Below are 125,603 nucleotides of genomic sequence, written 5' to 3'. Positions count from 1 at the left end.
GCTTGACTGAAGCAACGAGAGAAAACTAAGAGATGTGGAAAAACTAAGAGGAACAATCTGCATGATCAAAAACAACTACCTTAGCCAAGAAAGCATTACCGTATTTTTCGGACTATAAGGCGCACCAAAAATCTTTTAATTTCCTCAAAAATCGACAGTGCGCCTTATAACCCGGTGCACCTTATGCATGTATTAATTTTGGTTGTGCTTACTGACCTCCAACCAATTTTAATAGGCACATGGTGTAATGATAAGTCTTACCAGGAGACAGCAGTCACACATCAGAGAGACGTGTAGACTGTAGGTTAAAGCCTGTTGACACTAGCATTTAAGAGCAAAATAGTTTATGTTTTATTGAGAATACAGAACATTACACATGGCGCTCAAAAATCTGTCAAAATGTTTTAGCACGACGTAAGCTACGAAGCCGCACCGCTTGATGGATTGACGGAGCATTACAGCTACCATAGTCAGATGTACTGTGCTTCAAAATACCAATAATATTATGGTGTGTGTATAAGAATCCCAAACTGGCACTTATTCATAGACATTCTCGGGTGTTTTGTTTCACCCTATTATGCAAAAACACATTTTCTTACCTTTTGGTACCTGCTGTTGTGTATTTGGGTGTTACGGCGCACGCCCAGTCTGCTTCCCCCTCCACTGCGGGAGCACAGAGAGGCTCCGCTGACAGGACACGCCCCTGCTCACGCTGAGAGCAGCACGCCCACGCAGCTACAAGCCTGCAGACGATCAGCAATCCGCACACCTGGAACTGATGAGGGCGAGCTGCTTAAAGGACCAGTGGACCCAGGGATCCTGGCGGGAACTTAGTTTCTCTATGGTGTACCTGTTTTCCTTCCGTTGCCTTGGTTTCGAGATGTGCGTCTCGCTCCCTTGGACTTCCCCCCCCCCCGGATCTCGACTCCCTCGCATGGACTCGGACTCTTGACGCTTCTCTCTCGCCCGGATCACCTGCCTGTCCCATGGACTCCCGTGTTCCTTCGCTCTCATCAACACTTGATAACACACTTCAGCTATATACACACATAGTCTTACACCACACACTCTTGTATTTTGGTCACACACTCCATTCTATAGTTTAGTAGTATTGTTTGTTATTATATATATATATATATATATATATATATATATATATATATATATATATATATATATATATATATATTGACTACATATAAAATAAATTATTGAACATTACTGCCCTCTGGTGTCTGTTGCCGTCACCTCCCCTTAGTCAAACATAACATTGGGATCTGCATAAGTTACAAAAAATTGTGCACTTCCGCCATTGTAGTCCGCGCCAGGGTCAATAAGCTCCTTCTTTTTTCCTCCATCCTCTTGTTGCGGGGCATCCATCCTCCGCTATTGCCATTTCTAATATAAAGTAGCACAGACCTGGGCAAAATAGGGCTTGCGGGCCACATGCGGTCCATTAAGATTTTCAATCCGGTCCGCCGGACGTTCTACATATTTTTTTTAGACCTTTAACTTCAAAACTGTCGCCTCCATTATGATGTGCAGTGCTGTTTTTAAATGAGCGTTAAGTCTTCATCTATAGAAAGTATTTCAACGGTTGAAATCTGTGATTTTGAGTGTTATAGGAGTTATTACGGTAATCTACGTCACATCAGCTCAAACCAGGAACAAACCAGAGTGTCTGCATAAAAGTGATAATATATCATATTGTAGGTGTTTACTACCCTTTGCTTTCATATTTTGCTGTTTGTTACATTTTTGTTGTGTTTTGCTTGATTGTAAAAGACTATGGAGGAGCTGGTCTAAGAAGTAAAATATGTTCATATGTTGTTAATATTTAGTGTTTTATTGTCCATAGTTAATATTGTAAATCCCCCTTTCTTTAATTTAATGTACATTTTGGGTGTCTCATTCAGTAAAAAAACGTAAAATTCCATTCCGTTGTTTTTGAGGTGGTCTGACATAACTTTTTTAAAACTCTATCGGACGTCGTGACTTTTGGTGTTAGTGTTCCTGAAACTAAGGATCAAAACACACAAACTGTACTGCAGATTTTTACAGCTAAATGTGTATATATCAATTATATTTCATAAAATATTTCACTGTCAGCTTGTCAGCTAGGGCACTATAAATAAATGCAGTGTCAGCCATGGGGGATCACCGTTTGTGATCGGCAATAAACGGAAGGAAAGATGTACAGAGACATCCTGGATGAAACCCAACACTTCCTGTCCGAACTGATGGAGCTTGAGGGGTGCAGCAAAGAGGAAGGAACGAAAGTGCCCAAAGATAGGTGTGCCAAGCTTGTGGCACCTCCTTCAGCCTTACTGCCCCACCTGATCCCTAAGATCAGCCGATCAGCTGCTACTGACGGTCCCTGACACAAGGCTGAAGCTTAGAGGTGACAGAGCTTTCGCCGCTGCTGCTCCCAAGCTCTGGAACGACCTACCTCTGAGTGTTAGACAAGCTTCCTCTCTTCCTGTTTTTAAATCTCTCTTAAAAACATACTTTTTTTCCATGGGTGATATCCATCCTGCTATGGCGCCCCATAATACACCTGCTGTGAACCTGTTTTTATGTTTTATTTATTTATTTTTTATCGTGTTCCGTTTGTGTTGTGTTGTGTTTGCTCGGTTCTCGTATTATCTTTTAACCTGCCCATTGTACAGCACTTTGACTACCCCTGTGGTACATTTTAAATGTGCTTTATAAATAAAGTTGATTTGATTTGATCGTATTCATATAGACTGTAATTGCTGCCAAAGGTGCCTCAAGAAAGTATTGAGCAAAGGCAGTAAATACTTATGTACATGACATTTTTGATGTCATAGTAGAGTTTTAATTTGCACTTACAGATGTAGCGACCAACTGTAGTTACTGACAGTGGTTTTCTGAAGTGTTCCTGAGCCCATGTGGTGATATCCTTTACACACCGATGTCGCTTTTTGATGCAGTACCGACTGAGGGATCGAAGGTCCGTAATATCATCGTTTACGTGCAGTGATTTCTCCAGATTCTCTGAACTTTTTGAGGATACTACGGACCGTAGATGGTGAAATCCCTAAATTCCTTGCAATAACTCGTTGAGAAATGTCGTTCTTAAACATTTGCTCACAAAGTGGTGACTCGCTCCATCCTTGTTTGTGAATAACTGAGCATTCCATGGAAGCTGCTTTGATACCCAATCATGGCACCCACCTGTTCCCAATGAGCCTGTTCACCTGTGGGATGTTTCAAATTAGTGTTTGATGAGCATTCCTCAACTTTGCCAGTCTGTTTTGCCACCTGTGCCAGCTTTTTTGAAACATGTTACTGGCATCCAATTCCAAATGAGCTAATATTTGCAAAAAAATATATATGTTTCTCAGTTCGAACGTTAAGCATCTTGTCTATTCAATTGAATATATGTTGAAAAGGATTTGCACATCATTGTATTCTGTTTTTATTTACAATTTTCACAATGTGCCAACTTCACTGGTGTTGGGTTTTGTATATCAAATGGCAGGACCGAGTTTATTTGCTTTTGCTCCTCTGGAAGGAGCCACTTCCCCTTTTTGTGTGATTTGCAAGATCTCGTAAAAGTCTGCGCTATTTCGCTGAAAACCGAAGGGCGGTCGAGATTGCCGAAGGGCGGATGGCGGGGCTGTTCTGCTGCCGTTACGCAGTCAGTGAAAATATGGGGTAATTAGAACAAGTGGTATAGAAAATGGATAAATGGTTGAAGATAAAATACAAATGCATCAATGCACATTTTATTAGTAGAACAGAGCAGTACAAAGCAAGTGCAATAAGTCATCATTCAGCCATTCAGACCCTGACCAAACAATGCTTGGTTTAGCTTAACACTGCATGCTTCTGAATGCACATATGATCGAGATAAAAACAAATGTTTTATATGAAAGTAACAGTTCCAGTCGATCTATTATCTCATATCGATGATACAGTGAAATGAAGTGTTCAGGTGAATCATTGTCCTAACTTTGTGGCAACACTGACAAATTCCCTTTAAAATGCACTTTGTGTAAATGACAAAGTAAACATTGTCAGTGTGTGTGGGGGGGATAATTCCATGCTTGCCCACAAAGTGCAATTCAATTCACAAAAAAGATGAATGGTTTAGAGCAGTGGTCCCCAACCACCGATTGGTACCGGGCCGCACAAGAAAAAAAATAAATATATATATATATATATATATTTTTAAAAAATTAAATCAACATAAAAAACACAATATATACATTATATATCAATATAGATCAATACAGTCTGCAGGGATACAGTCCGTAAGCACACATGATTGTATTTCTTTATGAAAAAAATAAATAAATAAAAATAAAATAAAATAAAAATAAAATAAAATAAAATAAAAATAAAATGTTCACGGGACAAATTTTCAAGCGTTGACCGGTCCGCAGCTACAAAAAGGTTGGGGACCGCTGGTTTAGAGTAACAACCATAGCTGGAGGTAGAAGAAACGAGAACTACTGAACTCATGACATCAGTCTTTTCTCAATCAGACCAAACATGAAGAAAATAATGTGGAATGTGGTTGCATAGGCAACATTTGCTAAATTGCAAACAACCTTCAGTTTTGATACGCTAATCTTTTTGTTTTTTGTAAAAATAACATTTCAGAAGTCATCACTAAAAGTTTCATAAAAATACATAAGCAGCGCTACACTACTTGTAATAAATGTGTTGGCCCTACAGTAGAAAATAAAACATTGAACAAAACCTCCTGCAAACCTAAACACAATTATGCAATATTTTGTGAATAATTCTTGGTTTTGTTTAATGTTTTATTTTAGACTTCCGAACAACAGAAACTAAAGGCTCACCACTGTCGCAAGCCAAAACTCCTGAGACTCAGTCTGTAAACAATAACATTTGCATTACAGTATTTTCTTTGATTTTACATTTCTTGCCGACGTCGTCATAATGTTCTTAAATTTAACATTTGATGAACATAATACACAATACATTCAAGCAGACTTGCTTAAGCAACTTGCAGTTTGGTTACTGGACAGACCAAATTGGTCTTGCACACGTTATAGCTGGTAAACACATGCACATTACCACTCCATCAACAAGCCAGTTGAGATTTTGCACCACAGGCTGTCGCTATCCGTCACAGTTCCGTGAGAGTACGGAAGACCTGAGTGAGGCAGAAAACGGAGGCAGTGAGTGCGGTGCATTGTTTCGCTAGCAGCTTGGTGCTCAGGTCGTGGCAGCTACGATTGCTGCCGGCACGCTCTGCTGCCAGACACAAGTCCCTGAAAGAGCGAGCCACATCTACCAGACCCGCGACAGCTTCGGCATTCCTCCGCTCACATCTGTCGCAACCAGAAAACCACATGCATATGCCCGCTAACTCCACCAAGGTACGAAAACTGTCAGCCAATGAACTGAGCATTTCCTCAGGATTTTGGTCAATACCCACCACCTTTTGGCAGCATGTGGTGAGCCGCCTTGCTTCAGTTTGGAGTACCTTCTTGTTCTCTGTGAAGTGGGATGCACACGTATCCCTTGGATGGTGACCTCTTAGACTATCAACAGAACGGTCAACACCAGTTTTTTCCAAGACAGAAAGGAGCTTGTCTACATCCGCACAGAGAACTTGGAATCCAGTGGGTGGTTTGGGGTAACGTTGGTTTCCTAGTTGATTGATACTGTCTTTTTGGGTTTGAGAGTGCACACAAACGTCAATGAGTGGTGAGAGGAGGGGACCGAGCTCAGATGTTGGCGGGGAGAATAGAATGGCGGGTGGAAAGGAGGGAGGGTGAGCAGAAGAGGATGTCGGAAAATTTGAAATGGAAGGATCAGTCGTGAGAGGAGCTAACCTGGAACTTGGGGTCACACTACTGCCTTTGCAAGAGAACTCGTAAACGGTCATCTCCTCATCAAAGCTGCCCTCCCTGCTAAAGCAGTCGGTGTAGATAGTTGAACAACCGCATGCATCCTTGTTCAACCCCTCCACTACTGACTCACACCTAGATGTCAGTATAGAAGTGCACCCTATCTCATGTTTCAAGTTTAAAGTAGTCCCTTCCTTTGATGATACCCCTGGGTTCTCACAGGCAGAAGAGAGTGGGCGCAATGAGTCCATGTTCGGTTCTGGTGGCATAAGTCGACCTATTAGGTCTGGTCTGTCACTTATTTGTTCTTTTTGGGACTGACCATGCATTTTTTCTAGCCCATTTAGGTTTTGAGGAGGGGTGCAGGCTAACTGAGACCTTGGTTTATAAGATGGAATACTTTCAGTTGGAATTGTATCTTCAAATGTTGATCTTGGAGCGTCTTTAACAGGACCAGGAGTGTCCATAGTCAGACCTGGAAGGCTTACCATAATGGAACCTGGAGGCTGTGTTATTGGTCCTGGTGTATCGTTTGATTCGAGCAGCAAAAAGGCATTTCTTTGTTGTGGTTGAGGTTCATTCTGGACGGGCAAGGATTTTGTAACATCATCAGCCAACATCTCTCGTGTTTCTGTCACTTCTGATACTAAGTTAGAGTTGTTGGCTGTATCAACAGAAAACTCCCCCTCTTGATCTGATCCAGTAACAGTATCTGAATCGTCAGACTCCACTGCCTCTATTGTATCTTTGATTTGCAGGACATCATTAGCATCTACCATTTTGTGCATGATGCCATTGTTCACAGAACATTGGGCATCATTCTCCAACCCATCTTGGTTAAGGGATTCTTGAGAGTGTGATAAAAACATAGGCAACTTTTGAATAGTTCCTCTAAGTCTGGAGGCAGACAAACGGCCCATGATGCTTGGGGAACAGGACTGAAAGAGGAAGTGAGTCGGCGAAGGGGACCCTTTGGCAAGATTGTAAATCATGGCAGTGTTAGTTTGAAGTGAATAATTACCTGAGTAGGATTCTTCTCTGGTTTCATGCACAGTTTGAGCCACACATAAAGCATTTGAACCTTCAGTTTCCAATCCAGGCCCTGAATTAAATTGTGGAGAAACATCACTTATTGCAGCGCCAAGCTTTGCTGTGATGGAGTTTACAGTATGGGTATATTGAGATTGAGCACTAATTGTTGTGGAGTTTTCAGTGATGGTATTTTTAGGGCATTTACTTCTCATTTGAGATGTACTTCCTGTAGATGGATACACACTTATGCTCCTATTCTTAAGAGTTCTCCAATCATCTGTGTCAACATATTTCCCAATAGAGGCATTCATTACTTCATCAGCTTCAAGAGCTTTATCATCATTGGTGCTCTCTGTAACCTCACCACTGGCATTACTAGCAGAACAAACCGCATCAGTAGCTTCACCTTCGTTGCTTGTCATTTCTAAATTTAACTGAGAGTTGTTGACTGAATGTACTTGTTCTTCAGAGTTGAATGAGAATATCTTGGTGGATGTCTCTGTACTGTGACTTTGTAATTTGAGACGAACCAGCTTTGGAGGAAGAGGGGATGGCGTTGAATATGATGAAGGCACTAAGTCATGAACCTTTGTTTGCGTGTTTTGAACAGGCGCAATAAGGTGGACACTCTTTGCATTCATCTCTGCCAATGTGTTACCTTCGAGTGTCACAAATGGCTCTGTCTCAACTTCTGATTTTCTTTCCTTCATCCCGTCCTGGTAACCCCCTTCCTCTTTTCCATCACTTCTACATTCAACACTCTCCCTTCCATCTGGGTCCACTCGGCATCGCACAACATTGATGGAAATATCTAATGTCTTAAGTGCGTCTGTGACAGATTTGGATTCCATTGCGTCAGGTTCCATCTCCATTTCTTGTTTCCTGTTCCTGGTGGGGGCCAGAGGGTCTTCCGTTTGGTCACTGGATACAATGTTAGTCAAACAGTTTGGTCCATTAGTGAGCAGAATAGGTTTTGACTCAAGCTGTGCTGGTTCCCCTTCAGAGTAACTCAGAGAGTAGGACTCAGTAGGACTGAAATTATGTGTTTGTTCTGAAGGTTCATGATCAGAACCTGATTCTGTCATAAGGTTTTTACTTAACCTAGAACAGATCAAATCCTGCACTGATGCTACATTAGGTTTTGCATGGGATATTTTGTAGGTGTGATCTTTTTTCATGAAAGGATAATGTGAACCGTATCTTTTTCTGGATCCAACTTCCTTGTTCCCTTGTTGTCTCTCTTTCTTGTTTGCATCTGGACAAGAGATTCTGAAGTCACCAAGATTGAGCGTGCTGACAATCTCACCACAATCATCTATAAAGGAAAAAAAGTAATCAATATAGAGGAATAATTCAATTTACCGTGTATAATATCTGTATACTGCATCTGTAGAAAGTTGTCTTGCACATTGAGCACTCAAACAAGTAACTGTGACATAATAAGTCATTGTCATTACATTATTACTCCAAATCAGTAGATTTAACAATGGAAAGTCTAATTGTAAATTATGATTCATTAGCGGATGGATGGATAGTGGAAACATAGTAATATCAAACGTGTCTTTAATAGTGTTTGTATGCCACACCGAGCATAAATGTGTGTGAGAGAGCTGTCATATTGTGTACTGATCATGCTTTAGTTGATATCAACCACTAGATGGCAGCAAATCATTTAGTCTTAAATGTTAACAAGACACGGCCAGTCAAACTGGGCAGCATGGGGTTAGTGCATGTGCCTCACAATACGAAGGTCCTGGGTTCGATCATGGGCTCAGGATCTTTCTGTGTGGAGATTGGACTGCGTGGGCTTCCTCCCACCTCCAAAGACATGCACCTGGGGATAGGTTGATTGGCAACACTAAATTGGCCCTAGTGTGTGAATGTGAGTGTGAATGTTGTCTGTTGTTGTCTGCGATGAGGTGGCGATTTGTCCAGGGTGTACCCTCCAGCACCCTCTGCGACCCCGAAAGGGACAATGGATGGATGGATGGACCAGTCAAAGTACTGTAATACTGCCGACTAATATAAGGATTGGCAACAACCAATAAGGAGCCGGACCCCTTTCTGCTTAAAGTCAAACGATGGGGGGTATGCCACAGACCAAGTGGAACAAATAGTACTAATATCAAAGATATGGGATGTTGCACACTTTAAAACATACATTTTGACTGACTTGCATAAGTTGCAATATGTTTCTCTGTTATTCAAAACAGAGAAACTTCTTCCTGAAATACCATAGTTTAGGATTGATATGACAGCAGAGAAACTGTAAAATAAAAAAATCCATCCATCCCTTCTCTACCGATTGGCCCTTACGGGGTCGCGGGGGGTGCTGGAGCCTATCTCAGCTGCACACGGGCGGAAGGCGGGGTACACCCTGGACAAGTCACCAACCCCATCACAGAGCCAACACAGATAGACAACATTCACACTCACATTCATTCACTAGGGCCAATATAGTGTTGCCAATCAGCCTATCCCCAGGTGCATGTCTTTGGAGGTGGGAGGAAGCCGCAGTACCCAGAGGGGACCCACGTAGTCACGGAGAGAACATGCAAACTCCACACAGAAAGATCCCGAGGCCAGTATCGAACCCAAGACCTTCGTATTGTGAGGATGTTTGATAAATATTTAAATTGCTAGAAGGAAATCACAAAACAAATTTAACTTTAAAGGGGAACTGCACATGACAAATTTAGCCTATCTTTCAGAGGGACAAGAAAGCATAAGTCTTTGTCTTTTTTGCGCATTCTAATATGCAATATACGACAAGTATGCAGTGGCTAACAATGAAAGTAACGGGAGTCTTCATGGGAGTTGTAACGTCGTTCTCCCAAGATACAGCAGGAACTCCGGAGGCAAGGTGCGGGTGAGACAATGATTTGTTCGCATAAATCATACAGGATACAAAATAAATAAAACTAGCGTGCCGATCGCACGGGAAGCAAAGCTAAGGAAGTTTGTGCAAAAGCTTAACATAAGGAATTAAATGAGTAGACGACATAACTTGTTGCATAGAAGCAAATAAGACAGCCAGACAGTGTGTGGCGAAAGACGGGAATATGTACACTACCGTTCAAAAGTTTGGGGTCACCCAAACAATTCTGTGGAATAGCCTTCATTTCTAAGAACAAGAATAGACTGTCGAGTTTCAGATGAAAGTTGTCTTTTTCTGGCCATTTTGAGCGTTTAATTGACCCCACAAATGTGATGCTCCAGAAACTCAATCTGCTCAAAGGAAGGTCAGTTTTGTAGCTTCTGTAACGAGCTAAACTGTTTTCAGATGTGTGAACATGATTGCACAAGGGTTTTCTAATCATCAATTAGCCTTCTGAGCCAATGAACTAACACATTGTACCATTAGAACACTGGAGTGATAGTTGCTGGAAATGGGCCTCTATACACCTATGTAGATATTGCACCAAAAACCAGACATTTGCAGCTAGAATAGTCATTTACCACATTAGCAATGTATAGAGTGTATTTCTTTAAAGTTAAGACTAGTTTAAAGTTATCTTCATTGAAAAGTACAGTGCTTTTCCTTAAAAAAAAAGGACATTTCAATGTGACCCCAAACTTTTGAACGGTAGTGTAGCTCTCTGATTAGTGCCCAGGAGCAGGTGAGCGTCCGGAACATTAATCAGAGGCAGGTGAAACCAATCAGCACCCATGGAAACCAAAACACAAACCCAGGGGTGCTGAAAACAGAACTGAGGTAGTCAAACTAACAGAACAAAACATGATCCGGGCAACGGATAATAACAGGAGTCTTCTATTGTGCCCATTAAGCCTTCCAGAGAAACATCTAAAAACAATACTGCCTGCATATTAGGCAATCATTAGCGACATTGTTATTCTAAGCGCTAACTCAGAGGAAATACTTCTCGTGGCGCATTTATCACAGAGAAGTAACTCGCTTATGCAGCTATTGGCATACCGAGCTGCTGCATCGCCTCCGAGTTGGTAAAAGTCTAGATTATAAATCATGCCTCTCACGTATAGTAAAAAGGTTGTGGTCATAAACTGGGAAATTGGCCAACTTTGATATTCAACTTAGTCCTGGAGATCACAAGAAAGAGATGAAAAGATGCTCGTTTGCGCCCAATTTTTGGATGGTTTTTAGAGCGCCGTATAGGCGGAACAGATTAAATTCCATTACCTTTAAATTAAAAAAATTAAAGAAAAAAAGTGCAGTTCCCCTTTAAGATACTTTTACCCCTCAGTTCTTAAGGAGGATATGCTAAGCTATCTAAACAAAATAAAATCAAAAGTCCTCACTTTGGGCACCTGAACTACAAAACCCAAAACCAGTGAAGTTGGCACGTTGTGTAAATAAAAACAGAATACAATGATTTGCAAATCCTTTTCAACTTATATGTAATTGCATCGACTGCAAAGACAAGATATTTAATGTTCGAACTCAGAAACACGTGCAGAATGTGGCTTCGCATTGTTTTTGCTGAAATAAGCAGGGGTGTCCATGAAAAAGACGTTGCTTGGATGGCAACATATGTTGCTCCAAAACCTGTATGTACCTTTCAGCATTAATGGTGCCTTCACAGATGTGTAAGTTATCCATGCCTTGGGCACTAATACACCCCCATACCATCACAGATGCTGGCTTTTCAACTGTGCACCTATAACAGTCCGGATGGTTCTTTTCCTCTTTGGTCTGGAGGACACGACGTCCACAGTTTCCAAAAACAATTTGAAACGTGGACTCGTCAGAACACAGAACACTTTTCCACTTTGAATCAGTCCATCTTAAATGAGCTCGGGCCCAGCGTAGCCGGCGACATTTCTGGGTGTTGTTGATAAATGGCTTTCACTTTGCTTAGTAGAGTTTTAACTTGCACTTACAGATGTAGCGACGAACTGTACTTACTGACACTGGTTTTCTGAAGTGTTCTTGAGCCCATGTGGTGATATCCTTTACACACTGATGTCGCTTTTTGATGCAGTACCGCCTGAGGGATCGAAGATCACGGGCATTCAATGTTGCCGCTTACGTGCAGTGATTTCAGAATCAGAAATACTTTATTAATCCCAGAGGGGAAATTCTCCAGATTCTCTGAACCTTTTGATGATATTACGGACCGTAGATGGTATAATTTCTAAGTTCCTAGCTCGTTGAGAAATGTTGTTCTTAAACTGTTTGCTCACGCATTTGTTGACAAAGTGGTGACCCTCGCCCCATCCTTGTTTGTGAATGACTGAGCATCTCATGGAAGCTGCTTTTATACCCAATCATGGCACCCACCTGTTCCCAATCAGCCTGTTCACCTGTGGGATGTTCCAAATAAGTGTTTAATGATCATTCCTCAGCTTTCTCAGTCCTTTTTTGCCACTTATGCCAGCTTTGTTAAACATGTTCCAGGCATCAAATTCCAAATGAGCTAATATTTGCAAAAAATTACTGAGTTTTCCAGTTCGAACTTTAAGTATATTGTGTATTCAATTGAATGTAGGTTGAAAAGGATTTGCAAATCATTGTATTCTGTTTTTATTTACCATTTACACAACGTGCCAACTTCACTGGTTTTGGGTTTTGTACTTTATGAGTACTTTACTCTAGTGGTATCACCTTTAGTCACTGCCCCAGAGGCTGGATTTTCAGGTGATGTGAGGCGATCCCTGGCATCAAAGAACTCCTCATCGGAGCTACTGTCTTCAAAGCCAGGTGGGGGCAGAAGAATGGTAAGGGGTTGCAGTTGACCTGCTTCAGCTTGTTCTCCCTCCATTTTATCTCCTCTTCGAGTATCAGTCACAGGTTGGGAAAGTTTGCAAGCGCTGTCAGGGGTGATGTTGGAGCAAAGTTTGTAGTAACAGCGTGCGTCGCTTTGGTCAAAGTTAAACACAAACTCCGAGTTGGAGGAGGCGGATGTTAAGGAAGGGGAATGCGGGTCTCGCTGAAAACTACGGTTTCCTCCTTCACATATTCTTCTCAAAGCCTCATCCATGTTGTCAGTTAGCATATGTGTCTTTCTCATGTCCTCCTGTTCATCCTCGCTTGCCTCAGGAGGACTCGGGAGGAGGTCCGCAACGCGCGACAGCTCGGCAAAACAGATGGTGCCATTTTCCGAGAAGGAGCTGGTTGAATAGTTGGTAAGGTGACCGTCAGAAAAAGGGGAGACAGGTTGAAGGGGTCGGGGTTCAGCTCCGTTGTCAGAAGTTACGCTGCATCCTTCGTTATTGCCACTGTATGACGTCAAGCCAAGAAGACGATGGAAGTGATCTGGAGGAGGAACAAGTCGGTGATCCTCGGAGTAGGTCCGAGTGTAAGGGTGAAGCTCAAGAGATGAATATGTCTGCGCATGACTTGGTGTTGAACCACTGGAATGGATGGAGGAAGACGAACACGGAATCAAGTCGTCTTCCTCCAGTAAGTCAAGGGAGTCACTGGAAGGGCTGGTAATGACACAGGAGTCTGACAGAGATGCTTGGTCCTCGGTAACTGCACTTTCTGTCTTGGATTCTCGTGCCTCATATTCAAGTTTCCCACAGTCTTGGCCGGTCACATCGATCTGTACACGTCCACAATTCTGGGCTTCTGTCTCCTGCTTGAGCTGTTTGTCTTCTTCCTTGCACTCTTTCATTCTATCACTTAGATCCATTTCTGTGTCAGCGTTGTTTTCTATTTTTTGTCTCTTGTCTTCACAGATGTTGTTTCTGTTTTCCCTGCCATATTTGTTTTTCCTGACGTTCTTTACCGGCCTGTGCCTTCCCTCCACATCTGCCGAAGATCTGACACGTGCACGTTTGCCGTCACGAGGCAAGTGGGTGACAAGCGGCTCCATGTCTAAGTCGGACGAGTTGTCAGAGTCACTGCAACAACGCGACACATAGCCTGTGAACAGAGATGCTCGTTAAAATATGACTTTTAAGTCAGTTTTTATTGAAACAGACAGAGCCTTATAGGGGCTTAATGGGAAATGTATGTGTGACAGTAGTGAGATGTATACAGGTACTGTACATCTAAAAAAATTAGAATACCATGTAGGGTTGTACGGTATATCGGTATTAGTATAGTACCGCGATACTAATGAATCATATTCTGTACTGAAAAGTACCGGTCCGCAACCCCCCAAACCCCCGTCGTCGTCACGTCGTGACATTGCTGGTTTACGAGCAGACGAGCATGTTTGGTAGCGCACAATCACGGAGTACTTATGAAGTGTAATTCTGGACTTGCCGTCCCCTCCCGGGCCGAGGGACGAGGCGGCTGCGTAATTGGATCAAAAGAGACGTCGGAGACGCTTTGCTGAACCAAAAGTTGCTTTATTACAAGCGAGCGTCATTTAAACAGGTCTGCAGCACCCGGAGGAATCTTAGTCTTAGTTTATATATTCCTTCTTTGTCTGTCTGGGTGTGCACAAAGTCTAAACAGCACCACCTGACCAAAAAAGGAGATGTTCGTGTGTAAGTGTCTGGAAAACAACGGCTTTAAGTCATAACTTAAAGGTTGGTGTTTGAACTAGACAGGTAGTCTCTTCTCAAGAATATGGCTATCACTTTTGCATTCCGAAGTCTCCTAGGGCCTCCTTCCTACGAGAAGTGATACAAATCACCTGCGAATATCAAACTTAAAGGTTTGCTTTCTCCAAGATGAATATGAACATTCACCATATGGAGAACATAATATGAGTTCATTAATACACTTCATTTACAAGCAGACACAGTGTGTAGACAGAAGAGGGACTCATTTTGGCTTAAAAACTAACGATAAAGGTGAAGCTATAACACTGAAACACCCTCAGGAAGAGGCGCTTTAAGACATGGCTAGCTAGTAAGCAGATATTACCAGTAAATGAACAAGTAGATTAATAATTTATTTTCTACCACTTTTGCTGTTTCCTTTCATAGATTGCTGTCAGCAGGTTTGACTGTATTCAAATTTTTTCAGACGTACCTGTGTAACATTGTTTTGTGTACCTTCTTCGACAGACACTTTGTGCTTCTTAGGGCCACTCATCCAGGGGAAAATGTTGATGGTGGGGTCAACAAACACTCGGCAGTACCCTGCTATCAAGCATGACATATCCTTGGCTGCCACTGTCTCGAGTAGTAGTGTGATGGGCTGTGAGCACAGGAGAGATGGTGAGAAAACAGAAAATAATAGCACATGGTCAATTATAAACTGTATGCACACTGCAAAAACTGAAATCTAAGTAAGATTAAATATCTCAAATAAGGGTGATATTTGCTTATTTTCTGTCTGATAAGATAATTCTTCTCACTAAGCAGATTTTATGTTCGAGTGTTTTACTTGTTTTAAGGGTATTGGTCCGAAATGATCTCAGTAAGATATTACAGCTTGTTGCTGAGATTTTATGACCTATATTGAGTAAAACATGCTTGAAACTAGAATATCAACTGTTGCAAAGCTGTGTCATCAACACTCACAAGTATAAAACTACTTTTTTAAAGGCCTACTGAAATTAATTTTTTAAAATTTAAACGGGGATAGCAGATCCATTCTATGTGTCATACTTGATAATTTCGCGATATTGCCATATTTTTGCTGGAAGGATTTAGTAGAGAACATTGACGATAAAGTTCGCAACTTTTGGTCGCTGATAAAAAAAGCCTTGCCTGTACCGGAAGTAGCGTGACGTCACAGGTTGAAAGTCTCCTCACATTTCCCCATTGTTTACACCAGCAGCGAGAGCGATTCGGACAGAGAAAGCGACGATTACCCCATTAATTTGAGCGAGGATGAAAGATTTGTGGATGAGGAACATGAGAGTGAAGGACTAGAGTGCAGTGCAGGACGTATCTTTTTTCCCTCTGACCGTAACTTAGGTAAAAGGGCTCATTGGATTCCACACTTTCTCCTTTTTCTATTGTGGATCACAGATTTGTATTTTAAACCACCTCGGATACTATATCCTCTTGAAAATGAGAGTCGAGAACGCGAAATGGACATTCACAGTGACTTTTATCCCCACGACAATACATCGATGAAGCACTTTAGCTACGGCGCTAACGTGACAGCATCGTGCTTAAATACAGATAGAAACAAAATAAATAAGCCCCTGACTGGAAGGATAGACAGAAGATCAACAATACTACTATCAGGAGACACCGAACCAAACACTGGACCTGTAACCACACGGTTAATGCTGTGCCGCCTGTCGAAGCCTAGCAATGCTGTTGCCAACAACGCCATTGAAGCTAACCTAGCTACGGGACCTCGTCAGAGCTATGATAAAAACATTAGCTCTCCACCTACGCCAGCCCTCATCTGCTCATCAACACCCGTGCTCACCTGCGTTCCAGCGATAGACGGTGCGACGAAGGACTTCACCCGATCATCCATGCGGTCGGCCGCTAGCGTCGGATAGCGCGTCTGCTATCCAAGTCAAAGTCCTCCTGGTTGTGTTGCTGCAGCCAGCCGCTAATACACTGATCCCACCTACAGCTTTCTTCTTTGCAGTCTTCATTGTTCATTAAACAAATTGCAAAAGATTCACCAACACAGCAGAATACTGTGGAATTTTGCGATGAAAACGGAGCTGTTTGTATTGGGATACAATGTGTCCCAATACTTCCATTTCAACCATCGACGTCACGCGCATACGTCATCATACATAGACGTTTCCAACCGGAAGTTTAGCGGGAAATTTAAAATTGCACTTTATAAGTTAACCCGGCCGTATTGGCATGTGTTGCAATGTTAAGATTTCATCATTGATATATAAACTATCAGACTGCGTGGTCGGTAGTAGTGGCTTTCAGTAGGCCTTTAAGGTATTTTTTGGGTTCATTGAGGTTAGCTAATTTTACTTGTTTTGGAACGTCTTGACAAACCAAATTTTCTTGTTCTATTGGCAGATAATTGTGCTTAGTTCAAATAAAATACCCCTAATTTTTGCATTTTTTTTCCTGTTTTTGAACACTGACTTTTTGCAGTGCATATTTCTTCCGACAACAAGAAATATGATGTCACGTCCGGCTCACGCGTGGTGGTCAAGCTGGCTTTGTTTTCAATGGGTACTAGGCGTCATTGAGCTTTTCTCCAGGAGAAATGCCCTATTCTTGTCTTTTTTCGGCTGTACGAATTGTTCAACTCGCGAAAAGGATAAACATTTCTTTAGAGTTCCTCTAGAGCAGGGGTGTCAAACTCTTTTTAGCTCAGGGTGCCGCATGGAGGAAGTGCTATTTCCATGTGGGCCGGACGGGTAAAATCATGGCATAAAAACTTCAAAATATAACTACGACAACTTCAGATTGTTTTTCTTTGTTTTACTTCGGCCCAAAATAGAACAAGCACATTCTGAAAATGTACATATCACAAATAATGCTCTTGACAAAACACTTCAAGTTTGTTGAAAATTCCGAGGAAAAAAATTGGTGCAGTTTCAAAAACACCATGAAGAACAAAATGAATTTAGACTTAATCTCAGTGTATCACAGAGCAATTAAACTTTAAGTCACAGTACATCTACGATTCAACAAAAAACTAAATAAAGCATAAATGAAAACTACTATCAGCTACCTCATTTGTCATTTCCACATATTAATTCCGTGCTAACCCAACAAACCATATAAACTGAGGTAGAAATTGAAGAGGGTTGAGTTACTCACTGCCTTCTAGGCATCACTGTGTATTGATAGAAAAGTAAAAGCTGTGCAAAGTGTGAACAATTTCAACAAACCAAAAATAAAAACTTAAAAGACTGACAGTATTGCAGGAGTCGCAGCACCGCTTTACCGTCTACATCTTGCTTGGTATACTTACCCGCCCCCGGTATAAACTATTTGCTTGCCTAACAGAATTTATATTGCGACATCCAGTGGACACATTTAGAACAGCAGTTTCTTTCATTTCAAAATGCAGCTCAATTTTACACACAGCAAACTCATCTCGCAGGGCGGATTGAACCTGTTCACGGGGCTGATCTGGCCCGCGGGCCGCATGTTTGACATCCCTGCTCTCGAGGTACTTAAAAAAGGAGGACAAAACGGACAAAACGACTCCATTGCAATGCAGCAGAGTCAAGAATGCACGAGTTTGCTGTGACCACTTCGTCAAATGTTTGTTCAATATGCTTGTAATGTTTATTATTTCCCATTTAATTACCATCTTGATATTTTATGTATTTCTTAAACCCATGTTTGCTACTAGTGTTTGAAAAAGCACCAACTTGGCGAGTCTAAATAAAAGAAATCAAATGTGAGAAAAACCTAAAAGAGTTAACGGCCTACTAAAAGCCACTACTACAGACCACGCAGTCTGATAGTTTATATATCAATGATGAAATCTTAACATTGCAACACATGCCAATACGGCCGGGTTAACTTATGAAGTGCAATTTTAAATTTCCCGCTAAACTTCCGGTTGAAAACGTCTATGTATGATGACGTAGGCGCATGACGTCAATGGTTGAAACGGAAGTATTCGGACACCATTGTATCCAATACAAAAAGCTCTGTTTTCATCGCAAAATTCCACAGTATTCTGGACATCTGTGTTGGTGAATCTTTTGCAATTTGTTTAATGAACAAAGAAGACTGCAAAGAAGAAAGCTGTAGGTGGGATCGGTGTATTAGCGGCTGGCTGCAGCAACACAACCAGGAGGACTTTGACTTGGATAGCAGACGCGCTATCCGACGCTAGCCGCCGACCGCATCGATGATCGGGTGAAGTCCTTCGTCGCTCCGTCGATCGCTGGAACGCAGGTGAGCACGGGTGTTGATGAGCAGATGAGGGCTGGCTGGCGTAGGTGGATAGCTAATGTTTTTAGCATAGCTCTGTGAGGTCCCGTAGATAAGTTAGCTTCAATGGCGTCATTAGCAACAGCATTGTTAAGCTTTGCCAGGCTGGAAAGCATTAACCGTGTAGTTACATGTCCATGTTTTAATAGTATTGTTGATTTGCTGTCTATCCTTCCAGTCAGGGGTTTATTTATTTTGTTTCTATCTGCAGTTAAGCCCGATGCTATCACGTTAGCTCCGTAGCTAAAGTGCTTCGCCGATGTATTTTCGTGGAGATAAAAGTCACTGTGAATGTCCATTTCGCGTTCTCGACTCTCATTTTCAAGAGGATATAGTATCCGAGGTGGTTTAAAATACAAATCCGTGATCCACAATAGAAAAAGGAGAAAGTGTGGAATCCAATGAGCCAGTTTGTACCTAAGTTACAGTCAGAGCAAAAAAAGATACGTCCTGCACTGCACTCTAGTCCTTCACTCTCACGTTCCTCATCCACAAATCTTTCATCCTCGCTCAAATTAATGGGGTAATCGTCGCTTTCTCGGTCCGAATCGCTCTCGCTGCTGGTGTAAACAATGGGGAAATGTGAGGAGCCTTTCAACCTGTGACGTCACGCTACTTCCGGTACAGGCAAGGCTTTTTTTTATCAGTGATCAAAAGTTGCGAACTTTATCGTCGATGTTCTCTACTAAATCCTTTCAGCAAAAATATGGCAATATCGCGAAATGATCAAGTATGACACATAGAATGGATCTGCTATCCCCGTTTAAATAAAAAAAAAATCATTTCAGTAGGCCTTTAAGCTTTTACAAAAGGCAACTGTCATAAATGAAGCTGTCAGCACATATGCAATGTTGACACCTGTGCATGGGTAAATGTAAATGTACTCAAAGCGCTTTGACACTATTTCCACATTCACCCATTCACACACACATTCACACACTGATGGCGGGAGCTGCCATACAAGGGTGAAGTGTTTTGCTCAAGGACACAACGGGCGTGGTGAGGTTTGTAGAAGGTGGGGATTGAACCAGGAACCCTTTAGGTTGCTGGCACAGCCACTCTCCCAACCGCGCCACGCCGTCCCCTGTAGTTTTATTTTGATCAAGACGGGGGGAAAAAACGCTACTTGTAAACGGCGTGTGCAACAGCAACAAACATCTACAGACGCCAAAGTTATTTTCAAGATTTCACCTCGGCGCTAAGAAGGATAGGTAAGGGATCAGCTCAGAATTATACCGTAAAAGCATGTTAATGATCTCAAGGGAGTTGGGGCCACAGTTACCAAGACAACTAATGTTAATTGATTGAGATTCTGTGGCGCTTGCAAGGTTCTTCTGCTCAAGAAGGCAGGCTGCAGTCGTTGTGACCCCAAGAGGCAGGAACCAGGAGATCAACGTGCAGGTAAGAGTCTTTATTAAACTCAAAATAGGAGGAAGCAGTCATGCGTGTAAAGGTTCTCAACACAGTCAATCCTCGAGCACCGAGGAACAAGCGAGGCAGGCATAAATAGCCGCCTGATTGGCAACTGCAACCAGGTGTGCCAGGCTGCCAATCAGGGACAGGTGAGGGAAACGAGCGCTCAGGGAGAAAAGCTGTTCAAATAAAACATCAAAAGGTCCAAAGGTATTAAGACTTCTGAGTGAAACTGGATGTTTGAAAGCTCCTGGTCTTACCTTAATGTCCTGTAGGTATATTTTAACCAAGCTGACCTTGTCAGATTCATGAACGAGCTCGAGGCGTGTAATGCTGTTAAACTCTGTGAGGGTGGACAGGATGCTCAGTTTGTGGTTGATCACCTGGCTCACGCCATAGCGGGCGCCCACCAGCAGGGTTACTGTCGACTCTCTGTCCTGCAACTAAAGACAAAGTTGATGTGTAGTTAGGAGTATTAATACACATGATTAGGACTATTTAGTGCCCTCATTTTGTCAACAGCATTTTGGTGTGGTGGCCCCTGATACTCTACTCAAAATGCAGTGTTTCCCACACATTCACTTATTTGTTGCGGCCCGCCACGAAAGAATTACGTCCGCCACAAATTAAAAAAAATAAAAATAAAAATATATTTTTTTTTTGTCCTGTCCAGCTTCTCAGGCAAATCATATAGTTGATGTAGATGCCCATATAGGCTGTTCAGATTTACTTTACAAAAGAGAAGTGTAGGATACTTCTCTTGTTGCCTTATTTGTATTTGACCACTACTGTTTTCTGTTTATTTGTTACTGACTGTGGCAGGACACCTCTGCCTCTGTTTCACTTTATGTTGCTGGTAAATAATATGGTTGTAGTAGTAGGCTAAAGTTAAATTATTTAGTGTGCACTAATTAAAGGGGCAGAGATTTGAGAGACATTTTAGCTTTTATATTTTATAAGATATATTTTTTGTAAGAACCACAATTAATAAATATATTTCAGTGAATAACTTATTGTTCAAATCTGTATATAAATATGTACATAAAGTGTTGTAATTATATTGTAAAATGGATGGATGGATGGATGGACGTTTAAAACAAAACTGTTATTATTAATTAGTAAGTATACATTTTTTGAGCCTTTTTAGAGAAAATCATATCATTGTAGTAAACTATGCAAATTACTCGATGATGTCATGGTGACCACGCCCATAGCCACGCCCCCACCGTTACAGGTATCTTGGCAGTTTATGGGAAACACTGAAATGCTTTGGAAGGCATGGTGCTAAATATGTTACCCTTCCTCAAAGTTGTACGATCTTTTGATAAATGGGCAATGACTGACCTGCAAAAAGTGAATAAGTTCCGTACCGTATTTAATTATATCAGCGCATGCAATCGATCGCAACTCGGCTGTTTGGTTTGTCTTGGAAGACGTTTCGTCTCTCATCCATTTGTGCTCAGAGACTTAGATTAATTAAATGAATTCACTTCACATTAGTCACATCTAGTCTAGAGGCTGGTGCCAAGGTTCTTCTTACGGTTTTTAAAATGTTTGTAAGGCATTGGGCCTTCTTATCTTTCAGAGTCATACCAAAGACTATAAAAATGGGACCCATAACCTCCCTGCTTGGCACTCAGCAACAAAGGGTTGGAGTTGGGGGTTAAATCACCAAAATGATTCCCGGGCGCGGCGCCGCTGCTGCCCACTGCTCCCCAAGGGGATGGGGATGGGACAAATTTCACCACATCTAGTGTGTGTGTGACAATCATTGGTACTTTAATCTTTAATCTTTAATTTGCTTTTACCCTATGAACCTTCCTGGGCCCCTAGATCCTCCGGCACTAATCTCCTAATTATTCCATAAATCAGTACACAAAGTCACGGGATGGTATCTTTCCACCCGTCTATGGAACATCTTGCCGGAGGACCTCATGGCTGCTGAGAACGTTCATGTTTTTAAGAGCAGACTTAAGACTCACCTTTTTGATTTGGCTTTTACCTGATATTAATCATTTCATTGAAGTCATTTGTATTTTACTTTTTATCCTATTAGTTATGCAAGATTTTACCTAGTTCTATGTATTTATTTTTTATTTACTGTATATTAATTTTAAAAAAAATCTATTAATCTTCATAGGTTCTTACTATTTTACAAGTTGTTTTTATTTTTCCAAGGTTCCTCAGATGAGCCATCGGTCTCAGGGGTTATCGGCCATGCTTGTGGGGGCGCTTTTGTGTCAGCGTCCTGGTGGCCATGGTCTGATGACCTCCTGGTGCAGATGTCTCCTGTGATAGTGTTTACTCACATGTCCCCTCTGTACTCAGCCATGCAATCATTTGTCCATATAGTTGCACATGTGTGTATGTTGTGTGTGTTTGTGTTTGTGTTTGGTATCTGTGTCTGTGTGTACGTACACTGTATTGCCAAAAGTTTTTGGCCACCTGCCTTGACTCACATATGAACTTGAAGTGCCATCCCATTCCTAACCCATAGGGTTCAATATGATGTCGATCCACCTTTTGCAGCTATTACAGCTTCAACTCTTCTGGGAAGGCTGTCCACAAGGTTGCGGAGTGTGTTTATAGGAATTTTTGACCATTCTTCCAAAAGCACATTGGTGATGTCACACACTGATGTTGGTCGATGGTTGATGTTGAAGGGGGGGTATGGTATTTTTTTTTGTCATAAAGAAATACAATCATGTGTGCTTACGGAGTGTATACCTGCAGACTGTATTGATCTATATTGATATATAATGTATATATTTTGTTTTTTTTATGTTGATTTAATAAAATATAAAATAAAAATAATATAAAATGTATTATTATTTTTTTAAATTTTTTGTGCAGCCCGGTACCAATCGGTCCACGGACCGGTACCGGGCCGTGGCCCGGTGGTTGGGGACCACTGCTTTACACCATTGCATCAGACGCTTTGCATGGGACTTGGTGATGTATGGCTTAGATGCAGCTGCTCGGTCATGGAAACCCATTCCATGAAGCTCTCCGCGTACTGTACGTGGGCTAATTGGAAGGTCACATGAAGTTTGGAGCTCTGTAGCAACTGACTGTGCAGAAAGTCGGCGACCTCTTTGCACTATGCGCTTCAGCATCCGCTGACCCCTCTCTGTCAGTTCACGTGGCCTACCACTTGGTGGCTGAGTTGCTGTTGTTCCCAAACTCTTCACTTTTCTTATAACAAAGCTGACAGTAGACTTTGGAATATTTAAATTTCAAGACTGGATTTGTTGCACAGGTGGCATCCTATGACAGTTCCACGCTGGAAATCACTGAGAGCGGCCCATTCTTTCACAAACGTTTGTAAAAACAGTCTCCATGCCTAAGTGCTTGATTTTATACACCTGTGGCCGGGCCAAGTGATTAGGACACCTGATTCTGATCATTTGGATGGGTGGCCAAATACTTTTGGCAATATAGTGTATGTGATAATGGGGGATATGGGTCACCGGAGTATTGTTTTTAACTTTGTAAAGCCCTTTGCGTTGCATTTCTTTTATGTATTAAAAGCTTTATAAATAAAGTTTGATTGATTGATTGAAAACCCTAAATGTTTATACTCCAAAAACCAAGTGGGTGTGCCTGGGCAAGGATGGTTTCGCCCTATCGTAGTGAGAAAAACAACTGCAAACAAGCAATCCTATGTCAAAGCCCACGACCGTCGTTTGAAGTGTAATTTCCCCTTTTTAGCATTGAGGTATGGTGTGGCAGAACGATCGCTGTGGATCGACTACTACTAGTCCAAAATAGTTGGAATCCCCCGCGTGAGCATATCTTCCATTTAGTTGTAAACAAATGGCATACTGGTCACCTTCTGTCACCAGAATGTTTCTAACTCCTGTTATTTGTTGGAGGCTAAATTGGATTTTGTCACCAGCCACTAGACTAGATCTGACCAATTCTAAGTCTCTAAGCACGAACTGATGAAGCCTACTCGGGTGAGAGGCGAAACGTCTTCCAAGACAAACCAAACAGTCCAGTTGCGATGGATAGAAAGCCCTGAGATGACAATGGCCTGGATGAATGAGAAAATTCATAGACATGTATTTAATGATGATTCAGCTAAACCACGGGTGTCAAACTGGAGGCCCGGGGGCCAGATCTGGCCTGCGGCATCATTTTATCTGGCCCGCAAACACCTGGAAATATGTGTCAATAAAGTACTTCATATTTTCTCACTAAATGTAATTGATTGTTTTCATTTTGACAGAAAAAGTATATGTACTGCTTGAAATGGCATGCCTTTTAAACTTTAATCGTATCCATTATTGCAACAAATATTACAGTATATTATCATACTGTCCAAACATGTTTTCGTCTAAATAAAAATACTTAACTTTACAGTAAACTACCCATCAAATTAATGAAAATGACGTTTACGGTGTTCTTTACAGCATATTACTGTAAATTGATAAAAACTAGTTTGTTTGCGTTAAAATTCTGTTGACTGAGCTGCCATATTTTTACTGTAAAAGCTTGTTTTTAACGGTGTATTACTGTAAATCAGGGGTGTCCAAAGTGCGGCCCGAGGGCCATTTTCGGCCCGCAGCTAATTGTTTACCGGCCCGCCACACATTCTGGAAATGCTATTGCAAAAAATAAAAAAGAACAATAAAAAAAGTGGAATGAGGTGAAATCTAACGAGAAAAAGTTGCAATGTTGACACAAAAGCTGCCATGCAGGCTGTTTTATTTCCTTTTGTCTTTCTTTCTTTTTCTTTTTTTGCCATTGCTCAAAAAAAAAAAAGACAAAAAATCCATGTTATAATGAATTATTTTCAAAGCTCCAATTAGTTCAAATTTTTCACTTTAAAATGTTTGATGTGGTAAATATTGCATATATTGTGTAGTTGCCATATAAAAACAAAGTTTTCTTTGACAAAAGAGCATAAAACAAACAAAATAATAGTTCAAACGTAAAATCGACAGATATATCTGAAGTTGATCTCGTAACTTAAGTGATGAAAGTAAAAAAAAAAAAACTAATAAAAATGTATCCCAAATATATTTAGTGGTATTTTATTTATCTTTTCACTGTGATGACTCAAAAATATTAAATAATTAAAATCAATGGTGTCCTGCATTATTTATATTTTAGAGCTCTAATTACTTTATTTTTTTATTTTTATTTTTTTTAATAATGTCCTGCCCAGCTTCTCAGGCAAATCATATAGCAGATGTAGATGCCCATATCGGCTGTTCAGATTTACTTTACAAAAGAGAAGTGTAGGATACTTCTCTTGTTGCCTTATTTGTATTTTGACTTTATTAAATGTATTTATATTATCATTTGGTGCAGCCCGGGCCGGAGCAGGAGGGGATAGAAAGAGAAAAAAAGGAAGACAGAGGGGGGAATTGTGGGGACAAGAGGGGGATTAGACAGAGAGACAAAAACAACAACAGCAAACACAACAACAACAACAACAACAGAGCAACATCAGCAAATACGACATGTACAAATATGATGGTAAAAGTAATAGCAAATAAGCAGTTAGCGAAAATAAAAAATAATACAGAAATGACAATGAGCATTATTACACTAAAAAGGGCTCTAATTACTAAATACTGCATATTTCAGTTTTACTATAAAAACAAAATTGTTTTTGACAGAAAAGCCATAAAACCTTTTTTTTTTAAGTTGATATAGAGATTTACTGTAAGCGTTAAATAAAAAATAATAATACAAATTAGACTTATTTTTTTAACATTTTAATAACTGAGACCCTTTATGGTCCCCGGGACCCCTAAAGGTAAAATAAATACAAAAAATCCATATATTTTGTTATGGTTTGAAATGAAAAATATCAAAATGGCCCCCACATGCTTTAATTTTTCCGTTTGCGGCCCTCTGTAGAAAAAGTTTGGACACCCTTGCTGTAAATGGAAACACGATACATGTGTTTTTACGGTAGAAAAACTGGCAGCTAAGTTGCCAGAGTAAAAAAGGAACTTGTACTGTTTTTTCATTCACAACATAATGTTGTAAAAAACAATGTCAATTTAATAGTAAAATTCTGGCCATTAAGCTGCCAGATTTTTCCCTAAAAAAAAACCAAAAAACAGTGGTACTGTTTCTCCATTTACCGTAAAATGTTGTTAAAAGTAAAAAAAACAATACTTTACAGTGACATTTTTGAATGTAAAGTTTTTACTGTAAAATCGACAGTCCACTTAAAACAATGTATATAATTAATAATGAAATCCAGAGGCAAATGCATGCATTATTCACTGTTACATGCGGCCCTCTGATTAACTGCCATGTGGCCCTTAATGAAAACCAGTTTGACATCCCTGATCTAAACACTCTGAACTTATTGCAGGTGTATCACTGAGTGTATTGAGATGTGTGAGAATTTAAGTGGGTTTACATTACAGCCCCAGCAGTATTTGTCAGAAAAATAATAGCACAGACAAGTAGGGGTGCATGTTTGCCAAATGTTCACAGTTTAGTGTGCAAGAGTAGGATATTACATACACACATATGTAATGCTGACAGACTATATACTGTATGTATAAAGTACATAAGAATACAAAATTCTTACCATCATAGTTGCGCTAAAAGATTTCCCACCAAAAGACTTGAGCTCACTTAGTTCTTCCAAGTAGTTTATGCGGGCCTGATGGACTGTCAGGCCTTTCTGTTTGGGATCACTTTCTGATTGGCAACTTTTCAACTGGAAGTTTATGGCCTTTTTCAAGTCCTTTTCTCGCATGTTTCTCAACAATGTGGAGGAAACAAAGGTTTCGATGCCCCATGTCTTACTGGAGAAAGCAGAGAGAGGTGATCAGTAATATTCCACATATATTTAAGAAAGTTGACGATCTGGTTTGTGTCTTTACTATGTAGCCAAATGTAACGTATGTACCGGATTTTCCGGACCAAAGGTTATAAGGCGCACTGTCAATGAATGGTCTGTTTTCGATCTTTTTTCATATATAAGGCGCACCGGATTATAGGGCGCATTAAAGGAGTCATATTATAAATGTTTTTCTAAATGTAAAACACTTCCTTGTGGTCTACATAACATGTAATGGTGGTTCTTTGGTCAAAATGTTGCATAGATGATGTTTTACAGATCATCTTCAAGTCGCTTTCTGACAGTCGCTTCAGGATGCGCCGTTTTGTGGGCGGTCTTATTTACGTGGCTCACCTTCGACAGCGTCATCTTTGTTGTAGCGGTGTAGCGTGCAAGGACGGGAGTGGAAGAAGTGTCAAAAGATGGCGCTAACTGTTTTAATGACATTCAGACTTTACTTCAATCAATAACGGAGCAGCATCTCCTCATCCGGAAACAACAACAATGGTAATGTGTCCCGTGAAAAACCTTCCAACCACAGCTTTTTAATAACTAAAGTTCCTTGGGTGAATAATGTAAACTCACTATACCGGTATGTTTTAGCGCTTTCATGGCGAGTTTACTGACAGATATAAGTAAGAACTTTACACTACTTTATATCAGAAATGGCAACAGCGGCGGATGAATGTCCCATAACAAGAAGATAGACGGCATCGTCACGTACTACGAAGTACTCGCGCAATTTTTCATGATTTATGCAGATCCCAAATACAGATCAGCAGGTACCAGAAGATAAGAAAAGTTGCTTTTGCATAATATTGCGAAATAAAACGCCAGATAATATGTCTTACCTTATACACACACACCATAATAATACTCCTATGTTTAATGCGCCGACAATCCATCAAGCGGTGTGGCTTCGTAGCTTACCAAAGTCGTACTAAAACATTTTGATAGATTTTTGAGCGCCGTTGGTGTTGTTTACGTGAGTCATACTGCCATCATATTGCAGTCTACACATATCTCTTATGTTTGACTGCCATCTACTGGTCACACTTATCATTACACCATGTAACAAATAAAATTGCTTCGAGGTCTGTAAGCACAACCAGAATTATTCCGTACATTAGGCACACTGTCGAGTTTTGAGAAGAAAAAAAAAAAGGATTTAAAGTGCGCCTTATAATCCGGAAAATACGGTATACATGCGGGGCACAGAACAAGAAAATGTACGTGTGTCTTTACGTGACTGTCTTCAGGTTGGTCTTTGGTGGCAGTCCACAGCTCACCAACCTCTCCTGGATGTGCATTGCAGCAAGTCGCAGAGCGGTGTTACACCTCATTTCCACTGCAAAGCGCTCTTGCAGAACATCATTCACTCCCTGACACAAACATAACTCCAGCAGTCAGTGTCATAATTCCTGGTTTGCTCCTGTGTGCTTTTATTTCAAATTGGATGGACACCTGCCAGGATATTCTGTCTACTTTAAGAAAGCTATCGCAGCTACGGCATGTACTTGTGTTCTCACAAATGTAATTTTAGGATAGTTCTATTGATTTTTCAATCAGTAAATGGCTGAGCGCTGCTGTACACTCAGGTCTGGTTAAAACCTCATGAACGCTGCAACCCTTGGAGGATCCACCTCATTTACATTTTACATCACTGACCTGTTGTATTGTAATTGTTTGCATTTCAACATTACACCAAGCGTTGGTTTCAAAATACATACAGTCGTGGTCAAAAGTGTACATACACTTGTAAAGAACATAATGTCATGGCTGTCTTGAGTTTCCAATCATTTCTACAAGTCTTATTTTTTTGTGATAGAGTGATTGACGCACATACTTGTTGGTCACAAAAAACAGAGACCACAGAACTTTCCTCCAGAAGGTCTTATCTTTGTCCATGTGATGTCAGATGAAACAAAAATTGAGCTCTTTGGCCACAATACCCAGCAATATGTTTGGAGGAGAAAAGGTGAGGCCTTTAATCCCAGGAGCACCATCCTACCGTCAAGCATGGTGGTGGTAGTATAATGCTCTGGGCCTGTTTTGCTGCCAATGAAACTGGTGCTTTACAGAGAGTAAATGGGACAATGAAAAAAGGAGGATTGCCTCCAATTTCTTCAGGACAACCTAAAATCATCAGCCCGGAGGTTGGGTCTTGGGCGCAGTTGGGTGTTCCAACAGGACAATGACCCCAAACACACGTCAAAAGTGGTAAAGGAATGGCTAAATCAGGCTAGAATGAAGGTTATAGAATGGCCTTCCCAAAGTCCTGACTTAAATGTGTGGACAATGCTGAAGAAACAAGTCCATGGCAGAAAACCAACAAATTTAGTTGAACTGCACCAGTTTTGTCAAGAGGAGTGGTCAAAAAATTCAAGCAGAAGCTTGTGGATGGCTACCAAAAGCGCCTTATTGCAGTGAAACTTGCCAAGGGACATGTAAGCAAATATTAAAATTGCTGTATGTATACTTTTGACCCAGCAGATTTGCTCACATTTTCAATCGACCCATAATAAATTCATAAAAGAACCAAACTTCATGAATGTTTTTTTGTGACCAACAAGTATGTGCTACAATCACTCTATCACAAAAAAAAAAAGACTTGTAGAAATTATTGGAAACTCATGACAGCCATGACATTATGTTCTTTACAAGTGTATGTAAACTTTTGACCACGACTGTACATACAATTTTATTTTAGGCCATATAAAGCAGAAGTCTGACAACTAACAAGTGAGATAATCAGGTAAAGTTTTAGCAGTTCAACTGTCAACTTCATTGTCAATTATTCGCAAGGAATTGAAATTACATTTTCAGCACAGTCCCACTCAAGAGCAGACAATCATTTATTAAATCGAGGATTTCATACAATTTTTATGGGTTCTGTTTTTTGGGTCAATCCTGGTATGAAGTATATTAATCCTGACAGCTCCAATGCATCACGTTGTCAGTCTACAATGTGGCCTGACTTGAAGTTGTTTCATGCATTGACGTCCAATTTGCGAAACAAAACATGCCGCATTATTCCAATTTTATATGCCCATTGAATTATTTTGATGGACTTTAGGGGTTAGTAGGGCTGTGAATCTTTGGGTGTCCCACGATTCGATTCAATATCGATTCTTGGGGGTCACGATTTGATTGAAAATCGATTTTTTTTCAATTCAACACGATTCTTGATTAAATAACGATTTTTTTCCCGATTCAAAAGGATTCTCTATTCATTCAATACACAGGATTTCAGCAGGATCTACCCCAGTCTGCTGACATGCAAGCAGAGTAGTAGATTTTTGTAAAAAGCTTTTATAATTGTAAAGGACAATGTTTTATCAACTGATTGCAATAATGTACATTGGTTTGAACTATTAAATGAACCAAAAATATGACTTATTTTATCTTTGTGAAAATGAGATGTGATGCAAGTGTAAGCCACTGTGACACTATTGTTCATTTATTTTTATTTTTATAAATGTCTAATGATAATGTCAATGAGGGATTTTTAATCACTGCTATGTTGAAATTGTAAGTAATATTGATACTGTTGTTGATAATATTCATTTTTGTTTCACAACTTTTGGTTTGTTCTGTGTCGTGTTTGTGTCTCCTCTCAATTGCTCTGTTTATTGCAGTTCTGAGTGTTGCTGGGTCGGGTTTGGTTTTGGAATTGGATTGCATTGTTATGGTATTGCTGTGTATTGTTTTGTTGGATTGATTAATTTAGAAAAAAAAAAAAGAAAAAAAAAAAAGAAAAAAAAAATTAAATAAATAAAAAATCGATTTTTTAAAAATGAGAATTGATTCTGAATCGCACAACGTGAAAATCGCGATTTGAATTCGAATCGATTTTTTCCCACACCCCTAGGGGTTAGGTACGCCCAAGCAGTAGTTAAGGACTTGTATGGTCTTGACCTCTGTATGTATGATGAGATTATCGCAGATCTTCAAGATGCAACCTTTAAACAAATTTGAATAATAGGATATTGAGACCGATTTGGTGGATTTAAAGATTCCTTTTTCATTCATAAATGAAATTGTGAATGGGTATTTGGTGGGTAGATTTGAAATGTATTGTATTGTACTGTATTTATATATGTATTTCATATGATGATGTATATTTTAACTGTGGGTCCCTGTCATAAGCAGTGTGCTTCGACGGATGACCTTTTTACAGAACGGACTCTGATATTAACAAAAGAAACAATAATGTAATCCAAAATTATGTCTGTCTGTAAATAAATAAATACATAGGGAGGGTAAAACAATAGCAATACGATAGTCAGCATTACGCTATTTACCTGCAGGTAAAGGTACTCAAAGGCAGTGGGATCTCCCTGTAGGAGAGCCTCAGGTTTTTTAGGGATGAAACAAACTCGAAACAGACATCTGAAGTCATGGGCATCTTTCTTCTGAACTACCTGAGCATGCACACACACACACACACACACACACACACACACACACACACACACACACACACACACACACACACACACACACACACACACACACACACACCTGAATGAATTGCTTTAAAAATATTATTGCTACATTGGCCCTAGTAGACTAAGAAACAGGTACTGTATACAGCAGGGGTGTCAAACCTACGGACAGGTTTTATCCGGCCCGCGTGATGAGTTTGCCAAGTATTAAAATGAGCTGCAGTTTTTTGGAACGAAGAAAGTGCTGTTCTAAATGTGTCCACTGGATGTCACAATAGCAATTCTGTTAGGACTTGCAAGAGGTACAAAGTCAAGCATGGCTCCTGTCCCTCCACCCAAATGAAACTTAAAACCTGCCGTTTTAGGTCTCTGCTTTGAACACATCGTTATTTGGCACCCTTACTCCCCCAAAATGTCTCTGTCAAAAACGAGAAAACCCTTTTGAATAGTGTATACCTCCGTTTCTTACAGCTCGTTGAGTTAGCACCGGATTAAAATGTGGACATGACAAAGGAGGTATTTGATACCTCGAAGAGTTTACATGTTGTGTGTTCTGTTCAATCCCAGAAAGACTGTGACTGAAAGATTAATCCTGGCTTTAAGACAAAGTCTAGGCTCATTGTGTTTTGATGCACAGATGATGCGCTAGCTATCCAATGTTGGGACCCAGGGTGGACCACTTATCTATGCATCAGCTGGGGACGTCTCTGCGCTGCTGACCTGTCTCAGCTCAAGATGATACCCTGCTGGCCCAACTATAGACTGGACTCTCACATTATTATGTTAGATCCACTATGGACTGGACTCTCACAATATTATGTTACATCCACTATGGACTGGACTCTCACAATATTATGTTAGATCCACTATGGACAGGACTCTCACATTATTATGTTAGATCCACTATGGACTGGACTCTCACATTATTATGTTAGATCCACTATGGACTGGACTCTCACAATATTATGTTACATCCACAATGGACTGGACTCTCACAATATTATGCTAGATCCACTATGGACTGGACTCTCACATTATTATGTTAGATCCACTATGGACTGGACTCTCACATTATTATGTTAGATCCACTATGGACTGGACTCTCACAATATTATGTTACATCCACTATGGACTGGACTCTCACAATATTATGTTAGATCCACTATGGACTGGACTCTCACATTATTATGTTAGATCCACTATGGACTGGACTCTCACAATATTATGTTACATCCACTATGGACTGGACTCTCACAATATTATGTTAGATCCACTATGGACTGGACTCTCACACTATTATGCTAGATCCACTATGGACTGCACTCTCACATTATTATGTTAGATCCACTATGGACTGGACTCTCACAATATTATGTTAGATCCACTATGGACTGGATTCTCACACTATTATGTTAGATCCACTATGGACTGGACTCTTACAATATTATGTTGGATCCACTATGGACTGGACTCTCACACTATTATGTTAGATCCACTATGGACTGGACTCTCACAATATTATGTTAGATCCACTATGGACTGGACTCTCACACTATTATGTTAGATCCACTATGGACTGGACTCTCACACTATTATGTTAGATCCATTATGGACTGGACTCTCACAATATTATGTTAGATCCACTATGGACTGGACTCTCACACTATTATGTTAGATCCACTATGGACTGGACTCTCACAATATTATGTTAGATCCACTATGGACTGGACTCTCACACTATTATGTTAGATCCACTATGGACTGGACTCTCACACTATTATGTTAGATCCATTATGGACTGGACTCTCACAATATTATGTTAGATCCACTATGGACTGGACTCTCACACTATTATGTTAGATCCACTATGGACTGGACTCTTACAATATTATGTTAGATGCACTATGGACTGGACTCTCACATTATTATGTTAGATCCACTATGGACTGGACTCTCACACTATTATGTTAGATCCACTATGGACTGGACTCTCACACTATTATGTTAGATCCACTATGGACTGGACTCTCACACTATTATGTTAGATCCATTATGGACTGGACTCTCACAATATTATGTTAGATCCACTATGGACTGGACTCTCACACTATTATGTTAGATCCACTATGGACTGGACTCTTACAATATTATGTTAGATGCACTATGGACTGGACTCTCACATTATTATGTTAGATCCACTATGGACTGGACTCTCACATTATTATGTTAGATCCACTATGGACTGGACTCTCACAATATTATGTTACATCCACTATGGACTGGACTCTCACAATATTATGTTAGATCCACTATGGACTGGACTCTCACATTATTATGTTAGATCCACTATGGACTGGACTCTCACAATATTATGTTACATCCACTATGGACTGGACTCTCACAATATTATGTTACATCCACTATGGACTGGACTCTCACAATATTATGTTAGATCCACTATGGACTGGACTCTCACATTATTATGTTAGATCCACTATGGACTGCACTCTCACATTATTATTTTAGATCCACTATGGACTGGACTCTCACAATATTATGTTAGATCCACTATGGACTGGACTCTCACACTATTATGTTAGATCCACTATGGACTGCACTCTCACATTATTATTTTAGATCCACTATGGACTGGACTCTCACAATATTATGTTAGATCCACTATGGACTGGACTCTCACACTATTATGCTAGATCCACTATGGACTGCACTCTCACATTATTATTTTAGATCCACTATGGACTGGACTCTCACAATATTATGTTAGATCCACTATGGACTGGACTCTCACACTATTATGTTAGATCCACTATGGACTGGACTCTCACACTATTATGTTAGATCCACTATGAACTGGACTCTCACAATATTATGTTAGATCCACTATGGACTGGACTCTCACACTAGTATGTTAGATCCACTATGGACTGGACTCTCACAATATTATGCTAGATCCACTATGGACTGCACTCTCACATTATTATGTTAGATCCACTATGGACTGGATTCTCACACTATTATGTTAGATCCACTATGGACTGGACTCTTACAATATTATGTTAGATCCACTATGGACTGGACTCTCACAATATTATGTTAGATCCACTATGGACTGGACTCTCACAATATTATGTTAGATCCACTATGGACTGGACTCTCACACTATTATGTTAGATCCACTATGGACTGGACTCTCACACTATTATGTTAGATCCATTATGGACTGGACTCTCACAATATTATGTTAGATCCACTATGGACTGGACTCTCACACTATTATGTTAGATCCACTATGGACTGGACTCTCACACTATTATGTTAGATCCACTATGGACTGGACTCTTACAATATTATGTTAGATGCACTATGGACTGGACTCTCACATTATTATGTTAGATCCACTATGGACTGGACTCTCACATTATTATGTTAGATCCACTATGGACTGGACTCTCACAATATTATGTTACATCCACTATGGACTGGACTCTCACAATATTATGTTAGATCCACTATGGACTGGACTCTCACATTATTATGTTAGATCCACTATGGACTGGACTCTCACAATATTATGTTACATCCACTATGGACTGGACTCTCACAATATTATGTTACATCCACTATGGACTGGACTCTCACAATATTATGTTAGATCCACTATGGACTGGACTCTCACACTATTATGTTAGATCCACTATGGACTGGACTCTCACACTATTATGTTAGATCCATTATGGACTGGACTCTCACAATATTATGTTAGATCCACTATGGACTGGACTCTCACACTATTATGTTAGATCCACTATGGACTGGACTCTCACACTATTATGTTAGATCCACTATGGACTGGACTCTTACAATATTATGTTAGATGCACTATGGACTGGACTCTCACATTATTATGTTAGATCCACTATGGACTGGACTCTCACATTATTATGTTAGATCCACTATGGACTGGACTCTCACAATATTATGTTACATCCACTATGGACTGGACTCTCACAATATTATGTTAGATCCACTATGGACTGGACTCTCACATTATTATGTTAGATCCACTATGGACTGGACTCTCACAATATTATGTTACATCCACTATGGACTGGACTCTCACAATATTATGTTACATCCACTATGGACTGGACTCTCACAATATTATGTTAGATCCACTATGGACTGGACTCTCACACTATTATGCTAGATCCACTATGGACTGCACTCTCACATTATTATTTTAGATCCACTATGGACTGGACTCTCACAATATTATGTTAGATCCACTATGGACTGGACTCTCACACTATTATGTTAGATCCACTATGGACTGGACTCTCACACTATTATGTTAGATCCACTATGAACTGGACTCTCACAATATTATGTTAGATCCACTATGGACTGGACTCTCACACTAGTATGTTAGATCCACTATGGACTGGACTCTCACAATATTATGCTAGATCCACTATGGACTGCACTCTCACATTATTATGTTAGATCCACTATGGACTGGACTCTCACAATATTATCTTAGATCCACTATGGACTGGACTCTCACACTATTATGTTAGATCCACTATGGACGGGACTCTCACAATATTATGTTAGATCCACTATGGACGGGACTCTCACAATATTATGTTAGATCCACTATGGACTGGACTCTCACACTATTATGTTAGATCCACTATGGACTGGACTCTCACATTATTATGTTGGATCCACTATGGACTGGACTCTCACAATATTATGTTAGATCCACTATGGACTGGACTCTCACACTATTATGTTAGATCCACTATGGACTGGACTCTCACAATATTATGTTAGGTCCACTATGGACTGGACTCTCACACTATTATGTTAGGTCCACTATGGACTGGACTCTCACAATATTATGTTAGATCCACTATGGACTGGACTCTCACACTATTATGCTAGATCCACTATGGACTGCACTCACATTATTATGTTAGATCCACTATGGACTGGACTCTCACACTATTATGTTAGATCCACTATGGACGGGACTCTCACAATATTATGTTAGATCCACTATGGACTGGACTCTCACACTATTATGTTAGATCCACTATGGACTGGACTCTCACATTATTATGTTGGATCCACTATGGACTGGACTCTCACAATATTATGTTAGATCCACTATGGACTGGACTCTCACACTATTATGTTAGATCCACTATGGACTGGACTCTCACAATATTATGTTAGGTCCACTATGGACTGGACTCTCACACTATTATGTTAGATCCACTATGGACTGGACTCTCACAATATTATGTTAGATCCACTATGGACTGGACTCTCACACTATTATGTTAGGTCCACTATGGACTGGACTCTCACAATATTATGTTAGATCCACTATGGACTGGACTCTCACACTATTATGCTAGATCCACTATGGACTGCACTCACATTATTATGTTAGATCCACTATGGACTGGACTCTCACAATATTATGTTAGATCCACTATGGACTGGACTCTCACAATATTATGCTAGACCCACTCGACGTCCATTGCACCGGTCGCCCAGGGGAGGGGGTCCCCACATCTGCGGTCCCCTCCAAGGTTTCTCATTGTCATCCCATTGGGTTTAGTTTTTTTCTTGCCCTGATGTGGGATCTGAGCCGAGGATGTCGTTGTGGCTTGTGCAGCCCTTTGAGACACTCATCATTTAGGGCTATATATGTAAACATTGATTGCTTGATTGATTGCTTTTGAAACTGCACCAATTTCTTCAGAATTTTCAACAAACGTGAAGTGTTTTGTCCAGAGGATTATTTGTGATTTGTACGTTTTCACAATGTGCTTTTTCTATTTTTGGCCAAAGTAAAACAAAGAAAACAACCTGGAGTTTTCTTTAGTTTTAAGTTATCATGCCATGATTTTAGCCACTTGGGAATAGATTTTCCTCCATGCGGCCCCTGAGCTAAAATGAGTTTGACACCCCTGGTATACATTCATAAGAGTATTTTATGTTTGTGTACCTGTTGTATCTTCTCCTCGTCATGTAGCAGCAGTAGTTTAGTCACACTGTATTGTTGTTCCAGCACCAGGGAGAAATGTTCAATTTTTCTTAAAGAAAGCTTTTCCTTTAGTGTCATCACGATGTCCTGAAAGAAATTAGTTGGAGATACAATATTTTATTGGAAACTTGGGATGGTCGAGTATCAGACGGAACATTTACTTGCCTGGATATATACATACATACCTATATAAATATATATATATGAAAAAAATGTATAACTGCTCCGATTAAACAGAGACACAAAGGCTGTAACACTTTGTGGCACAGTGGCTATCTAATATTGTCTAGAGCTTGACACAATTAGTCTAGCGCCATTGTTTTTTAATAAAGCATTTGCAAAAGTGTTACGGTAAGGAGTAGGGTTGTACGGTATACCGGTACTACTATAGTACCGCGGTACTAATGAATCAAAAACGGTACTATACTCTGTTTGAAAAGTAATGGTTCCCCATATTTTATTTTGTTTTTAACGGGCACGCCGATGGCAACATATGTTGCTCCAAAACCTGTATGTACCTTTCAGCATAAAGGGTGCCTTCACAGATGTGTAAGTTACCCACGCCTTGGGCACTAATACACCCCCATACCATCACAGATGCTGGCTTTTGAACTTCGCACTTAGAACAATCCAGATGGTTCTTTTCCCCTTTGTTCCGGAAGACACAACGTCTACAGTTTCCAAAACCAATTTGAAATGTGGACTCGTCAGACCACAGAACACTTTTACACTTTGCAACAGTCCCTCTTAGATGAGCTCAGGCCCAGCGAAGCCGGCGGCGTTTCTGGGTGTTGTTGATAAACGGCTTTCGCTTTGCATAGTAGAGTTTTAACTTGCCCTTACAGATGTAGTGACCAACTGTAGTTACTGACAGTGGTTTTCTGAAGTGTTCCTGAGCCCATGTGGTGATATCCTTTACACACTGATGTCGCTTTTTGATGCAGTACCGCCTGAGGGATCCAAGGTCACGGGCATTCAATGTTACGTGCAGTGATTTCTCCTTTTGATACTATTACAGACCTTAGATGGTGAAATCGCTAAATTCCTTGCTAACGTATGCTAGCGTTTTCTGTGCACTTCCCAGGTGCCTTCATACTATTGTGTTTTCTGACATAAAGCGCTACGCCTGTTGTCTCTGCATCTTGTGGTTCAACCGACAGAACTTGACAATTTGTAAAGGGGGTTTATAAAAGTGTGTTCTACAGTAGTAATTGTCCAGTCATTGGTTTTTTTGGAGTGATCACAAGGCAGAATCTTATCAATCCCTGTCAACCACTGTGTACAAATAAATAGACAACCATTCACAACGTGCTCACCTAACATGCATGTTTTTGGACAATAGAAGGAACCTGGACTTCCCAAAGTCAACACACCTACACTGCAAAAACTGAAAAGTAATAAAGATTAAATATCTCAAATAAGGGTGTTATTTGCTTATTTTTCTGTCTGATAAGATAATTCCTTCTCACTAAGAAGATTTTATGTTAGAGTGTTTTACTTGTTTTAAGTGTTTTGGTCCTAAATGATCTCAGTAAGATATTACAGCTTGTTGCTGAGATTTGATGAGCTATATTGAGTAAAACATGCTTGAAACTAGAATATCAACTGTTGCAAAGCTGTGTCATCAACACTCACAAGTATACAACTACTTTTTTAAAGTAATCATTTCTTATTTCAAGCATGAAAAAAAAAACTTTGACACAATTGCGTCTCATAATTAAAACAGCTGACAGCCAAATGGACTTTGCTGTTTTATTTTCAATGAAACGAGAGAAAATACGTACTCATACGTACTGTGCAGTTGGCACAGTACAGTAAACTGACAGTTAATATTTAAACATTTATCATGTGACATTTCTAACAATTTTGAACAGAAATAGTTCATGCACATTCAGGTGAATTCTTCAAAATTACAATTACAAATTTTTTGGCCGGGGACCCGGGCTGTATACATGCGCACTAATTGACTGAAAGCGCACGCACTTGGCGCGATGATGTCATGTTATCTGATGGAAAAATTCATTTTTTAGTCCATATGAGAGTAACAAGCGGTTGCCTTGTTGCCTTTCCATTAAGAACAATAAATTAGTTTTTAGTATAAGTTTGCTGGTTTCAAGAAATGTAATGCAGAGCGCATATCTGTCACACCTGGGTGAAGTCTGGTCTGGGTTTCGTCTGGTTTCATGTTTTGTCATTTCCTGTTTTATTTTGAAATGCTGACTCTCCCTCTCATTTCAGGTCACTTGCCCTTCCTCCTGTTTCCCTGATTCAGGACTTCTATAGACTCAACCCTGAGGTCCCTGGGCCGTCAGGAGTCGGCCCTAGAAGGGGGGGGGGGGGGGTTCTGTCACACCTGGGTGAAGTCTGGTCTGGGTTTCGTCTGGTTTCATGTTTTGTCATTTCCTGTTTTATTTTGAAATGCTGACTCTCTCTCTCATTTCAGGTCACTTGCCCTTCCTCCTGTTTCCCTGATTCAGGACTTCTGGGTTTCCTCTGGTTTCATGTTTTGTCATTACCTGTTTTATTTTGAAATGCTGACTCTCCCTCTCATTTCAGGTCACTTGCCCTTCCTCCTGTTTCCCTGATCCAGGACTTCTATAGACTCCATCCTGAGGTCCCTGGGCCGTCAGGAGTCGGCCTTAGAAGGGGGAGGTTCTGTCACACCTGGGTGAAGTCTGGTCTGGGTTTCGTCTGGTTTCATGTTTTGTCATTTCCTGTTTTATTTTGAAATGCTGACTCTCCCTCTCATTTCAGGTCACTTGCCCGTCCTCCTGTTTCCCTGATCCAGGACTTCTATAGACTCCATCCTGAGGTCCCTGGGCCGTCAGGAGTCGGCCCTAGAAGGGGGGGGGGGGGTTCTGTCATACCTGGGTGAAGTCTGGTCTGGGTTTCGTCTGGTTTCATGTTTTGTCATTTCCTGTTTTATTTTGAAAAGCTGACTCTCCCTCTCATTTCAGGTCACTTGCCCTTCCTCCTGTTTCCCTGATCCAGGACTTCTATAGACTCCATCCTGAGGTCCCTGGGCCGTCAGGAGTCGGCCCTAGAAGGGGGGGGGGGGGGTTCTGTCACACCTGGGTGAAGTCTGGTCTGGGTTTCGTCTGGTTTCATGTTTTGTCATTTCCTGTTTTATTTTGAAATGCTGACTCTCTCTCTCATTTCAGGTCACTTGCCCTTCCTCCTGTTTCCCTGGTCTGACGTCTTTCCTGATTGCCTGATTGCGCCCACCTGTGTCACCCTCCCTCATGTGTATAAATGTCTCATCCTCCTTCTGTCCTGTGCCAGAGTGTTTCGTATCGTCTTGTGCGTACCTCGCCACAGTCTTGTCTTCAGCCATTGCCACGTTTTGTTTGTACTTTTGATCCACGGGAGATTCTTTGTTTGTAACCTTTTGTCAGGTAAGATTAGCTTCTTAGCATCGCCTCCGTTGGAGCGCTTTTTGTTGTATTTGTTAGTTTTTGTTCTTTAGCCCATTTTCCCTCCATAGCCGGAGCGTTTTGAGTTGTCAATATTTTTGTTAGTTTAGTAGTCAGGTTAGATCTGTTTTGATAGCCTGTTTTGTTTCTCCCGTTTTGGACCCCTCCCCTTCTGAGAATAAACAACTGTTTTCAGTAATCCTGCATCTGTGTCCAGAGTCCTAGTCGGGTCTTGACAATATCATTATGTCAAGATAATGGCACTAGCATTTACTTAATTTAAGAATATTTTTCAACATATTGAGCAAAAAGGTCTCTTTTTTTTTTTCTACCAAGAAAAGTGCACTTGTTATTAGTGAGAATATACTTATTTTAAGGTATTTTTGGGTTCATTTAAGTTAGCTAATTTGACTTGTTTTGGAAAGTCTTGACAAGCCAAATGTTCTTGTTCTATTGGCAGATAATTTTGCTTGGTTCAAGTAAAATACCCCTCATTTTTGTATTTTTTTTTCTAGTTTTTGAACACTGACTTTTTGCAGTGTATGCACAGTACATTCAGCTGGACTTTACCTTGACTGTTGTGATGGGTTCAAATTTGAAGGCCTTGGTCTGCCCATTCTCCAGATAAACCTTCAGAACATTCGGCAGGAACAGCAGCGAGTTGCCCTGTAAGCAAAAAACAAGTCGGGGGTCAAAGAATGAGATGGAAACATGAGCATCCAAAAACCTGCCATTTACGACAGGAAAATGAGAGGGACTCTTAAACCGGCGTATGAATGTGTTGGAGACAAACAGCTGGGATATCGTTTATATTATTTATTATATCATTTATAAAAAAAAAGCCAGGTTAGGATGGCTGTATCATTCTTTTTTCCACATAATTTTTACATTTCCCTTATTTGAATGTGTCATTTTTGTTGTTTGAACAGAGTATTTAGGTGTATGTTGTCTACCCTCTTGTAAATTGAACATGCCAACCGTTTCATCTCTCAAAATGTCTCTTCATAACATGGATCTTCTAATCCTGTAATCAGAGTCGTTAAAGGGAAATGAGACGGATATCGACCAGCAATTTCTCCGGGATTGGTAATGGGCACTCCAGCCTCTGTGGTTTTACCCATCCAGCTAATTTCACATCCGCTAACAGATTGGGAGCAGCCAGAGCCAAGCATGTATGAAAAAAAAGCATCAGCCATCATAAGTGCATACTGTATAGGTGGTAAGTACTGTAGTATACATTATGATTACACAACCCATTATTGGGCAGAAAAGAGTCAGGGCTTATCCATAACGTGACAAAAATGTATTTTGAGTAATGTACTGTGTGTCTTGTGCTATCAATTAATGAGTATGTGGGTTTTACAAAACCCAAATCCAGTGAAGTTGGCACGTTGTGTAAATAGTAAATAAAAACAGAATCCAATGATTTGCATTAATGTTGGAACTGAGAAACGTAATACATTTTTTTGCAAATAATCATTAACTTAGAATTTAATGGCAGCAACACATTGCAAAAAAGTTGGCACAGGGGCGAAGCAAGTGGCGTTTCTGGGTGTTGTTGATAAATGGCTTTGGCTTTGCATGGTAGAGTTTTAACTTGCACTTACGGATGTGCAGTGATTTCTCCAGATTCTCTGAACCTTTTGATGATATTACGGACCGTAGATGGTGAAATTCCTAAATTCCTTGCAATAGTTTGTTGAGAAATGTTGTTCTTAAACTGTTCGACAATTTGCTCACGCATTTGTTCACAAAGTGGTGACCCTCGCCCGAACCTTGTTTGTGAATGACTGAGCATTTCACGGAAGCTGCTTTTATACCCAATCATGGCACCCACCTGTTCCCAATTAGTCTGTTCACCTGTGGGATGTTCCAAATAAGTGTTTGATGAGCATTCCTCAACTTTCTCAGTCTTTTTTGCCACTTGTGCCAGCTTATTTGAATCTAATTCCAAATGAACTAATATTTGCAAAAAATTATTAAGTTTACCAGTTCGAACGTTAAGTATCTTGTCTTTGCAGTCTATTCAATTGAATATAAGTTGAAAAGGATTTGCAAATCATTGTATTCTGTTTTTATTTACCATTTACACAACGTGCCAATTTCACTGGTTTTCAGTTTTGTAATTCCAATGCTCAAGCATAGAATGCACTGTAATGTGATTGTTGACAGACCCAATGTGGGTTTGTTAGTCAAGTGTTTCCGTACTCTTGCAACTACTGGACATATTTATTCTTTCTTAAAGTAGAACTGCACTTATTTTGGAAGTTTGCCTATCATTCACAATCCCTATGTGAGACAGGAATCAAGATGTTTTTTTTTTCCTTTTTATGTATTCCTATTTGTAATAATGCATATAAAGCCCCTCCCACGACCCTGAAAGGGACAAGCAGTAGAATGTGTGTTGTTTCCTTTAACAAATGACAACTATTACTAATCATGGCAGAATTCATGAGAGACAGCAAAAACTACTTTTGGACAAAACCTTATATTTTTGAGCCTGAATATAAGGAGGATGAGCTAGAAGTGCTGAACAAGAAACACAAATTACGAACAGAATAAAACAATAACTTCTGTACAATGTCTGCTCTCAAGACTTGTTTTGACTGATTAAGAAAAAAAAAAAGTGACACAAACAAGAGGCTTTTAGTGTCGATCCTCGCAATGTCTCCGGGTCTTAGTTGAATATCAAAGTTGACCAACTTCTCTGTTTATTAATGGGTTATACTTGTATAGTCCTTTTCTACCTTCAAGGTAATCAAAGCTCCACATTCACTTATTCACACACACATTCACACACTGGTGGCGGGAGCTGCCATGCAAGGCTCTGACCACGACCCATCAGGAGCAAGGGGGAAGTGTCTTGCTCAAGGACACGTGACTAGGATGGCGGAACCCTCAAGTTGTTGGCACGGCCGCGCTACCAACCGAACCACGCCGTCCCTTGTAGCCACTACCTTCAACTACGCAAGTGTGATGTATGATTTATAGAGTTCACCTAATACCGTATTTTTCGGACTATAAGTCGCTCCTGAGTATAAGTCGCACTGGCCAAAAATGCATAATAAAGAAGGAAAAAAACATATATAAGTCACACTGGAGTATAAGTCGCATTTTTTGGGAAAATTGATTTGATAAAAGCCAACACCAAGAATAGACATTTGAAAGGCAATTTAAAATAAATAAAGAATAGTGAACAACAGGCTGAATAAGTGTACGTTATATGAGGCGTAAATAACCAACTGAGAACGTCCCTGGTATGTTAACGTAACATATTATGGTAAGAGTCATTCAAATAACTATAACATATAGAACATGCTATACGTTTACCAAACAATCTGTCACTCCTAATCGCTAAATCCCATGAAATCTTATACGTCTAGTCTCTTACGTGAATGAGCTAAATAATATTATTTGATATTTTACGGTAATGTTAATAATTTCACACATAAGTCGCTCCTGAGTATAAGTCTCACAAACTATGAAAAAAACTGCGACTTATAGTCCGAAAAATACAGTAAACTAATAAAGAAATAACTTTCGCCAACTCAGAGGCGATGCAACAGCTCACCCGCTGCATAAGGTAGTTACCTCTCTGTGATCAAGGCTCCACTAAATACAGTTCCTTGAGGTTAGCTCTTCAAATATCAATGTTGCTAATATTTGGTTAATACTGTATGCAGTAAGACATGTAAATGGAGTATTGTTGGCAGTTTTTGGATGTTTTTAAGAAGGATTCATGGGCGGAATAGATTTATCTCATCAGCTGCATTATTATCCGTGTAGTACAAGCCAAATATTACATATTAGAATGCATTAAAAAAAAACAAAAAAAACATGTGTTCTTGTCTCACATAGGGATTGTGAAAGATAGGCAACATTTGTAAAAAGTGCATTTCCCTTTTAGATAAACAACATTTCACATGTGAGATATCAATGCAACAGCTGCAGATGTCAGCAAACTCTAATTTCTCTAGCGCCAGCTTTGTGGCTCTCTGGAGCTTTTTCAAAAATGTATGAAAAAGGAAAAAGATGAGGAAAAAATATATGTTTAGTTTGAATATGGTTTCTGTGGGAGGACAAACATGACACAAACCTCCATAATTGTTAGAAATCACACTGTTTCTATTTAACATGCCTCAGAGATTAGAGACTATTTGGCGAGCGCCGTTTTGTCCTACTAAATTAGGCGGTCCTTGAACTCACCGTAGTTTGTTTACATTCACAACTTTCTCCGACGTTCTAAGACGTCTTTTATGCCACTCCTTTTTTGTCTCGTTTTGTCCACCAAACTTTTAATGCTGTGCGTGAAGGCACACAGGTGAGCTTTGTTGATGTTATTGACTTGTTGCAGTGCTACTCAGGGATATTTGGTCAGTGCATGACTGCAAGCTAATCGATGCAAAAATGCTATTTAGAACCTATTGTACATATTGCATCATTATGCCACTTGTGCAGGTATATTTGAGATCATTTAATTTCCTTTAGGTAATCTTAATTTGATTTATACATTATGTGCAAGCTCATGACACATTATCTGTATGTCATATTGACTGAGCACATAGTCATTTGATAGTAGGCTAATATAGCTAATATGGACAATAACATCATGTGTTGCCTTCATTATAACACTTATATAAGGCTTTTAATTTTTTGCGGCTCCAGACAGACTTTCTTTTTGGATTTTTAGTCCAATATGGCTCTTTCAACATTTTGGGTTGCCGGCCCCTGGTCCAGCACATCCATGAAAAGCTGCAATATATTTTCTTTAAGAAAACAAATCTAGAAAACGTAGTGATAGTAGAAGCTGGCCAAATAACTTGATAATGTTTGCTCACTCACCTGAGCATGTCCATTGACTTCGACTTCCTCAGCAAAGTGAACCTTGACTGGGTTCGACTTGAGCTTGGCTCTTTTCTCTGGCGTAATGAATGACGACTTTGGGCCCTAGAAGATACACAAGGTTTGTTTTTTTATTAGATGGCGGCACATTAAAAAAATTACAATTAAAGACGGAAACTACGAAAAACATATAAAACTAAAAATCACAAAAAGAGCAAAAATATGAGACATTTTGAAATGTTTGATACTAATTCATGCATTTCTATATACAAATACCGTATCTTTTGGACTATAAGTCGCTCCGGAGTATAAATCGCACCGGCCGAAAATGCATAATAAAGAAGGAAAAAAACCATATAAGTCGCACTGGAGTATAAGTCGCATTTTTTGGGGAACTTTATTTGATAAAACCCAACACCAAAAATATACATTTGAAAGGCAATTTCAAATAAAGAATAGTGAACAACAGGCTGAATAAGTGTACGTTATATGATGCAAAAATAACCAACTGAGAACGTGCCTGGTATGTTAACGTAACATATTATGGTAAGAGTCATTCAAATAACTATAACATATAGAACATGCTATATGTTTACCTAACAATCTGTCACTCCTCATCGCTAAATCCCATGAAATCTTATACGTCTAGTCTCTTACGTGAATGAGCTAAATAATATTATTTGATATTTTACGGTAATGTGTTAATAATTTCACACATAAGTCGCTCCTGAGTATAAGTCGCACCCCCGGCCAAACTATGAAAAAAACTGCGATATATAGTCCGAAAAATACGGTAATCTGTTTTGCAAGGGTGTCCTGCCACATATGTTCATACATCAATGTGGGTGCAGTGTCTTGACCAAGTCACTCAAATGGCCGAAGCTGGATTTATATCAGAAACCCTCAAGTTTCTGTGTTTTTTTTTTTAATTCTAGCCACTGCTTTCAGGAGCATATTGTGGATTGAAGTACAAAATAGAGACACTTTGGTTTGTGAAATAGAGAGTCATTTATTTAGTTAGCAAGGCACGGCTCAGGCAGGGAAAACGGGTAAATCACACACTATTGGGTTGCCAACAATCTAGCATTTTAAAGAGCTGCCATCGAAGGAATGGAAATATGTGGCTGTTACGATCTGTTTGTTTAGATTTTGGGGTATTTTTTTCTGTGTTTTTGGTTCACTTCCTTTCTTGTGCTTTTATTTTGTTTCCACTACCTGTTCTGTTTGCGTTGTTCCTGCACTGGCTTCACACTGCTGCTTGGCGCTGTTTTCTTCACCTGGGGGAGATTAGTAATCATGTTTTTCACCTGCTGCTAATCATCACCTGGATGCTATTTAAGATAGTGACATTTCTTTGTCGGTGTAGGATCATTTAAATCTTGCTTAACTACTTTTGTTTTTTTTAGTAGCTGTCTGCAAGCTACTTTTGTTATGCACAGCGTCTGTGTTCTAACAATTTGTATGTTTTAACTGTTCTCCATGTACGGACTGAATTTGGCAAAAGAGCTTTTGGCATTGCTGCCCCTATGGCATGGAATGCATTGCAGACCAAACTGAAACTCACTGAACTACTTCCATTTGGAGACTTCCGTTCTGTCCTGAGGGACAGACAGCAAGAGACTTTTGCACAGTGCCTGTGTTTTTAAAAGGTGTAAATCTTTATTGTTTTACAGTTCTCTTTTATGTGTTTTAAAATGTATGTCTTAACGTATTACTTTTTTGAAACTGCTCTGTGACATGTGCTGTTGACCTCTTGGCCAGGTCACCCTTGTGAAAGAGATCTTGATCGCAATGGGTTTCTTATCTGGATTAAATAAAGGTTCTAAGCACACACACACAGAAGTGAAAGCAAAGCATACTTGATCAACAGCCATACAGGTTACACTGCCGGTGGACGTATAAACAACTTTAACACTGTTACAAATATGCGCCACACCGTGAACCCACACCAAACAAGAAAGACAAACACATTTCGGGAGAACATCCGCACCGTAACACAACATAAACACAACATAACAAATACCCAGAACCCCTTGCAGCACTAACTCTTCCGGGACGCTAAAATAACATCTACGGCTTTTGGAGCTCAGTGCACAACTGCACACACAACAAGAAGGGGACGAAGCAGAAGAACAAAGAAGAGACATGATGACGACGAGTAAGAAGAAGAAATACGCTTGCAAGTTCCAAAATTACACTTGTGATTTAGGGCTATATAAATAAACATTGATTGATTGATTGATTGAAAATGATTGGAAAAAAGAATTTCATTTCATCCAGGACAGCTCGAAGGGGAAGGGGTATGCTGCCTGCACCTCAACAACAACCCCCCACCCCCACCCCCCACCCCCCATCTCCCAAATTCGAAGGTCTCAAGGTTGGCAAGTATAGTGGTGATGATTCCATATCAGGGAGATCCATGGGGAGCTGCATTTAACACAATTAAAGACTGGCGAGGGGACGAGGGATGCTGAAACCTGCATTATTTGATTTCATGGTACTGCTTCATTGCAGGACACAACAATTACCGTACATTTTGATACTTTTTCTTACGCTTAGAACCCCGCGGCTTATTGAACGGTGTGGCTAATTTATGGATTTTTCTTTAACGGTCTTAATTTTTGTATTCAACAAATATTTTTCATTAAACACAAGCACAGACACTGAAAATGTGTGTTATTGTTTGTGCTATGACGCCATCTTTTGGACGAGTTCGCTCACTAAAGACGCTGCAGGGTGGACGTCAACAGTATTTCCTTCTGTTTAGTGCTTTCAGCTGGAAGTACACGTTACTGACAGTGGTTTTCTGAAGTGTTCCTGAGCCCATGTGGTGATATCCTTTACACACTGATGTCACTTTTTGATGCAGTACCCCCTGAGGGATCGAAGGTCCGTAATATCATCGCTTACATGCAGTGATTTCTCCAGATTCTCTGAACCTTTTGATGATATTACGGACGTAGATGGTGAAATCCCTAAATTCCTTGCAATAGCTGGTTGAGAAATTATGTTCTTAAACTGTTTGACAATTTGCTCACGCATTTGTTGACAAAGTGGTGACCCTCGCCCCATCCTTGTTTGTGAATCACTGAGCATTTTAATGGAAGCTGCTTTTATACCTAATCATGGCACCCACCTGTTCCCAATTAGCCTGTTCACCTGTGAGATGTTCCAAATAAGTGATTGATGAGCATTCCTCAATTGTATCCGTTTTTTTGCCACTTGTGTCAGCTTTTTTTAAACATGTTGCAGGCATTAAATTCCAAATGAGCTAATATTTGCTAAAAATAAAGTTTTCCAGTTCGAACATTAAATATCTTGTCTTTGCAGTCTATTCAATTGAATATAAGTTGAAAAGGATTTGCAAATTGCAATTTACACAACGTGCCGACTTCACTGGTGTTGGGGTTTGTACTTCAATGGTTGAAATCTCCACTTTTAAATGATATGAGTTATTAGGTTAATTTACGTCACAGCAGCTCAGACGAGGCACCAGGCAGTGTAGGCAGGGTTTGTTTCCAGAGCAGCCAGCCTGAAACATGGGTGTCCAGGACAGATGCGGAAGCAGAATATTACAACCATGATCCGCAGAAAATGTATTCTATATCAGATCGTAGGTGTTTTTTTACCCTTAGCGTTCATATTTCGCTGTTATTGTGGCATTTTTGTTGCGTTTTGCTTTAATGTAAAATATGTCAATAGAGGTGGTGGTCTGAGAAGTAGAATGGTCTTAAATAAAAATAAAAAAATGTTTTATTTTGTATAAATTCTCATGATCACTTAAAGATTCACATCGATAACTATCAGTTGAGCGTTATGAATCAAGGAGGGAAGTTGCTTCCATCAGCGGAGGCACAAAAGAGATTTATTGAAGTTCACTCACATATATTTAGTGATCTCCTTCACCTAACACATAAATCTGCTTCTGAGATACTGATTAAAAAGCAGTACCCAGACACTTGCATACCAACCATGCAGCCAACCCCACACACACAGAATATGTCCAAATTGCCACAATTATTGGAGATATAGCGAAGTGAATTATATTTATATAGCGCTTTTCTCATGTGACTCAAGCGCTTTACATAGTGAAACCCAATATCTAAGTTACATTTAAACAAGTGTGGGTGGCACTGGGAGCAGGTGGGTAAAGTGTCTTGCCCAAGGACACAACGGCAGTGACTAGGATGGCGGAAGCGGGGATCGAACCTGGAACCCTGAAGTTGCTGGCACGGCCGCTCTACCAACCGAGCTATCAAATCAAATCAACTTTATTTATAAAGCACATTTAAAATTTTACACAGGGGTAGCCAAAGTGCTGTACAATGGGCAGGTTAAAAGATAATACGAGAACCGAGCAAACACAACACAACACAAACAGAACACGATAAAAAATAAATAAATAAAATATAAAAACATAAAAACAGGTTCACAGCAGGTGTATTATGGGGCGCCATTGCAGGATGGATATCACTCAGTGTTAAAAGCCATGGAATAAAAGTATGTTTTTAAGAGAGATTTAAAAACAGGAAGAGAGGAGGCTTGTCTAACACTCAGAGGTAGGTCGTTCCAGAGCTTGGGAGCAGCAGCAGCGAAAGCTCTGTCACCTCTAAGCTTCAGCCTTGTGTCCGGGACCGTCAGTAGCAGCTGATCGGTATATGAAGCTGTACCGCCTCATATGGTGTATGACCTTGGTTATTGGACAGTATGATACCTGACTTTAAACCCTGTTGATACGCTGTTTTAGGAGTACCATATTTTCCGGACCATAGGGCGCACCAGATTATAAGGCGCACTGCCGATGAGCGGGTCTATTCAGGTCTATTTTCATACAAAAGGCGGAGCAGATTATAGGGCGCATTAAAGGAGTCATATTATTATAATTTTTTTCTAAATGTAAAACACTTCCTTGTGGTCTACATAACATGTGATGGTGGTTCTTTGGTCAAAATGTTGCATAGATGATGTTTTACAGATCAACTTCAAGTCGCTTTCTGACAGTCGCTTCAGGATGCGCTGTTTTGTGGGCGGTCTTATTTACGAGGCTCACCTTCGACACCGTCTTCTCCCCGTCGTCTTTGTTGTAGCGGTGTAGCGTGCAAGGACGGGAGTGGAAGAAGTGTCAAAAGATGGCGCTAACTGTTTTAATGACATTCAGACTTTACTTCAATCAACAACGGAGCAGCATCTCCTCATACGGAAACAACAACACCGCAAATGTGTCCCGTGAAAAACCGTCCGACCGAAACTCTCTTATAACTAAAGTTACTTGGGTGAATAATGTAAACTCACTACACCGGTATGTTTTAGCGCTTTCATGGCGAGTTTACTGACAGATATAAGTAAGAACTTTACACTACTTTATATTAGAAATGGCAACAGCGGAGGATGAATGTCCCATAACAAGAAAATAGAGAAAAAGAAGAAGCTTATCGACTAAAGTGTCGGCACAGAATACAAAGGCGGACGCGCACAAATTGTCAGAACTTATGCAGATCCCAAATACAGATCAGCAGGTACCAGAAGGTAAGAAAAGTAGCCTTTGCATAATATTGCGAAACAAAACGCCAGATAATATGTCTTACCTTATACACACACCATAATAATACTCCTATGTTGAAGCACAGTACAATCCATCAAGTGGTGCGGCTTCATAACTTACCAAAGTCGTACTAAAACATTTTGATAGATTTTTGAGCGCCGTGTGTAATGTTCTATTTTTTCAATGGAACATTCAAAATGTTGGTGTTGTTTACTTGAAACCCATCATAGTGCAGCCTACACTTATCTCTTATGTTTGACTGCCATCTACTGGTCACACTTATCATTACACCATGTACAAAATAAAATAGCTTCGAGGTGGGTAAGCTCAACCAAACGTATTCCTTATATTAGGCGCACCGGGTTTTAAGGCGCACTGTCGAGTTTTGAGGGGAAAAAAATTATTTTAAATGCGCATTATAGTCCGGAAAATACGGTACTTTTCTTAAAATCAGGGGCGCTGTCGGGAATTCTGGGCCAAATGATCAAGGCCCCAACCCTACTCAACACCTGCCAGTCAGGGGCCTTAGGAATTGTCCCAAGTATACCACTCTACACGGTGGCCTTCCTTAATTTTGTTAAAATCTCGTCTTGATCTTGTGAACCCATTATCATTTATCATCACACCCCTAAGATATGTCTGTATGTAGAACAATGTACTGTGTGTATAATACATCTGATATTGTTTGTTATGATGCAGACTGATTTGGCTTTTGTTTTCAGCATCAGTATAGTAACAAAACCATACAAAACTTGGTCTATTTTAATAGTCAAATTAAAGCAGCTCACATACAAATTGGTTTTAAAGTCATCTGCCAACGAAATATAACGGATCGTCAATCATGCAAAATGATAAATCAACTATTGAAAGAGTAAATGAAACCACATTTCTAGGTATAATGATTGATGATTAATTGAACTGGACATCTCATGTAAAAAATATACAAGATAAAGTGGCAAGAAACATGTCAATAATGAATAAAGCAAAACATGTTCTAGACCAAAAATCACTTCATATTCTCTACTGCTCGCTAGTGTTACCATATCTGAGTTATTGTGTAGAAAAATGGGGAAATAACTACAAAAGTACACTTCATTCATTAACGGTGTTACAAAAAAGATCAGTTAGAATAATACATAATGTTGGATATAGAGAACATTCAAACCCTTTATTCATTGAATCGAAAATACTGAAATTCCACGACATAGTGAATTTGCAAACAGCTAAAATTATACACAAAGCTTCTACCCAAGAATGTATAACAATTCTTCTCAACAAAAGAGGAGAAATATAACCTTAGAGAAAAATGTAATTTAAAACATTTGTATGCACGTACAACACTTAAGACCTTCAGTATATCTGTATGTGGAATTAAATTATGGAATGGATTAAGCAAAGAAATCAAACAATGTACTAATATAATCCACTTCAAGAAACTATTCAAATTTAAAGTGTTTACAAAGTACAAAGAAGAAGAACCATGATAAACATTCTGAATTTATTTCATACATCCATTCATTTTCAAGATAATATTACTTATCTCATCATATTATTAATATAATCACTAATTATTATTTATTCATTTATTTTTTATTGTTATTACCTATTACCTATATTGTGAATACATTGAGAACAGGAAGTGAACAAAAGTTTGAGCAACTGCTATGTAAAGCAAAAGGTGTAGGATTAAATAAGTTCTGCTTCTTCCTACTCCTTTTCGAACATGTTGAATAGAAGAACTGGAATATGTGATGTATCATGTTGTATGCATGTTCCAAATAAACACAACTCAACTCAACACAACTCAACTATTCCAATCTCTTTGAACTTCTTCCACTGAACAGACTTTGTTTAGAACTACCAATGTTATATGGAACGTACACATCAATGGAGTTGAATACCCCGAGTGCTACAAGGACTCAAACTTGGTAACAGTTTAGATATTGTGACTTACCAGCATTGTTCGGAGAATTGTCACAGATAAAGTATCTTCACACTCTCTAAAACAAAAGGGAGAGTTGCTGTTTAGATACTTTTCGAAGATTCCTTAATGATTAGGTGTGTATGTTGATGCTTGTGTACACAAAAGAAGTGTTGACCTGATTATTTCTGCAGCTTGCTCGGAGGTCAGATCATCGACAGCGACATTATTGATTTTCACAAGCTGGTCCCCGGGGAAAAGCCGACCATCTGCCGGACCACCTGGGCACAGAACATGTCCTTGTGTTGTCATATTTCATTTTGTTTTTGTTTTAATACTGCAGCTTGCAAAATATGTTTATTCAACAGATTACCTTTCATCCTACTTATAGATATTTTATCATAAATCTCTTTAAAGCAATTTAGTGAATACCATCTTTTTCAAGATTGCATTTATGTCCATGATTACAATATAACATCAACATCAATACAAATTAAGGTATGAATAGGTTTGAATATTCAATAAAGGGTGAATTGGGGGGCATTCAGTTGATTGTAAACATATTAGAAGATAAATCGCATATCCCTCCAGTACAGTTCATCACTATGGACTATTTTAGCAGAGAATTTACAAAACCCAAAACCGGTGAAGTTGGCACGTTGTGTAATTCGTATATAAAAACAGAATACAATGATTTGCAAATCCTTTTCAACTTATATTCAATTGAATAGACTGCAAAGACAAGATATTTTTAATGTTGGAACTGAGAAACGTAATTTTTTTGTGTGCAAATAATCATTAACTTAGAATTTAATGGCAGCAACACTTTGCAAAAAAGTTGGCACAGGGGCAACCTTTTGATGATATTACGGACCGTAGATGGTGAAATCCCTAAATTCCTTGCAATAGCTCATTGAGAAATGTTGTTCTTAAACTGTTGGACAATTTGTTCACGCATTTGTTCACAAAGTGGTGACCCTCGCCCCATCCTTGTTTGTGAATGACTGAGCATTTCATGGAAGCTGCTTTCATACCCAACCATGGCACCCACCTGTTCCCAATTAGCCTGTTCACCTGTGGGATGTTCCAAATAAGTGTTTGATGAGCATTTCTCAACTGTCTCAGTCTTTTTTGCCACATGTGCCAGCTTTTTTGAAACATGTTGCAGGCCTCAAATTCAAAATGAGCTAATATTTGCAAAAAATAAAGTTTTCCAGTTTGAACATTACATATCTTGCATTTGCAGTCTATTCAATTGAATATAAGTTGAAAAGGATTTGCAATTCATTGTATTAAGACCGGAAGTCTTAAAAAAGGATTGAAAATGGAAAAAGATGGGGGGAAAATATTTGTTTTGTTTTAGTATGTTTTTGTTTGAGGACAAACATGACACAAACCTTACCAATTGTTAGAACTGTTTAATATGTTTGTGTGTATGCTTCACTGACAGTGTTTCCCACACATTCATTTATTTGTTGTGGCCCGCCACGAAAGAATTACCACAAATTTAAAAAAAATTAAAAAATTAAAAAAATTGTCCTGTCCAGCTTCTAAGACAAATCATATAGTTGATGTAGATGCCCATATAGGCTGTTCAGATTTGCTTTACAAAAGAGAAGTGTAGGATACTTCTCTTGTTGCCTTATTTGTATTTGACCACTACTGTTTTCTGTTTATTTGTTACTGACTGTGGCAGGACACCTCTGCCTCTGTTTCACTTTATGTTGCTGGTAAATAATATGGTTGTAGTAGTAGGCTAAAGTTAAATTATTTAGTATGCAGTAATTAAAGGGGCAGAGCTTTAAGAGACATTTTAGCTGTTATATTTTATAAGATATATTTTTTGTAAGAACCACAATTATAAAATATATTTCAGTGAATAACTTATTGTTCAAATCTGTATATAAATATGTACATAAAGTGTTGTAATTATATTGTAAAATGGATGGATGGATGGACGTTTAAAACAAAACTGTTATTATTAATTAGTAAGTGTACATTTTTTGAGCCTTTTTAGAGAAAATCATATCATTGTAGTAAATTATGCAAATTACTCGATGATGTCATGGTGACCACGCCCATAGCCACGCCCCCACCACCACAGGTATCTTGGCAGTTTATGGGAAACACTGACTGATGACAGTATTTGGTGAACATCATTTTGTCCTACTAATTTCGGCAATTCTTGAACTCACCATAGTGTGAACTGTGACGCAACAGTTTGTTTACATGTTCCACTCCTTCTTTGTCTCATTTTGTCCACCAAAAGTTGTATGCTGTGCGTGAATGCACAAAGGTGAGCTTTGTTGATGTTATTGACTTGTTGGAGTGCTAATCAGGCACATTTGGTCAGTGCATGACTGCAAGCTAAGCAATGCTAACATGCTATTTAGGCTAGCTGTTTGTGCATATCATTATGCCTCATTTGTAGGTACATTTGAGCTCATTTAATACCCTTTACTTGTATCTTCTTTGTATATAATAAAGTTTTGCATGTCTCATGACACATTATCTGTATGTAATATTAGCTGCATTTCTGATAGTTGTTTGTGTGCCATGTTGTTCCAGACCACAGCAAAAATGAGCAACATTTCTGTCAACGAAGACTTGCTTAAGCCTGCGACACATAGTTATTTTGATAGTAGGCTATTATAGCTAATATAGACACTTACATCATGTGTTGCCTTCATTATAAGACTTATACAAGGCTTTTAATTTTCCGCGGCTCCAGACAGATTAGTTTGTTGTATTTTTGGTCCAATATGGCTTTTTCATTGTTTTGGGTTGCCGACCCCTGGTTTATAACATAAGTTGTTAACCGAAACCCACAAACTAAAACATTGTGTGTAACTGTGTACCCTGTATATGTATTGCCCTCGTTACAATTAAAGAACTATATTTATTTTGACCAAAGCTGTGCGATAAGGCCCCAAAATCATAGCATTTGTTCATGCTGAATGGTGAAAAACAATAGTTCCTTCAGTGCATTCTCCAACATTGAGAATGTAGAGTTGATTAAACATATTCGGGTCTGATGTACTAACCAACTAGTCCCAGTGAACTATTAGTATAGCATTAATGTGAACAAAGAGCAAAAAAATAGGTTTGGTCATACCTGGGGTTACCTCTTCTACCAGGATGGGTGTGTGAGATGAAAGAGTGAGGCCATGAGATTTGACGTTTGGGTCTTGCTGGATCAAGACATTCAAACGGAATGGATAGTTCCTGTCAGCTGAACTACCAGACTCTGCTGTCCTCCCATCTACTGCAACGCTGTCTCTAGGGGGGTTCGAAAAGAGCAGATTAGTTATTGTTAGTTTTATATTTATTATTGTCAAAGATTTTGTATTCCACAATCTCTGATATTGTCCTGCTGGTGTGAGGATGTTGACCCCTGTCTGATTTGTTTGATAACGGTGTATCCTCAGGGGATACTTTCATCACATTTGTTTACCTTTTACTGACTATAAATCATTTTACATGTATCACGAATGGCCAGATGCTACTATGATGACTTGTTTCCAAAAAATATCCTATATCCGAAAAATGGAAAGAGAATAATATGTAGCCTTCTGCTGCAAATAACAGTTGGCATGTTGTGTAAATCAAAAATAAAAACAGAATACAATGATTTGCTAATTATTTTCAACTAATATTTAATTGAATAGACTGCAAAGACAAGATATTTAATGTTGATACTGAGAAACGTAATGTTTTTTTTTTGCAAATAATCATTACCTTAGAATTTAATGGCAGCAACACATTGCAAAAAAGTTGGCACAGGGGCATTTTTACCACTGTGTTACATGGCCTTTCCTTTTAACAACACTCAGTAAACATTTGGGAACTGAGGAGACACATTTTTGAAGCTTTTCAGGTGGAATTCTTTCCCATTCTTGCTTGATGTACAATTTAAGTTGTTCAACGGTCCGGGGTCTCTGTTGTGGTATTTGAGGCTTCATAATGCGGCACACATTTTCAATGGGAGACAGGTCTGGACTACAGGCATGCCAGTCTAGTACCAGCACTATTTTACTACGAAACCACGCTGGTGTAACACGTGCAGAATGTGGCTTGGCATTGTCTTGCTGAAATAAGCAGGGGCGTCTATGGTAACGTTGCTTGGATGGCAACATATGTTGCTCCAAAACCTGTATGTACTTTTCAGCATTAATGGTGCCTTCACAGATGTGTAAGTTACCCATGCCTTGGGCATTAATACACCCCCATACCATCACAGATGCTGGCTTTTGAACTTTGCGCCTATTACAGTCCAGATGGTTCTTTTCCTCTTTGGTCCTGAGGACAAGACGTCCACAGTTTCCAAAAACAATTTGAAATGTGGACTCGTCAGACCACAGGACATTTTTCCACTTTGCATCAGTCCATTTTAGATGAGCTCGGGCCCAGCGAAGCCAGCAGCGTTTCTGGGTGTTGTTGATAAATGGCTTTCGCTTTGCATAGTAGTTTTAACTTGCACAGATGTAGCGACCAACTGTAGTTACTGACAGTGGTTTTCTGAAGTGTTCCTGAGCCCATGTGGTGATATCCTTTACACACCAATGTCGCTTTTTGATGCAGTACAGCCTGAGGGATCGAAGGTCTGTAATATCATCGCTTGCATGCAGTGATTTCTCCAGATTCTCTGAACCTTTTGATGATATTACGGACCGTAGATGGCGAAATCCCTAAATTCCTTGCAATAGCTGGTTGAGAAATGTTGTTCTTAAACTGTTGGACAATTTGCTCACGCATTTGTTCACATAGTGGTAACCCTCGCCCCATCCTTGTTTGTGAACGACTGAACATTTCATGGATGCTGCTTTTATACCCAATCATGGCACCCACCTGTTCCCAATTAGCTTGATCACCTGTGGGATGTTTCAAATAAATGTTTGATGAGCATTTCTCAACTTTTTCAGTCTTTTTTGCCACCTGTGCCAGCTTTTTTGAAACATGTTGCAGGCATTAACTTCCAAATGAGCTAATATTTGTAAAAAATAACAACATTTTCCAGTTCAAACGTTAAGTATCTTGTCTTTGCAGTCTATTCAATTGAATATAAGTTGATTTTTATTTACCATTTACACAATGTGCCAACTTCACTGGTTTTGGGTTTTGTAAATTTTATGGTGTTTTTTTAATGGGCTTTAGCTGCATTCTTAGCCACCGAGTACTTTCCGTATTGTTACAAAACAAGAATGCATGAAAAAAGAAAGACGTCTTGTCTTACATAGGGATTGCGAATGATAAGCAAAATGTAAAAAAAACTTCAGTTCTCTTTTAAGGAACTGATTAGCTAGACATGAAGAAAGACACATCATGAACCATATCTACAGGCTCTACAATTCGGCAGTTGAAAAGTTGTTGGAAATATGCACAATAGTAACACACAGGTATATTGATTAGGTAGTTTACCTGCTTAAAGACCTGCTGCCCAGATCTCGGGACCGCCGGAGCCATCGCCCCACCACCTGCTCGACCCTGCTGGCCCTGCGGGACGGGCTGTGACTCCTGTCCTGCAGTTCCATTTATCTAAAAGAGAAGTCAAATAAAATTACACTAATGAAATCCAAAAATATATAACAATTAATTTATTTTCTAGTAGTACAGGCCCGTGGTGTTCCACACCCTGGAATGCACTGCCATACAAACGTCCCTCGCTAAATTGCGCTTCAAATATTGTGGCTTCACCACATTGCTTGCATGCCCTCGAAAAAGACAACATGTTGACAATGACATTTACGACTGACCTCCACAATCTTTTCAATCTGAAAACTGGGTTAGCCCAAATAAACAAGTAGATATTTTATATTTATCGTCTGCTTCTTTATCGACTTGGGAGCACCCTGGCTAACATCATCAGTTAAGTCTTTCCATCAACATAGCACGCTCAACATAGACTGATATCATCCAACTTTCACATGGAAAGCCTTTTGCTGTCTCGACAGCACACCTGAACACTTGTTTACTAGCCCAATACATAGCCTGTACACCAGACCTGGGCAATTTAAGGCCCGGGGGTCACATGCGGCCCGTTAAGCTTTTCAATCTGGCCCGCCGGACATTCCCAAATAAGTTTTTAGATCTTTAATATGGAAACTGTAGCTGCCATTATGATGTGCAGTGATGTTTTCAAATGACCGGAAGTCTTGAACTATACAAAGTATTTCAATGGTTAGAATCTGCGCTTTTGCATGATATACTAGTTACTATGGTAATCTAATTAGTTACTATGGTAATCTAAGTCACAGCGGCTCAGACGAGGCACCAAGCAGTGTGGGTGGGGAGCGTTTCCACTAAGAGTGTTTCTAGAGTGGCCTGAAATGCGGGTGTCAGGGACAGACGCGGAAGGAGATTTTTACAACAAAGTTCTACAAGAAAAGTGATATATCAGATTGTAGGTGGTTTTTTTACCCTTCACATTCATATATCGCCATCGTGGATGGAGAGGGGGTGTGAGAAGTAAAAGAGGAGTGACGTTCATATGTTGTCAATATTCAGTGTTTTATCGTTCATAGTTAATATGGTAAATCCCACATTCTTTATATTCATGTACATTCTGGGTGTCTCATTCAGTAGAAAACTTTAAAACTCCAATCCGTTTCCTAAGGCGGTCTGTCATAACGTTTTTAGCATTTAATCCGACATTATTGTGAGTTTATGTATTAGTGTTCCTAAAAATGGGACCCAAACACACACATATTGTACAGCAGATTGTCACAGCTTATATATGTGTGTGTGTGGGTGCGTACATTTATATTTATATATATATATATATATATATATATATATATATATATATATATATATATATATATATAAATAGATAGTTAGATATACCGGCCCCCAGACACATTTTTTTCTCTAAATGTGGCCCCTGAGTCAAAATAATTGCCCAGGCCTGGTGTACACCCATAAGATACTCCTCCACTGTTCCAGATGTTCTCATGCGATACTACAACTCCTCTTTCATCATATTCAGCTAAATCGCACATAAAATAGCTGAGTCTAATCTTTGGTTGTTAAATCTTCTTGATTTTACCCTGATGACATGACAAATACTTTTTAAATGAAATGTTTTTTATATATGGATTCATGCATTTAGTGGTAGTTTGGATACCTAATTGCGACTTGCATGCACATTTTTATAGTTTTAACAAATCTATCATTTTATCACATATGTAAATGTATTACTTCACATTCTCCCCTATCGTGTTTTTTTTGGCATTTTACAAACAGTTTAAAAAGTGTATTACCGTATTTTTCGGACTATAAGGCACACTTAAAATCATTTAATTTTGTGCTCCTAATGTACGGCATGATTCTGGTTGTGCTTACCGACCTCGAAGCAATTTTGTTTGGTACTTGGTGTAATGATAAGTGTTACCAGTAGATGGCAGTCATATATAAGAGATACGTGTAGACTGCATTATGACGGCAGTAAACAACACCAAAACTTTAAATGTTCCATTGAGAAAATAAAACATTACACACTGCGCTCAAAAATCTGTCAAAATGTTTTTAGTACGACTTCAGTAAGCTCTGGAGCCGCACCGCTTGATGGATTGTACTGTGCTTCAACATAGGAGTACTATTATGTCGTGTGTATAAGGTAAGACATATTATCTGGCGTTTTGTTTCGCAATATTATGCAAAAGCAACTTTTCTTACCTTCTGGTACCTGCTGATCTGTATTTGGGATCTGCATGAGTCCTGAAAATTTGCACGCACCTGCCTTTGTAGTCTGTGCCGACACAGTCGTCAATAAGCTTCTTCTTTTTCTCTATCTTCTTGTTATGGGACATTCATCCTCTGCTGTTGCCATTTCTAATATAAAGTAGTGTAAAGTTCTTACTTATATCTGTCAGTAAACTCGCCATGAAAGCACTAAAACATACCGGTGTAGTGAGTTTACATTATTCACCCAAGGAACTTTAGTAATTAGAGGGTTCCGGTCGACGTTTTTTCAGGGGACACATTTCCAGCGTTGTTGTTGCACTAGTGAGCCACGGATGAGGAGATGCTGCTCCGTTATTGATTGAAGTAAAGTCTGAATGTCATTAAAACAGTTAGCTTCATCTTTTGACACTACTTCTACTACCGTCCTTGCACGCTACACCGCTACAACAAAGATGACGGGGAGAAGACGCTGTCGAAGGTGAGCCACGTAAATAAGACCGCCCACAAAACGGCGCATCCTGAAGCGACTATCAGAAAGCGGCTTGAAGATGATCTGTAAAACATCATCTATGCAACATTTTGACCAAAGAACCACCATCACATGTTATGTAGACCACAAGGAAGTGTTTTACATTTAGAGAAAAAATGATAATTATATGACTCCTTTAATGCGCCTTATAATCCGGTGCGCCTTATATATGAAAAACGATCGAAAATAGACCATTCATCGGCAGTGCGCCTTATAATCCGGTGTGCCCTATCGTCCGGAAAATACGGTAGCACTTTACTTTTACCTAGACTGTTTAATGTCAAATTTCCTCATAGATAGCTAGTAGAGGTTGAATGGTACATGTATTTATTTTTATTTTTTTACTGATTTTCCACTCGATAAACATTAAAGGCCTACTGAAATGACATTTTTTTATTTAAACGGGGATAGCAGATCCATTCTATGTGTCATACTTGATCATTTCGCGATATTGCCATATTTTTGCTGAAAGGATTTAGTATAGAACAACGACGATAAAGTTTGCAACTTTTGGTTGCTGATAAAAAAAAGCCTTGCCCCTACCGGAAGTAGCATGACGTAATCAGTTGTTCGTCTCCTCATATTTTCCTATTGTTTTCAACGCAGCTAGAGCGATTCGGACCGAGAAAGCGACGATTACCCCATTAATTTGAGCCAGGATGAAAGATTCGTGGATGAGGAACGTTAGAGTGACGGACTAGAATGCAGTGCAAGACATATCTTTTTTTGCTCTGACCTTAACTTAGGTACAAGCTGGCTCATTGGATTTCACACTCTCTCCTTTTTCTATTGTGGATCACGGATTTGTATTTTAAACCACCTCGGATACTATATCCTCTTGAAAATGAGAGTCGAGAACGCGAAATGGACATTCACAGTGACTTTTATCTCCACGACAATACATCGGCGAAGCTCTTTAGCTACGGAGCTAACGTGATAGCATCTGGCTCAAATGCAGACAGAAACAAAATAAATAAATCCCTGACTGGAAGGATAGACAGAAGATCAACAATCCAATTAAGCCATGTACATGTAACTACACGGTTAATAATTCTCAGCCTGGCAAAGCTTAACAATGCTGTTGCTAACGACGCTGAAGCTAACTTAGCAACTTAGCAACCGGACCTCACAGAGCTATGATAAAAACATTAGCGCTCCACCTACGCCAGCCAGTCCTCATCTGCTCATCAACACCCGTGCTCACCTGCGTTCCAGCGATCGACGGGGCGACGAAGGACTTCACCCGATCACAGATGCGGTTGGCGGCTAGCGTCGGCTAGCGCGTCTGCTATCCAAGTAAGTCCTCCTTGTTGTGTTGCTACAGCCAGCCGCTAATACACCGATCCCACCTACAACTTTCTTCTTTGCAGTCTCCATTGTTCATTAAACAAATTGCAAAAGATTCACCAACGCAGATGTCCAGAATACTGTGGAATTATGAGATGAAAACAGAGCTATTTTGTATTGTTTTCAATGGGGTACCGATACTTCTGTTTCACTGGCTACGTCACGCGCATACGTCATCATCCAAAGCCTTTTCAACCAGAAGTTTAGCGGGAAATTTAAAATTGCACTTTATAAGTTAACCCGGCCGTATTGGCATGTGTTGCAAAGTTAAGATTTCATCATTGATATATAAACTATCAGACTGCGTGGTCAGTAGTAGTGGGTTTCAGTAAGCCTTTAAGTTAGGGACAGAAAAGTTAATTACGTAACGCGTTTACTCTCTAAACAAACACAGTACAGCCAAGTATATGGTTATCAGGATGTACTGATACTGTATGACTAACTATAGTGCGAAGGAGAAGCCAGTTTCAGTTGGTTTTTTTTTAATCCTTTGAGCCGTTTACAAAAACATAAAGCAGTTTTATGTTGATTACGGTGCACAGTTACACCCCGATTACTATTAACAATGTTTTGAAATGCCTAAAATAATTGATGGGCGGTTATATGGTGTACCCTACAGAAGTCTCTAAAGGACGCACTTTGCTCCTAATAATGGGCATGAGCACATCCATTAGAGGGAACGCGCGGTCGGAGAGGAGAATTTGCCCATTGATGGAGTGAAAAAGCAGAGAGAACTAAGAAAGCAGAAGAGAAAAATGAATATTTTTTTAAATTTCAGCTCAAGGAGGCAAAGGCTTTGGGATGCAAATGCTGAGTGACACAGCCACTAATGTCACTTGTGGGATCTTGTCCATAAGCACATTATCCATCTGTCTGTGGAACCCCCTCTCCTTCTATCCTTGCAGTGGTGCTCCCTGACCTTTCACTCACACCCTTTTCTGTTCACCCTTTACCTGCCTGGGTCACATTACATCACCAGCACTACAATCCAGTGATCATCTTAGAAGTTAATCACATACACATGAATGACTTCCGTTTTAGAAGCAGAATACAGACACATACTGCATATGAACTGTGAAACCGGGAAGAACAATCCTACTGCATTAAAATACACTTACCGTATTTTCCGGACCATAGGGCGCACCGGATTATAAAGCGCACTGCTGATGAATGGTCTGTTTTTTATATTTTTTCATATATAAATCGCACCGGATTATAAGGCGCAATAAAGGAGTAATTTTATTATTATTTTTTCTAAATGTAAAACACTTCCTTGTGGTCTACATAACATGTGATGGTGGTTCTTTGGTCAAAATGTTGCATAGATTATGTTTTACTCAGCCGGAAACAACAACACCGGAAATGTATCCCGTGAACAAACGTCCGACCGGAACTTTAATAACTAAAGTTCCTTGGGTGAATAATGTACACTCACTACACCGGTATGTTTTAGCGCTTTCATGGCGAGTTTACTGACAGATATAAGTAAGAACTTTACACTACTTTATATTAGAAATGGCAACAGCGGAGGATGAATGTCCCATAACAATAAGATAGAGAAAAAGAAGAAGCTTATCGACTAGAAAGGCAGATGAGTGCAATTTTTCAGGATTCATGCAGAACCCAAATACAGATCAGCAGGTACCAGAAAGTAAGAAAAGTTGCTTTTGCATAATATTGTGAAACAAAACGCCAGATAAAATGTTCTACCTAATACACACACCATAATACGTTTGTAATACTCGTATGTTGAAGCACATCTAACTGTGCAGCCTACACATATCTCTTATGTTTGACTGCCATCAACTGGTCAAACTTATCATTACACCATGTACCGAATAAAATTGCTTCGAGGTGGGTAAGCTCAACCAAACATATTCCTTACAATAGGCGCACCGGGTTATAAGGCGCACTGTCGAGTTTTGAGAAAAAATACAAAAACATTTAGGTGCGCCTTAAAGTCCGGAAAATACGGTATGTTTTGATGTAATAATGGAGGTCGCAAGTAAGATAAACCACACATCAGCAAAGAGTAATCTATATTCCTAAAGTTGACATGTGTTAAATATTTATTGTGTCCAATAATTTCTGGGTTGTGTTGGCCTCTCATATGAATTGTTCATCCATCCATCCATTTTCTACCGCTTGTCCCTTTTGCGGTCGCGGGGGGTGCTGGAGCCTATCTCAAAATTGTTCAAATATGTTAAATTCTTCTTTTTGTTGACGATTAACTATAGCTACTTTTGTCATATTGCGTTTAGAATTCCTGCTTGGCTGAGGCAAACAAACACAGTTCATATATATATATGTATGTATGTATGTACACTACCGTTCAAAAGTTTGGGGTCACATTGAAATGTCCTTATTTTTGAAGGAAAAGCACTGTACTTGTCAATGAAGATAACTTTAAACTAGTCTTAACTTTAAAGAAATACACTCTATACATTGCTAATGTGGTAAATGACTATTCTAGCTGCAAATGTCTGGTTTTTGGTGCAATATCTACATAGGTGTATGGAGGCCCATTTCCAGCAACTATCACTCCAGTGTTCTAATGGTACAATGTGTTTGCTCCTTGGCTCAGAAGGCTAATTGATGATTAGAAAACCCTTGTGCAATCATGTTCACACATCTGAAAACAGTTTAGCTCGTTACAGAAGCTACAAAACTGACCTTCCTTTGAGCAGATTGAGTTTCTGGAGCATCACATTTGTGGGGTCAATTAAACGCTCAAAATGGCCAGAAAAAGAGAACTTTCTTCTGAAACTCGACAGTCTATTCTTGTTCTTAGAAATGAAGGCTATTCCACAAAATTGTTTGGGTGACCCCAAACTTTTGAACGGTAGTGTATGTATGTATGTATGTATGTGTATATATATATATATATATATATATATATATATATATATATATATATATATATATATATATATATATATATATATATATATATATATATATATATCCTGCCTCGAAAGAAAATAATGTTTGCCTTGGTGCCCTAAAATATGAGCCCTCCTTAAAGGCAACACTTGCCTTGACCTTAAAAAGTAACAATTTGAGGCCTGTATATATATATATATGTATACAGCACACGTATTGTATAGCATATTTATACAACTATATAGCTATCTACAGTATATGTTATTAGGACTGCAACGATTAGTCGACATTGTCGACAAATGTCGACAATAAATATATATATTTATATATTTTACACACATACACACCAGCCCTCAAACACATTTTTTTTCTCTCAATGTGGCCCCCGAGTCAAAACAATTGCCCAGGTCTGTTCTATATAGTAAGTAGTATTGTTGTCACTTAGCAACATTGCTTTTTTGTTATTTTCCCCAATGTCTTGTTTTTCTACTGATTTTTATGTTATCTTGTTTTGTGGTATTTCTTTTGTTTTGTGATACTTGATGCTTACAGACCGGGGGACGACGGGAGAGACCGTACTAGGAGTGGGCGGTTAGTCACCTTACCCACTTGCTTCCTCATGAGGAAGCACCTACAAACTGACTACGAAAAGGCATAAGAAAAAACAACCCGAAGGCCCTCCGAGAGGCGGGATGGAAGATGGGCCTATTCTGACGGATCAAACGGTGACAAACGGAACGGAAAACGACAATGAGAAGGTTCTCCGGAAGTGTAAATGCGGGTGGCAGAAGGTGACTTCTTTTAAAGGACTGCGGATTCATCAAGGGAGAATGAAGTGTGGGAGTACTCCCGACCAGCATAACCGCGCTGCTTCGGCAGGTCAGACGGAAGAGACCCAATGCCAGGTGACAAACCACAGTGCAGAGGGTCCCAGTAATGCTGAGGGGGAAACGGCAGTGGAAGCAGGAGGGGAGATGAATGCAGCACCCGAGAGCGAAGCTCATGCAGTTCCCCAGAGAGTTGCACAGTCAGAGAGCCAACGCAAACATCCAGAAAGGCGCAAGAAGATCAAGTGGCCGAAGGCAAGCAACCAAGCAGAATGGCGCAAGCTTGATGATCACCTGAGAGGGGTACTGGAGCATTCCCTGCGAGGAACGGTTGAGCGTAAACTAACCTCGCTGAGTAACATCATTTATGAGGAGTGCAGAGAGAAGTTCGGAGAGAGCGCGACCAAGCGAGCCACAGCCCAGAAGCACGAAGGACGGAGGGAGAGGGACATCAAGGGGCTTATAACCAACAGGCGCCAGTTGCGTAAGGGGTGGAGGAAAGCAACCGCGGAGGAAAAAGAAGGGCTCAAAGTGCTATGGGATGATCTCAAGCAGCGTCTTGCCAAGCTGCGTCGGGCAGAGAGACTCAGAAGGCGCCGGAAACGAAAGGAGAAGGAAAGAAAAGACTTCTTCAAGGATCCTTTCCGGTTTGCCCGTCAGCTCCTGGACGAAAAGCGAAGTGGCAAGCTGTCCATCGCGAAAGAGGATCTGGAACAACACATCAAGGACCAGTATACGGATGCAGCCAAAGATACACCACTTGGTTCACCAGGCCATGTGCCACGCCCAGAGCCCCCAGAGACCCCATTCGACACTTCCCCACCTAGGCTGAGCGAGATTAAAGAAGTCCTTAAGAAAGCCAGATCAGCCTCTGCACCAGGACCAAACGGGCTTCCTTACAAGGTGTATAAAAACTGTCCGCAAGTGACCACAATCTTGTGGAAGCTCATGAGTGTTGTGTGGAAGAAGCAATCCATTCCAGCGGAGTGGCAAGAGGCAGTTGGAATATTCATCCCCAAGGAGCAAAATTCAACCAACATCAGCCAGTTCAGGTCAATCGCTTTACTGAACGTGGAGGGAAAAGTATTTTTCTCTGTCCTGGCAAAAAGGATATCCAGCTTCCTCAGCAACAACTGCTACATCGATACAAGCTGTCAAAAAGCAGGACTGCCAGGCTTTCCGGGGTGCATAGAGCATGCATCCGTGATTTGGGATCAGATACAGCGTGCCAAAAGAGAGAGGAGCAACCTCCACGTGGTATGGCTCGACCTGGCAAATGCCTATGGCTCAGTACCACACAAGCTGGTTGAGTTTGCCCTGAATTTCTTCCACGTTCCTGTGTGTGTCAGTAACATCATAGCCAAGTATTTCAACAACCTACACATGTGCTTCTCAGTAGATGACTACATGACAGGATGGCAGCGGTTGGAAGTGGGAATTGCCATGGGCTGCTCCATATCACCAATCCTCTTTGTGGCTGCATTTGAAGTGTTACTCATTGGAGCAAGGCAAATGGTCAGAGGCCTGAAAACACCGTCAGGAGGAAGACTCCCCGCTCTGAGAGGTTTCATGGATGATGTGACAAGCATCCTACAGACCGCCCCATGCACAGCACGACTCCTCAAGCGTTTCGACGAACTCACCGTCTGGGCGAGGATGAAGATAAAGCCTGCTAAGTCCAGGAGCCTGTCCATCAGGAAGGGTGTGAGAGATGACAGGACAGTCTTCACAGCAGGAGGTGAGAAGATTCCACTCCTGGCAGAGCAGCCCATACGAAGCCTCGGGAGGGAGTATACAGCAGAGCTTTCGGACAGGCAGATGGGGAGGGTGGTCCAGAAACAACTAAAAGAGGGGCTCGTAAGGATCGACGGCAGCCAACTTCCTGGGAAGCTGAAGGTTTGGTGTTACCACTTCACACTTTTCCACCGCGTAATGTGGCCGCTGAAAGTAGCCGAAATTCCATCTTCTCAGGCCAGCAAGATGGACAGCATCGCCAACGGTTATATCAGGAAGTGGCTGGGCCTCCCCCGCTGTTTCTCGGACACAGGTCTTTTCGGCAAGAACATTCTGCAACTTCCTCTGAAGTCAATCAATCTGGGTTACAGGCAGGAGAAGACTCGCCTTGTACTGGAGTTGAGGGAATCAAGAGACGAAGCTGTGAAGAGTGCAGCGGTGACTGTCCGCACTGGACGAAAGTGGAAGGCTCAGGTGGAAGTGGACCAAGCTGTCTCAAGGCTGAAGTACAAGGAGATTCTGGGAAGAGTCCAAGACAGCCGGGCAGGACTGGGATGGGGGCAACCAGTCCAGTTCTGGTCCAAAGCCACGAGACAGCAGAGGAAGGCCATGGTGGTGGAAGAGGTCACACAAGTGGCGCAAGACCAGTATTGGATCAAGGCCGTATCCCAGGGAAAACAGGGGGCATGGACTCGCTGGGAGGATACCATCAAAAGAGTCATAACCTGGGCCGACATCTGGCGAACTCCTCAATCTCGGCTTAGCTTCCTCGTGAGGGCAGCGTATGACACCCTGCCATGCCCTCGAAACCTCGCCCAATGGTTCGGAAGCGAGGGCAAGTGCTCCCTGTGCAGCAAAGACAATGCAGGACTCAAACATATCCTTTCAGGTTGCAACGTCGCGCTGACGCAGGGGCGCTTCCGGTGGCGACACAATCAGGTGCTGAGGAAGTTGGCAGAGCTGTTGGAGAGATGCAGAGTCGGGGCAAACAACGCCACAGATCGCCATCGGCCAAACATCAATTTCATCAAACCAGGAGAGGTAGGACAGAAGACAGAGGCGGGAAGATCATCACTTCTGCTTACCCCTGGTAAGGGCTGGGAGATGCGCGTTGACCTGGACAAGCTGCTAGTCTTCCCAACTGAGGTCATACAGACAACGCTAAGACCAGACGTTGTGATGTGGTCCTCAGCTGCTAAGAAAGTCCTCATCATTGAACTAACCGTGCCATGGGAGGAGGGAATACCAGTAGCACATGAGTTCAAACGGTCAAAGTACAGCGACCTGGCAGAGGACTGCAAGGGGGGAGGCTGGTCTGCGTCCATTCACCCCGTGGAGATCGGATGCAGGGGCTTCGTAGGAGGTTCTGCGACCCGGCTCCTGCGTGCGGCGGGAATGACCGGTTACAGCCTGAGGAGGGCCATTAAGGAGTTGGCAGAGGAGGCAGAGAAGGCAAGTTTCTGGATGTGGCTAAGAAGGAGGGACAACACTTGGGGCTCAACACCCCATTGAGGTCAGTTGCAGGGAGTGGCGCGGGGAGACGTCCCCGCTTAGCCACTGCCCCCCCACCGCGAGGTGTCCTGGCTTGGGGGCGAAACATCAGTGAACGGTGGCACCAGCTGACGACCCTGCAGCTGACCTCGAAGTGCACTGGAGGAGGTGCGACAGGCAGAGATGCCAAGCAGTTAGGTCTGTACTTATTAACTTATTGACTTGCAGGTAAAAGTAAACTTACCTTATAACAATCGGCCAATTATTCAAATAACCTAAACTGAAAGTGACAATTGTTTGAATCATGCAGTCAAGAAAAAAACTTGTGTTGGTTCATCATAACAGTATTGAATAAGTTATCCCTCATGTTAGTCAGCTACAGTAATGACATTTTAAGGGTGATGGAAATAATTTCCAACAATCCCGAAGGCTCAAATCATTCTTTAGTTGTACTCCATAACCTCAGTCTTCCTATCAGAATCATTAACCACATACCTTTTAGATCGAGAAACTTGTAATAATAGTGTTAAAAATCATTTAAAATGTAAATAATGTTTGCGTAATGTTCTGAATGCACGTAGGCACAGGCACACAGTGCAGGCAAATTAGATTACAATTTATGTGTGCAGGCAATAACAGGGAGTTTGTGCGTCACCTGTGCTTAGCCAGATTAGAATGAGCTTCTCCTTAACCTTCGAAGTCAGATTAGGGCAACAGACTAAGCTGCAGTATCTCAGACTGTGTCTGTCGTCCACTACTCACTCACTCTCTACCCGACGTGTCCTATATCTTTTAATGCACCCCAACAATTGGTTTAAAATTCACATACCAACACACCTGCTCTCAGCACTTTATGTCAGGGCTCCATGAGGTTGCCAGTTAAAGTCCCATTCTGCTATCTATCCAGCCATCATGGTACTGTGCAGGGTCGGAGTGACATGTCTTCCTCACCTGATGACAAACACAAAGTTGTAAATAAGAGTTAGGGAACATGTATGAAAAGGCAAATATATACAGTCGTGGTCAAAAGTTTACATACACTTGTAAAGAACATAATGGCATGGCTGTCTTGAGTTTCCAATCATTTCTACAACTCTTATTTTTTTGTGATAGAGTGATTGGAGCACATACTTGTTTGTCACAAAAAACATTCATGAAGTTTGGTTCTTTTATGAATTTATTATGGGTCTACTGAAAATGTGAGCAAATCTGCTGGGTCAAAAGTATACATACAGCAATGTTAATATTTGCTTAAATGTCCCTTGGCAAGTTTCACTGCAATAAGACGCTTTTGGTAGCCATCCACAAGATTCTGGCAAGCTTCTGGTTGAATTTGTTACCACTCCTCTTGACAAAATTGGTGCAGTTCAGCTAAATGTGTTGGTTTTCTGACATGGACTTGTTTCTTCAGCATTGTCCACACATTTAAGTCAGGACTTTGGGAAAGCCATTCTAAAACCTTCATTCTAGCCAAGTGGTTGTTAACCTGGGTTCGATCAAACCCTAGGCGTTCGGTGAGTCAGCCTATAAAATCTGCTACACCTCCCTGATACCGAAGTACATGTCAAACTACTTCCTTAACGTAAATGACCGCCATAACCACAACACCAGGGGGAACTCCACTAACCACGTTAAACCCAGATTCCGATCTAACAAAGGTCTTAACTCATTCTCTTTCTATGCCACATCAATGTGGAATGCGATCCCAACAGGTGTAAAAGAAAGGGAATCTCTATCCTCCTTCAAAACCGCAATAAAAGTACACCTCCAGGCAACTTCAACCCTAAACTAACACCCTCCCCGGATTGTAAATAATCAAATGTAGATATTTTTTCTTAAGCTTTCTGATCGCTCTCTCTCTACGTCCACTACTTGCTGTACATATCCTACCAAGTCAGACCTACACTGTTTCAATGTCCATTTCTCTGTTCTCAATTGTTGATGACTGAAGTGATGATACCAACCAAACCTAACCCCCCCCCACTCCACATCCCACACCCCGGATTGTAAATAATGTAAATAATTCAATGTATATACTCTGATGATTATCTTGTGTGATGACTGTATTATGATGATAGTATATATCTGTATCATTAATCAATTTAAGTGGACCCCGACTTAAACAAGTTGAAAAACATATTTGGGTGTTACCACTTAGTGGTCAATTGTACGGAATATGTACTTCACTGTGCAATCTACTAATAAAAGTTTCAATCAATCAATCAATCAATCAAGCCTCAGGGGTTCAGCGGAGCTTCCGCCGCGGAGGTCAAGACACACCCGACTCATCGTGTAAATAAAAACTTCTCCCTATCGGTGTATTATGGATACCCACAAACAATGTTCCCTCTAATTTTCCATCTGATTTGCAGGTGTCTAATTTGCTGTGAGTTAATGCACTGTGTTGGTTTTGTTCTTTGAACAAGGTGATGTTCATGCACGGTTCATTTTGTGCAACAGTAAAACAACATAACTTTGTCTTGAATTTGAAAAAAATAAACATTTTACGTTTCACTAAAGAAGGGTTCGGTGAATGCGCATATGAAACTGGTGGGGTTCGGTACTTCCAACAAGGTTAAAGGCCTACTGAAATGAATTTTTTTTATTTAAACGGGGATAGCAGATCCATTCTATGTGTCATACTTGATCATTTTGCGATATTGCCATATTTTTGCTGAAAGGATTTAGTAGAGAACATCGACGATAAAGTTCGCAACTTTTGGTCGCTGATAAAAAAAGCCTTGCCTGTACCGGAAGTAGCGTGACGTCGCAGGTTGAAGTGCTCCTCACATTTCCCCATTGTTTACACCAGCAGCGAGAGCGATTCGGACCGAGAAAGCGACGATTACCCCATTAATTTGAGCTAGGATAAAAGATTTGTGGATGAGGAACGTGAGAGTGAAGGACTAGAGTGTAGTGCAGGACGTATCTTTTTTCTCTCTGACCGTAACTTAGGTAAAAGGGCTCATTGGATTCCACACTTTCTCCTTTTTCTATTGTGGATCACAGATTTGTATTTCAAACCACCTCGGATACTATATCCTCTTGAAAATGAGAGTCGAGAACGCGAAATGGACATTCACAGTGACTTTTATCTCCACGACAATACATCGGTGAAGCACTTTAGCTACGGAGCTAACGTGATAGCATCGTGCTAAAATGCAGATAGAAACAAAAGAAATAAGCCCCTGACTGGAAGGATAGACAGAAGATCAACAATACTACTATCAGGAGACACCGAACCAAACACTGGACCTGTAACTACACGGTTAATTCCTGGCAACGGGGCCTCCAAAACCATTTAGTTCAAGAATCAAGAAAAAAAAGACAGACAGGCAAAAAGATAATAATGATTGTTCTGCAAGGCTGCACTTCTCGAGCTGGTGCACTTGCCTCGCTCCAAAAACCATTTATATTTAATGAGGTCCTGAAAAAAAGCCCTGGGAAAATCCCATCTGCTCCACTGTCAGTTATTTCAATGCTGGTCCCAAGCATAGGTTTTCCTATTGCTTTACTGAATATCGTATTTAAAATGTTTCCACTAGTACAGTTATCCATCCAACCATTTTCTACCGCTTGTCCCTCTCGATTCACGGGGGAGCTGGAGCCTATCCCAGCTGCATTCGGGCATAAGGCGAGGTACACCCTGGACAAGTTACCCATCCCTCGAATGGCTGTCTTGCTTGTCTAAATGTAGCTAGTTGATTAAAGGGTCTGTTTGCAACATTTACACTGATGCCTAGTGTACTAACTCTCCAATGTATTTACACAGTATATCCCGCTCTCTTACGACTTCTAGATGTCATGACGTAGCTATTTACATACACTATATTGCCAAAAGTATTTGGCCACCCATCCAAATGATGAGAATCAGGTGTCCTAATCACTTGGCCCGGTGTATAAAATCAAGCACTTAGGCATGGAGACTGTTTCTACAAACATTTGTGAAAGAATGGGCCGCTCTCAGGAGCTCAGTGATTCCCAGCCTGGAACTGTCATAGGATGCCACCTGTGCAACAAATCCAGTCGTAAAATTTCCTCGCTCCTAAGTATACCAAAGTCAACTGTCGGCTTTATTATAAGAAAATGGAAGAGTTTGGGAACAACAGCAACTCAGCCACCAAGTGGTAGGCCACGTAAACTGACAGAGACGGGTCAGCGGATGCTGAAGCGCATAGTGCAAAGAGACTTTCTGCACCGTCAGTTGCTACAGAGCTCCAAACTTAATGTGACCTTCCAATTAGCCCACGTACAGTGTGCAGAGAGCAGCTGCATCTAAGCCATAAATCACCAAGTCCAATGCAAAGCGTTGGATGCAGTGGTGTAAAGCACGTCGCCACTTGACGTTGTGTAAATGGTAAATAAAAACAGAATACAATGATTTGCAAATCCTTTTCAACATATATTCAATTGAATAGACTGCAAAGACCATATATTTGTTGTTCGAACTGAGAAACCAAATGTTTTTTTTGCAAATAATCATTAACTTAGAATTTAAAGCCAGCAACACATTGCAAAAAAATTGGCACAGGGGCATTTTTACCACTGTGTTACATGGCCTTTCCTTTAAACAACACTCAGTAAACGTTTGGGAACTGAGGAGACCAATTTTTTGAAGATTTTCAGGTGGAATTCTTTCCCGTTCTTGCTTGATGTACAGCTTAAGTTGTTCAACAGTCCGGGGGTCTCCGTTGTGGTATTTTAGGCTTCATATTGCGCCACACATTTTCAATGGGAGACAGGTCTAGTACCAGCACTCTTTTACTACGAAGCCACGCTGTTATAACACGTGCAGAGTGTGGCTTGGCATTGTCTTGCTGAAATAAGCAGGGGCGTCCATGATAACGTTGCTGTGATGGCAACATAAGTCGCTCCAAAACCTGTATGTACCTTTCAGCATTAATGGTGCCTTCACAGATGTGTAAGTTACCCATGCCTTGGGCACTAATACACCCCCATACCATCACAGATGCTGGCTTTTCAACTTTGCGCCTATAACAGTCTGGATGGTTATTTTCCTCTTTGGTCCGGAGAACACGACGTCCACAGTCTCCAAAAACAATTTGAAATGTGGACTCGTTAGACCACAGAACACTTTTCCACTTTGCATCAGCCCATCTTAGATGAGCTATGGCCCAGCAAAGCCGGCAGCGTTTCTGGGTGTTGTTGATCAATGGTTTTCGCTTTGCATAGAATAGTTTTAACTTGCACTTACAGATGTAGCGACAAACTGTAGTTACTGACAGTGGTATTCTGAAGTGTTCCTGCGCCCATGTGGTGATATCCTTTACACACTGTCGGTTTTTGATGCAGTACCGCCTGAGGGATCAAAGGTCACAGGCATTCAATGTTGGTTTTCAGCATTGCCGCTTACGTGCAGTGATTTCTCCATATTCGCTGAACCTTTTGATATTACAGACCGTAGATGGTGAAATCCCTAAATTCCTTGCAATAGCTGGTTGAGAAATGTTGTTCTTAAACTGTTGGACAATTTGCTCACGCATTTGATGACAAAGTGATGACCCTCGCCCCATCCTTGTTTGTGAATGACTGAGCATTTCATGGAAGCTGCTTTTATACCCAACCATGGCACCCACCTGTTCCCAATTAGCCTGTTCACCTGTGGGATGTTCCAAATAAGTGTTTGATGAGCATTCCTCAACTTTCTCAGTCTTTTTTGCCACTCGTGCCAGCTTTTTTGAAACATGCTGCAGGCATCAAATTCCAAATGAGCTAATATTTGCAAAAAATAACAAAGTTTTCTAGTTTGAATGTTAAGTATCTTGTCTTTGCAGTCTATTCAATTGAATATAAGTTGAAAAGGATTTGCAAATCATTGTATTCTGTTTTTATTTACCATTTACACAATTTACACGCCGACTTCACTGGTTTTGGGTTTTGTAAAAGAGGTATTGTTGAGTATGCTCAAAAGGTACTTATACACACACTGAAATATTTTGCCAAGGTTATTTAAAAAAATGAATAAAATCCTTTCAACAACAGGACAAAAGCTGCAATATTTTATACACACACAAAAACATCGCAATCCAGGAGATTCTTAACTCCAGTTGGGATGACAAGGGCAATATCTGAGTCTGCCAAAGTGCTCCAATAAAGCAGACCTATAAAATCTCTAATGCTGACTGTCAGTTTAAAAAAAGTCAGCTTGCCATGTCTACAAGATGAATGCCTTCACAACTCCTGCATCTCTTTCACCTCCCAAAGTGCATGTGTATGATCGGAACTACGCACACACACTCCAAACAGAGTAGTAAAACAAAGAAAAAAAAGAAAAAAACATATGTTCCGAAAGACACATGTGATCTGAACCAGGTCAGATCAATCATAATCAGAAATAATTTATTAATCCCGAGGGGAAATTAACTTTTTTTTTTTCTTCAGAATCAACCACACGGGTCTGATTTCTTTCATAAGTTGCTCCATCCCTTGTTTACACCACCACAATGCATTAGAATGAAATCAATAAATAAAAGAAACAGCATGCGATTGAAGTGTAGACAACTTTCATTTAAGAGCTGTGAAAAAAATATGCAATTTACCATTTATAATTTAAACCTACATGCAGGTACATTATACTGTGCAGTAGTACTGAGAGTATCCGTATACAGTAACCATAATTTTAACACTTGGATGAGAATAATTTGCAGTAAATTGCGTCCATGGACATTCATTTATGAGTATTCAACAAGATGTGTATATATATATATTTATTTTTTAATTTTTTTTCCAGTCATTCACAAACAAGGATGGGGCGAGGGTCATCACTTTGTGAACAATATTGCTCAACGAGCTATTTAGGGATTTCACCATCTACGGTCCGTAATATCATCAAAAGGTCCAGAGAATCTGGAGAAATCGCGGAAGGCCAAAAACCAACATTGAACGCCCGTGACCTTCGATCCCTCAGGCTGTACTGCATCAAAAAGCTACATCAGTGTGTAAAGGATATCACCACATGGGCTCAGGAATACTTCAGAAAACCACTGTCGGTAACTACAGTTTGTCGCGCTACGTCTGTAAGTGCAAGTTAAAACTCTACTATGCAAAGCGAAAGCCATTTATCAACAACACCCAGAAACGCCGCCGGCTTCGCTGGGCCCGAGCTCATCTGAGATGAACTGATGCAAAGTGGAAAAGTGTTCTGTGGTCTGACGTATCCACATTTCAAATTGTTTTTGGAAACTGTGGACGTTGTGTCCTCCAGACCAAAGAGGAAAAGAACCATCCGGACTGTTATAGGCGCAAAGTTCAGAAGACAGCATCTGTGATGGTATGGGGGTGTATTAGTGCCCAAGGTATGGGTAACTTATACATCTGTGAAGGCACCATTAATGCTGAAAGGTACATACAGGTTTTGGAGCAACATATGTTGCCATCCAAGCAATGTCTTTTTCATGGACGCCCCTGCTTATTTCAGCAAGACAATGCCAGGCCACATTCTGCACTGAAAATGGAATGGGTATTATCTACATAATGTGCCATATTTTTGTCATACTTCCTAAAATAAAGTTCAAACTCAATACTTCAATCACCTGCTGATTTGTTTCTGGGTTTTTTTTTCAAAACCATTGTGGTTGTGTACACTGTAAAGGCAAAATCCCCCCCAAAATTGTGACTGTCCAAACACTCCTAGACTATTCAGGTTTACAAAAAAACATTCATAGGGTGGAAAAACTGTGATAATATTTACAGTACCATTTAAATCAGGGGTGTCAAATGTACGAACAGGTTTAATCCGGCCCACGACCCACACAATAAGTTTAAGTGTAACATGACCTGCAATTTTTTTTTATTAAAGAAACTGTTGTTCTAAATGTGTCCACTGTCTATTGCAATAGCAATTCAAGTGTAACCGAAGTCAAACATGACACTGTTTAAAGATGACATGTCAGCTGACTTTAAGCGCCCTCTGAATTGGCTGCCGCTACTCAAATCGGCTTCAATTGTGGCTGGCAACAGACTAATGCTGTACCAACGCACAATACCTTTTTTTTAAAATTGTAAATTATCCACTAAACAGATAAAAATAACAGTAAAATGCAAAGTCAACATGACCATCATTTTTGTAGTTAGAGTTCCGTGCAGTGCTCGCAGTTTGTTGACGGCACGATGTGCTCCCTGAACTCCATTGTAAAAATGTGTATTTCTACATTTGTTGTTTGTTCTATTTTGTTTTATGATTAAATCTACCATGTCCACATTGGTTAAGTTTGTAGTTATGTTACCTTTAATTCGGCTATCATAGTGTCATGTTGATCATTGTTTTGATTATATTATAATTGTAATATTTGAATGATGGTAAATGGATGTGTTGTGGCAGTTGCGGATGTCACCAATGTGGCGGTGTGAGGAAACACTCGGTTGCTTTTCCAAACACGTCTTTAATGAACTGCCAACATGATAATACTGAACAGGGAGTGCTTAAAGTTTAATGGCTTTGTAAAAACAATGAGACATAGTCAAAGTTCATGGTGTTTTGGAAACGGCACCAATTTTTTTCCTCAGAGTATTCCACTAACTTGAAGTGTTTTGCCAAGAGGATCAGTGTTTCCCACACATTCATTTATTTGTGGCGGCCCGCCACGAAAGAATTAAGGCCGCCACAAAAACATTTTTTATTTTCATTTTTTTTTTTTTGTCCTGTCCAGCTTCTCAGGCAAATCATATAGTTGATGTAGATGCCCATATCGGCTGTTCAGATTTACTTTACAAAAGAGAAGTGTAGGATCAAGATTTTTGGAGCTCTTTGTTCAGTGGATCAGATGTTTGATGAAGCTTTGTGTCTATCTACCACCACTACTGTTTTCTGTTTATTTGTTACTGACTGTGGCAGGACACCTCTGCCTCTGTTTCACTTTATGTTGCTGGTAAATAATATGGTTGTAGTAGTAGGCTAAAGTTAAATTATTTAGTATGCACTAATTAAAGGGGCAGAGCTTTAAGAGACATTTTAGCTTTTATATTTTTATAAGATACAATTTTTGTAAGAACCACAATTAATAAATATATTTCAGTGAATAACTTATTGTTCAAATCTGTATATAAATATGTACATAAAGTGTTGTAATTGTAAAATGGATGGATGGATGGACGTTTAAAACAAAACTGTTATTATTAATAAGTAAGTATACATTTTTTGAGCCTTTTTAGAGAAAATCATATAATTGTAGTAAATTATGCAAATTACTCGATGATGTCATGGTGACCACGCCCATAGCCACGCCCCCACCGCCACAGGTATCTTGGCAGTTTATGGGAAACACTGAGGATTATTTGTCATGTGTACATTTTCAGAATATGCTTGTTCTGTTTTTGGCCAAAGAAAACAATTTTGAAGTTGTCTTTATTTTTAAGTTATCATGCCATGATTTTACCAGTCCGGCCCACGTGTAAATAGATGTTCCTCCATGTGGCCCCTGGGATAAAATTAGTTTGACACCCCTGATTTAAATGGTTGGACATACAGTACTGCTATAACCCATGAACAATGTATGTGTTTTCCTTCTATTGTTGCCTCACTGTTCTAGACAGAAATGGTATTCTGTTTTCTGCTAGAGCTACACCCAGCTACCACCATGCAGTGCACCCAACCACTACTTGCACCAGCATTGCCTTAACGTTCCACATTTTCTCTAGCTCTTCTTAAATGTGAACGTGTATGTGTTTTAGTCAAAGTGCTGCACGCATCAATAATGTATTCAGATAATGCGGCCGCCTGGCTTTGCCAAGAACCTGCAGGTATGTCAGTACGCAGACCAGAACAGGGCATGAGAAGGGAATGAGGGCAACAACACATGAGATCCCAAAGAATATAGGTAATCGCATGAAAAGAGAGGTATCATTGTTTGGATGTCGGGGTTAATGCAAAGCTTTGTCAGGTAAGGTCAACAATTGATTCACGAGAAACATCTGAGGTGCAGTAATGGATTGTGTTTCCTGACAACAATTTTCCAAAGACTTACAGAGTCAAAGTGGTAACATTCTCTATTGACATGAAGATACTGTGGTCACAGACACTCAATATACAGTAAGTTTTCAGCTTTGCCCTTTACTGATTACTTACTCTTATATCATCACATTCTCTCAATGTATTGATGAAGAATTTAAGGACCTTAAAAAGTGAAATATCTACATTCATGACAATGGTCGGTTGCCCTATTTGCCGATTTACCTGCAAACTGATATGTAACCTGTTCGGAGGTGGTGCGCCAGGGTGGTACACCAGACCACAATAAATCCATAATATCTACACAGTTATCTGGTCAAAATGCATACTTTTGGCCATTATTGATACTATTGTCCTATAAAAATGGAATTTCCTTTGACCGTAACACTGTTGCTGTTTTTATTACCTGTACAACTAGTTGAAAACAAATTCAAAACATATGTTCTTACACTGCACATTTTCTATACTAGAGTGAAATCTCAATGAAAAGCTTGACAGTCGTACAATACAGAGAAACTGACTAGTGGAGACTGTATTACGCCACTAACCCAGTAGCTGAAGGCAAATATCTGGAGATGACTTCAAGTCTTTGTGCACAACTGTCCTTGAATGACCGACTTTACCATTCCTTTCCTAACTCCCGATTAATATTGGTGTTTGAAAGCTATCTCATCTCTCCACCTACATCCAACTATTGGTGCATCCGACTGCTGATTGGTCAGATGCTGTGTGCTGTCAATCATTGCAGCAATACATGCAGTGTCAGATTACTCGTCTCATCTTTTTTCCACTCTCCTGCCTCAAGTTGAGGCAAGAGAGTGGCCACATATCCAGAAAATGGCGTAAGCCAGTAAAATTTCAGATGTATGAAAGTGTTTGCACACACAAATCCAAGCACATTTTTTTGTTACATCGCAATCTACTTGGAATCAACCTCAGACGTGTTCATGGCCTGGCACCTCAAGACCACGCTCCCTAATACAGTGTGTTCCAAATTATTATGCTAATTGGATTTAAGAGTCAAAAACATTCGTTTTTTTGTTTTTGCATGAAACCCATGGATGGTATTGTGTCTCAAGGCTCTGTAGATCATTGACATCAATCTCATATACCTGTGATAAATAGTCTCCCAGGTGAGCCCAACAGAAGGAAAACTGCTTAAAAGTGATGTTCCACATTATTAAAGGCCTACTGATAGCCACTACTACCAACCACACAGTCTGATAGTTTATATATCAATGATGACATCTTAACATTGCAACACATGCCAATACGGCCGGGTTAACTTATAAAGTGCAATTTTAAAATTCCCGCCACACTTCCGGTTGAAAAACTCCTTTGGATATGATTTATGCGCGTGACGTCACAAAAGCAACGGAAGTGGTTGGACCCCATCGGACCCGATAGAAAAGCCTCTTGTTTTCTTTGACAAAATTCCACAGTATTCTGGACATCTGTGTTGGTGAATCTTTTGCAATTTGTTTAATGAACAATGGAGACTGCAAAGAAGAACGTTGTAGGTGGGATCGATCGGTGTCTTAGCGGCTAAGTACAATACTGTAATATCTGTGATATTTGCATTAGTGTACTGTCTCTTTAAGGGTTTGGGGAATGCGCATGCGCGAGTGAGTTGGCGGAGAACTTGAGTGTGTGTGAGCGTGACTTTTGGCTAACAGCAGCTCGTGTATGTGTGTGCGTTACTTTTTGAACTACAACCAGTTACCGCTTGTTAATAAAGCGATTGAGCAATTTGTTTAATGGACAATGGAGACTGCAAATAAGAAAGTTGGAGCCGGTGGAGCAGCGGACTACAGCAACACCAACACCAGGAGGTTGTGTTGTGTTTTGAGCAGGATAACAGACGCACTACGGTGAGTCTAGCTTTGGCTTCCAAACATTTGATCGATTGCCCGTATGTGCGTGTCAATATGTGCATGTGACGTACGTAACTTTGGGGAAATATATGTTTCTTGCCGAGTCTGATGGCGGCCGGGGTGTCGTCAAAAGCGTACAACGCCCGCCGCCGCATCTAAGTTAGCTACGCAGCTAGGTTAGCTTCTGTTTTTTTAGCTTCGCCAAGCGGAATATTATTAATCGTGTATTTACATGTTCATGGTTTAATAGTATTATTGATCTTCTGTCTATCCATCCAGTCAGGGTTTTTTTTTATTTAGTTTCTACCTGCATTTGAGACTGGCGCTATCGCGTTGGCTACGCAGCTAGGTTAGCTTCTGTTTTTTTTTTAGCTTCGCCAAGCGGAATATTATTAATCGTGTATTTACATGTTCATGGTTTAATAGTATTATTGATCTTCTGTCTATCCATCCAGTCAGGTTTTTTATTTATTTAGTTTCTATCTGCATTTGAGACTGCTGCTATCACATTGGCTATGTAGCTAGGTTAGCTTCTATTTTTTTAGCTTCGCAAAGCTGAATTATTAATCGTGTATTTACATGTTCAGTCACTGTGAATGTCCATTTCGCGTGCTCGACTCTCATTTTCAAGAGGATATAGTATCTGAGATGGTTTAAAATACAAATCTGTGATACACAATAGAAAAAGGAGAGAGTGTGGAATCCAATGAGCCAGCTTGTACCTAAGTTACGGTCAGAGCGAAAAAAGATACGTCCATCACTTCCTCTCAAGTCCTTCACTGTAACGTTCCTCATCTACGAATCTTTCATCCTCGCTCAAATTAATGGGGTAATCGTCACTTTCTCGGTCCGAATCTCTCTCGCTCCATTGTAAACAACGGGGAATTGTGAGCAGCACTACCGCTTGTGACGTCACGCTACTTCCGGTACAGGCAAGGCTTTTTTTTATCAGCGAGCAAAAGTTGCGAACTTTATCGTCGATTTTCTCTACTAAATCCTTTCAGCAAAAATATGGCAATATCGCGAAATGATCAAGTATGACACATAGAATGGATCTGCTATTCCCGTTTAAATAAAAAAAAATCATTTCAGTAAGCCTTTAAGCAGGCCACAGGTTTCCTCACCTGACTCTCGCCAGATCCTTGTGTGGAGCTCAGCGAACTACTAACTGGGACTACTCAATAGGAGATGTATTTCAGAAGGCAGGGCCTTGTAAAAAAATCATTGTATGTGATTGGATAAACCACTTGTCCGTTATCTTGAATGACGTGCTACTTCAACCACTAACATTGACATAAACCTGTGACGCTGATGAGAACAAAGCTGGGAAATCCAAAACAGAACAGCTGACATATTGGATAACGACAGAGCGAAAAAGTTAGAGTACTTTTACTGAAACAACGCAGCAATGTCAGTAGACGATCAATGTCGTTTGTGCAAAGAAAATATGCAGAATCAATGTCAGCACACGACTCCTCGCTGCGTGCCATTGTTGTTTGATTTAAACAGTCGCTTCGGCGCTACGTCACATCTATGAAATCTCGCCCGGCGATCCTGATTGGTTCATTATTTTTTGCTATCGTGAAGGAGTTTGCAATGCCCTCGAGCCCATACCCTTGTGTGGAGCTCAGCGAACTACAAGGATTTGGCGAGAGTCAGGTTACAGGTTTCAAGCGATATGGGGAAGAAAAACGATCTCTCTGTTCTTAAGGTAGTTCTTAAGGTAGGTCTTTATTGTCATTGCACAAGTACAACAAAACTTTGTTTTCAGCACAAACCCGTTCAAGATTAGACAAACAAACAGTGCACAAGGTTACAGAGCAGGAACGCTGATGGGTCGCCACAAGGCGCCCCGTAAAAGATGGCAAAAAGGTAAACGCTGGGGAAGGATGAGTAAAAAAAATACAATCTAGACTGGGCTCCTAAGGCGGCCCAGCAAGCAGGAGAGATAAGGGAGAGGAAAGGGGAGCGTCCGCCCTCGATGAGTGCCAGTGAGAAAAGCTGCTAAAAAGCGTAAGATAGTACACTGCCTTGCTCGGGGTATGAAAACATTGGATATTTCCAAAAAACTTATGAGTTATCATCGAACTGTCAAGAAATATGTTGCTAATTCAGAGCACAGGCGAGTTTGTGCAGATAAAGGCAAAATTTAAAAAAAGTCCCTGCCAGTCAACTTCATGGGATTAAGAGAGAAGCTGCTAAAAGGCCATTGCAAAGCAGCCAAGAGGTATTACTAAGGTGTAGGATCCTCAAGATGTTTGCAAGTGTGCTTAAAGCTAATATTCAGCCACCCCTAAACAATGCTCACAAGCAGAAACGGTTGCAGTGGGCTCAGGAATACATGAAGACTAATTTTCAAACAGTTCTTTTTACTGACGAGTGCCGTGCAACCCTAGATGGCCCAGATGGCTGGAGCAGTGGATGGTTGGTGAATGGCCACAATGTCCCAACAAGGCTGGGATGGCAGCAGGGGGGTGAGGGTGTCATGTTTTGGGCTGGAATCGTGTGGAGAGAGCTGGTAGGTCCCTTTAGGGTCCCTGAGGGTGTGAAAATGACCCCTGCAAAGTATGTAGAGTTTCTGACTGACCACTTTCTTTCATGGTACAAAAAGAAGAACCGTACCTTCCGACATCTTCATGTATGACAATGCCCCATCTCATGCTGCAAATAACACCACTGAGTCACTGGCTGCTATGGGCATAAGAGGAGAGAAACTGATGGTGTGGCCACCATCCTGTCCTGACCTCAACCCTATTGAGAACCTCTGGGCCATCATCAAGCAAAAGATCTATGAGGGTGGGAGACAGTTCATATCCGAGCAGCAGCTCTGGGACGCTATTCTAAGTTCCTGCAAAGAAATTAAAGCTGAAACTGTCCAACAACTCACAAATTCAATGGATGCAAGGGTGATATCAAGCAAGGGGTCCTAACTTAACATGTAACTCAGCCTGTTTGATCAAAAGTTATTTCAATCAAAAATATTTTTATTTATTTGGTGTTAGGACCCAGGACCCAGGCTTAGACTGATTTTTTCCCCCTTTGGAACACAGTGTAAATTCGCAAATCATATTGAAAGTAGCCATGTGACTGAGAACGGCAAGCGCTGCCCAATGAGGACTCAGTAGGTGGTGCTTCTTTCTCCAACTAAAGACAATAGCTCACAGGCTAAAGAAAGAATAATAATGATTGGATGGGCATCAGGAATAAAGTGAAGAAGAAAATGGATGTACATAGCGAAACAGAAGCACGATGGAAAAAAATAAACGCTGCAACTGTGTCCCTCCCTCCAGTGTGGTTTTCATCCTGGTCGTGGAACTGTGGACCAACTTTATACTCTCGGCAGGATCCTTGAGGGTTCATGGGAGTTTGCTTAACCAGTCTGCATGTGTTTTGTGGACTTGGAAAAGGCATTTGACCGTGTCCCTCAGGAAGTCTTGTGGATAGTGCTCAGAGAGTATGGGGTATCGGAATGCCTGATTATGGCGGTGTTCTCCCTGTATGATCAGTGTCAGAGCTTGGGACCCATTGTTAGCAGTGAGTCGGACCCGTTTCCAGTGAGGGTTGGACTCTGCCAGGGCTGACCTTTGTCACCGATTCCGTTTACAACTTTTATGTACAGAATAGCTCGGTGCAGTCTGGGCGTTGAGGGGATCAGGTTTGGTGGCTGCAGGATTAGGTCTCTGCTTTTTGTGGATGATGTGGTCCTTTGCTGGCTTCACCTGGCCAGGATTTGTATCTCTCACTGGATCGGTTCGCAGCTGAGTGTGAAGCGACTGAGATGAAAATCAGCACTTCCAAGTCCGAGTCCATGTTTCTCGCCCGGAAAAGGTTGGAGTGCAATTCCAAGGTCGGGGAGGAGAGCCTGCCCCAAGTGGAGTAGTTCAAGTACCTCTTGGTCTTGTTCAAGAGTGAGCGAAGAGTGGATCATGTGATCGACAGGCGTCTGCAGTAATGCGGACCCTGCATTGGTCTGTCGTGTTGAAAAAGGAGCTAAGCTGGAAGGCAAAGCTCTCAATTTACCGGCCAATCTACGTCCCCATCCTCACCTATGGTCAATTTTTGATTGATTGATTGAGACTTTTATTAGTAGGTTGCACAGTGAAGTACATATTCCGTACAATTGACCACTAAATGGTAACACATGAATAAGTTTTTCAACTTGTTTAAGTCGGGGTCCACTTAAATTGATTCATGATACAGATATATACTATCATATATACTATCATCATAATACAGTCATCACACAAGATAATCACATTGAATTATTTACATTATTTACAATCATCAGGGGTGTGGAGGGGGGGGGGGTATGGACATCAAGTAGTGGACATAGAGAGAGAGAGAGAGAGAGAGAGAGAGAGAGAGAGAGAGAGAGAGAGAGAGAGAGAGAGAGAGAGAGATCAGAAGGCATAAGAAAAAGAAAAAGTATCTACATTTGATTGTTTACATTAGATTATTAGCAATCCGGGGAGGGTGTTAGTTTAGGGTTGTAGCTGCCTGGAGGTGAACTTTTATTGCGGTTTTGAAGGAGGATAGAGATGCCCTTTCTTTTATACCTGTTGGGAGCGCATTCCACAGAGCTTTGGGTTATGACCGAAAGGACAAGATTACGAGTACAAGCGACCAAAATTAGTTTCCTACGTCAGGTGGCGGGGCTTTCCCTTAGAGATAGGGTGAGAAGCTCAGTTTTGGAGAGGAGCTCAGAGTAAAGCCATTGCTCCTCCACATCGAGAGGAGCCTGATGAAGTGGTTCGGGTATCTGGTCAAAATACCCCTGACCGCCTCCATGCGGAGATGTTTAGGACGCATTAGACCGGTAGGAGACCACAAGGAAAACCTAGGACACTGTAAAGAGACTATGTCTCCCAGCTGGCCTTGGACCACTTCCGGATCCCCCTCGAGAAGAGCTGGTCGAAGCAGCTGGGGGAGAGGTAAGTCTGGGCTTCTCTGCTTATGAAGATAGATGTATGGATCAATCAAAATGTGTATACGCATTATGCATACTGGTCGCTGTGAGATTATAGTTTTGTGAAAATTATTCTTCATATAAAAATATCCCAGCGCTAAAAATAGGGACACGCAAGACTCTCCTCTAATCCCCTCCAAAGAATGAGGGGTCCAGATATGATAGCGACATCATCATAGCGTCCCGAAGAAAGACAGGAAAAAAGAAAAAAACATACATTTTGGTTTTAATTTGTGAAAGACAATACCTAACATAGATACAGCCACAGACAAACCAAGCAAACTCCACACAGAAAGGAAGAAGCAAGAAGTACCATATTGTGCAACACACATTGACTCAAACAAACCAAGACCAACCACTCCATCTCATTTTGCATTTGCAACGGATATTTTTATCCATCAGTAAAAACTAACATGACCAACTATTTCTCTTTATGAGTATTTATGCTAAGTCTGCATATTTGAATGTCTGCATTTGTATGATGTAGGGTTGTAGGGCATACTGGTACTAGTATAGTATTGCGGTACTAATGAATCAAAAACGGTACTATACTCTGTTCAAAAAGTACCGGTTCGCCATATTTTTTTTTTTTACAGGCAAGACATCGCGTTGTCGTCACGTCGTGACATTGATGGTTTTATGAGCAGAGTAGCATGTTCGGCAGCGCACAATCACAAAGTACTTACAAGCAGATTCAAAAAGGAGATTGCGCTTCTCAATGTGATTCAAGATGGAGTGCCAAACCCAAAAAAAAAGTAATCCAGTAAATGTTTCAAAAATGTTTGAAAAGGTAGCACATCCCAAAATTAAGACTAGTAGGACAAAATACTCACATTTCACTTGATTTATTGCTCACATCAAAAAAGAGGAACGCTTACGCGTTTCGGCACGTGGCCTTCGTCAGAGCGTTTTCAAGCAGACACAGTGTGTGGACAGAAAACGGAGAATGGATGCATTTTGGCTTAAAAACTAAAGATAAAGGTGAAGTTATAACACTGAAACGCCCTCAGTAAGAGATGCTTTAAGACATGGTTAGCTAGTTAGCGGCTAATTTCCATCCGCAATCGGCAGTGTTTTAGCTACTTCTAAATCACTAATCCTCGCCTCCATGGCGACAAATAAAAGTATCATCCCTGCAGGACGAGGAATAGCTAAACATGCTTCACTACACACCGTAGCTCACCGGCGTCACAATGTAAAGAAATGCCACGGGTGGATCTACACCTGACATCCACTGTAACGATATCAAGTACAACAGCGTATCTAGTTGATACTACTATGATTACATCAATATTTTTTGTCGTCTCAAAATCTCTTTTTTTTTTTTGTTCATTTCATATTATATTCATAAGCTCAGGAAATACGTCCATAGACACGTGAGAACTTAAATTATGACCAATGTATGATCCTGTAACTACTTGGTATCGGATCGATACCTGAATTTGTGGTATCATCCAAAACTAATGTAAAGTATCCAAACAACAGAAGAATAAGTGATTATTACATTTTAGCAGAAGTGTAGATAGAACATGTTGAAATGGAAAGTAACCAAATATTAACAGTAAATGAACAAGTAGATTAAGAATTCATTTCTACTACAATATTATTCTATAATACAATAGAAAATGACACAATATGTTACTGCATATGTCAGCAGACAAATTAGGAGCCTTTGTGTGTTTACTTACTACTAAAAGACAAGTTGTCTAGTATGTTCACTATTTTATTTAAGGACAAAATTGTTCTTCGATTGCAATAAGAAACATATGTTTAATGTACCCTAAGAATTTTTGTTAAAATAAAGCCGATAATGCAGTTTTTTTGTGGTACCCTTTATTTAGAAAAGTATCAAAATAGATTTGGTACCGGTACAGGTACCAAAATATTGTATCGAGACAACCCTAGTATGATGACAATTTCACATGCTGGGTTGGGCAAACAGTGATAGACACCCTGAGCCATCATCTGGTGTTAAACTTGACAAATGCAGTTGCATTAAACATGTATCTGTGGCTAAAAATAGCATAATAAATTGGTAGAGGAGTTAGTCGGCCTTGTATTTCATTCCACATGGCCATGTGTAAATAAAGCCATACACATCTCACAGCATATATCCTGTACACGTGCAGACTGATGAAACGGCAACAATACAGGTCATCAGGTTCATGGGGACATGATGCAGCAAAATATTCAGACTGACCTTGTCCTAAATTGCATGACTTGTGATTACTGTGTCTCTCAGTCATTTACACAGATGCTTGAATCTATTGATCTGGCCTTGACTAATTTATGTGTGTTGTCATCAATTGTTCATCAAGTTGTTAAATTGTTTGCCTGCAGTAAGCCATCCAGACTGATAAGATTACCTTCCTGATAATGTTTTTCTTTTTGGCACAATCCGTCATAAACCTTTTAAAGGTCTCATACTATGATTTTATTTCTATATTTCAAACTTTTTCTTTGTGGTTTACATAACATGTAATGGTGGTTCTTTCGTCTTTTGCATAGATCATGTTTTACAGACTATCCTCAAGCCACTTTCTGACTGTCTCTTCAGGATGCAGTGCTTTGTGGGTTGTTTTATTTACGTACCAACGTCCCTTCGACTGTGTCTTCTCCGTGTTGTAGTCTTAAGCACTTCCGTATCAGAGGTCTACTTTTTTTTTTTTTAATATAACTTATTGGCTATAATTTTGCACCACAACTGAATAAAATGGCGGACTCGTACAACGCTCTTCGGGTAAACCTCTACCATATATGGAGATACCCATGACAAATCTAAGGCAAAATATGCATACTTGCCAACCTTGAGACCTCCGATATCGGGAGGTGGGGGTGGGGGGGTGGGCGGCGTGGTCGGGGTGGGCGTGTTTGGGGCGGGGGGCGTGGTTGGGGCGTGGCTAAGGGCGTGGTTAAGAGGAGAGTATATTTACAGCTAGAATTCACCAAATCAAGTATTTCATATATATATATATATATATATATATATATATATATATATATATATATATATGTATGAAATACTTGACTTTCAGTGAATTCTAGCTATATATATATATATATATAATATATATATATATATATATATATATATATATATATATATATATATATATTTTTTTTTTAAATTTTATTATACATATAAATAAAATACTTGAATTTCAGTGTTCTGCAGGCTATCCAGTAGATGGCAGTATTGTCCTGTTTAAGAGTGTCACAACATTGCTGTTTACTGCTGACAAACTCCTTTACGGTAGACTAAACGTGACGTGTGTTGTTGTGTGTTGTTACCGCGCTGGGAGGACGTTGATGAAACTGCCTAACAATAAACCCACATAAGGAACCAAGAACTCTCTCTCCTTGTTGTGCACTCTACTCTCTAAAAGCCGTAGATGTTATGACGTCATTGGGCAGGTAAGCTGTTTATATTGTGGGAAAGCGGACGTGAGAACGGCTGTCCCCACTCAGGTCCACATTGAGCTGGAGGAGGCGTGGCCTCCAGCTCCGGCTGAATACCGGGAGTTTGTCGGGAGAAAATCTCTGCCGGGAGGTTGTCGGGAGAGGCGCTGAATTCTGCTGATTCTCCCGCTAAAAACGGGAGGGTTGGCAAGTATGAAAATATGTCACATAAATCTCAAATTCCAAACAGCTCATTTGGTGCATGTTTGGTAGAAGGCAAGCCTGTTTTATAAATATCTCCCCTGTGCCTCTACGGTTTGATTTCAAATGTATTTATTTACTCATGACGATCTCAAATAGACAACAACAGAAGCCAACAGGTATGAACATTTGGTTTTGCAAAATAAGAGCCCTTTAAAAGGGGTCATAATATGATATTGTTTTACATTTAAATCACTTCCTTATGGTCTACATAACATGTAATGGTGGTTCTTTAGTCAAAATGTTGCATAAATTATGTTTTGCAGCCACTTTCTCACTGTCTCCGACGTTTTGTGGGCAGTCTTATTTATGTGCCTCCACTTCGACTATGTGTTCTCCCTGTTAGCCATGTTGTGGTTTTCAGTGCTTTCATATTGAGTCTACTGACAGATAAAAGTTTGAACTATACGTTTGTGCATGTGCATGTATGAGCCAGTTGCCCCACAACAAGAGGATAGAGAAAAAGAAGGAACTTATTGACTACAATGGTGGACTGGCGCAAAAGCTCTTCGGGCAAATCTCTACCGTATTGGGATATCCGTTGACATTGGGCGAATTCCAAAGGGCTCGTTTAGAGGATGTATGAAGAAAGGAAGACTGTTTTGAAAAATGCCTCTGCAATGCCTCCCGAGTTAGATGTAATAACAACAAGCACGACGTGCTGCATGTATCATGATCAATATTATACTGACTTACTCGTTAGACATTTGTCTGTTTGGTCCGGCTGGCAATGGTTGTTTTTGTCGTGTTGATTTTGGGTATGCACTCCATTTCTGTCAGCATAACATGACTTTAAGAGCCACATTTACACCGTGACCAAATCACGCCGATCCTGACCCTCTCGGCTTCCGTCCAACGTTTCACCCTCTCTTTGGGCTCGCTAAAATTCCATAACCAGCAGGTCATCTTTTGTATATTCAGTTTCTAAAATATAAGGTTGTGAATCGTCATTTGTCCAAAAAAAGCCAACTTTGTCGTCTATTACAAAGTCTGCCATGATCGAAACACACATTTGTTTCAAGAAGTAGGAACACAGTCAAAGTGCGTTACTATGGGCAAGAAAATAAATGCGCCGAATAAATACGTTAATGCTTAAAATTACCAAAATACGGTAAATATTGAACATATTACTTATTGTTATGAATGTGTCTGTTACTACATTATATATATATATATATATATATATATATATATATATATATATATATATATATATATATATATATATATATATATATATATATATATATATATATATATGTTCTAGTTTCTTCAAAGTAGCCACCCTTTGCTCTGATTACTGTTTTGCACACTCTTGTCATTCTCTCGATGAGCTTCAAGCACACCTGTGAAGTGAAAACCATTTCAGGTGACGACCTCTTGAAGCTCATATATATATATATATATATACACTTGCAGTGTGTATATTAAACGTTGATGGAAGGTTTTTGAAAGCTACAATGGTGACTCCCGTTAGAATCCTATCAAAAAAGACATGTGTGTTCTTGTCTCTTATTATGATTGTGAACAATTGGCAAAATTCCAAAAAAGTGCAATTTCCCTTTAAAGGTTGCTACTTTAGCTCTATATCCAAATGTCTATGGATAGCATTAAAAAACTGTTCAAATGTTATGTATCGTGTTGCCAACCTTCCCTTGAAAAACAGAATTGTTTAGTAACAAACCTACGTGTTTCGTATTGAGCTGCCAAGGAACACACTTTGTCCCAAATTTTTACTACCATGAGAATTACAAATATTTTGTAAAATATCAATAGATTATTCCGAACAACAAAAGCTTCACAACAATCTGCTAAAGGCTAAGCCAATTGATACCAGATACTGATACTGATCAGTATCTGATCAGGATCGCTACCTTGTCAAACTCTTTGCCGCTCGACTTTTCTGGCTTCTGTTTGTTTTGCCTTGGCTGCTGTCACTTTGCCTTATCTGCCTAGCTTCTAGTACGTAATCAGATTCCATAGCCACGTTCACACTACAGGGTAGGATGTCCAAGACTATAACAACACTATTTGACTGGAGATCTGCTTCATAAATGAATAGGGGTATAACAATTAATCCACTACCTCAATCTATCGATTTATAGTCCTACGATTCAACTACATCCATCTGTTGGCCTTTGGGGAGATATGTATCGATCTAACATCGTTTTAAAAGGCAATCAATCAATTTGTATCGATACTAGAAAAAAGAAAACATTGGATTTAAGAACGGCAGACTTTATATGAAGTTTAACTGTTAGGAATACTTATTATTGTGGAGGTTGTAGGGGTGTAACGGTACAAAAAATTTCGGTTCGGTACGTACCTCGGTTTAGAGGTCACGGTTCGGTTCATTTTCGGTACAGTAAGAAAACAACAAAATATAAATGTTTTGGTTATTTATTTACCAAATTTGTAAACAATGGCTTCATCCTTTCAACATGACAATAACATACATATACACACAGGGTCCATTGCCAGGGTTAATGTGGTCAACATATGTAAAATAAAAACTAAATAAGATAAGGCTCAGAATGGTTTCTTAACAAAACCTTTCTACATATAAAGTTTTTTTTTTGATTGATTGATTGAAACTTTTATTAGTAGATTGCATAGTACAGTACATATTCCGTACAATTGACCACTAAATGGTAACACCCAAATAAGTTTTTCAACTTGTTTAAGTCGGGGTCCACGTTAATCAACATTAAACTGCCTCTAGTTGTTGCTCAGATTAAATAAAATGACAAAACTTTTCTTCTACATATAAAAAGTGCAACATTAAACAGTTTCAAGTCAACTCAGCCTCAGATTAACTTTTCTCTCCCCCCCCCCCCCCCCCCCCCAGCCTGGCTAACTTAAGAGGATATATGGGCTCATTGTTCTTCCACCATAGAAGTGGGTCAAAATCTAGTTTTTAATGCAATATGGACTTAAATCTGCTGCTATAAAAACATTTGTTATTGCTTTAGCCCTGCCTGAATCACAGAGGAGAGGCTGCTTGAATGCGGTGGTGACGCTTCAAATGGGTTAGCATCTTTGACATGTTGGCAGAAGCATACCTGCTGCTGCTGAACAATGTCGGCAAACCTCCGTCCTCCATTGTTGTATCGCACCGAAGTGTTCCCAAACGGGAGATCTTAACAAGGCAGGAGGGTCTTCCATTTCTGGCTTTTACATGTTGTCGTAGCCCGGTCGTTGCTAGCATGCCGTGTGTTCTGCCTCGGTGTGTATTGTTTACACAACGTGCGGTACGCTACTTAATATGTCCGTGTGGAAACTCGTTCGGTACACCTCCGAACCGAACCGAAACCCCCGTACCGAAACGGTTCAATACAAACACACGTACCGTTACACCCCTAGGAGGTTGTGATCCCAAAAAAGCAGGAGACAGCAGGCAATGTGCAGGCAAGTGGGTATTTAATGTCAAAAGGTCCAAAAGTCCAAGGTAGAGTGCAACAGGCTTATGCACAAAGCACGCACAGGAAAACTGTGCGGGGAAAAAAACTAACGAGAGCTAACCCGAAAGAAATGCAAAACAAGAAGTCAGAAATTTCCACAATCCGTGAAAGTTCCTCTGAACACCAAAAACGCCAAACATTTGGAATGATCCCATGACCAACAAAGAAAAGAGACTGCCTTAAAAAGCCCTGCATCGCCCGGTGAGACAATCAATGCAAACAAGCCGCAGGTGAGGAGGGGCTCAGAAAGAAAGAGCGTAAAACAGGAAGTGAAGCAAAAAACCCAGATAAAACACCCACAAACTAAAACAAAGAATGGCCTGGTCTAACAGGTCGTAACATTGAGCACTTTTATTAATAAATGATAAATGGGTTATACTTGTATAGCGCTTTTCTACCTTCAAGGTACTCAAAGCGCTTTGACAGTATTTCCACATTCACCCATTCACACACACATTCACACACTGATGGCGGGAGCTGCCATGCAAGGCGCTAACCAGCAGCCATCAGGAGCAAGGGTGAAGTGTCTTGCCCAAGGACACAACGGACGTGACTAGGATGGTAGAAGGTGGGGATTGAACCCCAATAACCAACAACCCTCCGATTGCTGGCACGGCCACTCTACCAACTTCGCCACGCTGTCCCCAGGCCCTTAAATGTTATTCAAGTCTGTCTGCCCATCTGTAGCGCCATCAGTCATCAAAACATATGGTGCCCGAGAAAGGTCACACAACAAATGCAAACGCCAAAAGACAATAACATAAAGCCACACACCAACATCTTTCAGGTACAGCATGATTGCAAAAGCCACAACAAATATTCCGTGCATGAAAATTCAGTGTAAAAAAAAATCAGTGAATAAAAATCCTGCGTAAAAAAATTAAGTTTTGAAAAAATGTGCTGCTTTAAAAAGCAAGACTCACTTCCGCTCAATTAAGACTGAAGCAATTGATCAAGCGAATGAGGTGTCAAGTTTGAAGTCATGTGACACGGGTCTGGCAAAACAGCGTACAAAAAAGCATTATACTGGGCATGATCCTACATCATTAGCAATTCAACGCGACTAGGGCTGCAACAACTAATCGATTAAATCGATTAGAATCGATTATAAAAATAGTTGACAATTAATTTAGTCATCGATTTGTTGGATCTATGCTATGCGCATGCGCAGAGGCAATGTTTTTTATTATTATTTTTATTTTATTTTTTTATAAACCTTTATTTATAAACTGCAACATGTACAAACAGCTGAGAAACAATAATCAAAATAAGTATGGTGCCAGTATGCTGTTTTTTTTCAATAAAATACTGGAAAGGATAGAAATGTAGGTTGTCTCTTTTATCCGATTATTAATCAATTAATAATCGACAGATTAATCGATTATCAAATTAATCGTTAGTTGTAGCCCTAAAAGTGACTATAGAAATTATTCCAATGGTTAGAATCTGCACATTTGAGTGACATACAAAGCTCTGCTCCATGCAGACCGGGCACAAACCGGGCAGAGTGGGCGGGGTTTTTTTTTTTTACGGAGCAGCGAGTGTCAAACAAAGGCAGATTTCTACAGCAAGCTTCTGCAGAACAGTGATATTATGTTGAATATGTGGATGTTTTTTACCCTGTGCTATTATGCTGCGCCGTTTTTCTTGCATCTTTGTTGAGCTTGCTCGATTATAAAAAAAAATGTCGATCAAAGAGGTGGTTTGCAGTAGAGGAGCAACGTTTATAAATTCTCAATATTAAGTGTTTTATTGTTTATAGTTAATATTGTAAATCCCGCATTCTGCAGTTTTATGTACAAACCCCGTTTCCATATGAGTTGGGAAATTGTGTTAGATGTAAATATAAACGGAATACAATGATTTGCAAATCCTTTTCAACCCATATTCAGTTGAATGCACTACAAAGACAACATATTTGATGTTCAAACTCATAAACTTTATTTATTTTTTTTGCACATAATAATTAACTTAGAATTTCATGGCTGCAACACGTTCCAAAGTAGTGGGGAAAGGGCATGTTCACCACTGTGTTACATGGCCTTTCCTTTTAACAACACTTAGTAAACGTTTGGGAACTGAGGAGACACATTTTTTAAGCTTCTCAGGTGAAATTGTTTCCCATTCTTGCTTGATGTACAGCTTAAGTTGTTCAACAGTCCGGGGGTCTCCATTGTGGTATTTTAGGCTTCATAATGCGCCACACATTTTCAATGGGAGACAGGTCTGGACTACAGGCAGGCCAGTCTAGTACCTGCACTCTTTTACTATGAAGCCACGTTGATGTAACACGTGGCTTGGCATTGTCTTGCTGAAATAAGCAGGGGCGTCCATGGTAACGTTGCTTGGATGGCAACATATATTGCTCCAAACCGTGTATGTACATTTCAGCAATAATGGCGCCTTCACAGATGTGTAAGTTACCCATGTCTTGGGCACTAATACACCCCCATACCATCACAGATGCTGGCTTTTCAACTTTGCGCCTATAACAATCCGGATGGTTCTTTTCCTCTTTGGTCCGGAGGACACGACGTCCACAGTTTCCAAAAACAATTTGAAATGTGGACTCGTCAGACTACAGAACACTTTTCCACTTTGTATCAGTCCATCTTAGATGAGCTCAGGCTCAGTGAAGCCGACGGCATATCTGGGTGTTGTTGATAAACGGTTTTCACCTTGCATAGGAGAGTTTTAACTTGCACTTACAGATGTAGCGACCAACTGTAGTTACTGACAGTGGGTTTCTGAAGTGTCCCTGAGCCCATGTGGTGATATCCTTTACACACTGATGTCGCTTGTTGATGCAGTACAGCCTGAGGGATTGAAGGTCACGGGCTTAGCTGCTTACGTGCAGTGATTTCTCCAGATTCTTTGAACCCTTTGATGATATTACTGACCGTAGATGGTGAAATCCCTAAATTCCTAGCAATAGCTGGTTGAGAAAGGTTTTTCTTAAACTGTTCAACAATTTGCTCACGCATTTGTTGACAAAGTGGTGACCCTCGCCCCATCCTTGTTTGTGAATGACTGAGCATTTCATGGAAGCTGCTTTTATACCCAATCATGGCACCCACCTGTTCCCAATTTGCCTGTTCACCTGTGGGATGTTCCAAATAAGTGTTTGATGAGCATTCCTCAACTTTATCAGTCTTTTTTGCCACTCGTGCCAGCTTTTTTGAAACATGCTGTAGGCATCAAATTCCAAATGAGCTAATATTTAATGTTTAATGTACCCAAAGATTTTGTGTTAAAATAAAGCCTATCATTTTTGTGTTCCCCTTTATTTAGAAAAGTACCAAAATATTGGTATCGGGACAACTCTCTTTTAATAAGCATTTCTTACATATTCCTTTTTTTTGCATCTTAATTTAAAGAGGTTATTGTTAAGTGTTTATTGTGATTTTATAATTTTGTTTACATTAAGTGTTCTCCATGGTTGTGTTGACATTTCCTTTACTTTCACAGTGTATATGTTTCTTTTACTTTTTATTCATAGCTGTATGTAGAAGAGGCTGGTTGCATCAGCTCTGCTCTTTTAATGTCTTTTATGTCCTTTGTGTTCTTTGATGTTTCTCTCTTACACACATCTAAGAGGGATGTATGCTATGGCTATGAGTTGTTTCAGTCTGGACCCCCTCTCCAGGGGCCCAGGCTTAGACCGATTGTTTACCTGTATCTCACCTTTTTTGTAAGGGGCGCCGGAAGTTGGCAGACCCGTCAGCGATCCTATTCTGTCTCCCTGTAATGTTTGTCTGATCTTGAATGGGATTGTGCTGAAATTTGTAATTTCCCCTCAGGGATTAATAAAGTATTTCTGATTCTGACTCTGATTCTTGATAGTAAAGGAAATCAGAGGAAGGTTTCGTTTGAAATAAAAAATGGTATTATATTTTTCCACCCCCTGGTCCATATGTTCCTTAATTCATAAAACATATCAATGATGATCAATATCGATCAACATATCATGATACAGTTTTCAGCCTCACCTCTCTTGTCAAGGCAGTTTTCATAGTGACGAAAGTAGGACACCTGCTTTATCTAAAGTACAGATGTCTGTTTAAGACATACCGCATTTTTCGGACTATAAGTCGCTCCGGAGTATAAGTCGCACCGGACGAAAATGCATAATAAAGAAGGAAAAAAACATATATAAGTCGCACTGGAGTATAAGACGCACTTTTGGGGGAAATGTATTTGATAAAACCCAACACCAAGTATAGACTTTTGAAAGGCAATTTAAAATAAATAAAGAATAGTGAACAACGGGCTGAATAAGTGTACGTTATATGACGCATAAATAACCAACTGAGAACGTGCCTGGTATGTTAACGTAACATATTATGGTAAGAGTCATTCAAATAACTATACCACGTTAAACCTAGATTCCGAACTAACAAATGTTTTAACTCATTCTCTTTCTATGCCACATCAATATGGAATGCACTCCCAACAGGTGTAAAAGAAAGGGCATCTCTATCCTCCTTCAATACCGCACTAAAAGAACACCTCCAGGCAACTACAACCCTAAACTAACACCCTCCCTTCCACATAATACCTCTTCGGATTGTAAATAATCAAATGTAAATAATCAAATGTACCGTATTTTTCGGACTATAAGTCGCAGTTTTTTTCATAGTTTGGGTGCGACTTATACTCTGGAGCGACTTATGTGTGAAATGATTAACACATTAGCGTAAAATATCAAATAATATTATGTAGCTCATTCACGTAAGAGACGTATAAGATTTCATGGGATTTAGCGATTAGGATTGACAGATTGTTTGGTAAACGTATAGCATGTTCTATATGTTATAGTTATTTGAATGACTCTTACCATAATATGTTACGTTAACATACCAGGCACCTTCTCAGTTGGTTATTTATGCCTCATATAACGTACACTTATTCAGCCTGTTGTTCACTATTCTTTATTTATTTTAAATTGCCTTTCAAATGTCTATTCTTGGTGTTGGCTTTTACCAAATAAATTTCCCCAAAAAATGCGACTTATACACCAGTGCGACTTATATATGTTTATTTCCTTCTTTATTATGCATTTTCGGCAGGTGCGACTTATACTCCGGTGCGACTTATACTCCGAAAAATACGGTAGTCACTTTTTCTTATACTTTCTGATCTCTCTCTCTCTATGTCCACTACTTGCTGTACATATCCTACCAAGTCAGTCCTACACTGTTTCAATGTCCATTTCTCTGATGATGCAATTGTTGATGCTGATTGTTGATGACTGAAGTGTTGATACCAACCAAACCTAACACCCCCCCAACCCCCATATCCCACACCCCGGATTGTAAATAATGTAAATAATTCAATGTATATACTCTGATGATTATCTTGTGTGATGACTGTATTATGAAGTTAGTATATATTTGATAGTATATATCTGTATCATGAATCAATTTAAGTGGACCCCGACTTAAACAAGTTGAAAAACGTATTCGGGTGGTCAGTTGTACGGAATATGTACTTCACTGTGCAATCTACTAATAAAAGTTTCAATCAATCAATCTCATAAAACATATGCTATACGTTTACCAAACAATCTGTCACTCCTAATCGCTAAATCCCATGAAATCTTATACGTCTAGTCTCTTACGTGAATGAGCTAAATAATATTATTTGATATTTTACAGTAATGTGTTAATAATTTCACACATAAATCGCTCCTGAGTATAAGTCAGAAAAACTGCGACTTGTAGTCCGAAAAATACAGTATGTTGATTTTTATTTTGTCATCTTAAGCAAAATGTCTTTTTAAGGCTTAAAAATATATTAATTTTATTATGTTAATTTTATTCTGCCTTCCATTTGAGTGCATCTGGGATAGGCTCCAGTTGTTATTGGTCATTTGACATCTTATTATCATATTTCTTCTGTGTGGGTCCTGGGACTTGTACAGTAATTGTGCATGTGATCTGGCAGTAAAAGAAGGCAGGACATTGAAAGGAGCACACGCCATTTATTTGGCATATATTGCGGTTTCTTAATCACTTTGGGTAGCTTTGTATAAGACTTAAAGACCTTACCGAGTCGTGGGTCCGTGTCTCTAATCCCATCCAGAGAGTGAGGGTATTCAACGCACCGGACGTGAATTTAGTGCTCGTAAGAAGAAGAAAAAGGGAGTCAGTATTCCTTATGAGGGGGAAAAAAGACGACTGTTAGCGATTAGAAAATCCCACAGTGGCTGAGCGCGCATTATGCAGAAGCGCGCGCACTGTGCACTGTTATAACCCCCCCATCATGTCCATACACACACAGTCCATTAACTAGTTGTTTATTTTTAATTAACAATCGTCACAAATGTTATGGAGAAAAAAAAAGTATTGATATTAACCTAAAGGAAATTAATATTTACGGTGAAATTACCGTAATATATTTTGAAGGTTTGATTTTGAACCGGAAATGATGCCCTTTATTTTGAAAGGCAACCGCGTCGAAGGTGAGTTAGAATATCCATCCATCCATTTAGTACCCCTTGTCCATTACTATACTTTAAAAAGACAATAGATACATTTCCAAAGAACAACTTTTATGACGTCCGAGTTTTTTTAATTTATTTTAATTTATTTATAATTTTATTAATTATTTTCCAAAAATAACACCAGCCAAAACATATAACAAGCAGAGGGGAAAACAAAACACACAAAACAAAGCAAATTAAATAGTAAAAAAAAAATAAAAAAACAACAAACATACAAAAAAAAGATAATAATAATAAGTGTGTCATGTCGTCACACAGACGTTCCTACGATACAAGACACGGAAGTGAGTTCAAATACAATAATTGCCCACCAACATGTACACACACACACAGTAGATTAACTAACATTAGATGGTTGTTTTTATTTAATTACCAATTATCACACATTTTTTGGAGGAATAAAATATTAACCTAAAGTGATTGAATATTTACGGCGATATTACTGTAACATATTTTGAAGGTTTGATTTTGAACCGGAAATGATGATGCCCTTTATTTTGAAAGGCAGCCGCGTCGAAGGTGATGTTAGAATATCCATCCATCCATTTAGTACCGCTTGTCCATGACTATACTTTAAAAAGACAATAGATACATTTCCAAAGAACAACTTTTATGACGTCCGAGTTTGTTTTATTTATTTTTATTTATTTATAATTGTATTAATTATTTTCCAAAAATAACACCAGCCAAAACATATAACAAGCAGATGGAAAAACAAAACACACAAGACAAAGCAAATTAAATAATAAAAAAAAATAAAAAAAACAACATACAAAAAAAACATAATAATAATAAGTGTGTCATGTCGTCACACAGACGTTCACACAGACGTTCCTACGACACAAGACACGGAAGTGAGTTGAAATACAATAATTGCCCACCAGCATGTACACACACACACACACACACACACACACACACACAGTAGATTAACTAACATTAGATGGTTGTTTTTATTTAATTACCAATCATCACACATTTTTTTGAGAAATAAAATATTAACCTAAAGTGATTGAATATTTACGGCTATATTACTGTCACATATTTTGAAGGTTTGATTTTGAACCGGAAATGATGGTGCCCTTTATTTTGAAAGGCAGCCGCGTCGAAGGTGAGTTATAATATCCATCCATCCATTTAGTATCGCTTGTCCATTACTATACTTTAAAAAGACAATGGATACATTTCCAAAGAACAACTTTTATAACGTCCGAGTTTTTATTCATTTATTTGTTTATTTATAATTGTATTAATTATTTTCCAAAAATAACACCAGCCAAAACGTATAACAAACAGAGGAAAAAACAAAACACACAAAACAAAGCAAATTAAATAGTAAATTAAAAAAAAAAAAAAAAAAAAACATACAAAAAAAGATAATAATATTAAGTGTGTCATGTTGTCACACAGACGTTCCTACGATACAAGACACGGAAGTGAGTTGGAATACAATAATTGCCCACCAACATGTACACACACACACACACAGTAGATTAACCAACATTAGATGGTTGTTTTTATTTAATTACCAATCATCACACATTTTTTGGAGAAATAAAATATTAACCTAAAGTGATTGAATATTTACGGCGATATTACTGTAACATATTTTGAAGGTTTGATTTTGAACCGGAAATGATGTCCTTTATTTTGAAAGGCAGCCGCGTCGATTGATTGATTTGATTGATTGATTGATTGAGACTTTTATTAGTAGGTTGGTTAGTAGGTGAGTTAGTTAGAATACTTTACTTTAAAAAGACAATGGATACATTTCCAAAGAACAACTTTTATAAAGTACGAGTTGAAAACAAGTTAAACCAATGTCATGTTGTCACACAGACGTTCCTACAGATACAAGACACGGAAGTGAGTTGGAATACAAAAATTGCCCCCCCAACATGTACATACACACACACACACACACACACACACACACACACGCACACACAGTAAACTAACTAATGTTGTTTATATTTAATTACCAATTGCCACACATTTTATGGAGGAATAAGATATGAATCTAAAGGAATTGAATATTTACGGTGACAGTACAGTAATATATTTTGAAGATTTGATTTTGAACCGGAAATGATGTCCTTTATTTTGAAAGGCAGCCGCGTCGAAGGTGAGTTAAAATACTATACTTTAAAAGGACAATGGATACATTTCCAAAGAACAACTAGTTACTTTTATAACGAAGACAAGTTAAACTGAAGTCATGTCGTCACACAGACGTTCATACGATACAAGACACGGAGGTGAGTTGGAATACAATAATTGCCATTTGACTCCACCTGCTGGTTGAAATGTATATAACACGATCCATGTTCAACATTGTTTTAATGTTGAATCTGACACATGCGCTTTACCAAATAACCAATGTTCATATTAGTGTGTTGAAACTTAACAGAGTATTTTTTGTGTTTAGTGTATTTTACTCGTATTGCTGTAGTTGGCTTTAAAATAAAAAAAAGGGAGCGTTGCTTCAGGGAGGACAGCCCGAACAAATAATTTGAGTGTGGCGACCCCTAGTGGAAGAAGTAGGTAGAGGATTACTCTTAGAGACAAAACTGTTCAACACAAGTGTAATGTGTTGTCATGGCCACAAGGTGTCAGTGCTGCACAAATATAATATCGCCTGCTAAACCATACTGTACTAGTTTCACACAGTAATTTTTCATTTATTTTATATTCTTAGAAATAGCTCGGTACTGTTTTTAATGTTTGTGCTTTGATATATTTATACTGTACTACACTTTACTGTTACTTTTGCATGACTATTATTATGGTACATGTCCAATGTACTATAGTTACTTTTCTGTTTCTGTTTTTGTTTATTTTTATTTTTATTTGTTTTTGGGGTGGGTGGACAACGCAGCAAATAGCTACAAATAAGGACTATGATGTCGCTGCCCCATACACACCTGTATGTTTACATGCACTAAGATAACATTTATTGCATGAATTTGGTTGAAACTGTCAGGCTTGTCACTGAAAGTTTGGTTATGTTCGGATTTTTCTCTGTGTTTGTGTTTTATTTCCTGTCAGCGCTCTTTTTTTAGTGTTCCTTTTCCTGCACGTCTCCCTGAGCGCTTGTTTCCCTCACCTGTCCCTGATTGGCAGTCTGGCACACCTGGTGGCAATTGCCAATCAGGCTACTATTTATACCCGCCTCGCCCTCCAGTCGGTGCTGGAGTATTATTAGCTGTTTGCCTGGTTCCTGGTTCCTGATTCTCCTGCATTTCCTTTGGACATTAAAATCATGTTTTCCTGCAACAAACCTGCCATCTCTGCATCTCGGGGTTTGTCACCAACACTCCCTGACAGAAACCAGCTTTTTAAAATACATGTAAACACCTTCATTATACTACTTACCTTTTTTAAATATGGGATTAACATATCCAGACCAGAGGTTCTCAAATTTGTTTCACCAAGTGTCACCTCAGAAAACACTTGGCTCTCCAAGTACCACTAACGACCAACAATGAAAATACAGTAACGTAGTAGACTTAAGTATTCATTTAAAAAAGGCAGACGTTTTATTATCTAACAAGTATATTTCATATTTTTGCCACTGTAAAATTACACAGTTTGAACAGTAACACTGTGTTTGGATACAGGAAAATAAAACTCTGTGCTTTAATCCAGTGAGTTTTTGGCGTACCGCTAGATGGAATTTGCGTATCGTACCACGGTTTGAGAATCAGTGATTTACAACAGTTGTACGGGTACCACCAGTGGTACATGGGCTCTTTACTTGTACGCCAAATAATCACTTTATTAAATTACAGTGTTTGATTTTCCTATATTCGTAAACACGGTGTTGCTGTTCAAACTGTGTGTAATGTTACAATGGCCAAAAATATTAAATATACTTGTTAAATAAAACCTCTGCCTTGTTTTTAATGAATACTTTGGCCTACTTCGCTAATGTATTTTAATGTTGGTCATTATGTTTTTTTTTCTGAATTAGACAATAGCTCTGCATAAAGCCAAATACTTTTAAAGTAAATCGTTCCATGTTGTTTTAATGTGTGGCACCTTGAGACAAGAATATGTTGATTGACAGTCGAAAGGTACGATGTCTTCCTTCAATGGTTATTTTCGCTGTTTTATGCATTTTTTTTTATATAAAATATAAAAATTGCAAATTGAATCGCAATTTGAGGGAAAAATCGCAATTAGGGTTTTCCATTCAAGGAAATGGGCTGCAAAATTAAGTTTAAAAACACAATAAACCTTTTGAGTACAGGGTTAGCTGAAAATGACCTATCTTTAAGTCAGCGTTCAATCCCAATTCTACTTCAAGGCCCCGATTACAGTAAAATTAATTGTTTCTGTAAATCTCTCTTTTTTTAAGGATAGCCATGTTTACTCATGTTTGTTGTCACTTGGACTCAAACAGTCTTAGTATATTGGTCTCACTCAAAGAAGCTATATGCTAATGCTTGACTGGAATAGTTTAGAATGTTCAAATGATTACTCAGAGCTACTCATGTGGTGTCGTATTAGTCTACTCACAGCAGCATGCAGACTTTTTAAGGTCACCCCAGTAGAAAGGCACCCTGAGTTCCCTTTACCTACTGCACCTATGCCTTTGGTACTATGACTTTTGCATTCCCTCTGAAACTTGGCCATGTATGCAAAGCCATGTGGGTAATGGCAAAGCCGCAAGTCTGCAGCTGATTAGGGCGTGTGATTAAGGCCTGCCTGGAGAGACCAGGCTATGGTGGAGGTGGAGGTACTGGGAGATGTAATGAATAAAAGACGAGTTCAAACCAAAAAGGGGTTTCAGAGGATTATCCACCATCAACTTCCCTGATGAAGATACAGGGCCTGCCCTTGCACTCTGCCGCGCCGTCCTTCACGCCCGGTGTCGTGCCGTCGTCTGGGGGCGGGCTTGTCGGGGGTTGTCCTTGGGGTGTGGGGGGTGCACGGCCGGACCTGTGGGGGGGTGATCGGCTGGTTCTCAGTGGTCAGTGGGTGCCAGGGCTTGATCGCTGCCCAGCCAGCTTGGGTATGGATTTGTTGGTTTACGTCGTGTGTGTGTGTGTGTGTGTGTGTGTGTGTGTGCCTGTGTCTGTGTGTGGGTGTGTGTATATATGTATGGATGGATGTAGGTATGTGTATATATGTGGGGTGTTATATGTGCAGGAGGGAGTTGACGGCACAGACACAAGGGGGCAGTAGAGCTCTATGATTTATTATATATATATATAGACAATATGCATAATAATCAAACAATAATAATAATGTAAACTAAGGAAATGGTATTTTTACATTGTTAAAAAAAAGTTTGCAAAGCCCTAACAGGCACCTCTATGTGTTGCCAAGGTATCCGTGGCCTGTAAAAATGTGCGTACGTGAAGTTTTAAGTTGGCTTTGAGGCACCGCAAATTTCTACGCTCATTTCACTCTTGAATTGATACAGCTCAACTTTGCCGTGAAAAAGGGCGTTTGCAAGATTTGTATATCGATCAATCTAAGGAGTAATAGTTTGTCAGCGCTCGGGGGCTAACAACTGTACATAGACGTCTGCAAATACAACCACTTCCCTCACAGTGCGAGTCTCCAACTCAGAACAGGCACTCCTGCTACTTCTATGGTAACGCGTGTATATGTAAGCCTGTCATTTCAAGTTCATTCATATTGCAATAATGAAGCTAATTAAGGCTGACGACAAAGAGGATCCTCTGTTTTCCTTTCATGTGAGTCATGAAACAAAAACATCCCCCCTTCCTAGAATGGCATTGAAATAATTTCAGCTTCTCGGGATAGATCAGTTTGCTTTGAAAATCTGGAGAGTTTTCATCATAAGAGAAGGCTAGTAGAGCATGCCGAACAATGTAGGGAAAAATTATTTGTTTGGAGTCATAAAAGTTTGATGACAACACTGACCAAAGTCTCTCAAATTACAGTTCAATTTCATTATTTGGATTGATTTTGAAATGAGGTTGCAAACCTGACGTTGAATTCAACTTATTCAATTCCAATTGATCCTTTTGGTGTATTACAGAATCACACTTTAAAATATATTCCATACATGACTCTTAGATGTTTCATTGAAATATTATTACTAGGGCTGCAAATCTTTGGGTGTCCCACGATTCGATTCAATATCGATTCTTGGGGTCACGATTCGATTCAAAATCATTTTTTTCCGATTCAACAGGATTCTCAATTCAAAAACGATATTTTCCCGATTCAAAAGGATTCTCTATTCATTCAATACATAGGATTTCAGCAGGATCTACCCCAGTCTGCTGACATGCAAGCAGAGTAGTAGATTTTTGTAAAAAGCTTTTATAATTGTAAAGGACAATGTTTTATCAACTGATTGCAATAATGTAAATTTGTTTTAACTATTAAATGAACCAAAAATATGACTTATTTTATCTTTGTGAAAATATTGGACACAGTGTGTTGTCAAGCTTATGAGATGCGATGCAAGTGTAAGCCACTGTGACACTATTGTCCTTTTTTTTTCTTTTTTTTATAAATGTCTAATGATAATGTCAATGAGGGATTTTTAATCACTGCTTTGTTGAAATTGTAACTAATATTGATACTGTTGTTGATAATATTCATTTTTGTTTCACTACTTTTGGATGGTTCTGTGTCGTGTTTGTGTCTCCTCTCAATTGCTCTGTTTATTGCAGTTCTGAGTGTTGCTGGGTCGGGTTTGGTTTTGGAATTGGATTGCATTGTTATGGTTTTGCTGTGTATTGTTTTGTTGGATTGATTAATAAAAAAAATAAAATAAAAACAAAAATAAATAAATAAATACATTGATTTTTTAAAAATGAGAATCGATTCTGAATCGCACAACGTGAGAATCGCAATTCGAATTTGAATCGATTTTTTCCCAAACCCCTAATTATTACCATATTTTTCGGACTATAAGGCGCACTTAAAATCCTTTCATATTCTCAAAAATCGACAGTGCGCCTTATAACCCGGTGAGCCTAATGTACGGCATAATTCTGGTTGTGCTTACTGATCTCGAAGCAATTTTATTTGGTACATGGTGTGATGATAAGTTTGACCAGTAGATGGCAGTCATACATAAAATATACGTGTAGACTGCAATATGATTGCAGTAGACACCCAAAACTTTAAATGTTCCATTGAGAATATAGAACATTACACACAGTGCGCAAAAATCTGTCAAAATGTTTTAGTACGACTTTGGTAAGCTATGAAGCCGCACCGCTTGATGGATTTTCGGCGCATTAAACATACGAGTGTTATTATGGTGTGTGTATAAGGACCGCAAAATGGCACCTTTTAGCAGACATATTACCTGGCGTTTTGTTTCGCAATATTATAGAAAACAAAGTTTTCTTACCTTCTGGTACCAGCTGATGTGTATTTGGGATCTGCATAAGTCCGCAATTGTAGTCCGTGCCGACGCCATAGTCATAAGTTTCTTCTTTTTATCTATCTTCTTAGACTTAGACTTAGACAAACTTTAATGATCCACGAGAGAAATTGTTCAACACAGTAGCTCAGTTACAACGATGGAAAGTGTAAGGATGGAAATGGCAATGCAGGTATAAATAGACCAGGGGTCACCAACCTTTTTGAAACCAAGAGCTACTTCTTGGGTACTGATTAATGCGAAGGGCTACCAGTTTGATACACACTTAAATAAATTGCCAGAAATAGCCAATTTGCTTAATTTACCTTTAACTCTATGTTATTATTAATAATTAATGATATTTACACTTAATGGAACGGTTTAAAAGAGGAGAAAACACGAAAAAAATGAAAATTTAATTTTGAAACATAGTTTATCTTCAATTTCGACTCTTTAAAATTCTAAATTCAACCGAAAAAAAGAAGAGAAAAACTAGCTAATTCGAATCTTTTTGAAAAAATTAAAAAAATAATTTATGGAACATCATTAGTAATTTTTCCTGATTTAAATTAATTTTAGAATTTTGATGACATGTTTTAAACAGGTTAAAATCCAATCTGCACTTTGTTAGAATATATAACAAATTGGACCAAGCTATATTTCTAACAAAGACAAATCATTATTTCTTCTAGAATTTCCAAAACAACATTTTTAAAAGAAATTCAAAAGACTTTGGAATAAGATTTATTTCAGAATAATTTTTTTGAATTTTAATCATAATAAGTATGAAGAAATATTTCACAAATATTCTTCGTCGAAAAAACAGAAGCTAAAATGAAGAATTAAATTAAAATGTATTTATTATTCTTTACAATAAAAAAAATAAATTTACTTGAACATTGATTTAAATTGTCAGGAAAGAAGAGGAAGGAATTTAAAAGGTACGTGTGTTTAAAAATCCTAAAATCATTTTTAAGGTTGTATTTTTTCTCTAAAATTGTCTTTCTGAAAGTTATAAGAAGCAAAGTAAAAAAAATTAATGAATTTATTTAAACAAGTGTAGAAGTCTTTAAAATATTTTCTTGGATTTTCAAATTCTATTTGAGTTTTGTCTCTCTTAGAATTAAAAATGTCGGGCAAAGCGAGACCAGCTTGCTAGTAAATAAATAACATTTAAAAAATAGAGGCAGCTCACTGGTAAGTGCTGCTATTTGAGCTATTTTTAGAACAGGCCAGCGGGCTACTCATCTGGTCCTTACGGGCTACCTGGTGCCCACGGGCACCGCGTTGGTGACCCCTGAAATAGACTAACATAGCGATAAAAAAAATCTAACATATATACGAATATTTATAATTATATATATATAATTTATAATTATGTGACATTAATCTTCCGCTGTTGCCATTTCTAATATAAAGTAGTGTAAAGTTCTTACTTATATCTGTCAGTAAACTAGCTATTAAAGTGCTAAAACCTGTAGTGAGTTTACATTATTCACCCACGGAACGTTTTTTCACGTTGATGTTGCACTAGTGAGCCACGGATGAGGAGATGCTGCTCCGTTATTGATTGAAGTAAAGTCTGAATGTCATTAAAACAGTTAGCGCCATCTTTTGACGCTTCTTCCACTCCCGTCCTTGCACGCTACACCGCTACAACAAAGATGACGGGGAGAAGACGCTGTCGAAGGTGAGCCACGTAAATAAGACCGCCCACAAAACGGCGCATCCTGAAGCGACTGTCAGAAAGCGGCTTGAAGATGATCTGTAAAACATCATCTATGCAACATTTTGAACAAAGAACCACCATCACATGTTATGTAGACCACAAGGAAGTGTTTTACATTTAGAAAAAAAATCATAATATGACTCCTTTAATGCGCCTTATAATCCGGTGTGCCTTTTGTATGAAAATAAACCTGAATAGACCCGCTCATCGGCAGTGCGCCTTTTAATCTGGTGCGTCCTATAGTCCGAAAAATATGGTATATGTGACAGATTGTAGCCAAAGGCTGATTTCCATCTGCAGTGTACCCTGCTGGGGATCTCATTGCAAAGAAACAAGCCCAGGGCCAACACTTATTCAGCGTTACAGTGAGTTGTTTTTTTCATGCACTTATTTTTGCTGTATTTATCTGGCACAAGTGGAAAGCCGGTCCCTGAAAATAATGCCTACATTAAACCGGTCCGTGGTGCAAAAAAAGGGTGGGGACCCCTGCTGTAATAGCTCAATGCTTTGCAATAGGGTTGTACGGTATACCAGTATTAGTATAGTACCACGATACTAATGAATCATATTCGGTACTATACCGCCTCTAAAAAGTACCGGTCCCCCACCCGTCGTTGTCGTGTCATGCAGACGAGCATGTTCGCGGCGAGCATTTTCGGCAGTGCACAATCACCGAGTACTTACCAGCAGACAATGTGTGTAGACCGAAATGGGAGAATGGACGCATTTTGGCTTAATAACTTAAGATAAAGGTGAAATCGCTAATGTCTATCCGTAGTGTTGTAACTACTTCTAAATCACTAATCCTTGTCTCCATGGCGACACATATAGTACGTTTAATTCAAGCATCATCCTTGTAGGACAGGGGTGTCCAAAGTGCGGCCCGGGGCCCATTTGCGGCCCGCAGCTAATTGTTTACCGTCCCGCCACACATTCTGCAAAAATTGCAAAATTGATAGTATTGCAAAAATTAAAAAAAAAACATTTAAAAAAAGTGGAATGAGGTGAAATCTAACGAGAAAATTTGCAATGTTGACACAAAGCTGCCATGCAGGCTGTTTTTTTTCTTTTGTCTTGCCATTGCTAAAAAAAAAAAAAAAAAGACTAAAAATCTATGTTATAATGAATATTACTTAAAAAATATCACTTTAAAATGTTTTATGTGGAAAAAATATTGCATATATTGTTTGGTTGCCATAAAAAAACATAAAAGTTTTATTTGACAAAAGAGCATAATACAAACAAAATAATAGTTCAAACGTAAAATCGACAGATATATCTGAAGTTGATCTCGTAATTTAAGTGTTAAAAGTAAAAAAAAAACTAATAAAAATGTATCACTTTATGAGTGGGGGACTTTTTGGATCCCAAATATATTTAGTGGGATTTTATTTAACATTTCACTGTGATTACTCAAAAATATTAAATAATTAAAATCAACGGTGTCCTGCATTATTGATCTTTTAGGGCTCTAATTACCAAATACTGCATATTTCAGTTTTACTATAAAAGACAAAGTTGTCTTTGACAGAAAAGGAATAAAACCTTTTTTTTTTTTTTTTTTACTTTATATCAACCTGAAGTTGATATAGAGATTTACTGTAAGTGTTAAATAAAAAATAATAATAATAATTTGACTTATTTTTTTACATTTTAATGAATGAGACCCTAAATGTTAAAAAAAAAAAAAATCCATATATTTTGTTAAGGTTTGAAAATGAAAAATATCAAAATGGCTCACACATGCTTAAATTTTTCCGTGTACGGCCCTCAGTGGAAAAAGTTTGGACACCCCTGCTGTAGGATGTGTGATAACTATTCATACTTTACTACACACCGTAGCACACCGGAGTCATAATATTGGATGTGTTCAAAACGATCTGTAATTGACAAAGTCAAGACAAGATTTCACTATGTCCGATCATTGACCATCAAGACGACTATCTTAACTTTGAACACACTACACTAAAATGAATGAAGGTCATACTTAATCAACAGCCATACATGTCACACTAAGGGTGGACGTATGAACAACGCCAACACTGTCATAAACATGTGAAACCACACTAAACAACAATGACAAACACATTTTGGGAGAATATTTGCACCGCAACACAACATAAACACTACAGAACAAATTCCCAGAATTCCCTGCAGCACCAACTCTTCCGCGACGCTACAATATAAACACGCCATTGGTGGATCTACACCTAACATCCACTGTAATGATACCAAGTACAGGAGCGTACCTAGTCGATACAAGTTGTCTTGTATGTTCACTATTTTATTTAAGGACAAACTTGCAATAAGAAACATATGTTTAATCTACCCTATGATTTTTTGTTAAAATAAAGCAATTTTTTGTGGTACCCTTTATTTAGAAAAGTACCGAAATACATGTTTGGTACCGGTACCAAAATATTGGTATCGGGACAACACTACTTTGCAATATTGTTTCATGTCAGCAATTGTCTTTCAAGAAGATTCACTCCATACTTGGTGGTGGTAACCGTGGTAAACTACTATGGTAGCTACAGCTGCTCTTGGGGTAGACTGACTGTTGTATGGATGCCACTCCTGCAGAACTAGGTGCCACAACTGGAAAAACAAAAAGTCTGGACTAAGCTGCCTAAGCAAGCCTCTCTTTTTCCTCAGTTTTTTTATGTGTCTTACAATGATCTTAACCATCCACCAATGCCTCCTCCTCAGTTGGCGTATGGTTATCCCACTTTTACTGTGGAGGCTATACTAAATGCCAGGAGGCGGGGCAGAGGTCTACAGTAGCTTATCGATTGAACAGGCTACTGTTCCAAGGACAGCTCTCGGGTTTCTTGTTCGTTTGTTCTCCATCCCTCTCTCCTCCGTATCATCGGGTGAAGCTCCAGTCGAGGAGGATTTTTGTCCTATTTGTGCATTCAGAAGGTGACTCACTAGGCTAACCCTTGATTTGCAAATCCCTTGGCAGACTGGGCCTAAGTAGTCCCTGGTGGAAGAAAGGAGTTGGTTCTGCCTTCACGCTTTTTTTCCCTTTCTTCTCCTGATGGCGTCCTGTCATAGTGTTTCTTGGTAATGGCTGGCGCCTACAGCAGCAACCATGCCGTCTAAATCAGCACAGCACACAGTTAGGGATGTCCGATAATGGCTTTTTGCCGATATCCGATATTCCGATATTGTCCAACTCTTTAATTACCGATATCGATATATACAGTCGTGGAATCAACACATTATTATGCCTAATTTGGATAACCAGGTATGGTGAAGATAAGGTCCTTTTTTTAACAATTAATACAATAAAATAAGATAAATAAATTAAAAAAAATTTCTTGAATAAAAAAGAAAGTAAAACAATATAAAAACACTTACATAGAAACTAGTAATTAATGAAAATGAGTAAAATTAACTGTTAAAGGTTAGTGCTATTAGTGGAGCAGCAGCACGCACAATCATGTGTGCTTACGGACTGTATCCCTTGCAGACTGTATTGATATATATTGATATATAATGTAGGAACCAGAATATTGATAACAGAAAGAAACAACCCTTTTGTGTGAATGAGTGTAAATGGGGGAGGGAACTTTTTTGGGTTGGTGCACTAATTGTAAGTGTATCTTGTGTTTTTTATTTTGATTTAATAACAAAAAACAAAAAAAAACAAAAAAAAACGATACCGATAATAAAAAAAACAATACCGATATTTTCTGATATTACATGTTAAAGCATTTATCTACATCTCTACACACAGTATGTCTTCAGTTTTTTTTTACATTATATCAATTAGAGTTGTCCCGATACCAATATTTTGGTACCGGTACCAAAATGTATTTCGATATTTTTCTAAAAACAGTGGACCACAAAAATGGCATTATTGGCTTCATTTTAACAAACAATCCGGAGCGACTTATGCTCTGAAAAATATGGTTTTGTAAAGCAGTAGTTCCTGATTGAGGTTTTTAAATGTATGTTATAATGATGTTAAAATTGTGTGAAATTGCTAAACTGCAGCATATTAATAAATTTAAAAAAAACTAGTGTATTGTTACAAAATCATGCTGATTGTCAAAGATAGGATAGACTTTATTCATCCCCCAATGGGAACTTATGTAGTTGCAGTGCAGTTACAAAAAAGTCAACAAACGATAAAGTAACAAACAAGAGGGAAACATCAAAGGAAATCAAATACATTAAAAGAGCATAGCTGTGCCATTTCTACATACAACTGCAAAAGTAAAATAAACAAAAACCCAAAAATGAGCAACACATAATACATATTGTTCACTTACGATGGTACCATGCGTAGACAACAACAACATCGATGAGCTTCAAGCACACCTGTGAAGGGAAAACCATTTCAGGTGACTACCTCTTGAAGCTCATCGAGAGAATGCCAAGAGTGTGCAAAACAGTAATCAGAGCAAAGGGTGGCTATTTTGAAGAAACTACAATACAAAACATGTTTTCAGTTATTTCACCTTTTTTTGGTAACCCCACATGTGTTCATTCATAGTTTAGATGCCTTCCATGTCATGATGAGGGGTTTTTCGCAACTTACTGCGGTGTCGTTCTCCCAGGAAGGCAGACGGTCTACTCGGGACAAGGCGTGCAGGTAAGAACATGATTTATTCTTAACCTAACTACACAGGAAAAGACCGGTTGCAGGAGAGGCTAAGGATCATAAAATTAATGCAGGAAACATAGACGTAAACACTTAGCCTGAACTATGAACATAAACAAACAAGACTTACTGGACACGGCATAAATCGAACAGCATGAACTATGGCAAGAAAAGTCAGAACAGAGCAATGTCGCCAGGCCGACTAACTGGCAACCACAGGCTTAAATAATAATCTCCTGATTAAAGCAAGTGCGTGTCCCGAACAAATGAGGCAGGTGAAACTAATGAGTCGCCATGGTGACGAAACAAACAAGGGTGCACAAAAACAGGATCTATGGAGTCCAAAACTAACAGAACATAACTAAACAAAACATGATCCGAACCACGGATCATGACATTCAGGGACAATCTACAATGTAAATAGTCATGAAAATGAAGAAAACACCTTAAATGAGAAGGTGTGTCCAAACTTTTGGCATGTACTGTATGTTTGTACAGTTTTTAGTTTTTTTTGTAGGCGGATTAGATGAATCTCATTACCTGCCTCGTACAAGCAGATTTTTAATATTGAGAATTCACACAATAAAGAAAGACTTGTGTTGTTGTTTCAAATAAAGATTGTAAATAAAGGCAACTTACTGTATAATACAAATACCGTATTTTTCGGACTGTAAGTCGCTCCGGAGTATAAGTCGCACCGGCCGAAAATGCATAATAAAGAAGGAAAAAAACATATATAAGTCGCACTGGAGTCTCAGTCACATTTTTTGGGGGAAATTTATTTGATTAAACCCAACACCAAGAATAGACATTTGAAAGGCAATTTAAAATAAATAAAGAATAGTGAACAACAGGCTGAATAAGTGTACGTTATATGACGTATAAATAACCAACTGAGAACGTGCCTGGTATGTTAACGTAACATATTATGGTAAGAGTCATTCAAATAACTATAACATATAGAACATGCTATACGTTTACCAAACAATCTGTCACTCCTAATCGCTAAATCCCATGAAATCTTATACGTCTAGTCTCTTACGTGAATGAGATAAATAATATTATTTGATATTTTACGGCAGGGGTGTCCAAACTTTTTCCACTGAGGGCCGCACACGAAAAAATTAAAGCATGTTGGGGCCATTTTGATATTTTTCATTTTCAAACCATAACAAAATTTATGCATTTTTTTTTTTTACCTTTAGGGGTCCCGGGGACCATAAAGGGTCTCAGTCATTAAAATGTTAAAAATAAGTCAGATTATTGTTTTTTTTTAATTATTTAACGCTGACAGTAAATCTCTATATCAACTTCAAGTCGATATAATGTAATGCAAATTAAAAAAAATGTTTTATGGCTTTTCTGTCAAAAACAACTTCGTTTTTTTTATAGTAAAACTGAAATATGCAGTATTTAGTAATAGGGGCCCTAAAATATCAATAATGAAGGACACCATTGATTTTAATTATTTCATATTTTTGAGTAATCACAGTGAAAAGATAAATAAAAAATCACTAAATATATTTGGGATCCAAAAGGTGCCTCACTCATAAAGTGATACATTTTTATTTGGTTTTTCTTTTACTTTCAACACTTAAGTTACGAGATCAATTTCAGATATATCTGTCCATTTTATGCTGGAACTATTATTTTGTTGGTTTTATGCGCTTTTGTCAAAGAAAACTTTGATGTTTTTATAAGGCAACTACACAATATATGCAATATTTACCACATAAAACATTTTAAAGTGAAATATTTGAAGTAATTGGAGCCCTGAAAATAATTCATTATAACATGGATTTTTTTGTCATTTTTTTTTTTTTTTGAGCAATGGCAAAAAAAGAAAAATGAAGAAAGACAAAAGAAAAAAAAAACAGCCTGCATGGCAGCTTTTGTGTCAACATTGCAACTTTTTCTCGTTAGATTTCACCTCATTCCACTTTTTTTAATGTTATTTTTTATTTTTACAATAGTATTTCCAGAATGTGTGGCGGGCCGGTAAACAATTAGCTGCGGACTGCAAATGGCCCCCGGGACGCACTTTGGACACCCCTGTTTTACGGTAATGTGTTAATAATTTCACACATAAGTCGCTCCTGAGTATAAGTCGCAACCCCGGCCAAACTATGAAAAAAACTGCGACTTATAGTCTGAAAAATGCGGTACTTGAAGTGAGTGTGTGTGTGTGTGTGTGTGTGTTCTTGTATTTCTGCCCTTCTTGAGACATCAACAAGGAAAAGTACCGTCCATATGAGGACCGGTGAACAAGTTAGGACACAAATCATGGTCCCAATACGGGAAACCATTGCATCTAATAGAGAATGTCTCATTTGCACCTCTTTGTGGTGAAATATATCACAATTAGGGTGATCCCAAAAAGGAGTAATTTTTTAAATTGTAAAAAAAATAAAATAAAAGCTTACCTTTTTTATATTTACATAGTATGTATACATTATTAATGTTGTAAATACAAATCTTTATATATCTGCAAAGGTTGGTCCTCAAGAGGTAGGCATTTTTCGGAGGTCTCAAGAAGGTAAGAAATACAAGAATGTGTGTGCGTGTGTTTGTGCTAGTTTGCGGGTGAGATCTATTTTGTAACTTTTGTTCTTTCTTTGACATAGATTTGGCGAGTGCATTATTATTGATGCTTACACTATGTGACTCATTTTACAATGGCTCACCATCATGATCTACATTGTACACAGAAAGGCTATGCTGTTGCGTGCCAAAACTGCCAGATGGCCAGTGTGAGTCTCGGTGCAGCTCTTCATTTGTTTCACTCATGTTTGACAAATCTGATTCACTGACACCGACCCTAAATGCCAGTAGAAAGAAATTAGACGAAAGACAACTTATGGCCAAATATGACCATGACAGTCTGTCTTTTGATAGAGCAGCATGTGGCCTTTAATGCTGTTAAATGGGAACTGCACTTGTTTTGTGTCTTTTTGGAATTTTGCCAAACATTGATGGATGGGTTCACAATCCTTATGAGAGACAAGAACACACGTTTTTCTTTCTATTTGCATTGTAATTTGTAAAAAAAAAAACTCTAGGTGGCTATAATAGTATAATGCATTGATTGATTGAGACTTTTATTAGTAGGTTGCACAGTGAAGTACATATTCCGTACAATTGACCACTAAATGGTAACACCCGAATAAGTTTTTCAACTTGTTTAAGTCGGGGTCCACTTAAATTGATTCATGATACAGATATATACTATCATATATACTATCATCATAATACAGTCATCACACAAGATAATCACATTGAATTATTTACATTATTTACAATCAGGGGTGTGGAGGGGGGGGGGTGGGGTGGGGGTGGGGGGGGGGTATGGACATCAAGTAGTGGACATAGAGAGAGAGAGAGAGAGAGAGAGAGATCAGAAGGCATAAGAAAAAGAAAAAGTATCTGCATTTGATTGTTTACATTTGATTATTAGCAATCCGGGGAGGGTGTTAGTTTAGGGTTGTAGCTGCCTGGAGGTGAACTTTTATTGCGGTTTTGAAGGAGGATAGAGATGCCCTTTCTTTTATACCTGTTGGGAGCGCATTCCACATTGATGTGGCATAGAAAGAGAATGAGTTAAGACCTTTGTTAGTTCGGAATCTGGGTTTAACGTGGTTAGTGGAGCACCCCCTGGTGTTGTGGTTATGGCGGTCATTTACGTTAAGGAAGTAGTTTGACATGTACTTCGGTATCAGGGAGGTGTAGCGGATTTTATAGACTAGGCTCAGTGCAAGTTGTTTAACTCTGTCCTCCACCTTGAGCCAGCCCACTTTAGAGAAGTGGGTAGGAGTGAGGTGGGATCTGGGGTGGAGGTCTAGAAGTAACATCTAATGGGATCACTCCAATTTGGCTCTAAATCCCCCTAAAATGCATTCAAAAACCGCCACCAGTACTTCATTTATGTTCCATAACCTGTATAATAACCAAGCTGTAGCGACATTGGTAATGTAAGAGCGAACACATCACAAGGGCTTTAAAGGCCTACTGAAATGAATTTTTTTTATTTAAACGGGAATGTGCAAAATGGATGGATGGATGGATGGATTTAGTAGAGAAAATCGACGATAAAGTTCGCAACTTTTACTCGCTGATAAAAAAAAAGCCTTGCCTGTACCGGAAGTAGCGTGACGTCAGAGGAGGTAATATTCCTCACAATTTTCCTTTGTTTACAATGGAGCGAGAGAGATTCGGAGCGACAAAGCGACGATTACCCCATTAATTTGAGCGAGGATGAAAGATTCGTAGATGAGGAACGTTAGAGTGAAGGACTAGAGAGGCAGTGATGGACGTATCTTTTTTCGCTCTGACCGTAACTTAGGTACAAGCTGGCTCATTGGATTCCACACTCTCTCCTTTTTCTATTGTCGATCACGGATTTGTATTTTAAACCACCTCGGATACTATATCCTCTTGAAAATGAGAGTCGAGCACGCGAAATGGACATTTAAAGTGACCTTTATCTCCACGACAATACATCGGTGACACACTTAGCTACTGAGCTAACGTGATAGCATCGTTCTCAAATGAAGATAGAAACAAAAGAAATAAACCCCTGACTGGAAGGATAGACAGAAGATCAACAATACTATTAAGCCATGTACATGTAACTACACGGTTAAAAATTCTCAGCCTAGTAAGGCTTAACAATGCTGTTGCTAACGACGCTAAGGCTAATTTAGCAACTTAGCAACCAGACCTCACAGAACTATGCTAAAAACATTAGCGCTCCACCTACGCCAGCCAGCCCTCATCTTCCCATCAACAGCCGTGCTCACCTGCGTTCCAGCGATCGACGGCGCAAAGAAGGACTTCATCCGTGGGTTTGGCGGCAAGCATCGGCTAGGCGTCTGCTAAGTAAGTAGTCCTTGTTGTGTTGCTGTAAGTATTGTACTTAGCTGCTAATACACCGATCGATCCCACCTACAACGTTCTTCTTTGCAGCCTCCATTGTTCATTAAACAAATTGCAAAAGATTCACCAACACAGATGTGTATACTGTGGAATTTTGTCGAAGAAAACAAGAGGTTTTTGTATCGGGTCCGATGGGGTCCAACCACTTCCTAATTTTGTGACGTCACGCGCATAAATCATATCCAAAGGAGTTTTTCAACCGGAAGTGTGGCGGGAATTTTAAAATTGCACTTTATAAGTTAACCCGGCCGTATTGGCATGTGTTGCAATGTTAAGATTTCATCATTGATATATAAACTATCAGACTGCGTGGTCGCTAGTAGTGGCTTTCAGTAGGCCTTTAAAGGCAACATAGGGGACTCCCATTAGCTGTATCTTGCAAGCGTTTTTTTTTTTAATCTTTAGAATCCTAAAATACGTGTGTTCTTGTCTCTTATAAAGATTGTGAAAGATGGGCAAAATTCTAAAAAATGTAAAGTTGCCCGTTAAGCACTTTGATTTGTTGTTTTAAATTCAACACTGTCTCCCCACATTCAGTTTTGTATCAACTCTGTTGTGTTGAACTTGATTCTTACCACTTCTTTTTATAGGCGGAGGCTACTCAGCTATTTTATTTTATGTTTAAGTTGCACTAAAATCTAGTGACATAAAGAAAAAAAAATCATTTTGCAAAAAACAAAAATGTCATTGGTTACACTTCGAGTAAATGTATGTACTTTAAAAAGGCAATGTCAAGACTGGGTTCTTGGGTTTTGTTTCTCCAGAAGGCAACGGAAAGTTGGCGCGAGCCAGACGTGAGTAGGGATGATACTCGAAACCGGTTTTCCCGGTTGTTTGATAAGAAAAGAACCGAGTCCTCGGACTCGAATCCCTTTTTGAGAACCGGTACCCGTTATCGAGACCACTATAGTAAAGGAAAAGAGTTGATTCTTTATTCGAATCCCGTCCCGACCAGAAATGCTCCGTGGGACATCACAATAAATGACGTCACATAGCTCAGTCATTAGGCGCAGATAGCGAAAGCAGGAAAATAATGGACGGTAAAAAGCGCTCCAAGGTGTAATAAAGTTCAAAACAAAAGCTATAATCCATCGCATAACTTTACTGAGAGATTTGAGCAGGGTAAAACACATGACGAACACTTTTACGACCAACCGGAAACATAGCTACGCACCTCCTTTACGGCAGCTGTCGCAACGTTCTTAAAACAACCGCAGCACAAACATATATATACAACATATCTCCCTTTTTTAACTTTTGTTTTTCTTTCCTTGTAAACAAAACCAAATCACACTGTAGATGTGTTGTCTGTCTAATTATAAATAATGCAGACGAGGCGTGTTGGCTGAGTTCTTGACGTTTACTTTCACAGCGTGGCAACATGCAACACTTTTCTGGGCTACCGCGCATGCTCGTAACTCCCGTTGCATGCTGGGTATTGTAGTTGTTATATTCTCTAGCTCATAACATTTTTTCCCCCATAAAGAAATAATGTTAACTCAATAAAGTGTATTTCTTTTTTTAGCTTTAACTTTTCATTTTTTAACATTGCAACCACATTTGCAAACAACTTTTCTCTTCATAGAATGTTCTTTCAATAAAGAAAGTGCAAAAATGTCAAAGCATCATAACAAACAGTTATGTCAAATAGCAGCAGAATTGCACTTTTTGGAGAGCTGTATTATTTTCAGTTTTGTGCCCAAGGGACTGATTTTATTTAACACTATATTATTATTTATACACCTATAGTGATCACAGAGACAGGTTGTTTTTGTGTTACTGTATATATTTGTTTATCTGAAAAATCCCACTTAATATACTTTGGGTAACAACAGTCAATATTTATTTATCTTATTTTATTTTTTTAGGTGGGTAACAGTCAATATTTATTTATTTATTAGATTTTATTTTTTTATTATATAATAAAAGTGAGCTTTTGTTAAACCAAATATTGTGTGTTTTTTTCCATATACAACAACCTATCTGGACTCGATAAGAGAATCGATAAGGAATCGGTTCGATAAGAGGATTCGATAATAGGCTCGAACTCGATAATTCCTTATCAAACATCATCCCTAGACGTGAGTTTGAATACATGTTTTAATTTTAACAAATAAAAAAAAGGAATAAACAAAAGGCGCTCACAGTGGAGGTAAAAAACTTGACTAGGAAAACAAAAGGCGCGCGCAAAGGCGGAAATACAAAACTTGGTAATAAACACAAAACTTGCACAAATGCAGAAACTATGAACAATAAAACAAAAACACTAACTGTGGCATAAATGAACAAAACTTACTTGGCAAAGAACTGTGACCATGACATGAATTAGAGTGATGAAAAAGTGCGAGGACGCCAGGACAAACAACAGAAACAGACAGATTTAAATAGTGACGTGATCAGTGAAAACAGGTGCGTGACTCGAAACGTGAAACAGGTGCGTGACAAGACAGGTGAAAACTAATGGGTGACCATGGAAACCAAACCAAACAAGGAAGTGCAACCAGGAACTAAAAAGAGTCCAAAAAACAAACACATGGCCAAAACAAAAACATGAACAGACATGACAGGCAATAGCTTATACTGTTATGTATTTACGGGTAGGCAATATATTGTAATTTTTTTTTTTTTTTTACTAACTCGATACCATGTGATATAGAGTAGGTTATTCTGGATGCAGAATGTGAGTCTGATAGCTCCTTAGGACAGGTACTCCAGTCAGAGTAGGGCACAGAGAGACTTTTGTGATTTCCACAAGCGTCCGTTATGAAGTTGGCTGTGGCGCGTTCTTTCTGACGTCACTTCCTGTGTGTGGTGGCGGTCTTTCTGGCGTCACTTTCTCTCCGAACTCAGTTTTCTCAAATTTTTTCTTGCATCCTTTTTAAAAGTCCAACATTTTTCCCCATCAGATTTGGACAACCATCTGTTGTCACACCTGCCAGCTTGTCCCATTTCAGTCCTAACATGTCCAAACACGCATTTACCTATGTGAACAAGTCATTACCTGTGGTTGTCTCTTTAATTGACTGCATGGCTGCCAGCTCCTCCGTGATTTGAAAGTCTGCAGTTATCCCACGTAAGAAGATGAGCAGCTGGGCGGTGTCACGTACATCGCAGCTCTCATCCAAAGCCAGCGAAAAACAGTCAAAGTCGGCCGTTGTGTTCTTCAGCTGAAGCTCCAAGTTTCCAGCGATGGTTTCAACCCGCCTCGTTACAGTGCGTCGGGAGAGTGACACGTTCTCAAATGTGCCCCTCTTTTCCGGGCATATCAGCGCAACAGAGTCCAATAAGCACTCCTTAATAAACTCTTCGTCAGAAAACGCCTTACTTTTTCTGGCGATTTTGTGAGAAATTACGAAACTTGTCCTGACGGCTGCATCTCTGGGGGTGTGAAATTTGGCAAAAAGTCCTTGTTGGGTTTGCAGTTTTACCATCAACGCATCAGCCTCCCTTGCGCGCTCTTCATCGGACGGATTCCGGTATTTTTCCTCGTGCTTCGTCGTGTAGTGGCGATTCAAATTATATTCTTTAAACACAGCAACCTGTGTACCACAAATTAAGCACACAGCTTTACCTTTAATTTATGTAAAGAAATACTTGGCAGTCCATTTCTTGTTGGAATCACGGCATTCGTCATCATTTTTTCCTTTTTTAGCGTGAGCTGACATCTCGGGGGTAACCGGGCTTCACTCACAGGTTACACATGGACATGCGTCCATAAATAACACTTTTCAAAATAAAAGCAACACAGTTGTATTGCACGCACGACATAGATGTTTTTTAAAATTTATTTTGTAATTTGTGATTGCCGCTGTTCACATTCACTCACAATCAGGCACGCGCATACGTCCACACGGAAGTAATACAAATAACGCTTTTCAAAACAAAAGCAGCACCGTTGTATTGCACACTCGACATGGATACTTTTTTAAAATGTATTTTGTCATTTATGATTGGCCTCACGCGGGCCGGACAGGGACGCACAAAGGGCGGGATGTGGCCCGCGGGCCGCCGAATGCCCAGGTCTGCTTTAGAGGTTAAGGAGTTATAGAATAGAATAGAAGAATAGAATGGACTTTATTGTCATTATATTTGCAGATAACAAGATTAAGGACTCCAACTTAAGGTGCGGTAGTGGGAACAAATATGGGGTAAAAATAAATTACACAACAGGTAAAAAGAAAGAACTAACAATTGAAATAAACAGACTACTATCCAATACAAATAATAAGCAATCCTGTACAATATACAAAACACTGTAGAAATACAAAGTACTGTACAATATACAGAACAGGACAAGAGTACCGGAGTAATAAATAGCAATCAGTGTCGGACGTATTGCACTCGGCTTAATGTAGACAGGGCCTCAGTTAAAGGCCTACTGAAACCCACTACTACCGACCACGCAGTCTGATAGTTTATATATCAATGATGAAATCTTAACATTATAACACATGCCAATACGGCCGGGTTAACTTATAAAGTGACATTTTAAATTTGCCGCTAAACTTCCGGTTCGAAACGCCTCTGAGGATGACGTATGCGCGTGACGTAGCCCGGCGAACACGGGTATGCCTTCCACATTGAAGCCAATACGAAAAAGCTCTGTTTTCATTTCATAATTCCACAGTATTCTGGACATCTGTGTTCGTGAATCTGTTGCAATCATGTTCATTGCATTATGGAGAAGGAAGCTGAGCAAGCAAAGAAGAAAGTTGTCGGTGCGAAATGGACGTATTTTTCGAACGTAGTCAGCCACAACAGTACACAGCCGGCGCTTCTTTGTTTACATTCCCGAAAGATGCAGTCAAGATGGAAGAACTCGGATAACAGAGACTCTAACCAGGAGGACTTTTGACTTCGATACACAGACGTCTGTAGAGAACTGGGACAACACAGACTCTTACCAGGATTACTTTGATTTGGATGACAAAGACGCAGACGTGCTACTGTGAGTATGCAGCTTTGGCTTCTAAACATTTGATCGCTTGACCGTATGTGCGCAACTTTTTTTTGCGTGTGTACGTAACTTTTTAAAAATATATAAGCTTTATGAACCTTGGGTTAGAAGAACGGTCTTTTGGGCTGAGTGATTGTGTGTGTTGATCAGGTGTTTGAATTGTATTGGCGTGTTCTATGGAGCTAGGAGCTAGCAGAGGAGCTAGGAGCTAGCGTAACAAACACGCAGGTGTTTTTATGCAGGATTAATTTGTGGCATATTAAATATAAGCCTGGTTGTGTTGTGGCTAATAGAGTATATATATGTCTTGTGTTTATTTACTGTTTTAGTCATTCCCAGCTGAATATCAGGTCACCCCCGGCTCTCACAGCATCTTCCCTATCTGAATAGCTTCAACTCCCCACTAGTCCTTCACTTGCACTTTACTCATCCACAAATCTTTCATCCTCGCTCAAATTAATGGGGAAATTGTCGCTTTCTCGGTCCGAATCTCTCTCACTTCATGCGGCCATCATTGTAAACAATAGGGAACTTTGCGTATATGTTCAACTGACTACGTCACGCTACTTCCGGTAGGGACAAGCCTTTTTTTTATCAGATACCAAAAGTTGCAATCTTTATCGTCGTTGTTCTATACTAAATCCTTTCAGCAAAAATATGGCAATATCGCGAAATGATCAAGTATGACACATAGAATAGATCTGCTATCCCCGTTTAAATAAAAAAAATTCATTTCAGTAGGCCTTTAACGACTGATTAGTAATGTAGTTCTCACCCCTGAGCCAACATTCCAAAAAATCAAAAAAATCCCTATGCTGAATTCACTAGCGCTAAGGCAGATTTTTGTTTGTTCTTCTTGCTTCAGTTACTGTACACACACACAGTGGGCACATGATTCCTTGCACAATTTGTATAGTACAGTATCTCCTTTGGTCATATCAGAGTGCCATCTGCAGGAGCCTGCTTAATCAAGCCTCACACATGCAGGTGCTGGTGGGAAATCCTCCCGGCCATGACATCATGTAATGGTTTCAACATGGGGGAGATGACTTGTCTCCCGTCAACAATAGATACAGGAATGCTGGCTAAACATCTGTTTCCCTGTCCTGAATAAACCACCACAGCTGTGTTCCTGACAGATGTTGGAGTTCAGCGTCGGGTTTTATCCAGATCGGGCCTTGCAATGGACTGCAGAAGCAGACGCGCCATAGGCAACTTAGGATTCATTTGGACTTTTAATGTGAAATTCCACATGCTTCCCTCTGCTATTGATGTCTCAGTGACCTCCTCTCTTAGTCACGCTGTCATTGCCATATAGCTTTAAAGGCCTACTGAAATGAGATTTTCTTATTTAAACGGGGATAGCAGATCCATTCTATGTGTCATACTTGATCATTTCGCGATATTGCCATATTTTTGCTGAAAGGATTTAGTAGAGAACATCGACGATAAAGTTCGCAACTTTTGGTCGCTGATAAAAAAGCCTTGCCTGTACCGGAAGTAGCGTGACGTCACAGGTTGTGGAGCTCCTCACATCTGCACATTGTTTACAATCATGGCCACCAGCAGCGAGAGCGATTCGGACCGAGAAAGCGACAATTTCCCCATTAATTTGAGCGAGGATGAAAGATTTGTGGATGAGGAAAGGGAGAGTGAAGGACTAGAGGGCAGTGGAAGCGATTCAGATAGGGAAGATGCTGTGAGAGGCGGGTGGGACCTGATATTCAGCTGGGAATGACTAAAACAGTAAATAAACACAAGACATATATATACTCTATTAGCCACAACACAACCAGGCTTATATTTAATATGCCACAAACTAATCCCGCATAACAAACACCTCCCCCCTCCCGTCCATATAACCCGCCAATACAAATCAAACACCCGCACAACACACTCAATCCCACAGCCCAAAGTACCGTTCACCTCCCCAAAGTTCATACAGCACATATATTTCCTCAAAGTTACGTACGTGACATGCACATAGCGGCACGCACGTACGGGCA

The 125,603-nt window shown here is 39.6% G+C and overlaps 2 protein-coding genes across 8 annotated transcripts in view; both read right to left on the bottom strand.

Moving 5' to 3' along the window:
• card14 (caspase recruitment domain family, member 14) overlaps positions 1–725 on the bottom strand; it is a 69,266-nt gene extending 68,541 nt beyond the window's left edge. The window contains exon 1 of one of the 5 annotated variants that reach the window (XM_062032363.1): positions 600–725. The gene's annotated coding sequence lies outside the window, so the exon portion shown is untranslated. The remainder of the gene's footprint in view (positions 1–599) is intronic. The other 4 variants (XM_062032359.1, XM_062032360.1, XM_062032361.1 and 1 more) reach the window with 4 other exon arrangements.
• Positions 726–4,339: 3,614 nt separating this feature from the next.
• Positions 4,340–104,673, bottom strand: LOC133639238 (FERM and PDZ domain-containing protein 1). 3 transcript variants are annotated; one of them, XM_062032413.1, is made up of 16 exons: positions 104,529–104,673; positions 70,404–70,525; positions 58,499–58,615; positions 56,196–56,359; positions 53,259–53,361; positions 53,114–53,159; positions 45,618–45,722; positions 41,346–41,441; positions 37,324–37,449; positions 31,137–31,256; positions 28,078–28,214; positions 26,578–26,797; positions 20,276–20,458; positions 14,817–14,961; positions 12,469–13,731; positions 4,340–8,199 (listed from the first exon to the last, which is right to left on the bottom strand). In XM_062032413.1, exons 3-16 carry the CDS (start codon positions 58,609–58,611, stop codon positions 5,126–5,128), a joined length of 5,895 nt encoding a protein of 1,964 aa, XP_061888397.1. In that variant the 5' UTR covers positions 58,612–58,615; positions 70,404–70,525; positions 104,529–104,673; the 3' UTR covers positions 4,340–5,125. The 3 variants fall into 3 exon arrangements, with proteins under 3 accessions (XP_061888397.1, XP_061888394.1, XP_061888396.1); XM_062032410.1 differs by having other exon boundaries at positions 70,412–70,525; XM_062032412.1 differs by lacking the exon at positions 104,529–104,673 and adding an exon at positions 99,553–99,695 and having other exon boundaries at positions 70,412–70,525.
• Between the last annotated feature and the right edge of the window lie 20,930 nt (positions 104,674–125,603).

This window comes from Entelurus aequoreus, linkage group LG22 (assembly GCF_033978785.1).
Source record: "Entelurus aequoreus isolate RoL-2023_Sb linkage group LG22, RoL_Eaeq_v1.1, whole genome shotgun sequence".
NCBI classification, from domain to species: domain Eukaryota; kingdom Metazoa; phylum Chordata; class Actinopteri; order Syngnathiformes; family Syngnathidae; genus Entelurus; species Entelurus aequoreus.
The sequence above is the reverse complement of the archived record's forward strand: the minus strand, read 5'-3'. Positions and strand labels throughout refer to the sequence as shown.

Bases quoted from the DNA above. Each gene is read 5' to 3' on its own strand.
- LOC133639238 (XM_062032413.1), bottom strand. From the start codon at position 58,611: ATGGAACTGCAGGACAGGAGTCACAGCCCGTCCCGCAGGGCCAGCAGG. The intron at 53,160-53,258 runs GTCAACACTTCT...CTTTTGTTTTAG, and splicing joins CAAGCTGCAGAAATAATCAG to AGAGTGTGAAGATACTTTAT. The intron at 20,459-26,577 runs GTAAGAATTTTG...CTTTGTCTTTAG, and splicing joins CTTTTAGCGCAACTATGATG to TTGCAGGACAGAGAGTCGAC.